Source organism: Oryctolagus cuniculus, chromosome 1 (assembly GCF_964237555.1).
Source record: "Oryctolagus cuniculus chromosome 1, mOryCun1.1, whole genome shotgun sequence".
In the NCBI taxonomy this organism is placed as follows: domain Eukaryota; kingdom Metazoa; phylum Chordata; class Mammalia; order Lagomorpha; family Leporidae; genus Oryctolagus; species Oryctolagus cuniculus.
In genome coordinates, this window is record NC_091432.1 from 64,628,773 (window position 1) to 64,765,591 (window position 136,819).

Sequence of the window (136,819 nt, forward strand, 5' to 3'; positions counted from 1 at the left end):
ACCTTAACCATCTTTTCCCCACCCCTGTCCCAGAAGCTAGCGGGTCAGGGGGCAGGAGAAGGAGAAATCACCATTTAATCTCCCAGTCCATTGCCAGATGCAAAAAGGGAAACTAGGGTCAGAGGATGGTAGGCATGCGAAGCGGGTTTGGGCCCCAGAGTCCCAGCCCGGGAGCTGTCCCCTGGCGCCCGGCCCCCTCCAAGCTCCATCACCTCCCCCTCGGTCTCCAGGGGCTGGCCTCCAGGGGCGGGCCTCTAGCGCAGCCGCCAAGGCGCTGGGTCATAGCCCCTCCCAGCTGCTCTTCTCTTGCAGATCCAACGCCTCCAGAGTCGCAGCCGCTATCTCACAGGCGCCTCGGTTCTCAGGTTCGCCTCCCGGAGCTGGAGCAGCGCCGCGGGACAGGTGAGGGGCGGAGCCAGAGGCGCCTCGGGTGCCCAGCGGCTCAGAGCTGCGGAACAGGGCTGCCTGCTCCAGGCTTGCTGCCCACGGGGAGGAGTTTGGGCATGTGCAAGGTGCGGGCAGGGTATGGGACTTAATACTATTTGGTTAGCGTGCACTAGGGCCAGTGGATCAGGGCGTGCGGACACCTGCTAAGTGTGACTGTGCCAGAGAGGCTGGGTTCCCCCTGTGTGTGTGCTGCATGGCAGGGGCCGGCTGCAGGTACACTCTCTCATCCTGTAGGGCTGTCTCCAGCACCCTGGAGAGCAAGAGTCCCCTGCCTGGCCCCCAAATGGAGATGGGAGGTGTGTGTGTATGTGTGTGTGTGTGTGTGTGTATTTTGGGGGTGCCTTAGTCACGGCCACAGGGCAGCTGAGCCTGGGAGGAGCCCTGACTACTGAGGAGGCTGCAAGACCACGGCGACAGCAGGGAAGGGGGTCCCCAGCAGACAGCCTCTGGGGCTGTTCAGAGGGGGTGTGTCCTCTGGGTATGATTCAGATCCCAGCCCCAGCTTTCCCCTCTCTGCACCCCAGTTTCCTTCTTTGTAAAGTGGAGGTGCTAGGGGTCTTTGCCTCATCGGGTTATGGTGAGGACGGGCTGAGTTTCTGGATATGAAGAGTTTGGCACAGCCTCCAGCACACCAAAGTCTATGACGGTAGCAGTAGCGACCCCCTTACCAGTGGGAACCCCGAGTTCTCACCAAGCCCGTGGTCCCAAGGAGCTGGGCAGGTGGCACTCAAAGCCCCACACACGGCCACAGCTGAGGGCCCCTTCCTGTCCCTAGACGGTATCATTTTTGACTTCTGTGACGTCCGACTCCTGTGTGAGGGGGGCGATGCAGGCCTGGGCTGGAGCGTGGGAGAGGCAGGGGAGAAACACAGGGGCAGCCACGGGGCTGCAGACAGCCCCTCTGTCCTGACAGACGCTGGAGGAGCAGGCGGATGTGGGCCTGTGTGCTGGAGCGTGCGTGTGTGTGTGCACGGTGTGTGTGCCCTGCAGCATGTGTGTGTGCACTGCAGCATGTGTGTGTGTGTGTGTGTGCGTCTGTCTGTCTGTCTGTTGGGGGTGTTTGGAAGCTCTGTCTGGTATGAGGGAAGCCAAGACGGACAGGATCAGTGGTCACGGCTGCAGGGCAGGCCCTGCAGGCTGGAAGGGAGGCTGTGAGGTCAGAGTTGAGCCCTTGGCAGAGTCAGAGCCTGCGTTCTTGGTGACTTCATCGGGGTGGTTTAGAGAAGGTGCCCGGAGGCGCTGGAGGACGAGGGGACATAAAAGGCAGTGTCGTGAGCTGTGGGAACGTATTTGGGGAGGGCACCTAAATATATCCCCTGCGGTGGCGGGTGCCTCGATGGACCAGTGGGAGCCTGGGGCTGGGGCAGGGCCGACCAAGGTCTCCATTCTGCTGCTCCAGAGGCCTTGGGGCTGTCCCCAGGGCCCTAAGGAGAGGGTGCTGCTGGGCAGTGGGGCCCGGCCAGGGTCAGACCTCTCCAGCTCTCTCCAGCTCTCCCCTCAGCGGTGCGGGAGGTGGGGTGGAGGGACACTGGCATCGCTTCTGGCCCCAATTTCCCTTCATCCAGCAGGCTATCATTGTTTATTATTCCACAGTCCTAGCCCTAAGCGTCTCTTCTTAATCAAACATTCCAAAGTTCAGCTCTCTCATTCCAGCTCTAACCTCCCCTCATTCCAGCGCCAGTGCGCCAAGGATGCCGGCCCTGGCTCTGACGCTGGGACGTTTGCAGACCCATCCACCGCCAGCAAAGACACCCAGGTCACTTGGGCAGAACTCCGCACTTGGGAGGAGCCCCAGGGAGGTCCCCTCCCCACGCCAGGGGCCAACGCAGGGGGAAGGAAGGACCCCGTAAAATGTCCCTGTGCTCTCTGGGGTGGGTGGCAGTGAACCCAGAAACCCCTGCTCCTCGGGACAGCAGTGGTGTTATGGGTAAAACGGGCAAACAAAGGCGACCTCAGTTCTTGTCGCACGTGAAAGAAGAATTTCCATGAGGACAAGGCGGTGAGCAAAGCAAGGTGCCAGGAGGCCGCAGTGGCCAGGAGGGAGCTCCGGTGGGAGTGGAGTCTTTTAAGCACAGTTTGGGGAGCAATCAGAGGGTGGGGACAAAGGCAGGATCTGCATCCCATCCATCCTGTCCAGCTTGTTCAGGAGAGAACCAAAAGCCATCAGGAAGATGTGATTGGTAAGTTCTCCTTCCTAGTCTCACGAAGAACCAACCTCAGAAGGGTGGGGCCGCTACTTCCTTGCTATTCTCTGATGAAACTGGAAACTCAGGAGTGAGATTCGGCTCTTTGATGTTGCTAAAGGCAGCTTTTGGGGCAAGGCGAGCATTTTGCACCCTTTTAAAGAGACTTCCCCTTTCAGGTCCCACCAGGGCCCACTACTGCCTCACAGGGTGCTCAGGGCCCTCGGGGGAGGGAGGTTCAGATTCGGGTTGCAGGTGCCCCGTAGGGCAAGGAAATCACAGGGTCATGGTGCCTGGAAGGGCCACTGCGAGGCAGAAGGGAAAGAACAAGGAACAGGGCCAAAGGGACCCCACAGGTGAACTCCTCAGCCAGAGGGAGAAAAGCCCTTCCTTGCCACCACCCCATCTCAACAGCCACCCTCGGGCTGCAGAGATGAACTTTCACCTCTGCAGAATCCCTCGGCCCTTGGGTGCTCAGCTGCCTGTGACCAAGCCAAAGGCCATCAGGATCTTTCTCCCAAAACACAAGTGCTGAGGCCCTCCAAGGCTCCCACCGCCCACAGCACAAAGACGTGCAGAAGCTCGGCCACAACCAGGTTTTAAGACGGTCTTAAGACATTCTTAGGCTCAAGGTCAAAAACTCTGGCCTCCACCTTATCCCAATAGCCTCTGCAGATGGTGTGTTGTTTGCAGGGTTGGGGGGCAGGGGTTGATAAAGGGCGGCTCTGAGAGGTCACAGCCCTTTCCTTGTCCTGTGCCCTGGGATGGACTCCCTGTCTGGAGCGGGGCCCCTGGAATGCCAAGGCCATGGCTTTTTCACAGCTGGGTCTCCAGCGCAGCTTGGGGTCTGAACACAGTTGGTGCTGAATGTGCTACTGAATCGGGGTGGGCACACCCCAGCATGGCTCCCAGGACTCCACGCAGGATTCTCCCCGTGGCTGGGTCTGTTCCCCCAGGCTGAACACTCGGTCTCATCTACCGTGGAGGGAGAGCCTTTCCCAGCTTGGCCTGTGGGAAGCCCAGTCGCCACCTTAGGCTAGGTTTCCACGCCACCTCTGTTAGGACCGAGTGGCATGTGTGACTGTCGTCTGAGCTGCTGCCAGCCCTTTCTGGACGGAGTGGCCAGCTCCCACGCAGCAATGCTCCAACGTGACGGCTCCTAGAGTCTTCTGAGAAGTGCCATGGGCTCCTTGGGTTTTTTGCTTTTCTTTCTTGCCTGTTGTACCGTCTCCTGTGCAGGTACAGACACTGAATGGGGCAGTGCATTGGTGTGGATTTTGCGTTCCAATCCTGGCTCTGCTCCTATGAGCCTGAGAGCCTTGGACAGGTTGCTTAGCTGCTCAGTGCCTCATTTTGCCATCTGTGATATGGGGATTACAATAGCAGCCGGCCCATGTGGTGTGCAAGGCTTACATAAGCAAAGGGGGCGGGGCCTCCGGCTGCAGTTCTAACAAGCTTCAGTGGTGCCAGAGCTCCAGGTGCACAGTCAATACCAGTCTGCGCTGCCGCTGGGGACTCACATTGGGCTGTGCCGGGGAGGTGCTGGGGGAGTGGAGAAGCCTGGGACCGAGGCCCCCTCTCAGTCCTGACGCTCTAAGGAAGCCGGACTTTGAGCCGAGCGGAGGACCAGAATCATAACTCTGCTCACCATGATGTCATCAGCACCCAGAAGAGCACACAGGGGTGGGGGTCTGGCACATTGGCGAGAGTGCTGCTTGGGATACCTGCTTCCCACGTCAGCGTGCCTGGGTGGGAGTCCCAGCTCCACTTCTGGTTCTAGCTTCTCTGGGAGGCAGCAGGAGATGGCTCAAGTGCTTGGCTCCCTGCTACCCACATGGGAGACCTGGGTTGAGTTCTCAGCTCCTGGCCAAAGCTTGGCCCGGTATCTGCTATTGTGGGCATTCAGGGAACGAACCAGCGGATAGAAGATCTCTGTCAGCCTTTCTGTGTGTGTGTGTGTGTGTTTCTTTGGCCTTCAAACAAATAAAATAAAGCTTTTTTGTTGAAAGAAGAGATCAATAAGTATAGAGTGATCAGCCTGAAACCTCACTGTGAACCAGCAACAAACAGGACAGGCAGCTGTCTGGGCAAGGCAGGGGCCGCCCTCCCGAGGGGCTTTTGCCTGCTTTCTCTGAGCATTCTGGCCAGGGCTGGCATGGGCTGGGTGCAGGGAGTAAGCCGGACAAACCATCTGCGTCCATGGGAAGACTCCTTAGTCTCTGGGAGGGAGCAGAGGATGCCCTGGGCTTCCGAGGACTCGGCTCTGCCCCTTCCATCTCCTCCCTGCTCCTGAAAGTTCCTTGTGTGTCCTTAGCTGCTGAGCTAAGTGAGGGCCTTGCAGGCACTGGGCCACACATGCGTGCATGCACATGTGGCTGCGTGCGTGCATGCTGTGGGCTCGGTACACGTGGACATGCACGTGTGAGGGCCTGTGTGCGTGCCAGGGAGCTGCATGGGTCTGGGTGAGCTGGCACACAGCCATGCTGGCTTGTACCATGCACATGTGTGCCTTCCCCTGCACAACAGGAGACCCCAGACTCTGGTCAGCATGAGGGGCTTGGGTTGCAGAGAAGGAAAGCTGAGGCTCAGCAAAAGGCCCAGCCTGCCCTGAGACCACGGAACTCCTCGGAGCCCATGGGGGTTCCCTTCAGGGTGGGATCAGAACCATGCACAGTAAGTGTCATCTCACAGAGTGGGGCCAGGCAGCTCCCGCTGCAGACAGAGCTGAGGGTAGCCAGGCTTCAGTGGGCAGTGGCCTTGGGTGTCCGTGATGTTCTCCCATCCATTCTGCCTGCCAGAGGCTCATCTCAGGGCTCTGAGTTACACAGCAAGAGGGAGAGACAGAGAGGTCCTCCATCTGCTGGTTCACTGCCCAAATGACTGCAACTACCGGAGCTGGGCCAACCCGGAGCCAGGAGCCGCCGCGGCCGGCGCGCTGCGGCCGGCACACCGCGCTGATCCGATGGCAGGAGCCAGGAGCCAGGTGCTTTTCCTGGTCTCCCATGGGGTGCAGGGCCCAAGCACCTGGGCCATCCTCCACTGCACTCCCTGGCCACAGCAGAGAGCTGGCCTGGAAGAGGGGCAACCAGGACAGAATCCTGCGCCCCAACCGGGACTAGAACCCAGTGTGCCGGCGCCGCTAGGCGGAGGATTAGCCTAGTGAGCCGTGGCGCCAGCCGCCAGGAGCTTCTTCTGGGACTCCCACATGGGTGCAGGGGCCCAAGGACTTGGGCCATCTTCTACTGCTTTCGCAGGCCATAGCAGAGAGCTGGATCGGAAGTGGAGCAGCCAGGACTCGAACCGGTGCCCCAGGCATGGCTCTATTCCATAGCTGGAACACCAAGGTCTGTCTTCCTCAGGAAAGAGTGGGACACCCAAAGGAGCGGCCAGCGCTGAGCTGCGAGGCCAGCCCAGGAGGGCTGCAGGGGAGCCTGAGACTGAGCCAGCCGTGGTTGCCAGGCGGGGCCTCGGGAGGCGGGCTCTGAGGTCAGCCTGGCCCCTTTGTGCTGAGCATCGTCCCACAAGGACACACGGGGTATAACCTGTAAAGCGTGGAGGGGGGATCCTGCTGGTGACTGAGGCAGGAGGGTGACCTTGAGGGGCCCCGGAAGTGGGGCTTGACCACGCCACCCCTGTCCCCAGGAACCACACCCAGGGCTGAGCTGGGAGCTGAAGTTAATCCTCTAAGCCTTCCTCCTCCTTCTCCTCTTACATAACTGCTTTTGTTCCAGGGGAAAATCAAGAGCGCGCAGCACCCAGGAACCCTACAAATCTCCCAGGGCACCTGGGCCAGCTGGGGATTGAGGTGAGAATCGCAGCCTGGGGGTCCGCAGGGCTCCCCTGGGGTGGCATATATGCAGCACGGGCAGATGCACGAGAGGACAAACACGCACTCTGGGGCCGCTCACCCAGGCATATGTGTGTGCGTCCATACGTGGGGACTTCCGTTTTTGGGCAAATGTAATTAAAGGTGGGGTTGCTGTTGTTGCACAGGGGGTCAAGCCGCTGCCTGTGACGCCAGCATCCCCTATCAGAGAGCAGGTTAAGTCCTGGCTGCTCTGCTTCCAGTCCAGCTCCCTGCTGATGGCCTGGGAAAGCAGCAGAGGAGGGCCCAAGTGCTTGGGCCCCTGCACCCATGTGGGAGACACAGATGGAGCTCCTGGATCCTGGCTTCAGCCTGGCCCAGCCTGGTGGCCATGTGGGGAGTGAACCAGCGGTTCCTTCTCCTTGCAGTCCCTCCCTCCTGGCCGCTCCCCACAAGAACAGAGGAGGGGGCTGCCTCTTCTGAGGACGGGCTCTGTGGAATTTCCAGTTATTTCCCACCAGGGTCAAGGGCCTGCCCTGGGGGGCTTCTCAGATGCGTGGAGAGCAGCGCGTTCCGGGACGCCCGAGGAGCACACAGCCTCCTGCCAGCATCTTGCCATTCCTCGTGACAGCGCAGGGATGCAGGTGCCTTCGCTTCCCCCCGGGTGCCAGAGCAGAGGGCTGAGGTCCAGAGAGGACTCACGGGAAGCTGAGGCCGAGTCGGGGCTATGGCAAAACCACTTTCAGCCTCCTGGGACTTCAGGTAGGAAAGCTCTCGGCGTCAGAGCTGCGGGATCGGGCAGGCTGGGACTGCCGGCGGGACCCACACAAGCCCACCCCTCACAGGCACGGGCACCCGTCACAGGCACGGGCACCCCTCACAGGCACGGGCACCCCTCACAGGCCGGCGCTCTGTGAGGAAGCTCAGCCCCGAACCTCCCTTTGTGCGTGTGCTGGAGGAGGGGCAGAGGCCGGGGCAAGGACAGCCCTGCCTTGCTGTGTGGCCCAGGCCAGCTCCTGTGCCTCTCTGGGCCCAGTGCCCTCCTCTCCTCTGTGGGGTCCTGGAGTGGGTGGGCTGGGGGATGTGCTCCTGCCCCCAGCCTGCAGAGGAGAGGCAGGCTCTGGAGGCCAGCCAGAGCCCAGGCAGTGCCCAAGGAGCCCTGGCCCACTGCTGAGATCCAGCCAAGGCTGGGTCTGGCACAGGGTAGGGGCGCAGAGCCGGAGCAGGGTCTCCTCCAGAGAGGAGGGAGGTGGTGTTGAGAAAAGGAGAGGTTGCAGACTGAGTGGGCGCCCGCCCAGGAAACGCGAGCGCAGTGGCAGCCGGGCAGCTGCCGTCCCTTACCCTCCTGATCACTCCCAGATGCCAGCATTCATTCCTCACTGAGTAAACCCCGTGGCCTTGCGAGAAAGGCGCCTGAAGGGCCAGCCTTTGTTGTGAGACCCCAAGTGCTTCCAGTGTTATCTCAGCTAAGCAGGTGCACCAAAAGTACCTGTAAAGAGGAGGAGGAGGAGGAGCAGGAGGAAGAGAGGGGGATGAACCCTCAGATAGAGGGAGAGGGGCTGCGCCACCCTGATTCCCTTTTCTCCTCAAGCCCAAGCTCAAAGGTGGATTGGAGCTGGGAAGGGGGGTGGTGCCTGGGACTCAGCCTCTCCCCAGCGCATCCTCAGTCTGAGGAGCCCTCTGCAGTCCAGGGGTGAGGGGTCTGGCCCCTTGGCATTGGAGCCACAGACCACAGAGCTGTTGATCTGGGGTCCCAGCCTCTCGGCATGGCCCCTCCAGGCACTGCTGAGAACACCAGCCTCATTGTTCCTGGCGGCAGCCCTGAGCAGGAGCAGGGCTTAGCAGTGGCTGGGTAGGGGAGGGAGGAGGGCAGGAGCAGCCCTGGGCTCCGTCCCTCCTGTGCTGAGCCCTGTCCCCCCACGTTGTCCCACTCCACCCCGCCCCTGCCGCCAGTGAGGCCCATTCCCCGGGGCACCAGGCTGCTGGCTCCAGCTGGGCAGTGTTGAGCCAGCCCCGGGGTCAGGGGCTGCAGCCGGAAGGCTCCGGATTGGGCCGCAGCTGTGCCATGTGCCAGCTCCACGCCTCACTGTTACTTCCCTTCCTCTCTGTCTTGGTTTCCTCATCAGCTGCCTCCCTGGACTTCTGCTGTGACAGACGCTGACTCGCAGCAGGGCCACCCGAGCAGGGGACCTGGCTCCTGTCTTCGGGGACCAGCAGGCGGACAGCTCGCTGACTCCCCGGTGAGTTTTCCGGGTCAAGGCCTTGGGTGTAGCTGGCTCCTCCAGGAACTCCTTGCAGGCGTGCGGACCCAGTGCTGGGTCCTCTTTGCTCCCCTTACATGGTTATGCCTGCAGGCCAGCAGGAGAAGATGTGGGAGGGTGGAAGGGTGGAGGCAGGGTTTGAGTCCTGAATGGCACAGGACAGTTTACCTCTCTGGGTCTCAGTTTCTTTTTCTGTAAAATGGGAGTAGCAATGATCTCCCCCTGAGTTTTTTTTTTTTTTTTAAAGATTTATTTATTTATTTGAACCTCAGAGTTACAGAGAAGGAGAAGCAGAGGCATAGACAGAGAGAGCTCTTCCATCTACTGGTTCACTCCCCAAATGGCCACAAAGGCCAGGGCTGGGCCAGGCTGAAGCCAGGAGCCAGGAGCTTCATCCAGGTCTCCCAAGTGGGTACAGGGGCCCAAGTACTTGGGGCATTTTTCACTGCTTTTCCAGGCACATTAGCAGGGAGCTGGCTCGGAAGTGGAGCAGCTGGGGCTCCAATGTATAGGCCCTCCCCCCACCCCATGGAGGATTTGAAACTGTAGAGTGAAGCCTGCTGGGGAGGACCCTCAGAGAGGAGGCTGGACCCTGCCCTCAGAACACCCTGGGCTCTCGGGGGAGGCACTGGCAGGAAGTATTCCATGACCATATGGGAGGCCATAGAGGACACCTAGGGGCGCCTCCTGCTGCCCTCCCAGCTGAACTGCTAGACAGATGCCCTTGTGGTCCGTGGGGCAATTGAGTCCCTGGGTGCACATGGGGCTTGTTAAGGGGAGAAAAAGCCGGGGCAGTTGTGTGTGCAGCAGAGCTAGGCTAACCCCTTCCGGAGTGTCCATTGCCATTCAACTCCACGCCGTGGGGCAAACAGGCACTCAGCCATGTGCTCATCCTGAGCTCTGGAAGATCTTTGGGACTCACATCTCCTGCCAGCTCTATGCTGTTCCAGGGACAGTCCCTCTAGGCTTCGGGATCAAATGAGAAGGCACTTTGCCAACCACAAAGGGCTGTGCCTCAGATGGTGCCTGTGTGTACAAGCCCTGGGTATGAGTGTGAGTGTGTGTGTGCACGCCCTGTGTGTGTGTGGAGCATGTGCCTGTGTGTGCAAACCCTGGGATGTGTGATTATGAATGTGAGTGTGTGTGTGCCTGTGTGTGAGGGTGCAAGGTGCATGTGCCTGTGTGTGCAAGCCCCTGGGTGTGTGTGTGTGAGTGTGTACAAACCCCTGGGTATGTGTGTAAGTGTGTGTGTGTGTGTCTGTGGTATGTGTGCCTGTGCACATTTCAGGCCTGCTGGGTGGGGGCAACTCCACACCATCCAGGAGTCCCTGTTGGTCTGGGGCTCCTCACCTTGAAAATTCTTGGCAATCTTTTTCTTTTTTTTTTTTCCATTTCCTCACTTTCTGTTAGTTTCCCAGAAAGGGAGGGGGCCATATGTCCGGAAACTTAGCACTTATCTCTGTGCCTGCCCCTTGCCTCATCCTGTGCCTGTCCCTGGAGTCCCAGCATGGCCCAGGCTGCAGAGCCAGAAGCTTACCCGGCTCTACCGGGCAGCCCACCCACTCACCCATCCTCTCTCCCTCCATAGCCAGACTCTGGTTACTTTCATATCATGTAAGACGTCAGAGTGCCCCTGGCTCTTTGAATCAGTTTCATTTTATAGTAACTCCAAACCCACATTTTTTTTTTAAGATTTAGTTATTTATTTGAAAGTCAGAGTTAGAGTGATAGAGGGGGAGACAGAGAGAGAGAAGAGAGATCTTCTGTCTGCTGGTTCACTCCCCACATGGCCACAATGACCAGGGTTGGGCTGATCCGAAGCCAAGAGCCAGGAGCTTCTTCCTGGTCTCCCACGTGGGTGCAGGGGCCCAAGCACTTGGCCACCTTCTACTGCTTTCCCAGGATATTAACAAGGAGCTGGATCAGAAGTGGAGGATCTGAAACTCGAACCAGCACCCACATGGGATGCCGGCACTGCAGGTGGTGATTTAACTCTGTACCGCAGCACTGGCCTCTCTAAACCACCCTTGACTGTTGTGGCCTGCCTGCTGAGCACGTGCAAGAATGAATAAATCAGCTGAGCTGAAAGTGGAAGGCAAGGCGGGTAACGCCTGTGGTTGACTGTGGCTGACTGAGCCCCTAGGGCCTGCCGAGTGCTTCACGGGAAGGTGAAAGCTGTCAGCTCCCAGAGTGGAAGCATCCCAGCAGGGTAGCAGCCGGGATTGTAATCTGCAGGCTGCAGGCCCAGCACTCTGAGCCTGCACCTTCCTGCTTCCCTAGAGGAGGGGCGAGTTGGTGGCGCACGAACCAGCAGAGGACCAGGGCCCAGTCACAACCCTGGGGAAGCTGGGTCCCCGGGGCCTGCTGTGTGTCCCTTCCCTCCCCGTCCTGCCCCGGGGCCATTTCCCCATTTGTCTCTGAAGGGGGTTTCTATTTCAGCCTGGGGTGAGGCCCTGGCAACTCAGGCCCGGCTCTTCCCCCTCGGGCAGAGCCCATGCGAGATGCAGCTGTGGGTCTGCGGAGGTGGCTGAGGCTGGGTCAGTGGCCTCTGTGCCTGGCCCTGTGCTGGGCAGCAGGGCTCCAGGGACTAGCAGGTCCCACCCCACCCTCCGGGAGTCACAGGCTGGGTCCTGCGGAGCCGGGGGAGTGGGCCTGCAGTAGCTAAGCCAGAGCTAACATTCTGACTCAGCCTGAATCCTGGTGTGGTGATGTTTTCCTGGTCTGGGCTGGGGTGGGGCTGTTTTGGGGCCCCAGGGAGCAAATCTGAGCTCAAAGTGAGGGCTGAGAACCAGCCATTCAGTTCAGCCCGCGGTTCCCAGCACCTGTGCCTTCTCTTGGGGGGCGAGCCTGTGGCCAGGGCAGATTGCACAGGGGCAGGAAGTCAGAGCTGGGTTTGGATCCAGGCTCCCACGATTGCTGGCTGTGTGATCTCAGACAAGCTGTTCAACCTCTTGGAACCTCTGCTCCCCCAACTGTAGAGCGGGAGAGTAGAAGCTCGGGGCTGGCTCTTGGGATGTATAAGCTAAGATGGAGCACATAACGTCGCCCTTGAAGTCCTAGGGCGCCTTAGTTCACCTCCCTCCCAGCCCTGAGAACCCTTCATGGGAGGGAGGAGACTCCTTGGGAGCTGCTAGTCTGGTGGTTGAGGTACTGACTCCTGTCCTTCAGGGTCGCTGGGGCTTGGTACTATGACTCACTTCTTGCGCCCTCACGTGTCCCCCCCGAGGTCCTAAGGACGCACACCTCCAAGTCGTGGAGGAGAAACATGCACTCTGTGAAAAGCCGCAGACAAGAGACTGAAATGACAGTCTCCCTGCTCGGGCTCCCGAGTGGACGGGAGCCCCCCCCCCGCTGACCCTCGGCTCCACTGCCAGGCCCACACTGGGCCTTCAGAACAGGTTTATTATCCGGTAAGGGCAACAACCAGAAAGGCTGCTACTACCCTACCTCATGCTTTGTAAATGGGGAAACAGTGTTGGAGAGCGTGCTCCCCACCAACCGGGTAACAGAGCAGAGGGAAGATCCAAACACAGGATTTCTGTCCCCAAAACCCACCACTCTCCCGCTGTATGGGGTCGGGTGCTTACTCTGCAAAAGAGGGCGGGCCACAGAGCAGAAATATGGAAAACAGTAAAAAGGGACAGTTAGGGAAGTGCAAGTGAAAACCAGGATCCGGCACCACTTCCCACCAAAAAGACGCAGTAAGTGCTGGCTGTGGAGAAGCTGGAGCTCTCATGTAGAATGGCAGTCCTCCTGAGGCACAGCCGGCTGCGCCCCAAACCCTGAAACAGAGTCTGAGCGAGGCCCTGGTGGTTCCACTCCCGGGTATTTGCCCAAGAAACTAATCACGCACTCACCAAGAAGGTGTATGCAAATGTTCCCAGCACTGTTGTTCATAATAGCCCCAAAGGAGAAACAGTCCAGTGCTTGCCCATTGATAAGTGGACAAACAAAATTGGAACGTCCATACAGTGGAGCGTTATTGAATGATGGAAACGAAGTTCCGGGGCAGGCATTGTGGCACAGCCAGTGAAGCTGCTGCTTGCGAGGCCTGCACCCATATCAGAATGCCTGGCACCAAGTTCCACCTTTGCTTCCGATCCAGCTCCCTGCTAATGCCTCTGGAGGCAGGAAAAATGGCTCAAGTCCTCGGGTTCCTGTACCCCATGGGTCAGATCTGTGTGGCTTCCTGGGATCCTGATTTTTGGCCTGACCCAGTTGTTACAGGCATTTGGGGAGTGAATCAGCAGATGGAAGATCTCTCTGTCTCTTTCTCTCTGTATCACTCTGCCTTTCAAATAAGTAAATCTTCAAACATGAAATGAAATTCTGACCCCACTTGATGGGGTTTGGTTATCAGCTTGAGTGTCTCCCAGAGGCCCATGTGTTAGAGGTTTGATCTCAAAGGCTTATGTTGGTGGTACTGAGAGCAGAAACTTAACCCAAGCCTTGTGTTGGCAGCTGGGGCCTCCATGAGGTGATCAGATTGGCTTAGGTGGGTGTGGTGGAGCCCCATCATGGCATCCTGGTGGCTTCATCAGGAGAGACACACTCTGTGTATCTTGGCACTCTGCCACCAAGAATGACGTCACCAGATGCTGAAGCAAAGGGGCTGTTTGATCTTGAACTGTGAACTTGCAAAACCTTAAGCTGAGTTAAGCCTCCTTCCCTCAAAGGAGCCTGTCTTAGGTATTTCTATATTACAGTGAGGAAAAGCTAATACAGTGATAGTGTTACAACACAGGTAAATTTTTTTTTTTTACAAATTATTTTATTTATTTGAAAGACAGAGTTACAGAGAGAGGTCGAGCCAGAGAGAGAGGTCTTCCATTCCGCTGGTTCACTCCCCAAATGACTGCAACAGCCAGAGCTGAGCTGATCCAAAGCCAGAAGCCAGGAGCTTCTTCCGGGTATCCCATGCAGGTGCAGGGGCCCGAGGAGTTGGGTCATCTTCCACTGCTTTCCCAGGCCATAGCAGAGAGCTGGATGGGAAGATGAGCAGCTGAGACACAAACCCTTGCCCATACGGGATGTCGGTGCTGTAGGCTGGGGCTTTAACCCTCTATGCCACTGCGCCAGCCCCAACACAGGTAAATCTTAAAGATGCTATGCTGAGTGAAGTAAGCCAGACACAAAAAGGTAAATGCAGTATTACATGGTCCCATTTACATGAAATACCCAGAATTGGCAGATGCTTTAATACAAAAAGGAGATAATCATTTTCAGGGACATGGGGAGAGGAATGAGGAGTAACTGAATGGGCACAGGGTTTCTTCTTGTGGTTTTACAAAGTTCTGAAATTAGACAGTAATGATGGCTGCACAATCTCATAACTGCTAAATACTACTGATTGTACACTTTGAAATGTTGAACTTTTTTAAAGATTTACTTATTTATTTGAAAGGCAGAGTGGGAGAGAGAGAGAGAGAATATCTTTCACCTGCTGGTTCACTCCCCAAGTGGCTGCAAAGGCCAGGTGGAGCCAGGAGCCAGAACTCCGTCCGTGTCTCCCAGGTGGGTGACAGGGGCACAAGCACTTGGGCCATCTGCTGCTGCTTTCCCAAATGCATTAGCAGAGAGCTGGGTCAGAAGCAAAGCAGCCAAGACTTGAACCATTGCTCTGAAACGGCATGCTGGTATTGCAAAGAGTGGCTTAACTTGCTGTGCCACACTGTGGGCCCCAGTACAATAATTATCCAGCTTTGGAAAGGAAAGAACTTCGGCTACATGCAACAACATAAATGAGTCTTGAAAACACCATGCAAGGGGCTGGTGTTGTGATGCAGCAGGTTCTGCTACTTGTGATGCCAGCATCTGATGTCGGAGTGCTGTTTGGAGTCCCGGCTCCTCTGCTTATGATCCAGTTCCCTGCTGTTGTGCCTGGGAGGGCAACAGATGACAGTTGAAGTGTGTAGTCCCCTGCCACCCACGTGGGAGACCTGGGTAGAGTTCCTGGCTCTTAGCATCACCCCAGCCCAGATCTGGTGTTGTGACCATTTGGAAAATGAGCCAGCTGATAGTTGATTTCTCTCCTTCTCTCTACCTCTCCCCCCACCCTGTTCTGCCTTTCATGTAAATAAGTCTTTAATAAAAAAAAATGGGGGGTGATGCTGTGGCACACTGGGTTAAGCTGCCAGCTGCAGTGCCGGCATCCCATATGGATGCTGGTTTGAGTCCTGGCTGCTCCACTTCCAATCCAGCTCTCTGCTATGGCCTGGGAAAGCAGAAGATGGCCCATGTCCTTGGAAGACCTTTCTCTCTCTGCCTCTCTGAAACTCTTTCAAATAAATAAATAAATCTTTTTAAAAAATAAAGAGAACACTATGCCAAGTGAAATACGGAGATGCAAAAGGACCAATACTGTAAGAGTGCACTGGTAACTCATGGGGGAGGAGGCAGTGTGGTGGGTACCAGAGGCTGGGAGGAGGGGCGTGGGTGGTCATGATTTGATGGGTGCAGAGTTTTGAAGGATGATGAAAGTTATAGAAACAGAGGGTGGTGACATCTAACAACAACGTGTGTGTGCTTAATACCCTGACTTGCACTCCTGAAAAAGGGTTAAAGGGATACATTTTGCTGTGTTTCGCCACGATAAACAACAAACAGATACCAGTGTGGCCCAGCACACCTGTGTCCTGGGGAACAGCTCTCCATGGGCCTTGGGTCTCTGCATGTCTTGTGAGCAGCACAGACTGCCCCTGTTCCAGACTGTGTCTCCAAGGTGTAACCATAGTGTAACAACAGTGCGTCCCTCCGGGGCACAGAGCAGAACAGTTGACTGCGTCTGGTATGACCGAGGCACAGTCTTCCTCTGTGGCAAAGGGCAGGCAGGCTCACTGCCTGCTATAAAACAGTCAGGTGCCCTCCGTCCCAGGTTCCTTCCCCGTGGGGCAACCCACTGCGCGTGCAGTTACCATTTGGCAAATGCAAGATCTCCCATTTGAATGGAGCCACCCAGCAGACAGATCTTCCCCCTCTCTCCTTTTTTTCTCCATTATTCTACTTTTCTAATAAACAGTATATAAATCTTTTAAGAATAATCAATCATATTATCATGGGCATAGCCCACATGTTGTTTATCATAAGTCACCCGTCACTGGACACTTCGGTTGTTTCTACCTTTTGGTGTGAGTAGTGCTACTAAGAACTTGGGTATATAAACACCTGGAGTCCCTGCTGTCACTCCTTGTGGTTCGAATTTTTATTTTTTTAAAAATTTATGTATGTATTTGAAAGGACTACAGAGAGAGAGAGAGAGGGGAGGAGGGAGGGAGGGAGGGAGAAAGAAAGAGAGAGAGAGAGAGAGAGAGAGTGTTTCCATCTGCTGGTTCACTCCCCGAGATGGCTGCAATGGCCAGGGCTGGGCCAGGCCAAAGCCAGGAGCCAGGAGCTCCTTCCAGGTCTCCTATGTGGGTTGCAGGGGTACTTGGGCCATCCTCCGTTGCTTTTCCCAGGCCATTAGCAAGGAACTGGATCGGAGGTGGAGCTGTTGGGAGTAGGCATCATGTGTGTGCACAGGAGGGGAGTAGGTTTCATGTGTGTACACAGGGCCACTACGACTTTTGCTAGAAGGTGGGAAAGCCTGGTGGAGAAGGTGTCATTTGTGTCACCACCGCAGAGGGACACACACAAGGGCACAGGCACAGCCACCTGGCATGGCCACCTCTCCCTCTGCACTTCTGAGCCAGGAGTTGCCCGGGCTCTGATCTCCTCCCAGGCTGCCCCCAGGCACCCACAAAGTCCTGTTCCTCTCCCACTGCATTGGCCCTAGATAGGGCCCAGTCCCACATGGCTGACTCTGGGGGTGAGGATGTGGAGTGGGGTGGAGGGCAGTTCAGGGTACAAGAAGACCCCAGCTACTGGGCTTCCGGGGACCTGAGTTTCTGTCTCTCGGAGATCCCAGGCCCTGGCAGGGCATCAGACAGGAGGAAGTGGCAGTGAAGGGTCTGGTGTCCAGGCTCAGAAAGAGTCATGGTCCCCTGGCCTCATGCCTGGCTGATGGGCTCCAGCGCTGGGTTGCCCTGGGCCTGGACATGAGCAAGGTGTATGCCTGGTGGGAATGCAGACCAAGGTTATGGGTCTTGGGACAGTCTCTGTAGGGCATCCTGGGTGGGGCAGGCCGGGCTGGTGGAGGAAGCAGCAGTCTGGGGCAGAGCTCGTGGCCTGGTGTGACGAAGCTTTCTGAAAGTGGATTGTAGAGGCTGGCGCTGTGGCTCGCTTGGCTAATCCTCCACCTGCGGTGCCAGCACCCCGGGTTCTAGTCCCGGTTGCTCCTCTTCCAGTCCAGCTCTCTGCTGTGACCCGGGAGTGCAGTGGAGGATGGCCCAAGTGCTTGGGTCCCTGGACCCGCATGGGAGACCGAGAGGAAGTACCCGACTCCTGGCTTCGGATTGGCATAGCGCCGGCCGTAGCGGCCATTAGGGGAGTGAACTAACAGAAGGAAGACCTTTCTCTCTGTCTCTCTCTCACTGTCTATAACTCTCTCTCTGTCTCTCTCTGTCTCACTCTGCCTGGCAAAAAAAAAAAAAAAGTGGATTGTAGCTGCCTGCGAGGGGAGTGAGCCCTCTGTCGTGGGAAGTATGCAAGCAGGAGAGGGCAGCAGCCCTGGGTGAGATGATCTTAAGGCTTCTCTGTCACCTGGGCTCTGGGGTCCAGGAGGAGGTCTTGTCTCTGCCGGGAGACTCAAGCCCTGGAAGATGCTAGGGATGGTGGGAGCCGAGCTCTTCCATGGGAAGTGGGGATCCGTGCAGCTCTCTCCACACTCAACCTGACACTTGGATAGCAGTGCTGCCTGCCATTGGGCCTCAGCGCCTGTCTGTGAGAAGGACAGGATCATAACTGGCACCAGACGCCCTGGTCGTGCCGTGATCTGTGCTCCCTGAGCTCCCTGAGGCATTGCCGCTGCGGCTGGCACCTCCATTCCCCAGCCCATCTTTGTGGTCACTCAAGACAAAGATTTTTAGAAGTTTGTATTGAGCCAGGCAACACCAAGGGCAGAGGCCTGTGGCTCCTCTTTATACACTGGATTCACTCAGCCAAGCTGGGGGTACATGCAGGTCTCTAAGGCAAAGCAGAGCTCCTCCCTGGTTCCCAACAGTTAGAGACAGGAGGAAGTCTGGCTGCCCTGACCCTCGACCCTCGACCCTCGGGCTGGTCTTCTCTGCCCCGCCCCAAGCCATCTATTACCGAGAGACCAGGTCTCGCGGTGGGTTTGCTGTTCCCTGCGGCCCACGAGGAAGCATCCCCTCTCCCTGGGTCCAGCCGTTGGTGCTCAGATCTGCATCCCCCTCCCGTGGCAGCACTGCCCCGCGGTGGCCGTGGGCGTCATCAGCCGTCTCTGAGCCCGGTTCCTCACCTGACGATGGGAGTGGTGGGACCCGCCACACAGGAATGCAGCAAGAGCAGCAAAAGCTCCATGCCTTGCACCTGCAGCAGCAGGGAAACAGCCCAGGCACAGGGGGCTCAGGGGGTGAAGGGCCCTCTCAGGTCATACGGCAAATGAGCAATGACCCTGGGGCTCGGACCCAGCTTTCCTGCCTCCTCTCCAGGAGCTACTGAGGTGACACAGAGATTGTTCTGGAAACCTCACTGGCAATGAACGGGGGGCCTCTCTGGCTGCCCTCGGGGGTCTGAGGCTTGACCCAGCAGCCTGTGATGGACGCAGGAGTGGGAGGCATAGGGTGCAGGTTCATAGGCTGGGCCCCGGGTTCCCAGAGACAGAAGCCTGTGTCCTACAGACTGAGGCAAAAGGGCCTTGACCAGCTCACACCACCAGGAAAGCCCAGCAGAAGGTGAAGCTCCAGGCACGGCTGGGGCCAGGCGCTCGACGGGTTTCTCAGGAACCTGTGTGTTCCTATCTCAACCCTGGCAGTCCCACCCGTGCTGGGACCCTGCCTGGCTCTAGCCACTCCTGCCTCGCTTCCTACCAGCTTTGCAAACGCAGTGGAAAACCTGTCTCCTTCTTTCTAATGTTCCAGCAAAAGCCACAGAACCCACTCCGAGGCAGCCAGGGAAGATGACCCACCCACCCCTGAACCGGGCCTCTTCTCTGATTGGCAGGCCCAGGTCCTGGGTCTTGAAGACCTCAGACAAGGAAGCAGGTGATCCCCGAGGGGACCATCAGCGAGTGTTGCTGTCATTCTGAGAGAGGGCAGGAACTGGGAGAGCAGAAGCCACAGAGGAGCAGACCAATGAGCACCCATAGATAACTCAGAGCTGCCCGGGTTATCCGTGAGGATGGCAGATCCTGACGGTGCTACCTAGAACTGTAGCTACACAGGGTCCCCCCTCTCAATTTTTTTAATTCTTTTTTTTTTAATTTATTTTTATTTATTTGAAAGGCAGAGTGTCAGGGAGGGAGGGAGGGAGAGAGAGAGATCCTCCATCTGCTGATTCACTCCTCAAGTGGCCCTACCAGCCAGGTTTAGGCCAACCTAAAGCCAGGAGCCCGAGATCCCATCTGGGTTCCCCACATGGGTGGCAGGAACCCAAGCTTGAGATATCTACTGCCGCTTTCCCAAGCACATTGGTAAGAAGCTGGATTGGAAGTGGAGTAGCTGGGACTTGAACCAGGCACTCTGCTTATGTGGGAAGAGGGTGCCAAGTATCCACCCCAGAGGTTCCTTCTTAAAGGGCCATCCAAGTAGCCTCCTCCACAGGGGACAAGCAAGTGGGACAGCTTGGGGGTCCAAGCAAGGCACACGAGCCTCTCACACTAGCTCCAGGGGCGCCCTGGGAGTCTCCCAGAGCATTGGGTGGGAGGCACTGCACACCCAGGGCATGAACATTTGGAAAGTGGGGCTCCAGGGGCCTTCCTCCAGGGGCTCTTTTGCCCGCCAGGACTGCTGTGGCCCCCGACACCCTTCAGTCGCTTTCTCCAGAGATCCTCCTGCTGACATTTCCTCCTCTACAAAGCGACGACAATGATCATGACAAGGAAAGCACTTTGCAGAAGGTTGGGCTCCTCTCCATGCCCCAAAACCCTTGTGCACAGGCACAGTCGGGAGGCTGCGCGTGTGCGCCAGCAGTGGGGGCGGGGTGAGTGGCAGGGAGACTCGGGAGATGCCAGTTCCCTCTCAACCCGGAGAGGCTGGACAAGAACCAAAGGAAGGAACTTCAACCCCCAATTCCCCCAGACAACCCCTTCCCCTTCCTTTCTCTCAAAATGACGACTTGGGGCCCAGCTTTCATTCTGGCTGAGCAGCAGGCAAGAAGGGGAAGTAGGAAAGATAAATCCGGTCCCTGCCCTCCTCTGTGGGACCAGAAGTCCTCTCCAGGCACGCGAGCGCTGTCCCTGCCCACGGTCCTCTGGGTGACAGGCACAGGCACCAGGGACACTGCCCAGGGCTGGGCCACTGGGTGACCGCAGCACAGAGGCCAGGATGGCCCTGTAAGGCAGTACGGGGCCCTGCTTCCTGGGCTCGGGTCACACAGCAAGGTGCCAGCGGCTCCCAGCCTGTCTGACTCCCCAGGAGAAGGAAGCCAGGCCTTGACCCCGTTGTGCCAGGGACACAGCCAGGGGGGTCCCCGGGGCCGTGTTTCCCAGCAGGCAGGCTGGCTAAGTTTGGGAAGCCTCTGGCCACCCCCAGCCAGGTCTGGGCTGGTTCCTGCCTCTGCAGGCTGTAGGTGGTGACTCAGCCTTCCAGCTCCCCTCACCACTCCGCCTGAGAAGGCTGCTGGGGGGAGGGGAGGCTGAAGGTCATCTGAAGGTCATCCCGAGACCAGAGGAGCTATTCAACCCCTGCAGCTGCAGCTCTCGTTAGCCCCTTCTTCTAGGCTGAGCTGCTTCTGCTAAGGAGCTGACCCTGAGCTGTCGCCCTAACTGAAAAGAAAAAACTGGCAGATTGTCCTTGCTGCGGGGTGGGGGCCATCCGTGGTTTTGCGCCTGGTGCACCTGCCATAGAGATGGGCAGTGGATGTGCGGTACCAGGGCAACACCCCGGGGCTTTGGGCTCAGCACTGGCCATGTCTTCCTGGTCAATGTCCCTGCCACTCCTGTGAGCCACACTGAGCAGGGTGAGGGTCTGAGACAAGGGTCTGAGCTCACCTGAGAGGGGTGGGTCAGGGGGAATAGGGGCTGGGGACCTGGTCCCAAGGTTGCCTGTGCTGGCCTCAGCAGGGGGGGCCCTGTCCCTTGCCCCAACCACGCTGTCTGCCTGCTCAGGCTGGCTGTCCTGGGCTGTGCATGGGCGCCATCTCATGGCCACAGGCCCTCAGAGCAGGAAGACACCTCTGCAGGTGGCTGGGACTGAGATGCATGTCCACCCCCAGGAAGCCCTCGAAGCTGCTCCCATTCCTGGTAAGGACGGTGACCCTCCCTGGCAGAAGTGGCCGTGGGAGGTCATTTTGAGGACCCAGAGAAGGGCTGGCTGCTGAAGGCCAGGCCACCTTGCCCTCCTGGGCCCCAGCACAGGGCTAATTCAGACCAGGAGGTCTGTGCTCCCAGCTGGCACAAGTGACTTCCCAGCACAGACCTGAATAAACAGTAGGTGCTCAATGCGTGCATAACTGATCAAGTGTTTATCAGGCAGCCCCAACCTGAGTTTTCTCCGTTTGGTCCAAAGTTGTGGCTCCTGCTTGCTTCCTCAATCCCCTTGCCTATAAAATGGGTTTGGAAGGAGATGGGTGCCGGGATGGGCACCTCGGCTCTGACACTCTGGGGCTCCTCACAGGGTAAAAGAGTTCTTGCTCCTGTGTGCCAGTCCCATCTCTCAACTCGCTGGTGTTCCGGGTGACATGTTTGCTGGGGAGGCTCAGAGAGGAGAGGAGCTTGTCCCGAGTAGCCCAGGAGCCCAGGCCTCAGTCTCCCAGGGCCGTGTGCTTCCCCTGCACCACCCTGACCCGCTGCAGCAAAGCCCACCTCCCCCAGGTCGCCCTCCTTGATTGCCAGCCTCCACCCTCGAGCTGGCCTCCCTGGGAGAGCGGGGAGCCGCCTCTCCTGCTCTGGAGGCCTGGCCATGGTGGCAAGGCTGGGGGGCACTCAGGATCCCACCCCAGTGAGCTCTCAGGGACTTCACTGTATCCCCACTGCCCACCCCTGTCACTCATGGGCCCCCAGCCTGCTGTGTGGAAGGGGCACTGTGGGGGCGAGGCAGGAGCTGATGTCACACAGGGGGAACTCAACAGGTGCTTGTGGAGCAGGGGGAGCATACTGAGGAGGGCAGGGGAGGGGGCTGCGTGAGCGGGCACTGAGTGGCCAGCGCGTGGAGGGAGGGGAGAGGGACATGGCAGCCACTCACGGAGGGTGGGAGGGAGACTGCCTGGCTGTTACAGCTGAGGTGGGGACAAGAAGTCTTTAATCAAACACCTGCCCATTTGACAGATGAGAAGACAGGGAGGGCTGAGGAGAAAGAGCTGCTGGGTCCATGGCTCTGACCCCCACCGCCCTCCCCGCCGTGCTGGGGCAGGTTCCGGGAAAGCGGGGGCTATTTCAGTCATTGAGGGCCCTGCCAGGAAACAGAGGAAGCCAGCGCCTGTCGGAGCTGGCCTGCACAGCCAGGCTGAGGGTGAGAGCCACAGGTCTGCATCCCTTCGCCGGAGCACATGTGAGACGTGGCTGCGTGTGAGTGTCAGCGTGGGCGCGTGGGCTGAGGGAGCGGGGTGGGCTGGATTCAGGGATGCCAAGGGGTTGGGGGGCCCAGAGGAGGGGGCCCAGCCTAGTTGGGGGAACAGAGAGCAAGATGGGGCCCGATGCACATTTAGGGAACAGTGAGGGGTAGGGGCCTGGCACGGGAGCCGGGCTCTCGGCCGCCCTGGCTGCATGGCTGTCTCTGTGGCGTGGCAACAGTGGGACAAATGGACCTGGGACAGCCCTGTCCTGCAACGTCAGGAAGGGACCTTGGGCTCTGCCTGGGCGACAGAGGATGCAGGGATGCCTACGTCCGAGCAGCCTGTTACACAGCACCCCGCCGGGCGGCCAGGGCAGCTGCAGTCCAGGAGGAGGCTGGGGTCCAAGCTGGCGCAGGACTCAGGCCTGAGAACAGGTAACGGACGTGACAGCCATGTCTGCTGCTGCTCGGAGTCTGGGGCCATGTGAGCCCTCCTCCAGGGCCAGCACCCTACACGAACACAGAGACTAGCTCAGCCCTTCTGCGCCCTGGGGAGGCAGAGTAGTAGGGAGTGTGGTGACTGCCCCCCAAGTGTGTCCAGAGGGCAACACGGCTCCCTGGACCCCTTCCTGCAGCAATAGGGAGGAGGGGGGCTACAGGGACCGGCCGCACCAGCAGTCAGCAGGACAGAGAGCAGCTGGCATCCCAGCACCTGAGGCAGAGGCTGTCTCGGGGCCACAGGGCCCCCAAAGGGAGGTCTAGAGACACAGACCCCCTACCCACTTTCTCCTCCCCACTATAACCTTCCGCCCAGCCCAGCCCACCCCCTCCCCACCTGGAGTGTCCTTACAGACCTCCGCCCCCAGGGAAGCCGCCCCACCCCACCCCGGAGCCACTGCATCCTGCATTGTTCTCTGAAAAGTCCCTGCCACCCTGTGGCTCACATGTGTCTCCCCCCTCAGACTACCACACTGGCTATATCTATGTATCTACATCCGTAGACTGCTATGCTCTCGAGCAGATTTTTAAAGATTTATTTCTTTGAAAAGCAGAAAGACACAGAGAGAGCGCTATCTTCCATCCCCTGGTTCACTCTCCAATTGCCCACAACATCCAGGACTGGGCCAGGCCAAAGTCGGGAGCCTGGAACTCAACCTGGGTCTCCCATGTGGGTGTCAGGGGCCCAAGTACTTGAGCCATCACTTGCTGCCTCCCAAGGGGTGCATTAGCAGGAAGTTGGGATGGGAGAAGTGTCTGGACTTGAATCTAGGTGTTCAATGTAGGATGTGGGCGTCTCCAGCGGCGTCTTATCCACTGGCAGGCAGTGAGCGCTGGCACGTGAAAACAAGAGGGTGAATGCTAAATGCATGAACAAGGGAACGCCTGCAACAGTGAGTGATGAGATGAATGAGTGAAGTTCTTTTTTAAAAAAAGATTGTTTTATTTGAAAATCAGAGTTACACAGAGCAAGAAGGAGAGGCAGAGAGAGAGAGAGAGAGAGAGAGAGAGAGAGGTCTTCCATCTGCTGGTTCACTCCCCAGTTGGCTGCTATGGCCGGAGCTGTGCTGATCTGAACCCAGGAGCCAGGAGCCAGGCACTTCTTCTGGTTCTCCCACGCAGATGCAGGGGCCCAAGCATTTGGGCCGTCTTCTGCTGCTTTCCCAGGCCATAGCAGAGAGCTGGATTGGAAGTGGACTTCAACTGATGCCCATATGGGATGCCAGCACTGCAGGTGGTGGCTTTACCTGCTACGCCACAGCGCCGGCCCCAAGTTCGCTTGCCCATACTGATCTTGGCTTCTGTGCTGTGGGGGCTGCCATGCTTCTTCCTGGCCTGAGCTGGGTACCCTGCGCTCCTAGTTCATGGGCTGAGGCCCTACCAAGAATATGGGATGTGGGGTGCAGAGGAGGTCATCCAGACATAACTTTGCGCAGAATTGCGATACAATCAAAATAAAATTTTCAGTTGAGAGAAACCTGTTTTGTACTAATAAAATTTCTAAAATCCTATTACCCTATTGAGCAGGTCTATTTATATGAGAAACAGCTAGCACATGGCCTCATGCCAGGCACTGCTCCTTGCAACAACAACCTTGTGACAGGTACTATATGATCCTATTATACACATGGGGAAACTGAGGCACACAGCCACTTAGCTCATATATACTGCATTTACCATACTTTGCATTCGTAAGGCTCCATATATTTTCTGGGCCTGTTTTTCTCATCTGTAAAATGGGGGAGAGGGGAAAATTAGATTCACCATCCCAAAGACTTTGCCTTCCAGGTCTCTGGGATTTGTGTCGTGGAAACGGCAGTTTAGAGGCCAGCACCCAGGAGTCAGACCGGCCCCATCAGGGAACCTCCAACCCCCTGTTGCTGGCTCCTGCCAAACCCAGCCTGAAGGGATGGGAGGAGAGGCAAACTGTAGTATGGAATGGCATGACATCTATCCATGTCACATTGTACAGCCCAGAAAAGGCAAGTGACATGGCCTGGGTTGTTGGAAGTGGGAAAGGCAGCACTCGAACCCAGGCCTGCCTCACTCTGAAACTTGGCCGGTAGCCTCCAGCAGCTGCCTCCTCCCAAGCAGGCAGCTGGGTTCCCCTGCTGGCTCTATTTCTAATTCCCTGAGTAAGATCCCTGGTCCCGCCCCACCCCTTCCCACGCCGGGTCTATATTTCTAGCTCTGGGAACTGGTCCCTGGGCCCTTACCTTTTTGCCTTCAGAGAAGCTGTTTTCTCTTGGGGCACCAGGGGGCGCTGTGGTGTCAATGATTCTGCTAGACTCAGGTCTACAACCCCAAGCCAGGTGAGAAGAGGCCTGTGGGAACCCCTGAGTCTCCTCTGCTGCCTGGGTTTATATTTATTTATTTGAGAGGCAGAGTTGCAGAGTGAGAGAAAGGTCTTCAATCTGCTAGTTCACTCCCCAAATGGCCCCAACAACCAGTGCTGTGCCAATCCAAAGCCAGGAGTCAGGAGCTTCTAGGTCTCCCATGTGGGTTCAGGTGCCCAAGCACTTAGGCCAATCTTCCACTGCTTTCCCAAATGCATTAGAAGGGAGCTGATTTGGAAGTGGAGCAGCCGGGACTCGAACCAGCACCCATGTGGGATGCCGTGCCACAGGCCACAGCTTTAACCAGCCACACCACAGTGCCAGCCCCACCCCTGCCTGTTTTACAGATGACAAGACTGCAGCCAAAAGAAGGACCGTGGCCTGGGAAGGTGGAAGAGTTGGACCCCATCCTCAGAGAGTGCACGGTGTGTGGACCTCCCATGTAGGTCACCCGCATTACCAGGGCCCTCTGCCCGCGGCCCCTCTGAGACACTGTGGGACCCCAGCCCTGGCCTCTCTCTCCCCGGAGGTTCCTAGTGCTGAGGGACAGGCAGAGCTACCATGGCCACAGCCCCCTCCCCCCCCCCCGGAGCCCCGGGGAAGCCCTGCCTCACCAGACACCACGTGGCTTCCCTGGGAGGTAGCACATCATCTCTCCCTTTCTCATATGAGGACGCTGACTCAGAGAGAGCAGGCCACACTGCTAGGAAGTAGCCGAGCTGGGGCTCAAACCCAAGTCCATCAGCCTCCCAGTGGAGGAGACATCAGGCCAGGGTTTTGAAGGATGCATAGAAGTTTATATGGAAGACTGAATGAAAAGGAATACGACAGAAAGAAAATGAACTGGATGTCCCCCAAGCTTGAGCTTTGTTAAATTCCAAGTCTCCTTGGGGCAGGGGCTCTGTGCAGCTTCCTGGGGTGGTGAGCATAGGAGACGACAGAGCTGGTGCCTCCCTCGTTCCGATGGGATGGTCACAGCCCTGAGTGAGGGCGGTGCCCCCTGGGCAGGGCAGTCAGGGGCTGCATCACTAATGGACGTCTCCTGCTGGCTCCGCTTCTGCAGATGTAGATGCCCAGGCAGGCAGCCATGGCGGGGGACAACGGCACCGTGCAGGTCCTGGGCTCACCGCCCACCACCTGTGTCTACCGCGAGGACTTCAAGCGCCTGCTGCTGCCACCGGTGTACTCGATGGTGCTGGCGGCCGGCCTGCCGCTGAACGCCTGCGTCATCGCCCAGCTCTGCGCGTCCCGCCGGGCGCTGACCCGCACCGCCGTGTACACCCTCAATCTGGCCCTGGCCGACCTGCTGTACGCCTGCTCTCTGCCCCTGCTGATCTACAACTACGCCCGCGGGGACCACTGGCCCTTCGGCGACCTCGCCTGCCGCCTCGTGCGCTTCCTCTTCTACGCCAACCTGCACGGCAGCATCCTCTTCCTCACCTGCATCAGCTTCCAGCGTTACCTGGGCATCTGCCACCCGCTGGCCCCCTGGCACAAGCGTGGGGGCCGGCGGGCCGCCTGGCTGGTGTGTGGCGCCATCTGGCTGGCTGTGACAGCCCAGTGCCTGCCCACCGCCATCTTCGCCGCCACAGGCATCCAGCGGAACCGCACCGTCTGCTACGACCTGAGTCCACCCGCCCTGGCCGCCCACTACCTGCCCTACGGCATGGCCCTCACGGTCATTGGCTTCCTGCTGCCCTTTGCCGCCCTGCTGGCCTGCTACTGTCGCCTGGCCCAGCGCCTGTGCCGCCAGGACGGCCCAGCAGGGCCCGTGGCCCAGGAGCGGCGTGACAAGGCGGCCCGCATGGCCGTGGTGGTGGCGGCTGCCTTTGCCATCAGCTTCCTGCCTTTCCACATCACCAAGACAGCCTACCTGGCAGTGCGCTCTGTGCCGGGTGTGCCGTGCCCGGTGCTGGAGGCCTTTGCTGCCGCCTACAAGGGCACGCGCCCCTTCGCCAGCGCCAACAGCGTGCTGGACCCCATCCTCTTCTACTTCACCCAGAAGAAGTTCCGCCGGCGGCCACAGGAGCTACTCCTGAAACTCAGGGCCAAGTGGCAGAGGCAGGGCCGTGGAGTCCACTAGGACGGGACACTGGGGGCCTGGGCACCCGTCCTGTGTGGTGCTGTGGCTAGGGTGCCAGGAGCCCCAGCAAGCCAAAGCCTGCTGAGAGTTAGAGCTCAGCCCAGCTGGGCACGGAGGAGGGTCCCTCACAGGCCCCAGATCGTACCAGCAAGTATTTATTGAAGCTTTTCCCTGGAGGCGGACAGGGCTTGGTCTGGGCCTGGGCCTGGCCCCCGAGAAGCTCGGAGCAGCCACAGAGAGCTGGAGAACTGTGAAACTGTGGTGAGGCCAGTCCTGTGACCAGGCCTGTGCTACAGGCCCCCGGGGCACCGGTGCACGGTGAAAGGGGAGCTTCTGGAAAGCGCATGCGAGCCAGGTTTGGAGGGGTGAATATATGCTCTCCATCCATTCAGCAAAACCCAACTGACAGCTTGTGCTCGGGTCTGGCTTGGTTCCAGGGTCCTGGAAGAACCAGTCCCAGCCCTGTCCCACACGGGCTCTGCACTGCTGAAGGCACAGACCCTAACACAGTGATGCCAGGGCTGTGCAGACAGACGCCCGATGGCAGACGCCCACAGGATGCCCCCGGCCTCGTCCAGGGCATCAGGAAAGACCTTGCTGGGGCAGGGAATGGGGGAGTGCACCTGTGCCAGGTGTCAGAGGCCCGGTAAGAGCTCAGCAGAGAGAAGGGGGACACCAGTGTGGAGCCGGGCCCTGCCCTGGGGCATCCAGACAAGGGCCAGGTGGCGGCGAGGGCAGGTGATGCCCAGGCTGCAGGAGCTTGTAAAGGAGGAGCCAGGGACACTTCTGAGCCAGGCAGAGGGCAGGAAGCCACTCCTGGTGGAAGGCACCGTGCACAAACCCCGGAGGCTGACACCAGCAACGCGTGTGCCAGTGAAGCCTGAGGGGTTGGGGGTGTGGAGGTTTCTACCCAGAAAAGGGGGCTGGTGGGACGAGAGTCTTGAATGCCAGGGGGGCCCAGATCCTTTGCCCGCCCCCTTCAACATTGCTGAAAGGTGAAGCCAGGGGCGGGCGTTTGGTGCAGAGGCTAAGCCACAGCTTGTGACACCTGCCTCCCGTACCAGAGGGCCTGGGTTCGAGGCGCAGCTCTGTTCCCTGTGCCAGCTCCCTGCTAATGTGCACCCTGGGAGGCAGCAGTGATAGCTCAGGTGCTTGGGTCCCTGCCACCCACGTGGGAGAGCCACTTGGAGTTCCTGGCTCCTGGTCTCAACCACCTCGGCCCAGCCACGGCTGTTGTGGGCATTTGGGAGTAAATCAGCAGATTTATTGCAATTTGTCTGTCTGCCTTTTAAATAAGGAAAATAAATAAAATCTTTAAAATAAAAAAAATTTAAAAGCAGAAGCTAGCAGCTTGAGACCCGTGGCCTCCAGGAGGTGGAGGTGCTGGGGCCAGAAGCCTGCCTGTGGGTCTCAATACAGACTATACCCAGGGGGCCTGAGGGCTGCCTTGAGGCCAGCTCATGCAGAGGCGGCATCTCCAACATGGGTCTGGGCCCTAAAGCTGAAGGTCCCCAGGACCCAGCACAGGGGCACCACAGGAAGCAGCCCAACTCTCCTCCCCCACCCAGCCCCAGCCGCACTCCTTCCCTGGCCCCCGGCCCCTGTCCCCTCGTCCCAGACCCGCTTTCCCTGGCACAGCAGCCTAGCTGGTGCTGCACGCAGCCCCTGTGAGCCGAACTGCACATGGCCGAGAGTCTTCCTTTCTAGAAGGCAGAGTCAGGAGGGGGCAGGGACTCTGTGTGTGTGTGTGTGTGTGTGTGTGTGTCCCCGCCGAATCCCCCAGGCTGCTGGGCAGCAGGGCATTCAGAGAAGGACTTCGGAGGAGTCAGGCTGCACAGGAATGTCAAGGTGTGTTCGCAGCAGGCCCAGCCCCCACAGTGTAGTCAATGTCCTGGGTCCTTGCCGGAGAGGCTGGCAGCTTGGACAAGCGACGTTGATCCTTTTGGCCACCGTGAGGTAGACCAGGCAGAAGCTGGTCCCCGTGCCCTGTGCAGGGCACCACCAAGCAGAGCAGTGCAGGCATTGGCCACTTTGCATGTGTTCTCTTCGACTGCCTGTGAAGGGGGCTGGAGGAACACAGGCGCCTGAGACAGAGGACCTCTGCCCACGGCTCGATGGCGGCCCAGCCACCAGCACGAGCTGTGACAGATGCTCTCCTTAGGTTCCCAGAAGGTAAGTCACATTCCCGGCTGCTGTGGAAGGAGAGGAGCGCAGCAGGCACTGGCGCCAGAGCCAAACCACCTGGGTGCGCTTCCCGGCTCTGCCACTGGCTAGCTCTGTGACTCTGGGCAAGTTGTTCAACCTCTGCGCCTCAGCTTGGCCAACTGTCAAATGGGAATAGTATTACTTGTCTTATAAAATTGTCTTGAGGATGAAATTGCCTAATCAGTGCAAAGCACTTAGAACAGTGCCTGAAACACAGTAAGGATGCAGAGATTGTTACTGTTGCAATGACTTTACCCTTTTGGAGTGTAAGTTCATCCCGGGTCTGTCTGCAGGAACAGGCACTGGAGGTTTCTAAACAGGGGCTTTAAGCCGGGGTTGCAACTGTTTTGTTTTCTCTCTCACGTGGGAGGCGGTGGTCTTTTAAGAAAAGAAAAAACAGCTCATCACACTTTTTTGAGACTAAGAACCAAATCCACCCGCCCCACCTCTTCCTGCAGGAAGGAAGGACCAGAGCAAGTGTTTAGCCCGGTAGTTACATGTGTCCCACATGGGAGGGCCCAGGTTCTACTCCCAGCTCTGGCTCCTGGCTCCAGTTTCCTATCAGTGCTGACTCAGGAGGCAGTGGCAATGGCTTCCTGGATTGAGTTCCCAGCTCCTGGCTTCAGCCCTGGCCCAAGCTCTTGTGTCCATCTGAGGAGTGAACTAGCAGATTCTCACTCATTCTCCACAATCCTCCCCCGACCTCCGTACTTGGGCCAACATCTGCAGGCTCCTGGGTGGGTTAGCAGGAAGCTGGATTGGAAGCACGGAGTAGCCAGAACTTGAACCCAGGCACTCCAATATGAGATGTTGCTGTTCCCAGCAGCAGCTCAACCGGCTGTGCCACAAGGCTGGCCCCACTTGGCTCTATTCTGAGATGGTGAACCTCAGGTGGAAGCCAGCCAGTGACCTGGAGTTGGTGGGGACCAGAGGCTATGCTGGGGACAAAGCCTCAACCTGCATGAAAGCTGGAAGCCAGTGAGACCTGGGGCCTACCCCACCCCGCCCCCGGGAAGGCACCTGAAGAAAGGTCAAAGCCTGGGAAAGAGTCAGCTCCAAAGTAGCTTGAGGGCAAGGGCTGGACGGGCTCCCTGAGGGAGAGAATGAGAAGAGACAGGGCAGAGGGCCAGGCAGAGCCAGAGGAACTGCAGCGATAGAGGGCAGGGGAGGAAGAGGGGCGTGAGGGTGGAACAGGCTGAGGGAAGGAAGTGGAGGTGGTAGGGACAGAAGAGAGAACCGTTCCCAGGACAGGGACCTCCAAGTGCTGGCCGCTGGTGGCCAGGGGCTGGGGTCAAGGACTGGGAGCCCGAGTCGGAGCTGGAGCCGGGGCCTGTCTTGGGGAGGCCCAATTCTAGCAGGGAAAGCCCGAGGCACGGATCTGTGCTAGCCCTGGAGCCAGTGGGCTGCTTCCCCCCTCTTTCATTTTGTTCAACAAACATTCTCCAGGTACCTCTGAGAGGAGTTCAGATCCAGACCCTCCCCTGGGAAAGAATCCAGGGGGCTGGGGCGCAGAGGAGGAAACAGTTCGTCTGACAGACAACGTTTATTGAGCACCTGCTGCATGCCAGGCGTCATGCTGGGCTCCGGGGTCCTGTGGTCCAGGAGCTCCTAGCTTGGTGAAGGAGACAGGCAGTAATGAAATAAACGCATACACCTGGATGTTGCAGTGGGCGGGGGATCTCAGGAGCACATAAAGAGGGCTGGGGCAGGGGAGACTGAGGAGGAGGCGCTGGGGGCCCCGGGGCCCTGGTCTCCGGCCAGAGACAATTTCTTAGCTGAAGCCCCAGATAGAAGGGCTGCCCCAGATTCTGTGACTGTGAACCAGCACTTAGGCTTCTTCTCCGATCCTCTGTTTGCTTACCTGTAAAAGAGTGATAAGACTCCCAGCCCTCCCTAAGCAGCCAAGGATGGAACAGTTAGAGCACACATTTCGCAAGGCCTAAAAACACTATAACCCAGAGAGGAGTGGACAGGAGGCACAAAGAGGCGCCCCATGAAAAGCGAAACCCAGACGATGGAGAAACAGCAGAGCCATTCGATCCCAGCCTGACAACTCTTCCTGAGGCTGGACAGGTGCACGGACAGCACTGCTCTTGCAGGGGCACTCCCATCCATGCACACCTGGAGTCACGCGCGGATGCTCAGCAAACACCTGGAAGCACCCAGTGCCTCCCTCCAAGACGGTGGGTCGATGCCCTGTGCCGTATTCACACACCGGCCCATCTCAGCAGCCAGGATGAACCCTACTAACATCCAACAACACGGGTAAATCGAGCAGCACAATCATCAGGAGAAACAGGTCCCCCAAATTCCACACAGCAAGATGCCCTTTTTGACAAACTGAAAATGACTAAAATGAAAATGTATAGTTTGAAGGAATATGTAAATGCCGTAAAACCATAAAAAAAGAGAAGCAAGAGAATGCTGAACCCAGGGTTGGAGCTGGCAGCTATCTTGGTGGGGTGGGGTGGGGAGGACCAGGCAGCAGAGAAGCTGTATGGTGAGAGGAAGGTCATTGCAAAGGTCTTAGTCATTTGGTGACATTCAATGAAACAACCGATGAGAATGCGTCATGAACAAAAGATTGTAAGTGATCCAACCGTGTGCACTTGAGGCCTAATGATGTAGGAAAAGGGACAATCTCAGACAGTCTGCTAAGCTTTGGAAATGGAGGCAGAAGCCAGATTTCCCTGAATCTTCCTGCCCTCCCCACTAGACATCTTTCTCTGTGATAGGTACCTGAAGCCCATCACTGGCCGTGACTGTGACCACCAAGCCTTCCTGTCCTGGTGGCTCCAAGCCCCGACCTGGCTGGGTCACCAGGACTCCCGGGGTATCGCTATTGTCTTCTTTGCCCTTCGCAGAGCAAGCACCTGGGGCCCAAGGAAAGGGGGTGATCTGCAGATTCCCTGGCACATGGGGCGGGGGTCTGGCTTCAAAGTCTCCGCACAGTGTTGCTAGCGCCCTCCTCCCCCACCCCAGAAAAGTCTCCTCCGAGGACTTTGCAGAAGGGGCTGGGGTGGGAGGAGTCTGCAGGCATGGGAAACAGCCCGGCCAATCGGATGGGGGGAGCTTCCCTTTGGGCAGAGGCCCAGCCTGGGTCCTTGAACACCTCCCCTCCCCATCAACAGGACTCCTGAGCCAAAGGCCCCAGCTGCTCACCTCAAGGTCAAGTACAGGCTTCGGGGAGCCTGTGACCTGAGACTTCACTCCACCTGTGATTTGGGATGAAGACGCCTGTCCCAGTAGTGGGGGAGGGCAGACGCGCACAGGGTGTGCGGGAGCTAGGAATAGTGCAGACTTCAGATGGTGGCAGCCACTATGGTGGGGGAAGACAGTGACTCCTGGGAGAGCGGCGCTACACAAACCACATCAGAGCCAGAGAGTGACTTGCTGCTCACTTTTCACAGGAGCCCGGGGCAGCCAGGGAAGAGTAGAGACATAGCCAGGGTCACACAGCAGGGCAGGGATGAGAGGCAGCAGCCTGCCAGAGAGCTCCTTCCCTCGCCCATCACCTCTGTGGCGTGCAAAGGTCCCTGAAGGCCAGGTTCCACCCAGCGCCCTCCCAGAAGGGCCTTGTCCATCACCCAAGGGGCTGCCAGAGGGTCCTGGGTAAGCAGCGAGCAGGGCCAGGACAGCTAACAGAACATGCCTGCTCGCGTGGGCAGCCAGGCAATCCCTGCCCCACCCCCATGCCCACTCTCCTCCCCGGAGGGGCCCTCCCCGCCTGGGCTGGGCTGGGGAAAGCACAGACTGAGCAGGGGCTGGAGGGGCCGGAGCAGTGCTGGGGGCAGCGCAGGTCAGACTAGGCTCTCCCCCAGGGGGAGGGGGCGGGGGAGGAGGCTGCTGGGGCCTCAGAGAGATCCTCCTCCTTCCTCAGGCTTGGAGGGCAGTGCTTGGAATTTGGGTCACACTGGAGCTGCCATTTCCTGTCTGTGATGCTGGTCAGTCACTTCTCCCTCATGACCTACAGTGGAAGCCCTACCTCCACGGGTGGTTCGAGGATTAACTGAATGATGTTATCCAGACGTGGTAGGCATTCCGTAAGCCATTACTCACTCACTCATTCTTAGGGAAAGCCCTGCTTTTTCAGCTGGGTCCAGGGGCGTGAATGGGATCTGGCAGAGACAAGAGGGAGTGGGCAAGGGGTGACACCCCAGGACCCAGAATAACGTGAGACCAGCCAGAGGACGACAGCAGAGACCTGCACCTTCCAGCAGCAGGAAGGGGCAGCCGCAGGTAGGAGTGCGGGTGTGGCAGTGGGAAATCGAGGACGTTCCCAACGAAGCTCCTTTTGTGTGAGGCCGAGCGCTTCGCGAAGTTTTGGAAAGATGAAGGGACGAGGAAACCACTGAAAAGAAGCGAGGTCTTCCTAACGCTCCGGACTCTTGTAGGCCCCGTGCAGCCGCTTTATGGATCTAGGGCTCAGCCGGTTGGGAGACAGCCGGCAGAGGGCACAAGAGTCACGTACCCTGCAATGCCGCGGACCGAGGAGGCGGGGAGCGGGGCGGACCTTAGAAGAGAGGCACCGCCCAGACCTCAGGGCAAGTAGGGGGCGTGGCTACGGGTGAGTGGGCGTGTCCACGGGTGGAGCTGTTGGAATCGCGGGTTAAGCCACGCTCCGCGCTGGAAAGTCGCAGGGAGGGGGGACAGCTGGGCGCTGGGGAGCGCGAGTGGCGGGAGAGTGGGCGGGACCAGAGCCGGAGCCGCCACGGGGCGGGGCGAGGGGCGGGGCTGCGAGCGGCCGAGTGGGCGGGACCAGAGCTGGAGCCGCCACGGGGCGGGGCGAGGGGCAGGGCTGCGAGCGGCCAGCGCCGCGGTCGGCCCCCGGCACCCACGGCTCGCCAGGCGTGGAGTCCCACCCCTCTGGCAGTCCGGGGAGGGTGTCTGTGTACCTGAGTGTCGGTGTGTACGGGACTTTGTGGCCAGGTCGGAGCCCTCAGGCAGCGGCTGACGGCGCTCAGAGCTTGCGCAAGCCTGGCCAGTCCCCAGGGGCAGCTCGGCTGGGGAGGGCGCCCAGGCAGGCGTGCGGGGGGAGCCCGCATCTCTTTCCTCCTTCGGCTCCTCCCCGTTCCCTGCCCCCTCCCGCTCCCCGCGGCGCGCGCGCCCGGAGCCCACCCCCTCTTTTGGGCGCGAGGCCCCGCCCCCCGCCCCCTTCCCTCCGCCACAAAGTTTATTTGCAACAAAAGGGAGCGGAGAGCGAGCAGGCGAGGGGGAGGGAGCGGGAACTGGCGCGGGTGCGGGAGCGCGGGGGAGACGGGCCGGCCGCCGGGCGGACGCGGAGCCGAGGAACGGAGCGCCGGGACCCCGCCCGGCCCAGCCGCGATGTCCCGGACCGCTGCGCCCTGGGCGGGGGCTCGGCCCTGAGGCGGGAGGGGCCGCTCGGGATGGAGTCCGAGCCGCCCGCGGCCGCAGAAACTTGAGCCGAACCTCTGCGCGGGTGTGCACGACCCGCCCCAAGCCCCGCGCGCCGCGGGCCAGGACCCGGCCTTTGCAGCGCGGCCGCTGCGCCCCTCCGGAGCCGGGGCGTGCGGCGGCGCGGGGGGGGGGGCTTGGCCGCGACTCGCGAGGCCAGCCCCCCCGGAGTGCGCCCGCCGCCATGGCGGACGGGGCGCCCCGGCCCCCGCTGTACCGCAGCGTCTCCTTCAAGCTGCTGGAGCGCTGGAGCGGCGGGCCCGGGCCGAGGGAGGGGGGCGCGGACACCCCCGGGCTGCGGCGCCGTGCCTCGTGCCGGCCGGCGGCGACCGTCCCGGGCCAGCCCTCCCGGCGCGTGTCCAAGCTGGCGTCGGGGCCCCCGGCCGCCCCCGCGCAGCCGCGCCCGCTCCGCAGCCTCTCACCCTCGGTGCGCCAGCTCTCCCGGCGCTTCGACGCGCCGCGTCTGGACGACGACGCGGCCGGCGCGCGGGACGGGTGCGTCTCCCCCGGGGCCGCTGAGGAAGCGGCCGAGGGCGCCGCGCGAGGGGCCTGGCCCAGCGTCACCGAGATGCGCAAGCTGTTCGGCGGCCCCGGCTCCAGGCGGCCCAGTGCGGACTCCGAGGCCAGGGGGACGCCGAGCCCCGACGTCGCCGCGTGGGAGCCCCCGGTCCGGGAGCCCAGGCAGCCCCCGACGCCGCCGCCTCGGACGTGCTTCCCTTTGGCTGGCCTGCGTTCTGCGCGGCCGCTGCCGGGGCCGGGGACGGAGGAGAGGCGGCGGCAGCAACAGCAGCAGCAGGAGCGGGTGCAGCGTCCGGCGGATGGTTTACATTCTTGGCATAGCTTCTCCCAACCGCAGGCCGGGGCCCGGGCCTCCTGCTGCTCCTCCTCCTCCTCCATCGCCTCCTCCTATCCTGTCAGCCGAAGCCGGGTTGCCAGCTCCAGCGAGGAGGAAGAAGAGGGCCGGCTGCCGCCGCCTGGGGCGCAGAGTCCGGCCTACCACGGCGGCGACTCCTCGGGCAGTGACGAGGACCAAGATGGTGAGGGAGGCCAACTCCGGAGAGAGAGGTCGAGGCTCAGGCCTGGAAGCTCCCTGCTGGATCGGGACTGCAGGCCGGACGGCGAAGGGTTAAATCTGGGCAGCATGGACTCAGAAGGGGGAGCCAGGAGCCCTGAGCCCCCAATATCCCCTCCAGCCCCGAGCGAGGAGGGCCCCTGTGAGTGGGGTACTGGCTCACCGCCAGGCGTCCCGGGTGCCCAGGAGGGATCGAGGCCTGTGCCCGACACCGTGGGAGGAGCTTTCCGTGTGGCCAAGGTGAGCTTTCCCGCGTACCTGGCCAGCCCCGTGGGCTCTCGCGGGAGTAGCCGGTACTCCAGCACGGAAACCCTCAAAGATGACGATCTGTGGTCCAGCCGGGGTTCCGTGTACCGCTCCCCGAGCTTTGGAGCTGGGGAGGGGCTCCTGCTGCGGCCCCAGGCTCGAGCCCGCCCCAAGGCATCCATGGGCACCTCCAGGGCTTTGAGGGACGGAGGCCTGGAGCTGGATAAGAGCCGCCAGCGCAAATCCCTGTCCAATCCAGACATCGCCTCGGAGACACTGACCCTGCTCAGTTTCCTGCGGGCAGATCTTTCAGAGCTGAGAGTCCGAAAGCCGGGCAGGAGCCGCGGGAGCAGCCCCCTGGATGGCCGAGACTCACCTTCTGCTGCCGCCACAGTGGGCGGCCCTGGGGAGCCACTGAGGCCCACGCCCACCCCAGTGCCAGCATCGCCCTGCCCCCGCCCCACACTCAAAGACCTGACGGCCACCCTGCGCAGGGCAAAGTCGTTTACCTGCTCCGAGAAGCCCACGACCCGCCGCCTGTCCCGCACCAGCACCCTGAAGCCCAGCTCCTCGGAGCTCTTGCTGGCAGGCCCAGGCACTGAGGAGGATCCACTGCCCATGGTGGTCCAGGATCAGTATGTGCAGGAGGCCCGGCAGGTTTTTGAGAAGATCCAGCGCATGGGTGCACAGCAGGATGATGGAACTGATGTCCCTTCCTGGGCAGGGGACATGACCCGAGGCCGGCGGTCCCAGGAGGAGCTCTCGGGCCCTGAGTCCAGCCTGACGGATGAGGGCATCGGGGCGGACCCAGAGCCTCCTGTTGCAGACTTCTGTGGCCTGGGTACCTCAGGGGTGTGGCGACCACTCTCCTCCTCCTCGTCCTCCTCCTCTGCCCAGATGAACCACCATGGCCCCGGGACAGAGGACAGTCTGGGCGGGTGGACCCTGATGTCCTCTGAGACCCCTCCCACGCCAGGTGCGCTCCGCCGGCGACGCAAAGCCCCACCATCAGGCCCTGGTGGCCCTGAACTGAGCAACGGAGAGGCCGAGGCCTACAGGTCCCTGAGTGACCCGATTCCACAGCGCCACCGGTCTGCCACCTCTGAGGAGCCCTCTGGGTTTTCCGTGGACAGCAACCTCCTGGGCTCACTGAGTCCCAAGATGGGGCTTCTGGCCACCCCAGCTGTGGATGAGGGCTTGACCAGTGGCCACAGTGACTGGTCTGTGGGCAGCGAAGAGAGCAAGGGGTATCAGGAGGTTATTGAGAGCCTTGTTCAGGGCCCCAGTGCCTTGGGGAGTGTGGCAGACAACAGGGTCTCTGGCAAAGCCCCCAAGAAGAAATCTCTGAGTGACCCCAGCCGCCGTGGGGAGCTGGCCGGGCCTGGCTTCCAGGGCCCAGGAGGGGAGCCCATCCGAGAGGTTGAGCCTGCGCTACCTCCGTCCAGCAGCGAGCCCATCCTCGCGGAGCGGCGGCCAGAGCCAGGAGAGCCCAGTGCCGCCAGGAGCCGGGCGCAGTCGGAGAGGGTCCTACCTGAGGGGCCGCCCGCCTCCTCCACCGCCCACCCTGACTTCCACCTGGACCCCAAGCTGGCCGATGTTCTGTCCCCGCGGCTCATCCGAAGGGGCTCCAAGAAGCGGCCAGCCCGGAGTAGTCACCAGGAGATGCGGAGTGAGGAGAGCTCTGGGGACCAGGCTGGCGGCCGTGGACAGGTTCAGCCTTCCTCCAAACACGTTCGCCATGCCAGTGTGCCTGCCACCTTTATGCCTATCGTGGTGCCCGAGCCACCGACATCAGCTGGGCCCCCCGTGGCTGTGCCAGAGCCCGTGGGCTTCCCTAGCCGAGCCCACTCCACACTGCAGGCACCATCACTCGAGGATGTTACCAAGCAGTACATGCTGACCCTCCCGTCGGGGGCAGGCCCTGCGGCCACTGCGCCCTGCCTGACTCCGACCCCACCGGCCCCTGCTGAGACCAAGCCCCCTGAAGTGACTCCTGCTAGCAAGTGCTGCAGCAAGCCACAAGTGGTGAGTCCTTGGGGCGGGGTGGAGGCAGGCTGTGGGCGTGGCTGGCTGCAGAAGCCTTTGCGTGTCCTCCCTGGGCAGGTGCCAGGCTGGAGAGTGCTTATCTGGAGGTACCCAGTGGCTTTTGAGAGTGCTAATGACACAGGGCTGCTGTCTGCTCAGGCCCTGCGGAGGCTTCTGGCTTCTGCTGGCGCTGATGTCACAGGTTCCCGTCTGTTCCAAGGTGTTCTGTGTGCTCATTTATGGAGGACTTTATCTAGTCTCTGGGCTGGTTCTCAAAATTCTTATGTGGGTTTTTCTTTTTTTTTTTTTAAGGTTTATTTTATTCATTTGGTAGAGTCACAGAGAGAGGGAAAGAGGTCTTCCATCCACTGGTTCACTCCCTAAATGGCCACAACAGCCATGGCTGAGCCAGGCCAAAGCCAGGAGCCAGGAGCTTCTTCCAGGTCTCCCATGTGGGTGCAGGGGCCCAAACACTTGGGCTGTGGTCTGCTGCTTTCCCAGGCACACCAGCAGGGAGCTGGATCAGAAGTGGAGCAGCCAGGGCTTGAACCAGTCCACATACAGGGATGCCAGGGTGCAGGCAGCATCTTAACCCACTACGCCACAGCGCCCACTACGCCACAGCGCCGGTTCCTGTGCAGTTCTTTGTTGTGATCACGTGGGAGGAGTGAGGGGCAATGGCACCAGCACAGGCTCAGACTTTCTCTGAGCCTTCACGTCCTGTTGGCCGGAGCCCTTGTAGGCAGTCTGGGCTAGGGGCCCATGGTTGACAAGAGTTTACCCTTTCTTGGGGGGCTTCCTCTGGCGAGTCAGAATGCAGGTCTGCTTCTGGGCCTGGGAGAGTTGGGGAGGTGCAAGAGGTTACTTTACAGAGCAGCAGAGGCTGGAGCCTCTCGTGGCCTTTGCTGGGCGACATTGGCCTTTCTCTGTGCCTTGACCTCCCTACGTATGAAATTAGGGGACGGCTGTGTGGACAAGCTGGTCCCTGTGTTTCAATCCTGGTAGCACCGTGCAAATTTGGGGGCGCTCTTGGAGCCCTGTTCTGCCAGAGCCTCTTCCCTTTAGAAGAGCTTCCAGGTGATGAGGCTGTCTGGGGAGGATGAGTCAGGGAGGGACCTGCTGAGCCTGAGCAGCCCGGGAGCCTTTAGAGAGGTGGGCGAAGTTCTGGCCCCCGCAGGCAGTGCTGCCTCTGTGGGTGGAGGGGCCCCCGCTGGCGTACCCTGCTGTGCCTCTGAGATGCTGACCTGCGGGGGCCAGACCCTGACCCCGGGGGCTCGCTGTCCCTGAGGCTCCCACAGGTTTCAGCTCGTCCCTGGAGTTTGTGGCTGTGGGCTCAGACAGGTTCTAGAAGGTGTGTGGCCTGCATCTGGGTTAGAGGCTAGGTTCTGGGTCCTGGACTGAGCTCAGGGATGGCCTGGGGTCACTTCGTGGCGGCTCCCACTCCTGCTGTGCTCCTTGACTGTGAGAAGCCTGGAAACCCTTAAACTCTGGACGAATTTGGTCACTGCCCACTCCCAGCATTCACGACCCCTCTGAACTCTTTCCTCTCTGTGTCCGTCCTGTCCCTGTGTCCCTCCTGTCCTGGCACCGGTGGTTCTCCTGGAGGCTGCAGGAGCAGCAGGCAGCCAGTAGGCATGGGCGGGGTTTGGAACTGTCCTCTGAGGGCCTGTTAGGGCAGCTCAGGTGCCCCCAAATGTACCGCCAAGCTAAGGAAGCCCAGCCAGGGGCTCTCTCCTTTCCCATGAAAAGACCTCTGGGAGCCTAGAATGCAAGGCAGGGGTGAGCCAAGGGCACAGGGGAGTCCTCAGAGGAGGCACTGAGACCCAGAGAGGAGCTGGGGACTTTTGCAGGGCTGGCCAGCCTCCCCGGGGACACAGTGGGCAGGCCTCGTCCCTGGGCTCCTCCCAGCCCTAGGAGGACGCCGTCTCTGGCCTCTAAGCCTTCTCCCACTTGTCCAGGCCCAGCTTGCTCTCCCCTATTCCTGGCCCCCAGTGGGGAGAGTGTTGAGTCTGTAATTACAAGGGCAGGGTGGGAGCCGCAGCCCCAGATCCTAGGATCCGCCATGTCCCTACCCTGTGCCTCACCTCCATCTGTAAATGGGGGTAATCGTCTGTGGCTGGTGCGCTCTTACAGAAGTGGGTGGTGTGGTCCTTGCCTCTGTGCGAACAGGAGAGAGGGAGAGAGGACTGCCTGCCCCCTACACACACTGCTCCTCAGTCCCCAGGCTTGGCCCCCTCCCTTCCTCCCCTGCTGATTTCTTTCCCTCCCTCCCTCCCTCCCTCCCTCCCTCCCTCCCTTCCTTCCTTTTTCTTCTTTTTGACTTGAAAGTCAGAGTTACAGAGACAGAGAGAGCTCCTCCTTCTGTTGGTTCACTCCCCAAATGGCCGCAATGGAGCTTCTTTTGGGTCTTCCACGTATGTGAGGGACCCAAGCACTTGGGTCATCCTCTGCTTCTTTCCCAGGCACACTAGCAGGAAGCCAGATAGGAAGTGGAGCAGCCAGCACTCTAACTGGCGCCCATATGGGATGCCGGCGTGGCCATTGTTGTCATGGCAGTGGATTAACCCGTTGTACCACAATGCAGCTGCCCCTCTCCCTAGGACTGCCTGGTCTTTGAGGATCAATGGGAAGTGCTCAGCCTGCAGAAGAGGGAAGGAGTCACCGGTGGCGCTGGGCGGGGAGAAAGGCGGCTTCTTGTAGGGGCCGTGAGAGCCTGGGACCATGGGGAGTGTGCCGGACAGCTCACGGGGCCCCTGTTCTGGGCACAGCTGCTTGCCAGCCAGCTTGGAGGTGACGAGGCAGAGCTGTCTCAGCCTTCTGGCCCTCGTCTCCCGTGTTCTCACTGCTTCCACTCAGGCCCGCGCTAGCCTGGCTGATCAGCGGCTCTTCCCACCAGGGCTGCCCCTTCCCAGTCTTGTGGGCCAGCCTTCCTGTCTCAGGTGCCTGGCACCCGTGTGACACATGCGACAGCTGTGGCTCGGAAACAGGAGGTGACCTGTCTCTCCGAGGGATGCTCTCGCAGGCCGTGAGCACTTTGGAACAGCCTGATGGTGGCTGACGTTAAGTACATACTATGTGGGAGACACCAGTTGTTTTGTCCCTGGGATGTGAAAGCTGTGGGCGTCTTAGACTCGCAGACCCTGAATCCCAGCGTACTGGGGTCTCCCGGGGCAGGGCCCGAGGGGTCCCTGTTTCTTAGTGGGGTTTGCCAGCCACCTGATTTGGGGGTATCTCCTGCACATCCTCTCTAGCTTGAACACTTTCACAGCAGTTATTGGGTTTGCCAGGGCTGGGAGGAACTTTGAGACTCAGAGCCGGAGAGTGCTAGATCTGAAAGGCTGCACAGAGCCAGGCCCCAGCACCAGAACCCTGGCCTTGGTCCTCTCCCCGGCCTCAGCACCTGCTTGCCCAGCTGGCTCCCTTCCTGGCTGAGAAAGGCCTGGGCTACACACTGACCTTCACTTCTCTTGGCTGGGACACCCCCCCCCCCAGGAGGGGGTGTTCCTCTCCTTTCCCTCCTTGACTTTTTGCTGTGATTTTTTTCCCATGGATACTGTCTCAGTGCAGGGCGGGACGATGGGGGGTGGGTTGAGACGATTAGGACATTTGGGATTCTGAGTGGTACCGAATGTCTATAATTAAATGTCTTGTCACCCAGCAGGAGGAGGGTGGCGTGGGGGAGGACAGGCAGAAGGGCTGTCCCTTTCCTCTGTAGCACCCCCCACAACACACACACACACACACACACACACACACACACACGCAAGCCGCCTACTCCTCCCCGAGGCCCTGGGCTGTTGGGGGCGGGGTGCTGTCCAGGAATGAGTCCGCCCCAGCCTGGAAGGGCTGCGGATGGATCAGGTGGAATCTGACATTTTCCAGCGCTACGTTTCCGGGACCAGCTGGGCTTGGGAGGCTGCTGCTAATCCTGTCACCAGCCCCCTCTCCCAGGGTAGGGCCCTGCCCCTCCCGCTTCCACGATCCCATCTGTGATCTCTCAGGCTACACGTGCAGCCCTGCAGTGGGGCGGAGGCAGCCCCAGGCCGCCTGGCAGCCGAGGCACGCGGCGAGCTTGGAATCTAGGAGCTAACTGGGAGGGCTTAGGATGGAGAGGAAACCGCCCGTGGCCTGGCACACGAGGCCTCCTGGAGAAGGCTTAGCCTGGGTTTGGCCTTGAAAACTGGAAGACAGACAGGGGCTTGAGAGGAGGGCACAGGGCAGGCAGGAGACAGGAAAGAATGGAGCAGCCGGTGTGTGTGGGATTTGCTCCGCAGCCTCGGGCAGCCCTGGGTAGGGTCATGCGTTCGTCCTGTTGTGTGCTCAGGGAGCAGCTGACGGTTCGGGCACTCAGACTCTGGGATACCGCAGCAAACTGAGCAAGGTCCGCCCTTGGGGAGCGCCCAGGCCAGCCAGGAGACCTGTCTCGCTGGAGACGATCATGTTGCCAGCCCAGATCAGGAGGCCTGGAGGAAGTGAAGGAGAGGGTGGGGTGGCCGTGTCGGGGAAGAGCATCTGGGACACAGAGGAGCAGCTGTGGGGAGGCCGGAGAACTGCGTGGCCATGAGGGAGGGCAGAGGCGGGCAGTGTAGACCAACAGGAAGGGGCGGGTCCTGTCGCAAGGGTCTGCTCGGGCTGCTCTGTGGAGGGGGCTGCAGGGGGCCAGGAGTAGAGATGAAGCCATTCAGGAGGGCAAGAGGTGCTGGCAGCGTGGGCCTGGGGGTGGGGGTTTCTGCTGTAACCTAGAGGGCTTGGCAAGGGCACGGGCCCCAGTCTTGAAGATGAACTCTGGGCTTCTCCAGTGGCTAGCAGCTGGTGAGGGGCCATTCAGGGTAGCTGGGAGGGACTGACAAAGTCCCTAGAGTGGCCCGGCTGTGGGCTGCCTTGGTCCCCGCTCCAGACCTGCGTGAGCTTGGCTGAAAGGTGAGGAGTGGAGCAGGTATCAGTGCCGTGTGGCCCTGGCGTCTCCTCTGCAGCACCTGTGACACCCAGCCAGCTCCGGCTTGCACGTTTCCTAGGCCAGGGAACCAATGACCCCCGCGGCAGCCCTGCCCCTCCCATCTGATCCTCCAGCGGGGTGGGCGTTCTGTGGCTCCAGTGTTGAGAGAAAGAAGCAGGCCCAGAGCCCGCAGAAGTTTGCCTGCGTGGCTCCAGTGTGGGATTTGGCCCCAGGTGTCCTGACTCCCAGGCTGCACACTGGCCCCATGGAGTCCCACTGAGCAGAGTTGGCAGGGACACTAGGGGCGGGGCGGGGGAAGGGGAACCCATGTCTCCCAGAAAGGCTCGCAGCCCTGGCGCACTTAGTGGGAAATGTGCCCGGGCAGCCTGGCGCCTTGCTGGCAGGTCCTGAAGCGGGGGCCCTGGGTCCCCTGGGCAGGAGGAGCCTTTTGGAGCTGATGCCCGCCCCCCTTGGGAGTTGACCCCCTTCCCTCCTCCACTGTTCAGCTTCCAGGGCCTCTGGTGGATTCCTGAGGTGGACGGAGGCAGAGAAAACCGCCAGGCTGCCGGGCTCTGAGCGATGAGTGAGCCCCAGCCCGTGCCATGCTGGAGCCTCCGTCCCAACCGGGGCGTCGGAGCCCCCGGAGGGGCTCCCGGAACTCCCCTGCAGTAGCAGAGAGCTTGGAGGTCTGCACCAGGAGTTGGGAGACCTGGGTTCCAGCGGAGCCTCAGCAGTTCCTTGCTGTGAGTCCTTAATGAGTACTCCCGCCCCCTGCCCTCCCCCAGAGACGCAGATCCCTCCATGTTCCCGCTCCCGCTCCCGGATAAAACCGCCTCCTGCAGCTGGTGGGAAAGGCAGACCAGGCTAGGATGCCACTTGCAGCCTGAAGTGGGCACGGCCTGCCGTGGTCCTTTCCCTGTCCGCAGCTGCTGCCCTGGCTGCTCCCCAGGGCTCCGCCAGGCCCCCTCCCCCGCCCCCAGGGTCTTTCCCACACTTGCGGCAGGCTTTGATGCTCGCTCCCAGGCCTGTTCCCGAGTGGTGCTGCTGCTCCCACTGCTCCTGCGATGTTAAAACTTCCTCTGGTTTATTTCCGGAGGGGCTTGGGGAAGTCACTTGGCTGCAGGACCCTCCCTGGGCAGGGAGCAGGCACAAAGGGAGGCACAGGGCACCCAGGAGGGAGGACGAACTGCTTCTGGAGGTCTCGGCCAGCAGGTGGGCTGTGTGCTGGTTTCCCAGGACTGCTACTGAAAATTACACGACATTCAGTGGCTTCAAACAGCTCATATATTGTTTGACAGTTCTGGAGGCTAGAAGTCGGCCTGGGTTTCACTGGGCTAACATCCAGGTGCTAGCAGGGCTGCATTCCTTCTGGAAGGTGATGGGGAAATCCGTAGCCTTGTGTTTCCCATTGCCTGGTGGCCGCTGGCACTCCTTGGCTGGTGGTCCCTTCCTCCCGCTTCAGAGCCAGCACACAGAATCTTCAATTCTCTCTCACTCTGAACTTCCTGCCTCCTCCTCCTCCTCCTTCTTCTTCTTTAATTTGGGGGAGGGGGAGGGGAGGGAGAGAGGGAGAGGGAGAGAGACAGAGAGACCTTCTATCCATTGGTTCACCCCTCAAATGGCTGCAGTAGGAGCCAGGAACTTCTTCTGGGTCTCCCATGTGGGTACGGAGCCCAGGGTCTTGGGCCATCTTCTGCTGCTTTACCAGGCACATTAGCAGGGAGCTGGATCGTAAGTGGAGCAGCTGGGACTCAGACTGGCACCCATCTTGTATGCCAGCACTGCAGGCTGTGGCTTAACCTGCTGTGCTACAGCACAGGCCCTTTGGGAGGGAGACTATTATTCTGCTGACCACCCTGGTGGACAAGGGACCAGGCTCTTGGCTCCTGAGATCCAGAGCCCCTGATAGGTGCTGGCCTGGTATTGGGGCAAAGCCTGGAACTCAGGCCGATTTTGTCTATCCCACTTTCATTTCTTTTTAAGATTTTATTTATTTATTTGAAGGCAAGAGAGAGATTGCTCTTCCATCTGCTGGTTCACTCCCCAGATGGAGGCAATTGCTGTGGCTGGACCAGGCCAAAGTTAGGAGCCTGGAATTCCATCTGGGTCTTCCACATGAGTAGCAGGGGCCCAGGCATTAGGGCCATCTTCCACTGCTTTCCCAGGGACATTAGCAGAGTTGGATGGGAAGTGAAGCACTCAGGACTTGAACCAGTGCTGTGATATAGGCTGCTGGCATTGCAGGCAGTGACTTAACCTGCTACGCCACAACACTGGCCCCCTTCTTTTATTTTTTTCTGTGTGCACTTGCCATTCACTCATTCAGCAGTCGCTGAGCCCCTTGATGGGTAGTGAGGATGCAGAGGGAAAGCTCAGATACCATCCCGGCTTGTCAGGGGCCTCAGCCAGGGTGGGTGAGGGACAGGGACAGGGACAGAGGTGCCAGGAGGTCCTTTGGGGATGGGCCTGGCTCTGGGGAGTTGGGAGATGTCCCTGTTTCCTGACCAGAGCAGATGGCCGGGGAGTTCTGAGCCAGGACAACCAGGGAAGGCGGGATCCTGGGGAGGGGGGGTGGATGAAGTTGCCTCTCTCCCAGGGGTTGCCCATCAAGGGCAGTGCTTATACCTCCGGTGGGGAGGGCAGATGGAAGGGGGTTCCCATGTACCCCGCGAGCACCATGTTGGGAAGTGGTGACCCTGGTGCTGTCTAAGGGGCTTCCAAGGCGGTGGCCTGTGGGGGCCCTGGGGCAAGCACTCAAAGACTGCCCTGCAGTCTGATACCAGGCAGGATTCTGTCACTCGGTGGCAGGTCATTGTTGGGGTGGAGTGCAACTATGGCAAGAGAGCTTGTGCATGGTAAGAGCTAAAGCAATGTCAGTGAGATGCTGTGACTCATTCTCAGCTTCTCCACGCTTCTTTGCAGCTGTGAGGCAGAGGGCAGAGCCAGAGCCAGCAGGGCAGGTTGGGGTCCTGGCCACACTCAAATAGGGGCAGTGCTTCAGCATCTTGGCCCTCCAGGGAGGGAGAGGGGAGAGGGGGAAGGGACCGAGCAGTGGGTGGTGAGCCACACGCCCACCCTCCTTGCTCCTCTCTCTGGCTTCCCTCCTGCATTTATTTTTTTAAGATTTTATTTATTCATTTATTTGAGAGGTAGAGTTATAGACAGTGAGAGGGAGAGACAGAGAGAAAGGTCTTCCATCTACTGGTTCACACCCCCCCCCCCCCCCCCCGCCCAGATGGCTGCAATGGCTGGAGCTGAGCCAATCCGAAGCCCAGAGCCAGGAGTTTCTTCCAGGTCTCTCACATGGGTGCAGGGGCCCAAGGACTTGAGCCATCTTCCACTGTTTTCCCAGGCCATAGCAGAGAGCTGGATCAGAAGAGGAGCGGCCAGGACTAGAACCAGCCCCCAAATGGGATGCCAGCGCCGCAGGCGGAGGCTTAGCCCGCTGTGCCACAGTGCTGGTTCCCCGTCCTGCATTCTGAGTTCCTTTCTAAGAGCCTGGACCTTTGATCTCGATTTTGTGTGTGGTTTTGAGGTTGTTAATTCTTGGTGCTGACGTCCTTTAGTCCTGAGATTCTGGGCTCTGGGAGAAGCAAGGCAGGTCCTTTGCTGGGGGGGGGGGGGGAGTAGGGGGCTGGCCCAGGGAGCAAGTGCAGGGTTAGCGTCTGTTTCCTGTTTATCGGTTCCCAGGGGGTGAGCAAGCCCTGCTCCCGCCGGCCAGCCCCACAGCCGGGCCTCGTGGGACCGCCGAGACCCTCTCTTCTCTCCCCCCGGGACAGGCAGTCAGCCCGTTCCCAGGACAGGGCACTGGAGGTTAAGGAGCAGATGTGGAAGGGAGCGGCTGGGAGGATGGAGAAGGACCCTCCCCCACAGCCGCCTCCATCTCTCAGCCTTGCCGCCGAGGCTTTGCTCCTGGTCTCCCGTCGGCCCTCCCGACTCCCTGGGGTGGGGCCTGATAGCGAGATGTCATCCTTCTGTGCAGGCCAGGAAGACAGGAGGATGAAGAGGAGGGCCAGGATGCAGGTCCCCCTGGAAAGCCTGCCAGTACCCCTCAGCCTTGCGTTATGCAGATAGGGAAACGAGGGCACAGCCAGGGGAGGGGCCTAGCCCAAGGCCACACCCAGGAATCTCCCCTGTGCACCTGACCGCTGCTGCAGCCCCGCCTTGGACTGCTGGGTAGAAGCAGCCACTGGGACAGGGGAGGGAGGTGGAGTAGTGCACCCGCATTCCGGGGGACAGGTCTGAAACCGAGGAGGCGGTGAGGTCTGGGTTTGACCCGCTGGGAGAGGCAGTATATGTGTGTGTGTGCGTGCGCATGAGCCCAGCTTGGAGCCTCGAGTGCCAAGCACAGCTGGGGGCCTGCAGGACTAGGAGCTGAGAAGCAGTGCTGACTTCCACGGCAGGCAGCGTCCTGTGGCTGTGGAGTGATGGGGGCACTAGGAGGGGCAGGAACAGGGGAAGCCTGCACAGGGGATGTGGCGACAGCAGGAAGAGGACAGACCTGGAGATCGGGTCGGGGTGAGGTCTAGGGGTTTGAATTTAGGTCCTGATAGGTGGGGGTCCTGTCAGAAACTGGGGTGGCGGTGGGACAGGGTGTGGGGGCTGTCACCCCTGCCTCAGGGCGGAGCTTTCCTCTGCACTCTGCAAGGGGAAGGGGCGCGGCCTCTGTGCCCAGCTGCCCAAGGCCTAACTTCAGTCACCCCCCTGCCCCAGTGCAGGCCCCCTGCCTTGTAAGCAGGGCGCCACCAGGAGCAGCAGGGCTGCCGCGCGCAGCGCCAGTCGGCCTTTCTGGCAGAGACCTGAATGGACCGCACGTGGGGAGGGACGGGTCACTCTGCCTTGGTTTCCCTATCTGTGAAGTGGGGGTCCAGATGTGGCAGAAGCCAGTAGAGTTGGGCAATGTGCAGGCCCCCAGGAGCTGGGGGTGGAGGGACTGGCAGGTGCACGGGCTGGTGGCCGTGCCAGCCGCACTTGTGTGATGCGTGTACCATAGCCCCCGAGAACAGAGCGGGCCTGCAGCACAGTGGCCCCTGAGGCCTCCCCCAAGAGTGGATCAGGGGCTCTGGGAGTGGAGTAACTTGGATCCCAGGCCTGGTCTGCACCTCTGCTTCTTCATCAGGTGCCTGAGGCCCGAGGTAGCTCCGTGCTGCTCCCGGCCCCCCCATGCCGTGCTGCCTGGACCAGCCACTTCCAGGCTTCTCCCCAAGGCCAGCGGGGGCGTTGCCTGGGGCGGGTGAGGAATTTCCGAGGGAACAGCTAAATTCAGCCCCAGCTAAAAATAGTCCTGGGCCTGGCCCCAAGGCTGGAGGAGGAGGAGAGGAGGAGGAGGAGGAGGAGGAGGAGGAGGAGGAGGGTGGGGTGAGGCATTACTCTTTGCCCCTCACTTTGTCACCTGGGCCAGGGCCTAGGCAGGGGAGGCCTCCTCTCCCCCAGGGCATCTGCTGCTTCTCACTCCCACCAGGCGTTTGACTCCTGAGGGCTCCTTGCCTGCATGCATGGATGTGTCCCTCCTCCCTCCCTCTGGCCTCAGCCTGGGCTTTGCTCACTCTGCCTGCCTCCTGCTGCCTCTGACCCTCTGTGTCTGCCCGCCTTCCTGGACAGAGCCAGGCAGAGTCCTGGCTGGGGATGTGTCCGCCTTGGCTTCCCAGCCCAGGAGTTAGGGACCACTCCGCCCCGGGACGCACAGCTGCTGCAGCTCCCTCCCTGTCTTTGGGGAGCAGTGGTGTGGAGCTGTGCGTGGGAGCCCCCAGGTCACTCCTCTGTGACCCAGTGCTAGTTCTGACCAGGTGTCCCCCTGCCAAGCCCTCCTGTTTGTGGCACTTGGTGGAGCCTCAGACCACATTTATTAAATAAATAATGGGGGGAGAGGGGAGGCAGGAGAAGGAGAGCTGAGTCCTGCCCCAGTGGGATCCTCCCACCCATGAGTGCTGGCTCTGTCCTGGGGATCAGACAGGCGGAAGCTGGCCAGCAGATAAAAGGCATGGTCCTGAGTCAGTACCTGCTGGAGGTGAGGGTGGGAACCAGCCCCAGGCCCAGCGGGGCTGCGCTGAGGTCCAGAGCCCGGAAGGCGTGTGTGGTGTTGGGACCCCGGCAGCCTTGCTCCGAGGCTGGGGCAGTGACTCCCATTCGTGTCAGGATGGTGCAGTCACAGGGCCTGCCTGGGTGTGGCTCGGGGGGAGGATGGAGTTGAGTGAGGGTAGCGAAGCTTGCAGAGCTCTTCCTGGTCTGAGCCTCACACCCGTCGTCATCATCGTGGGAGAAGGGACTCACCATTCTGCTGGTGAGCAGCCTGAGGCACAGTGCTGCCAAGTGGCTCCCACGGCTAAGCAGGCCAAATAAGAGGCAGAGTGGAGCTGAGACTCAGAGCCTGTGGCTCCTGGCGTCTTTATTTATTTATTTTATGATTTATTTATGTATTTGAAGGGGAGAGTGAGAGAGAGTAAGCCCACGTGCGCGTGAGGGAGAGAGGTAGAGAGAGGTTTCATTGACTGGTCCACTCCCCAAATAACGCCAAATAACTCCAGGGCTGGTCTGGGCCGAAGCCAGGAACGCAGAGCTCCATCTGGGTCTCCCACCTGGTCGCAGGGGCCCAAGAACTTGGGCCATCTTCTTCTGCGGCTTTCCCAGGCGCGTAAGCACATGGATCGGCAGCAGAGCCGCCGGGACCAGAGCCGACATCCTGATGTGGGATGCCTGCATTGCAGGCGGCCGCTTAGCGTGCTGCGCCACAGTGCCGGCCCCTTGGCTCCTGGCTTTCAGAACTGCCTGGGCAGGTGGGGGTGCCATCACCAAGGTGGGCCCAGGAGAAGGGGACACAGGGATGCCGTGGGATTCATCCGTGGTCCTAGCCCCAGGAACTAGCACGTAGTAGTTGCTCAGTTATTAGTTGAACTTGATTTGTCTCTCATTTGAGGGGCCCTTGGGGAGTGAGTGGTTGACAGACAAGAGGAGGAATGAGAATCTCCTCCCTTCAGTGAGGGCCCAGGGCCCTCCCCCTTGGTGCTGGGGAACAGCCAGGCAGGTGCTGGGCTTCCTGGCCTGCGAGGTTGGAAAGGTTCTGAGATGGCCAGGGCCGGGGAGGGGCAGGGGTAGGCCAGGCAGTGCTGGCGCAGTCCCGCCGGCAGTATCTGGAAAGCAGATCTCTTGGGCCATGGCCGGCGTGACTCAAATGGAGACAAAAAAACCTTCCATATTTGGACAAAGAGCCCAGAGAGGCCCAGACCCGCAGCCATCCCAGGCTGACTCCCCCACCCCTGGCCTCCTGCCCTGTCTCCCTCTGGGCCTTGAGCTCTGTCCCCTGGGTTTAACTCTTGGGCCCCAGGCAGCACCGTGGCCCCCTCTGTGTGGCCAGGCCAGGGCTATGGGTGCTGGGGAAGAAAGACCCAGGATTGGGCCCTGTGCTCAGGCTGGTGCTGCATCTTGAGCCAGCAGGTCCCACACTGGAGGTGGGTGGGGTGGGTTGACAGTGGACCCCACCCCCCCATCCCAGCAGATCCAGGGGTGTATACTGTGTAGGCAGGCACACGTGCACACACTTCGACCCCAGTGGATTTCTGTCCCCACAAAGGCATCTGCACAGGGATCGGTGTGAGGAAGCGCTGAGAACTCCTCAGACTTCACCTGCAGGCTTCCATGACAGCAGAGATGGGGGGCAAGCAGCTGCCAGTTATACACACCCAGAGTAGGTTTCGTCCATCTCGGCACAGGGAGCAGGGTGGTTTGTCCCTGCATGGCATCTGTGAGTGTCCAGCAGGAGACTGGACCTGGCAGGGCAGTGGAGCCCGCAGCCCTAGCCCACAGCAGGCCCTCTCTCCCGTGAGGAAAGCCCAGCAGTGTGGTTGAGAGCTGGGGCTCAGAATCCTCCCTGCAGTAACTGGGTGCTGACTGCACAGCCCGCTCTTAACTTTTCTGATTAGCCCTGGGTACTTAACTCTGGAATAAGCTCTGGGAACCCAGGATAACTCTTTTATTATTTTAAATTTTTTCTTTATTCATATATTTGAGAGGCAGGGAGAACAAGAGAGCTCCCATCTCCTGAGTCACACCCCAGATGTCTGCGATGGCCAGGGCTGGACCAGGCCGAAGCTTCAAGCCAGGAACGCAATCCAGGTCTCCAAGATCGGGTAGCAGGAACCCAGCTACTTGCTCTATCACTTGCTGCCTTCCAAGGTTCATGTTAACAAGAAGCTGAAATTGAGAGCAGAGCCAGGACTCGAACCCACATACTCAGGTGTAGGACACAGGTGTCTACCGCTAGGCTAACCTTGCTTGCTCAATTCTACTGCAATCCACTGGGGCCTAGTTGTGCATTTTTAGCGTGGGGGCTACAGGGTGAGTGAAAAGAGATTCCAACCCCCAGGGACCCCATCTGAGCCGGAACAGGCTCACATGGACAGTGGCTGGAAGCCTGAAGGACCAAGGAGGCCTTAACAGGCAGAAATGTCTGGGGGCCCCTCAGACAGACAGAACCGTGCGGCAGAGGCCTGTGGTGGAAAGACCTGGGTGTCTGGAGCCCCAAGAAGCTCTGTGGTTCTGTTGAGGTTGAGAGGGCCCTGGGGAGTCTCGAGGGCCAAGCTTGGATGTCTGGATTTGACCCAGGGTGATAATTGCCAAGCTTTTGAAAATAGTGACATGACCATGTACACAGGCCAGCCTCATTGACTTCAGCGAAGGCGGGCAGTGTCTGCCCCTGGCTGCCCCGCCTCTCCCCGAGACACCGGGCTCCCTGGGACTCCCAGGGAAGCCCTGATGTGGCTTCATCGCCCTCAGAATTCACTAGCCAGGCTCCCTGTGCAGGGAAAACTCGGTGTGTGTGTGTGTGTGTGTGTGTGTGTGTGACAAGTGTGGCGATGAAACCAGGCAGGGGAGTACCATCAGCACTGCTGCGGTGAGCACGCGGACCCAGCCGGGGCCTCTGGAGCTGGGCTGGGCCCCCCTTCACTGGGAGGACCACTCTCAGAGACCTGGGAAGACCAGACCCATTCTGGCCACTGCTGCCATTGGATAAAACCTTTTTGGGCAGCCAACCATGCTCCCAAAATGTGCGCCCCATCAAGGCCCAGCTTATCTGGGCCCCAGGAATGCTGCTAGCTCCTCTGGTGAGGTGGTTTGGGTTGGAATCAGCAAGACTTCCATAGGGTTTGTAGCTAGTGAAAGGAAGAAAGTGAGCGGTGTTTGCAGGAGAAAGCCCAAGCCCCAAGGCGGCCAGGTCCTTGGCCCTGCAGGCCCGGGAATTTACCTACTTCAGGCAGTAGCCTGCTCGGCCTGCCCTGAGGCCCAGACTCCCACTTTTGTAGGCCACCAAAATGTGGAAGGAACAAGAAATTGCTAAGTATAAAAATGGGGGAGGGTGCACCTGACAGAGACCAACACATACAAAGGCCCAGGGGGTAAATGAGAGCGTGATAGGTTGGATGAATTATGTGGCCAGAACATGACGCAGCCAGGCCATGGTCTGGCTGGGGAAGTCTGACTCCGATGGGCCAGCAAGGGCCAGGGCACTGGGGATGGCAGGAGTCAGCCCAAGTTCTTAGACTTGATCCTGCGCGTATCCAGACAGGTGGGTGTAATGGTTAGAACAGCCTGGAGCCTCTGGCTGAGGTTCAAGTTCTGCTATTCCTTTCGGCTGTGTGACATGAGCAAACCCTTGAACTCCCGTGGCTCAGCTTATGTACCTGTATAGGGGGAGGATGATGACAGCACCTATTAAATGGTGGTTCTTTCATTTTTTTTTAAGATTTATTTATTTATTTGAAAGAGTTACACAGAGAGAGAAGCAGAGGCAGAGAGAGAAAGAGGCCTTCCATCCACTGGTTCACTCCCGAGATGGCCGCAATGGCCGGAGCTGCGCCAATCCAAAGCCAGGAGCCAGGAGCTTCCTCCAGGTCTCCCTCTCCCACAGGAGTACAGGGGCTCGAGGACTTGGGCCATCTCCCACTGCTTTCCCAGGCCATAGCAGAGAGCTGGATTGTAAGAGGAGCAGCTGGGATATGAACGGCACTCATATGGGATGCTAGTGCTGCAGGCGTCATCTTTACCTGCTACGCCACAGCACTGGCCCCAATTTTTTTTTTTTTTATTAAAAAAAGACTTATTTCTTTATTTGAAAGGCAGACTTACAGAGAGAGGGAGATCGTCCATCTGCTGGTTCTCTCCCCAAGTGGCTACAAGGGCCAGGGCTGGGCCAGGCTGAAGTCAGGAGCTAGGAGCTTCTCCAGGTCTCCCACGTGGATGCAGGGGACCAGGTACTTGGTCCATCCTCTTCTGCTTTCCCAGGTGCATTAGCAGGGAGTTGGATCAAAAGTGGAGCAGCCAGGACTCGAATTGGTGCCCATATGGGATGCCGGCACTGCAGGCAGCAGCTAAACCTGCTACCCCACAGCACCAGCCCCTAAAAGGTGGTTCTGATGATTAAGTGCAGTAACGTCTGTGATGCCTAGACCATCGGCAGCAGTGGGAGCCATAAAGTCAGTTGGGTGGGGAGGGAGGGTAGTAGCCTGGCCTGGCTGAGGAGCCCTCTCCTGGGCTGGAGAGAAGTGGAAGGTGTCACTGGAATAGGCCAGAGAGTCATCTCAGTTAGGGGGAAATGAGCTGAATTCCCGAGGGAGGCTCAGAGCTCCTCCCAAGGCAGCTGCAGCTAAGGCACTGTGCAGAGCAGGGGTGGCGCCTGGGGCCTGGGGCTCTCCTGGATTTTCACTGGTAGAAATCCCACCCCCAGGGCTGGGCACTTGGTACAGCTATTGACACCATTTGAGACACACGCATCCCAAACTGGAGTGCCTGGGTTTGAGTCCTGGCACTGCTCCTGACTCCAGCTTCCTGTTAATGTGCACCCTGGGAAGCAGCGGGGGATGGCTCAAGTGCTTGAGTCCCTGCCACCCACTTGGGAGATGGGGATGGAATTCCTGGCTCCTGGCTTTGGCTTGGCCCACCCATGGCTTGTGGCAAGCATTTGGGAAGTGAGCCAGTAGATGGAAGATCTCTCTCTTTCTGTATATCTCTCTGCCTTTCAAATAAAATGAAAATGAAAATAATAATAATAAGAAGAAAACCCACTGTTTAAATTGCTCCTTACCGACCCTGGATCAGCAGATCCGTGCTCTGCAATGGAACCTAGACAGGGACAGGAGTGCCAGGGTCAGCCAGCAAGTGCTGTCCCCAGGCCTCCTTCCAGGATGGGGACTCATTTCACAGGCTTTCCCAGAGATTGCTTAACCTAGTGTGGGGAGGGGGCCTGGGCCTGGAGGAGAGCTTGGACAGTCCCCTGCCGAAGGGGCTGCAGCCCCCAAGCTCCTGTGTGAACACACAGTGGGCCCGGAGGGCTTCCTGTCGGAACGCCATGGTGAGACCGGGGCTGTCCGGGAGGACGTGAGAGGACACCACAGGGAGAAAGCAGAGACAGGGGCTCCACACTCAGGGTCCCGGAGCAGTACTCCCCCACCGTGTGTTCTGGGTTCATTGGGAGCACAGGACGGTGCCCAGAGACAACAGAGGGTCCTGACCCAGGAGGGAGGAGGGCCATGAGAGATGCAAAGGCAGTGCAAGGGAGACTTGAGGCTGCAGTGGGCAGCAGGGCCCGGGCGCACAGGTAGACGCATGAAAAAGTCCATCTGTATGTTTAGCATTTTTACTGGATCACATCACACATCACATACATTCACATACAAAAAGAATAGAAAGCCTCTTCGCCACACAGCTGCCGGTTGTCTGCCCCAGCCCGCAGGGGACACCTGGCTGCGAGTGTTTCACAACTCCTCTCTAAAGCCAGTGAGTGCCCCAGCCATGCCCACTTGCTCAGGCGCTCACAGCCTCGCCCGAGGGTGCTCTGGGTGTGCTCATGCTCCTTTTTGCATTTCATGGTGTTCCATTGTGTGATGGCCAAGCTGTCCAGAAACACGCATCACAGAATTTTCTAAAAAGGTTTATTCTATTTGAAAGAGTTACAGAGAGAGAGGGAGAGACAGAGAGAAAGAGATTTTCCATCCACTGGTTCACTCCCCAAATGGCCACAACAGCCAGGGCTGGGTCAGGCCAGAGCCAGGAACCAGGAGCTTCCCCTGGGTCTCCCATGTGGGTGCAGGGGCCCAAGCATTTGGGCCATCTTCTGCTGCTTTCCCAGGCCATTAGCAGGGAAATGGATCTCAACTGGTGCCCATATGCGATGCTGATGCTGCAGGCGGTGACTTAACCTGCTACACTACAATACCAGCCCCTATTAAAGGATATTTAAGTTATGTTTGGCCTTTTGGTTTTGCAAATGGTGCTGCAGTTCATCCATAGGTCATTTAGGACTGGAATTGCTAGGACAAAATGTGTGCAAGGGTATTTCAAAAGTTCACGGACAAACGGGGTTTGCGTGGTGGTGCAGCAGCTAATTCACCGTGTGAATCCCGCATCTGAGTGCCTGCTCTGTTTCTGATCCAACTTCCTGCTGATGCATACTCTGGGAGGTAGCCCGTACTGGCTCAAGAACTGGAGGCCTTGCCACCTACCTGGGAGACCCCAATGGAGTTCTGGGCTCCTGGGTTCAGCCTGACCCAGCCCTGGCAGTTGTGGGCATTTAGGGAAATGTACCAGCAGGTGGAAGGCCTCAAGTAAAACTTGAGGGAAAAAAAAAAAAAGCTCATGTAAAAGGGAATTAAAAGAAGTTTATTTTGGTGCAAAAAATTTCAAAGTCCATGCATAGTTTTTGTCCTAACGTGCATTTGCGTGAACTTTTGAAGGCCTTTTCTATGTATGCTGTTCTCACGTGGTGCTGTCTGTAGGGGTCAGCTTCCTTGCTCTGTGCAAGGCTTGTGTCCCCGCAGGGTCACCGGCTCTGACCTTCACATATTTTCCCCATCTGATAGGTGAAGCAAGCCATCCAGGTGTATTTTAAACTTGCACATTTCTTCCAGGAGGACAGTTGTGCATCTCCTGGCTCTGAGAGAAACTTGGATTCCCTTTGCTGTGACTGGTCCGTGTTTCCCTGGGTTTGAGGGCCTTTCAATGTATCCGTTTCCAGGCACTCTGTAAATATCAGGGAGGGTGGCTCTGTGTGTTATGAGTCACAAATATTTTTTCCCTGATTGGTCACTTGACTCTTGACTTTGTTTATGGTGTATTTTTGCCTTGCAGAAGGTTTTATTTTTATGTGGTCTAATTTATCAAGCTTTTATTTTATGGCTTCTGGATTTAGAATCATAGTTTCAAAGGCCTTTCCCACTCCAAGGTTATAAAGCAGCTCTCTCATGTTTTCCATTGGTATCTTCTGTTTTCTTGTTTGGGTTTACATTTAAATCTTTGATGTATCTGGAATTTTTCCGGGTGTGTAGCGTGAGTTATGGCTCCAGCTCTGTTTTCTCCCCCCATGATGGCTGGTGTTTTAAAGCTGAAGAGTGACTTGGTCCCGCTTGGGTTGGCTTTCCTGGGTGCGTGAAGACAAGCCGAGGGAGCAAGGCTGGGGCTGTGGAGGGCAGGGGCAGAGGGATGAGGAGGAGGAGGGCTGGGCTGGCACCTGAACTGGGCAGGCATTTGAAGGTGGGGCCCAGGCTGGTGGCACAGCATTCCCATTGAACAAGGCCTGTCCCCTCTCTGGGCCTAGGCTATCATAGCCGGAGGGGGCCCTGGCCATCACCCTGACTCCGGGACCCTCTGTGAGGGAGAGGGGACTGGTGAGAAGAGGCTACCCTGGAGGGGACTGTGGGACTCGCACCCACTCATGCTTGGCCAAAGTGGATGGAGGTGGGCAGTGGCGTTTGCTGGATTCCTGACTGGGCAGCAGGGAAGCAGAGGGGTGGGCACCTGTTTAAAAACATTCTCTGCAGCCTGGTGTGGCGCGGGCTTGGGGCAGGCCCTCTGCCAGTCCTCTGGATCAGGGAGCGGCAGGGGTTGCAGGGCAGGCACACTGTCTGCTGTCTCGGGACTGCAGGCCCAGCCCTGCCACAGCCATCCTGCACCAGGGAGCTGGCACCCTCGTCTGCTCCAGTGCAGAGACAGGGGAGCCAGCGTAGACAGACCGCACCCCCAGCATCCTGTGCTCGCCCTGCCCTGGCTAGCTGTGTGGCTTCAGGTGAGTCCCTGTCCCTTGGGGGGCCTGTCATCCATGGGGGCCCCTGGCCCTGCCCTGGCTGCCTCCCCTATTGCCAGCCCTTACCCAGGTCCCAATTTGGATTAGAGATGGAACCTTCCTGAAGCCCATGCCTGTTTCCCCTTTACAGATGGGGAAACTGAAGCCATGAAGGGGGCCTTGGACCCCTGCCCCCGCCCTGCTGTTTTTGGCTGTCTTGGGCCTCCGGACCCTCCTCCCTGCCCCCAGTATGGTCTGTACCAGCTCCCTACCCCCACTCCTGGGCCCCAGTGGTCAAATTCCAGGGCTGCCGTTGCCATGCCAACAGCCCGCTCACAGGGCCCCTCCTCTGGGGTTCTCCACCAGGCCTCTGTCCAGGGAGGAGGGGAGAGGGCCTCCCGCACCCCCCTCCAGGGACTGGCAGGGTGGGGGTGGGGAGGAGGAGGAGGTCAGCCCCAGCCGCTTTCTCATTTGTTTTCCAAGGGAGAAAATGGAAAAGGCACAAAGTAGTCCTAACAAATGCTCTGTTATCTGTCCCAGAGAGTGGGAGTGGCGGAGGTGGTCACCTGGGCTGGGGACAAGAGAGCCACGGAAAGGCCTCTCTGGCTGCTTGCCCACAGAATTACCCCACAGAACGCTCTGAGACCAAAGGATTTTAGAATGGGAGGTAGAGGAAGATCCTTGCCAAGGTCACCGCTGTCTGGTTGCCAGGGTTACCCAGAGACAGGGGTCCAGCTCAGCCTGGGCTTCCTCTCCCAGGCAGAGCTGCCTGCTGTGGAGAGGGTTAGCCTGACACCACTGGAGGCAGTGGGCACGGGCACGCGGGAGCCCTGGGGTGGGGCCTGGCCCAGTGGACTTCTCAGGTGGCCAGCTCTCTGAGGTTCTCGTAGAATCTTATTTGTAACAGTGGGTGGGCATTTGGTGCAGAGGTTGAGATGAGTGCCTGGTGGGAGTCCTGGCTCCACTTCTGATCCAGCTTCCTCCTAGTGCACACCCTTGGACGGCAGCAGGTGATGGCTCAAGTAGTTAGGTTCCTGCCACCCATGTGAGAGACCCAGACAGAGATCCTGGCTCCTGGCTTAGGCCTGGCCCTGTCTCAGCTTTGTGGGCATTTGGAGAGTGAACCAGCAAGTGGAAGGTCTTTCTCTGCTCCTGTCTCTGTTTCTACCTTTCAAATAAAATGAGGAAGAAGAATCTTCTTCCTAACATACTAACATCATTTATAACAGCCAATACTTACTGAGCACTCTCTTTGTTCCAAGCTCTGCGCTAACGAAGCCCTTTATATTCTCTAATTTTTTTAAATTTTAAATTGTTTTTGTTTGAAAGACAAAGATACAACAGAGATCTTCCATATGCTGATTCACTCCCCAAATGCCTGCAAGAGCTGGGGCTGGGCCAGGCCAAAGTCGGGAGCCAGGAGCTCCATCCGGGTCTGCTGTGTTGGTGGCAGGGACCCAGCTACTTGGGCCATCATCTGCTGCTTCCCAGGGTCTGCATGAGCAGGGAGCTGGCTCAACAATGGAATAGTGGGGGCTCGAAGCAGGCACTCTGATACGGGCTGCAGGCTGCAGGCTGCAGGCCTCCCAAGTGGCATCCTAATCGCCCTGCTAAATGCTGCCTTGCATTGTCTGTTTACAAATGAGGACGCTGGGGCACGTACACTGGGCATCTGTCCATGAGGAGTGGTCTCTGGCTTTACCTTCCTTTCCAGGGCTCCTGCCCGCTGTTCTTGTTCTGCCGAATTTCCTTCCAGGCCTTTTCTCCATGTGTGTGTGTGTGTGTGTGTGTGTGTGTGTATGTGTGTGGTTTTGTGTGTATATGTGGTATGTATGTGTGCATATGTGGTATGTGTATATGTGCATGTGTGTGCACATCTCTGTGTGGTATTTGTGGGCATATCTGTATGTATGTGTGCATGTCTGTATATGTATGTATGTAGGTAGGAATATATTTGTGTGTGTATATGTATGTGTGTAAATGTGTACATGTCTTTGTGTGCTTATCTGTGTGTATGTATATGTATGTATGTGTGTAGGTGTGTGATGTGTCTGTGTATGTGGCATGTGTGTACATGTTTGTGTGTGTTGCATATGTATGTGTCTGTGTATATGTATTGTGTAGGTGTCTGTGTGTAGGTGTGTGATCATATATGTATTGTGTAAAGGTGTATGTGTAGGTGTGTGTGTATATATATGCATGTATATGGATGGGTATGTGCATGCATGTCTGTGTATGTAGGTATGTTGGTATATGTGTGTGTGTGTATGTATGTGTGTAGGTGTGTGTGTATGTATTGTGTAGGTTGTGATGTTTGTGTGTGTGTGTATGTGTATAAAGGTGTAGGTGTGTGTGTCCGTGTATGTGTGTGTATGTATTGTGTAGATTGTGATGTCTGTGTGTGTATGTATATGTGTATAAAGGTGTAGGTGTGTGTGTCTGTGTATGTATATGTATGTATCATGTAGGTTGTGATGTGTATAAAGGTGTATGTATAGGTGTATGTGTGTGTGTGTGTGTACGTGCTCCCTTCACCTGATATTCCACCTGAGATATGACACCTGGACATTTCTGTCACATCTCAAAGGTCCCTGCAAGGGTGGTGCCTGGACCCTCCCCCCCAGACACTGAGCGTGCCTCTAGCTGGGAGTGGGGCCGCGTGGGCACCCACCCTGCTAGGGTCTGGGCTGCTGGACTTCCGCCCCCGAGACTGAAGGCATCCCGGGGCCCCTCTCTGTGGCCCTGACTTCCTCCCTGGGGGTCTCCTGGAGCGGAGTGCTGTCTGCGTGAAGACCTTGCTTGCGCAAGGGCCTCCTGTTCTCTTCTGTAACGGAGTACTGACAGGGCCTCGGCCGGCCGGAGGCGCGGTGTGAGGTTGGAGCAGAGACCTCTGACGCAGAGAGGGCAGCCGCAACTGTGTCCGGGCTTCGCTCTGGTCCTCAGGCTGAGCCAGGACTTGCCCGGAGTCCCACACTGACCAGTGTGTGTGTGTGGGGGGGGATTGGAGCCCCAGCTGCCCCGCCTCTTGGTCTTGGGAGCTGAGCAGGTCCTGGCCCCACACACTCCTGGCTGTGTAAGCGTCCTGTGAGATGAGGCCCTGCAAAGCTTTTACAAACTACACAGTCCTAGGCAGGGAGGCTCGAGGCGGCGACTCCAGAAGCTCATAGGAGGGGAAGTGGGCAAGTCTCAGCAGTCAGGAGGTAGTGGCCTTGGTCCTGGGGCCTCTGGAGAGTGGAGCCTCGGCTTGGCTCAGGCTCATCTTCAGCTGGGAATCTTTTTGTTCATTGTACATGCATGCACGCGCGTGCACACACACACACAGGACGGTGACTGCCCAGGCTGCTACTGGTCAGCCAGAAGCAGAGCCCACTTCTGTCCCTGCGGTCCAGGCCCGTGACAAGCCTTGAAGGCTGGAGTGGAAGGCTCCCTGAGCAGGGCATGGTCGCTGCCCCTCGCGTGGCGGCCACCGCAGGCCGGCCTGCTCTGGTGGAAGGGAGGCCTCCTGCTAGGCTGGACTGCACGTGGGCCTTCTAGGCAGGCTGTGCATTCACCACCCTGGCACCGGCTGCCATGCCAGCCCGGGTCCTCAGTGCTGCTGGAACGAGGCGGGGCTGTCCCCTCCCTCTGGGGCTCGCAGACTTCATCACGTGTCCCTCCGTATCCTGGGCGGCCCGCCTGAGGGCAGGACGGGCACATAGTGCGTCAGGGTCATCGCAAGGTTCCACGTTCTGGTCCAAAGTGGCCACGACCACTGAGGAAGAGGCCGAGGAGGGGGAAGCTTTAAATATGAGGCTTGGACGAGGCAGAGCATAAGAGATAGACGGGACCTGAATGGGGCTGAGAGCGAGGACAGCAGCATGGCCTCGGGGAGGCAGGGATGAGCCTGGCACCGGGCTGGGGGGAAGACCAACTGGGCTGATCACACCTCTGGCTTCCCCGGGCCTGGGTGGCCGAGGGCAGGCTTTCCGGCAGCAGGGAGGAGGAGAAGGAGGAGGAGGAGACGGCTGCTCTTGGCTGCCCGGCTCTGAGAGCCCCCAGGACTTATCTCCAGCTCAGGCAGGCTCTGCCTGCTCCCTGCCTCTCAGCTCCCTGGGGCTCTGGCCTCAGGCTGGCCTGGCCTTTCCCAGAGTGCCTGGCCCACAGCCCAGTGAGTCATCTTCCGCCCCAGAGCAGGACACCCCATCCCACCCAACCCCACCGACTTCTTGTGCCTGGGTCCAAGAGAGGGAGGGACAGGAGGGGCTGGAGGCAGACCCCAGACGGCTTCTGTTCCCACGATCCCTCACCCCAGCCTCTGTGTGTGCTGCAGAGCGGGGAGCAGGCCAGGGAAGGGAGCCCTCCTTCCCACATTGCCTACTGCGCCGGAGGCCTCTGCTCCCATTTCCCAGGCGGGGAAAGTGAGGCCAAAAGGCAAGGATGTCTGCAGCAGGTGGAGGGGTCGGGCCCACACAGCTCCCTGTGAGTTCTGTTCCTGAGCTAGGCTTAGACATTCTGAAGGAAACCGCTTTCTCGGGCTGGGAGGAGGTGACTCTTGGAGGCCGCCTCATCCGCTTGTTCTGGGCCTTGGCTGGGACCACAGACCAGCCCAGATGGGCAGAATGTGCAGACCGTGGGTAGATCTAGTTCCTGGTAGTCCCTAAAGGAAGGTTGCACTTAGCAAATCCTAGCTAAGGCTCCATTGGGTCCCCGATCTGTGTGTTGGTTTCTCTGCCTGCAAAGTGGGGGTGACAAGAAGATGATTAAGCTCAGCTTCTGGCTCCTGGGCTCCTGGGGTGTTCTTCCATCTGTTGGGGTCTCTCTAGCCTCCCGCCCCCCAGCCCTGCTTCCGGCCATTATCCGTGATGTTAGGAAACTTTTCCTTCCCAGGATGGAAGGTCCAGCTGTATCTTGAATCTAAGGGGTGTGTGGGGGGGGGGGAGGGAGCTGTGTGGCAGCAGAGAAGAAAGAAAGGAAAAAACCCACATGAAGGAGCCACTGGAGTTAAATTCAAGCCACATGCACCACCGCCTCTGCGGTGCGGGCCTCTGCTGCCACCTGTGGGCGACTGGTGCAAATGCAGTTCCTGGAGCCCGGTTTCCTCTTAAAGCCAGGCCAGCCCACAGTCAGGAGGGAAGGTCACTCTGCATGCCCCTGTCTCTGGCCTTTGAGCTTGCCACGTGGCAGCAAGGAGCCTGGTGGGGAGTCCACCAGCACTTCCCTTCTCCTCTGTTTGTTTATGGAGGGGAAAACGGAGTCCAGAATGGGGAGCAACTTGGTTAAAATTACGGAGCAAGCCAGACAGGAGATCCGTATCGTACACCTGCTGTGTGTCCAGAAGACTGGGCTCTGTACTTAGTAGGTCTTAGTGGGGGGCAGACCTCGAGGCCTTCCTGTGTGCACCTCTCTCCCAGCCTCCTGCCCTCCCAACTCAAGCTACTCCAGGTATGGCTTGATTCCTCACTCACCTGCTCTGTGACCCTGGCAGTTACTCAACCTCTCTGAATCCTTGGGATCCAGTCCCGGCTCCACAACATGCTGGCTTCCCGGCTTCAGGGGGAGCTGCCTCACTTCCTAGTGCATTTATTTGCACACCTACAAAAGGGTCACAGAATGCACAGGTCAAAAGTGGGAACTAAATGAGATGCTACATGAGAGACAGACACCCCTACCCCCACCCTGAAGTGTTGGCTGGCTGTTCAAGTCCCCACCCAGGGCCGCAGGTGAGGCGAGCAGCAGTCTCTTCCGAGCTGAGAGGTGGGCCAGCAAGGTCCCGGGGCCGAAGCTGGGCCTGCGTCCCTGCGCTGGGAGTGAGAGCTGCCACCCTGCTTTGCTGCCAGCTGGTGGTGATGGTTTCTGGAAGGGGTGCTGAGGTCTTCTAATACTCCTGAGTCTGGGTTCTCAGGGCCAGTGGATAAAATCAGAGTCTGTGCAGAGACCACGCCCCAGGCTCGTGACCCAGCTCTGCCACTCACTGCCCCTGTGGCTGTGGCTTCTGGCCCTGAGCCCTCTCACCCGGAGACTTACATGCACTGGTGGTCAGGTCATGGCTGGGCTGGGATGTCCTTGAAGGGGTCCTCAGATGCCAGCATCTGGCTGGGCACAACCCCCACCCCGGGGCCATCAGGTGAACTACAGGATCCTTGCAGTGTGGAGGCTGCGTCTCGAGTGAGCGAGCTGGGCGAGCGCAGTAAAGAAAGTGGTGTTTTGTGTGTCACACAATGGCAGTGCTGCTGGGCTCCACGGCTAAGGCAGGCAGAGGGCTGCCCGGTCTCAAGGCGGGGGGGGGGGCTGGACCTCACCCCTCTACCCCTCTAGGAAGAACGTCAAGAGTGCATTGTGAGATGGCCGTGGGGAGCTTCGGGAGGAGGTGCCTCTGAGTGAGAGCCAAGATACACGCCTGGTCCCTCCCTCTCCCTCAACCCTGCATCCGGGCACTCTGCCTTCCCCAGGCCTGTCTGTAACCTGGGCTTTGCCACCCCTTCTTGGGCTTCCTGGTCTCAGCCTCACTCTGCCACGCCGACTCATTTCCGCTGTGAGCAGGCAGGGCCAGCCTTCCTTTCTTTCCTTTTTAAAGCTTTATTTATTTATTTTAAAGGCAGAGTTAGAAGGAGAGACAGAGAGAGAGAGAGAGATCTTACGTCTGCTGGTTCACTCCCCAAATGGCTGCAATGGCCAGGTCTGGGCCTCACTGAAGACAGGAGCTTCATCCGGGTCTCCCACATGGGTGCAGGGGCCCAAGCGCTTGGGCCGCCTTCTGCTGCTTTCCCTGGCCATTAGCAGGGAGCTGGGTCAGAAGTGAAGCAGCTGGGACGTGAACCACTTGCCCACATGGGATGCCAACACTGCAGGCAGTGGCCTTACCTGCTGCGCCACAGCGCCAGCCCCAAGGGTCAGCCCTCTGATCCGTGTGGGGTAGAGAACACTGCGGAGCTGAATTCGTGGAATCTCATCTGCCACCTCCTGGGATGATGCGGAGAACACGAGGCTGGTGCGCAGCCCTTAGCCCGGGCCCGGCACATCGAGAGCTCACTGAAGCCGCGCAGCCGGTGTTCACTGGCGTCAACTCCCGCCTCTGCCGTAGAAGCACTTGGACCATCACCCTCAGGCCAGCTGTGCAGTGTGGGTTCACGGAGGATCAGTGGCAGGGCAGCAGGCACACACACGCATGGGACACATTGTATCCCTCAGGGTCCCGCTGCAGGGCCACACCTAGACCCTGCTAGGCAGGGCAGCATCCCGGGGTCGGGAAGGCCCGGAGGCCCTTGAACTGGTCTTCCAATTCCCCAGGATGGTGGGGCCGATCCAGAGCCTGGTCCCGAGAGGACCCTGTGGCTCGGACACTTCCCTTCCAGCTGCCTGTGTGGCCTGGGAACTTGGCAGGGCCTTGGGAGGCTCCCCCTTCCAGGAGGGCGGGTCGGTAGGGAGCAGGATGTGGACGGGCAGGGCAGGGTGAAGGGTGCCAGGCTGAGGCCCCAGGGGTGAGGTGTCTTGCCTGAGCTTACACCCTAGGAAGTGGCGAAGCCAGGGCTTGAGCCCGAGCTGTGTGGCTCCAGAGCCTGCCCTCTTTGTAAACCATTTATTTACTTATTTTCACTTTGATTTGGAAGGCAGAGAAAGATAGAAAGATATCTTCCCTCCACTACTTCACTCCTTCTCCTTAAATGCCCACAACAGCCAGGGCTGGGCCAGGCTGAAGCCAGGATCCTGGAACCCCATCCAGGTCTCCTGCATGGGTGGCAGGGACCCAAGTACTTGAGCCATCACCCACTGCTCCCAGGGTGTGCATCAGCAGGCAGTAGAGCAGCCAGGATTGAATCCCAGGCACTTGGATGTGGGATGCAGGCTTCCGAGTGATGACTTGACCAACCCCAGAGCTGCCCTCGTCATCTCCAGAGGTCCTTCTTCTGTACCATCTGTCTTGATGAACCTGAGGACCGGAGCGGGCAGCAGCTGCCAGTGACACGGACAGCACATTAGATGGGGAATAACCAGTACCCAACGCCCATGGACGCTGGGGGGTCGGAGTGTCCACCTGGGCTGTCCTTGCTCCTAGCATGGCCTGTGGATGGCATTTGGTTCAGCACCAAAAACCTGTATGGGGCAGGAGAAGCTGGTGTTGTCATTGTCGTGGGGCAAGTGAGGTGGGAAGAAGGTGACTAAGGCGGCAGGCCCCCAGGGAGGCGGGGCAGGGCGGGAGTGGGCTCTCCCTCCAGGGGAGGGTCGGGTCTAAGAGCCCCTACCCCTTGCCAGCCTGGTGCCCCTTCTAAGCCTGTTGGCTGGGTTGCAGAGTGGAAGGGGCTGCTGTGGGCTTTAAAGGACCCAATAGCAGGGGACCTGGCCCTTGCAAGTTGTTGAGCGTGCATCAGCAATGGCGAGGAGTCTGAGATGGTGGGGTTCCCGTGTTCAGGTGTGGGCCGCCCCGGGCCGCCCCACTGTCTTGACAAATACTTGCGGGCGGCTGGGCAAGGCTGGAGCCTCCGCCCCACAGGCGCCTGACGAGACCTGTCGCGCTGGAGCTGCGTGTCTCCTGAGCCCGCCTGGCACTTGTCATGTCTTTTTCAATTCCTGTCTTCCTGTATAGACCGTGGTACCTTTTTATGTTTTTAAAAGACTGACTTATTTGAAAGGCAGAGTTACAGAGAGGGAAAAAAGAGATCTTTCATCCGTTGGTTCACTCCCCAGATGGCTGCAAGCCAGGAGCCTGGCACTCCATCTGGATCTCCCGTGTAGATGCCGGGACACACAGGCTTGGGCCATCCTCTGCTGCTTTCCCAGGCACATGAGTAGAGAGCTGGATCAGAATTGGAGCCGCTGGGACTTGAACAATGCGGCTATATGTGATGTCGGCATTGCGGGCAGCGGCTGAACCCACTGTGCCACAGCGTGGGCCCCCAGACTCTTTCTTTTTCTTTTTCTTTTTTTTTTAAGATTTATTTATTCATTGGAAAGTCAGAGTTATGCAGAGAGAGAAGGAGATGCAGAGAGAAAGAGGTCTTCCACTCACTGGTTCACTCCCCAGTTGGCCGCAATGGTTGGAGCTGTGCCAATCTGAAGCCAGGAGCCTGGAGCTTCTTCCTGGTCTCCTACGTGGGTGCAGGGGCCCAAGGGCTTGGGCCACCTTCTACTTCTTTCCCAGGCCACAGCAGAGAGCTGGATGGGAAGTGAAGCAGCCGGGACTAGAACCGGCACCCATATGGGATGCCAGCACTGTAGGCGGTGGCTTTACCTGCTATGCCACAGCTCCGGCCCCCCAGATCTCTTTTCTTACCTGCAAATCTCCATCATGGCACTTGTTACCTAGTAGGTGCTCAATAAGTATTCACTGAACTACTTAACAAATGAGTAAAGTAAGAATTCCGGGCCGGTGTTGTGGTACAGCAGCTCAGGCTGCTGGGGGGGATGCCTGCATCCCATACCTGAGTACCAGTCCTAGCCCTGGCACCTCTCCCCTTCCTAACATCCTGCAGTGCCTCCTGTCAGGCAGCACACCATGGCTCAAGTGCTTGGGCCTCTGCCACCCACATCCAGGAACTCGGATGGAGTTCCTGGCTCCTGGCATCAGCCAGGCCCAGCCCTGCTATGGTAAATGTTTGGGGAGTGAACCAGTAGATGGAGGATCTCTCTCTCTCTCCCACCTCACTCTGCTTTTCAAGTAGATAAAAACAAACCTTCATAAAAAATTCAGTTAACCACGCATCCATTGAACCTCGTGTTCATGCATCCACTCGTGTTTGTCACTCGTGATCTAGTCTGCTCATCTGCCCGTCTGTCACTTATTCAGTTGTCCTCTTAGCCTTCCGTGTGTTGAGCCGCTCCTCATTATCCGTCGTATGTCCACCCTTGCCAGACTTCCCATCACCGGTCCAGCACCAGCCGCGGGCAGGCGCAGTGTCTGGGAAACAGGTGCTGGGAGCCCCTCAGGGATGGGGGGCGGGCAGCAGCCCCCCGTGGGGGCAGGACGAGTTTGGTGTTTCGGGGGGGCTGGCCGGAGGCTGGTCCCACGGAGCTGGGGCTCCCCACCTGCCTTTCCTGGAGTGGGCGGTGGTCTTGTGAGGCAGAGCCATGTCTAGCTTTCCCCTAAGGAGGGTGTCGTTGGTGGTGGGGGTGGGACGTGGCGTCACCTTGTACACTTGGGAAACCTGTTCCCCGCAGACCACCTGTGAGCACCGCAGCCACCCGAGAGGAGTCTGTCCCCGAGCAGAGCTGTGCCTGGCCCCCACCGACCTGCTCCCGAGGGGCCCTGGCACCCGGGTGCCCGTGCTGTGCAGGGTGATCGCTGGAAACCCTGACTCAGAGCCTGCGCACTCCTCTGGCTTCTCTTAGCTTCCTTTCAGTTCCCTGTGTCCCCCAGCCCCCCAGTTGCCATGGCAACGAGCTTGGATCTAATTAGCCACCCTAATGAAGCAGCAGCAGCAAGCAGTGCGTCTAGCACCAAGTCCCGCCCCTTTCCGGAGCAGGGGCCTCTAAGGAACTCCACTCTCTGGCACCCACATGCTGCTGCATCTCGTGGCCTCAGGACCTCCTTCAAACCCTGCCTCCTCCAGGAAGCCTTCCTTGAATATTTCTGCCAGGCAGAGGTGACTTTCGCTGCTGAGCCCTGTGACAGAAGTCCTGTGTTGTCTGGGGGAGCTCCTCCCGGCCAGCGAGGGTGGGGCTGTCACTCCTGCTGCAGCTCTCCATTCCTGAGCTGCGCCTGGGCTCCCAGCCACTCAGAAGAGATGGAGGCGGAGGTCTTACGGCTGGAGGAAGAGGGTTCCTGACTGCAAGCCCCATATGGGTGTCCAGTCTCTGCGGTGACTCAGCAGTGCACGGGCCGTGGGGCCCTCACACCGCTAGTGTGGGACGCAGCGTGACACCTGCGTCTCCCTCCCAAGTCACCCTCAGCCAATGGCTGGCTCCTGCAGGCCCTCTGCCGCAGCCCAGCCCCAGAGGCAGGAACAGGCCCTCCGGGAGGTCAGAGGCCACTGGCCTCACGGGCTCTCTAGGGCCAAACCAGAGGCAGAGGAGGGCTTGAGGACCTCCTGGCGGACTTCCTTCTGCCTCTCAGGGGCTGAGGGGCTCTGCAGGGACCTGCTGCACGGCCAGTGTATCGGAATCACCTGGAAGGCTGGTGGCAGTCCAGACTGCCGGGCCCCGCCCAGCTTCAGACTCAGGAGCCGGGGCAGAGGGGCCCAGGCGCCGCTGTTGGAGACCCACTATCGTGGAGGGCCCACGAGGGGACTGGTGCAGAGCAGACGGGTGCTTTCACTCAGGAAGCTGAGCCATTCTTCTGGGCGCCGGGACACAGCTGGGTTCACCGATTGCTCATTCATGCTGCACAAATCCGTGGACGGCCCCCATCAGGTGTCAGGCTTGGAGCCCCCGGGGTGCAGCCCCTCCTGTCTGGGTGGCATCCACTGGACTGGGCTCGGCTGCTGTGCCGACAGGGCGCTGATTTTCATCTGCTACTCTTGGAATTCTCTGTGCGCCTTTGCATTGCTGGCTCTTTGGAGACTGGGTGGTTACATTTTGACAGCTGGGTGTCTTGGGCTCTCGGAGGAGGCCAGTGCCGCCCAGAAGCACGGCCCTGCCCTTCCAGGAGGGGTGAGGAGTAATTTCCTTGGGTGGACTCGCCTGGCTGGGGTAGGGGGCAGGGCCCAGCGGGAGGGGCTGGCCTTGGCTCTGTGCCTCTCACCTGGGGACAGCTGGCAAGTGGGGGAGGGGGGTCGCTGGGGGCTTGCTTGTTGACCAGCCTGCTGCTACTATGAGCACACGGCCCTTGCCCCTGTGGAGCCTACAGTCTGGGGGAGGGGACAGCATCCGCTGAGTCATGGCTCAAACATGCGATTTCAAACCAAGGCACCTGGTTAAGGTAGGGCAAACAGCTGAGGATCAGAGAGGGCTTCCCTGAGGAGGTGACGTTTGGTCTTAAAGGGAAAGGAGGAACACTCTGGCAGAGGGGAAGGTCTGGCCCAGGCCTTGGGCTGTTCGTAGAAGTTAAAGCAGAGCGGCTGGAGCAAGGGTGCCTGAGAGGGAGAGGGGTAGACAGCCAGGCCTGGCTTGGGCGATGGGCACAGGAAGCCAGGAGAAAGCAGGTACTGGAGGAGTGAGCTGAGGGCTTGTGAGTGTGGGAAACACCGTTTCGCCCACCGCCCCTCACCCCAGCCTGATGAACAGAGGCCCGGATTGCTTCTGCCATCTCCCTGGGGTTGAGGCAGCATGTGCTGGGGAATCCTGCTTGGGATTACAGCCTGGGCGCGCTGGCGGGGTCTCAGTGCGTGGAGGACTTCTCAGGTGCTCCACTGAGGCCTAGGTGGGGCCTTGTGGCAGCGCTGGAACTGCGGGTGGGAGGCGGAATGGGTCTGGCCACAGCCATGTGACCACGGAAGCACCTGTCCCTGCAGCCGTGGGGCAGGTCTGCACGGACCACTACTGGCTGCTGCGGCTGCCCCTGGCCCTGAACCGGGCGATGCGGGCTGGTTTCCACGCACAGGGGCCTGTTCTGGATGCAGGAACTTGCGTGCCCCTGTGTGGGCCCCCAAGGGTGCAGGGTGTAAACCTGAGCGTGGGGTGTGCCCACGCTGGGTGTGCCCACGCTGCGTTCGCCGCCTTTGCCCACGGCTGTGCGCTGACCTGTGTCCTGGGGCTGGGGTACGGCCAGTGAGCGGACGCCGCGACGCCGGGGCGCGCTGGGGGAGATGGGGCGGCGGCGCGCCGAGGGCGGAGACCCCCTCCCCCAGCGACGCGGCGCGCGCGGGGCCGGCGGCCGGGCGCACTCCCTGCGCGCAGGAGGCAACAGCGCCACCGCCCGCCGGGCCGCAGCGCTCAGATCGGCGCTGGGGCTGACACCGCGACCGCCGCCGCGGCCGGGCAGAGCCCGTGGCCGACCGAGGGGAGGAGGGGGCCCCCCGACCCCGTGCCGACCCCCGCCCCCTCCGCCGCCGCGGCGTCCCGCTTCGGCGGCGGGCCGGCCGCATGCTGCAGATGGTGAAGACCCTGGCCCAGTTCACCATCGCGCTGGAAGACATGCGTGATCTGGGCCCGGCCGCTGCCTCCGGGGAGCCCGCCGGGGGCGGCGGCGGCGCTGACGCCGAGGAGCCCGGGGAGGCCCAGGTATGGGGAGGGGGAGGGGAAGAGACAGCCAGGGGCCTGGCCTACACCTCGGCCTGGGGCTCAGCCAGCGTGAGAAACTGAGGGAGGCATGGGCAGAGGGCTGGGAGTCAGTCGGTCATCCCAGCTGGGGGCCACGGAACTGGGGGCTCTGACCTGTGATGGACCCAGGGAGATTGAGGGCAGGGGGGGTGTCAAGGGTCCGGGCCCAGGGGTCCTTAGCTCAGGAAGCGGATCAATGTGGAGGCCGAGGCTGTTGCTAAGGGGGTCCTGGGCCCACCCCTCCGGAAGATTTCTAGCCTCCCCAGCAGTGGGGAGGTAGGTGGATGTGCAGGGCAGGGGAGCCAGGGTCCTCTCCCTGCAACTGGACCTGCTGGGCTTGGAGACACCATGCTGTGGGGGACCGGTGGTGGCCCCATTCCTAGCCCTGCAGGGGAAGGGGCTCCAGGGCCCTCTAGTCTTTGTGTCTTTGCAGGCCAGCCCAGGGAGGGGGCCGAGCCATGCCCTCCTCCTGGTGTTGTGCACTGTTGTGTGTGTCTCCGCACTGCCTCCAGGCCCTCAGAGGGGTGACTCGGCTGCAGTTGTTGTCTCTGTGCGGGTGTCTTGCCTTTGTGGCTTCTCTGTGCATGTGTCTGGCTCCCTGTCGTGTGCATCAGGGCCTGCGCCTTGGAGTTGCCATGCCCCAGGGGCCGTCCCTCGGTCTTCCTGCCGCCCGCCTGCGGCTCTCCAGTCCCCATCTCAGCGCCTCACTAAGTGGAAGAAGCTCTGGAGATGGGGCTGCCGGGGGCCAGGAGCCCTGGGAGAGGCCGGTCCTGCGCGGTTGTCCTGCCTAGAACAGGTGGGCCTGCTGATCTGGCTGACAGCTGCGGCAGCCGTCTCCTGCCTCCCGGCCCTCCACCCCCTCCCTGTAGACACTACACCCGTGTCTGGGCACGTGCAAGAAGGGCGCTTGCCGCAGTGGCAGGGAGCTGGTCTTGTCTGGCGTGCCTTCACCTGACAGCTGAGTGACAGCCCCCCGTGCTGTGTGGAGCGAGGCAGCTGGGAAGGCAGGCATTGCAGCGTCAGCCTCCCTGTCACCCCAGCCCTCCTGGCTGCCAGGCGCAGCGCCAGCCCAGGGGGTGTGGGCAGGGCAGGGTGCTCAGGGGCCCTGCTGACACGGGGCTCCCGGTGCGTCTCGGGAGGCAGAATGAGGATGGATGGACATTGGGGCCCTGCCGTGAGGACAGAGCCCATGTGCTCACGGCCACCTGCTGAGGGCCACTTCAGAGAGGAGCAGGTGGGAATGGGGCACCCCGGTCACACCCCCAGGGGGCCCCGTGACCCGAACCTGCCCAGGGGGCTGGAGCCTGAGCGGGCAGCCCCGTCGCTGGGCTCCCTGTCCATTCCCCGGAGCAGACGCTGGAGGAGCGCCACACCATGGCACCCACCCCGGCACTGCCGTGTGGCTGGAGTCTGCTGGCACACAGGTGGGCGGAGCGTCACCCACCCAGAGATCTGGGCCCTGCCCAGGTACTCCAGGGACTTGGAGGGGGATTAGTGAGGAGTCCTGGGAGGGCAGCTGCTGGAGCTGCAGACGTTTGAGAAGGCTTCCTGGAAGAGAAATAAGTGCAGGGCCTGGGGAGAGGGCGGCAGATAAGCTGAGCACAGGCAGCCCAGGCTGGCTTCCAGCAAAGCCTCCCACAGGGCTGCAGGCCCTGCCCCTGGGGACTGTGGGTGCAGAGCCTGGGCACCCCTCCGGGCCTCTAACACAGATGGTGAGCTCCTCAGGCTGGAAGCATCAGGGCCTGGGTCGTCCTTTCCCCATCCTTAAAGTGGGGAGACCAACACCACCTACCTCACAGGTGGTCAGAGGGTTAAATAACACATAATGCCTGGTGCGTAGCGGCTCAGTGAACATTGTTAAATGAGGGAGCTGAGATCCGGCCTTGCCAGACACCGCCCAGCCGCGTGACCTTTGGCACTGACTCTGCCTCCCTGGGTGCAGTGTCTTTCTGTGAATTGGGTGGGGCACTTCCCACGACACCCTGCCCAAAGGCGGGCTCTTCAGAATGGGCAGCTGGAGTGGGCAGTGGCCTTGAAAAGTCTTCCTGTGCAAATGTGAGAGTTTACTACAGATTTTTAACAAATTTAGTCCTTTTTGAGACCTACGCCATGTCGTAGCAGGTAAAGCCACCCCACCACCTACAGTGCCGGCATCTCATATGGGCGCTGGTTCAAGTCCCAGCTGCTCCACTTCTGACCCAGTTCCCTGCTAATAGCCTGGGAAAGCAGCAGCAAATGGCCCAAGTACTTGAGCCCCTGCTACCCATGTGGGAGACCAGAAGAAACTCCTAGCTCCTGGCTTTGGCCTGGCCCAGCCCTGGATGTTGTGGCCATTTGGGGAGATGGCGAGTAAACTAATGGATGGAAGATTGCTTTCTCTCTCTCCCCCTCTTTGTAGCTCTAACTTTCAAATATGTAAATAAACTTAAAAAAAAATCTTTTTAGCCTGCATTGTGACACAGTAAGTTTTAGCTGCACATGGGAAGCAGTCCATACAGCAGACTCATAGAATGACAGTCGTTTTAATTAGCAGTCTTACACCAGAATCAGCCCTTAAGGCATTGAAATGCCTTAAGTCTGGCTGGAAAGCCCAGGGGGAGCATTTCAGACATGGAAAGACAAGATACTCTGGGGAAAAAATGTCCTATGAAAAGGATCCCTGTGGTTGAGACCCCAGTGGAAAGAAGTGGCCACCAAAGAAGGAGATACTTTTCTCTAAAGGGAAGAGAGAATTCCCACTTTGCTTATGGCTCTATCAAGCTACTGGATCCAGAAGGCTTCCATAGCCGAGGCAGCTCATGTCAAGAGCCTTGGGTGACCACTGATGTCACCCAAGAGTGTTATTTATTAAATAAACAACAAGAATCACTGTGCTCTAACTGCCCATGCAGGACCTCTGTCCCCAAAGAGTGGTATCATGAGACTTAATAGTAAAACTTGTTCTCAAGAATTACTTCCTTTTAGTATTTTAAAAGGAAGATATTCTTGTCTCATAAGTTGTAGTTATGTCTGAGAGCTCACAAAAGATGCATTATTCTTGGTTTCTTCTTTAAAGACAATTAAATTTCAAAAAGGAAAGGGAGAGGAAAGAAGGAAAAAGAAGAAGGGGGAAAGTGAAAACACCTTCAAGAGGCAGTAACAAAGCACAGCCCTTGTTTAGATTGCTGCGGAGCAGTTCTCTTGGTTTTTTTATTCCATTCTTTCTTTTTTTTTTCCTTTATTTTTGTTTTCTTTTCTTTCTTGGACCAAATAGAAGAGGGGGGAGGAAGGGGGACAGTGGGTAGGATGAGGGCGATGGGAAGAATTACCCATGTTCCTAATGTATTTACAAGATACATACAAATTTTAAAAAAAGAAAAAAGCTTAAGCTGCCTCCTGCAACTCCATCATCCCATATGGGCACCTGTGTGAGTCCTGGCTGCTCCACTTCCAGTCCATCTCCCTGTTAGTACACCTGGGAAAGCAACAAATGATGGGCCAAGGGAGACCCAGAGGGAGTTCCTGGCTCCTGGCTTCCACCTGTTGTGGCACTGGGGGAGTGAATCAGGAGATGGAGGATCTTTTTCTCTGTGTTTCTCCCGTCTGTCTGTTATTCTGGCCTTCAGATAAATAAGGTAGATCTTAGAGGAGAAAAAAAGGATCCTTTTTGAGAGCCAAGAAGTAAAGCTGAGATTTCAGATCTTCCCACAACTGGGTGGTCTGGGCGTGAGGGAAGAGGTGTGTCTTGGATGCAGGGGTCAGGCATTCCAGCAGGGGGAGCACCTGAGCAAAGGGTGAGTGGAGGCGCAGGTGCTTTCGGGAGACAGCCAGCCAGGAGCCCTGCATGGTGGGAGGGCTGTCTTGAAGTCCAAGGAGAAGGTGTGCATGGGCCCTCTGGGCTCCACGTGGCTGTAGGCGATGGGCTCTGAGAGGAACGAGGCACTGCTCACCCTGTCCCTGTCTCCCTAGGACATGCGGAAGCACGTGACCATGACCCTGCTGGACACGGAGCAGTCTTATGTGGAATCGCTGCGCACCCTGATGCAGGTGAGGCCCGGGCCCCTGGAAAGAGCTGTTCTGAGTCCAGTAGGCTGTCTCAGAGGTGACAGCAAGGTGGGAGCAAGCCCCTTCCATGGGCAAGGGGCCAAGGCCAGAGAGTTGAAACCCAGGACCTCCACCCCTCGTGGAGAATCCCTGTGCAGCACCACAGGAGGAGGACGCCCCCTGCAGGGCAGGAGGCACCCACCCACCCACACTGCCCTTGCACCCCCTCCCAGCAGCCCCCTGGACCTGAATGTAGTCCTGGACCTGAATGTAGCTGAATGTATGGGGCACCATAGGGGCACTGAGGAGGTGCTGGCCCCTGCTGAGACCTGCCTTCTGAGCAGCAGAGTCTGAAGTCTGTGTGACCAGCCTGCGATGGGCGGCTTGATCCCCCAGTCACACTGCTCGGGTCAGCAGGGGCCAGCTGGAGGGACCCTGGACATGGGAGGGCTGGACTCTGCCGCACCTGGAGTCAGCCACAGTTCTGAGCAGGGATTCTTGCTTTCCAGAGTCCGGCTGCTGGGAGGGTGGGTGGCAGAAGGAGGTGGGGAGCTGCTGAGAGCTGGGGGCAGGCACTTGGGAGGTAAATGGGCCAGGCGGGGAAACTCAGGGTGCTGCCGGGGTGCCTGGCTTGGCGAAGGTGGGACCGCCTGAGGTGCCGGTGTCTTGTGGGGAAGTCCTGAGCCTGGATGCACTTGCGGGGCTGGGGCCCAGTGTGGAGAACGTGGAGTTGAGCTACAGTGTGAGTGAGAGCAGAGGGCCCCGAAGGCAGGGCCCTGGACACCCAAAGCAGGCGCACATTCATCCATTCACTGCACACGTCTGCAGCGAGCCCCTTCCGCTGGCCGCATCCTGGCCGGGCTGGTGGGCGGGGAGGACGGTCCGGTGGTGTCTGGCGGGCAGGGAGGATTGTCCGGTGCTGTCCAGAGCCTGTTCCCGGCACACACGAGGGCCATGGTGGAGACAGCGAGTGGGTGGCGTCGTGCAGGTGCACAGCGAGTGCACGTGCCCAGCACATGCCGTTCCGCCTCGGAGACCAGGGCGTTTGGACACGGGCTGCAGTGCGCTCTGCTCCATGAAATTAGCCAGTCACGTGGGGGTCGGCACTACAAGGGTCTGCTGACAGAGGGTCCCTGGAGCAATCGGATCCGTAGTGACAGAAAGTAGGACGGTGGCTGCGGGCGGCCAGGGAGGAGGGAATGGATGGGTACAGACTTTCAGTTTTATAAGAGGAAGAAGGTTCTGGGGATGGACTGTGGTGAGTGACAGTCACACAACAGCCCAAAGGCACTTAATGTGAGTGCACTGTGCTGCACTTCAAGTGGCTACATTTATCTTAGTTTAGATTTTCTTATGTATAATGCATAGCCTTGTTATGTGCAAGGAAATACATCGTGTTCTTCTGAGAAAAAGTACAGAAGAGGCGAACACAGAAGGGGGACCTGCCCCGAGGTGAGGGGGGTCAGGAAAGGCTCTGGTGGTTGGGGTGCTCAGTGGGGACTTGAGGGGCGGGCAGGAATTCAAGACAGCTAGCCCAGGGGGAGGGGAGGGCTGCAGATGGAGGCACCCCAGGCACGAAGGTCCCCGAGGCCGCAGGAAGCCAGAAGTGAGAGGTGCTCTCTGTATAGGAGCCGCAGGCAGCCACGCAGGGCCTGAGGGCTGTCGGGCATGGCGGGGACCCTGCTGGGAGCTCGGGAGCTGGAGCAGGGACCAGCATGCCCAGCAGTAGCAGTAACAGGCAAGGTCCTGAGGGGCCTCCAGGGCCATTGCCTGTGCGGGGGAGAAGGGGCGCCCTAGAGTCAGGTGGTCCGGGTCTTGGGTCATTGCCTCCTTGCTGAGTGAACCCAGTCACCTCACTTCTGTGAGCCTCCATCGCACCTGCCAAATCATACTCATCTCCCAGCGTGGAGATAGAAAGGTGATGCCACCCTGGCCCGCCACCCCCCGCACCTCCCGTGCCTGTTCTCAGACAAGAGCAGCGGAGCGCTGGGAGAGGCAGGGCTGGGGTGTCTTCTTGCCTCTGCAGCTCCCAGGCTGTGCACAGGCTGCATGTGGGGAAGGTGTGCAGGACCTGGAGGTGGCGGGAGCCGGTCTGAGAGCTTTGGGTAGGGAGGGGTGGAGCTGGTCAGAAGGGTGTCACCTGCACCCCAGGACTGCTGCTCCAGGTAGCCGTGGGGTGTGCGACAGAGGACTGAGGTCTGGCCCAGGGGCCTAAGTGGAGCATGGCTCAGGAGCCAGGCCAACAGCTGGGGTTCACACTTGGCTCCCACTTGCGATCAGAGGTGTGACCTGGAGCATACCAGCGTCTGCCACGATTTCCTCCCCCGTGTGTGCCTCAAGTGCAGGTCACGAGAGGTGCGTGTGTCGCTTAGCAAACTGCTCACAACTCCATGCGTGCATTTGTAAAGTTGTGTTGAATCTGTCTTAACCTTGTGGCATAGGAAGTGAAGGCTTGGGCTAGGAGACCTGCCCGCGGTCATCTGTCTAGCGAGGGTTATGGCTGATGCTCGGTGAGTGGCTGGCATGTGCAGGCACTGCTCTGAGTGCTTACCATGAGTGGTCTGCAACATCGCCATAGCTCCTGGCTCACAGAGGATGAACTAGACATGGCGAAGCAAGGCCAGAGCCCAGTGCAGGGCTTGGCAGGAAGCCCCTGGGTCCACACTGCCTGAACCCTAACAGCGCCCCCCACCGCCACCCTCCAGGGGTCTCTACCACACAGACTGGGGAACCTGTTCTGGAGGCCAGCAGTTTTAGGCGAAGAAGTTAAATACCAAGGTGGCAGCTCATCGTCTTCAGCCTCACCCTCATGCCCCTGGGCCTGTCTCGAACCCCCAACTTCCCTTTCACTGATTACCCTGACAAGTGCTCTGGGTAACTACATACACATCCACTCCCTTACTTGTTAAGCCTTCTTTCTGCTCCCCCCACCCAAATGTCAGCTTCACAGATAGCGGGAGTTCATCTGCTTGCCAGTGTAGCCCAGGGCCCAGCAGGCTGGCCCACAATAGTTGCTTAGTGGGCGTTTGTTGAGTGAATGCAGTCCAGGCTTGTAGCAGGCGGTATGTTGGGTTTTTGGTGGCTGTTGATTCTTTCCTCCCGCCATGCGCCTGCTTCTCCGAGGATCCTGGGCACTGGAGGGGAGCAGTGTAGCTCCTGCTCCTTGCGGGGTCCAGAGACCCAGGCATAGACCAGGCATAGACCAGGCATAGACCAGGCACTGGCTCTCACTGCCCACCCCTGCGCTGTCAGCCGGGCCTCTTCAGAATTCCCAAGCAGGCGAGGAATCTGTTGAGCCTGACTTTCTCCAACTTGTTTTACAAAACAAGCCATATTTTTAAAATGTTTAATATAAATGTTATTGCAGCATCACATATGTTTTTTCAAATACACCCTCATGTTTCTTTGGCATGCAGTTACAGAATTGGCCAGTAGAGGGAGACCTCTCCATGTGCATTCCCTCTGCTGAGCTGGGCTGTTTATAATACAGAACACCACTGAAGGCAGATTTGAAGTGAAAACAGGAATTTTAGTCGTGGACTGACCAGCAGTTCTGAAACTAGTGATACAGCATCAGGCAGTGTCACTGAGAGTTCCAGTGACTTCCAAGGGAACTCCCCTGCCCCTCCCCTCTCTTCTCCAGGGCAGGGACCCCTTGTCAATCACCATGGATTCCATATGGAGCAGGCCTGAGACCACCCACAGTCTTCACAGTTGAGCGTCTCTGAAATCAGGGTTCATCCTGCGATATTGGTGGTGTGTCATAACAATTGGCAGCAAGTCCTTTTCTTAAAAACCAAAATAATGTTACATCTTAAAATTTGATGAAATGTAATTTATTCAAAAGGCAGAGTTAGAGAGAGAGAGGGGTCTTCCATCCGCTGGTGCATTCCCCAAATGGTCGCAACAGCTGGGGCCGGGCCAGGCTGAAACCAGGTGCTTCTTCCAGGTCTCCCATGTGGGTGCAGGGGCCCAAGTACTTGGGGGCATTTTCCGCTGCTTTCCCAGGCACATTAGTAGGGAGCTGGATCAGAAGTGGAGCAGCTGAGACTCACAGGTACCCATATGGGATGCCAGCACTGCAGGCAGTGGCTTAACCCACTGTGCCACAGCGCCAGCCCCCTCCTTATTTCTTGTATTTATATGTTTCATTCAACTAGATCATAAGCTGTATCAGGGTAGAGAGTTGGTTCTGTCCCATTCACTGCTGTCTCCCAGGCCCTAGAACAGTGCCGGGCACATAGTGAGTGCTCAGTACATATTTGGTGAGTGACTCTGGGGGTCCCGCCTGGAGCCTTGTCTTCTGTTCTCACTCTAATCTCTCTGTCTATTGATGCATCTGGCAAAACTTTTTCTGAGCCCAGTCGCCTATGTCTGGGCTGGGCATTGAGGGCATGGGGGTACTGAGGGCATGGGGGTGGGTCTTTGTCTCTGGCTCTCGGAGCCCCTTGTCAGCTGAGGCAGGTACAGGAGGCTGGGCACTGGAGTGCAGGCCTAGGCGACTCTACCTGCCTTCACACGGGGACCTGTGCGGCTTGGGTTGGGGTGCCTGTCTCTGGCGGGTGTGCAGTGACCTCATGGGTCCCCCAGGGCTACATGCAGCCACTGAAGCAGCCAGAGAACTCCTTGCTGTGTGACCCGTCGCTTGTGGATGAGATCTTCGACCAGATCCCAGAGCTCCTGGAGCACCACGAGCAGTTCCTGGAGCAGGTGCGGCACTGCGTGCAGACTTGGCATGCCCAGCAGAAGGTGGGAGCCCTTCTCGTCCAGTCGGTGAGTGGCCCCTTGCGCCCTGCTGCTCAGGCCCCTCCCACGAGGGGCTCCATACTACCAAGGACACCCCCCACCCCACCCTACCTTGCCTGGACGCTGACTCTGATCCCAAACCCATCCCCAAACTTGAAGAGACACTGGCGCTGACCCCAGCCGCTGGGTGGACCTGAACCTGGTCAGAGTCCAGTCTATAGACTGGACTCTGGGACTGGCACCAGACCCAACACTGACCCCTGATCCTGGCTGGCACTGAGCTGACCCTAGTCCTGACTCTGACCTGGTCCCGATGCTCAGCTTGTTGCTTGTATTGACCTTAGCCACTGCCTGAACCTGAACCTGAACAGCTGCCCTGATCCTGACCCTGGAAGTGGGCTTGTTGGTTGATGCTGGCCTAGTGTTGGGCTGTTTCCATAGAAACAGCTGTGGTGTCTGAAACTCATTCGGTGCTGGGCCATATTCTGAATGTATCATGTGTATCAGCACCCTAGGAGGAAGCTATCTGATGTGATAGTTAATGACTGAGGCGTAGACAGAGAGGAAACCTGGCCAGAGTCACAGCTGGTGGTGGAGGACTTGACCCCAGGAAACCTGGTTCCAGGCCCTGGCTCTCCGGTACCCCACCTGCCCTCTCACCGCAGGCCACAGCTCCCCTGCGAGCTTGCCCAGGTCCTATAACAATGATGGAGGCTTTAGGAAAGGTTGTGGCTCCAAAATTCAAAGGCACCTACAGAAGAAAACTGATGGCCATTCTACTGAACATCTGAACACCCAGTGTGCCTTTTTCTTCCCTTGTTAATTTCTGTGTTTTTCTATAGGAATTTAGTTACCTTTGAAAAACTTTGAGTTACATTTTGTTACTTTGTCAAAATTCTCAAGAATGCAGGATGGTGACTGATACAAGGTAGCCAAATGCAAATTAAATTGTAGGAGGAATCACATAAATTAAAAAAAATCCTTCCCCCAAATGTTACAAGCAGAAAAAATAGTATCTTTTTTGTGGGGTGTGGCTGTGTGTTAACATGGTCATTTTGATGTGGGGTGAGGCCTTGATCAAAAGCGCATCTCAGAATGTCCCTGCTGACCTGGGAACTGATGTGGCCATCAGCTCAGACTGAGTGGTGACAGCTCAAACCCATGGCCACCCTCACGGTCACTAGGCTCCGCCTCCTAGTGGAGCTCCATGCTGACCACAGCCAGGCCGAAGCTGCCAGCTGGCTACACCTGCCCTGAGCGAGGTCTTCCTGTGGATGGGGTAGGAGTGGTGCTCTGCAGAGGTGGGATCTGCCCTGGGTGATCAGGAGAACCCGGAGGCCAGGAGTAATAAATACCACACAGAGCCCTGCTCAGGAATGCTTCCGAGGGGAGGCAGAACCGGAGTTGGGCCCCGAGTGGGGATGAGGTTTGCATGGGGAAGACCATTCCTGGGGTAGGCAGCTGCGTAAGCTGGAATGAGTCTCTGTCTCTTAGAGGGTGGCTTGGAGGGACACCTGCCTGGCCAGACCTGGCATTGGACACTAGACCTAGGGACAGAAACACCCAGTTTCAAGTGAGAGACGGGTGGGTGTTTGTCCTGGGGTCAGGATGCTGCTTGGGCACCTAACTCCTGGGGTCTCTCAAGTCAGGTTCACCCTCCTGTGTCAGAGAGCCCGGGGAGTGTGTGGGAGCTCTCCCTGCTTGTCTGTCTGTCTCTGTGTGGCTCTCTGCTTCTCAAACAAATGAAAAATGTTTTCAAACGTGAGAGAAGCAGATCCGGGCTCACAGGACACATCCAGGCACATGAGTGTGTGTACGCACACTGGCATGCACAGATAAGATTTTATAACGTGTCTGCCTGCGCTCACAAGCACACGCTGGCCACACAGTCACGCGTACCACGTGTGCTTGGAGGGTCACAGAAGCACGTGCCTGACCCCACGGGGACCGTATCAGTTCTAGTTGCAGGGACAAGTGGTGACTCACGAGTCAATGGGGAAGAAGACCGGGATGAGGGTGAGGTGAGGTATGCCTTGGGGGTCCCCAACCTGCCTGCTTACCCACAGTTCTCCAAGGATGTCCTGGTCAACATCTATTCTGCCTACATCGACAACTTCCTCAACGCAAAGGACGCCGTGCGAGTGGCCAAGGAGGCCAGACCTGCCTTTCTCAAGTTCCTGGAGGTAGCATGGCCTGGGGCAGGGGTGGTGGGGGCTTCGCCTTAGCCAGCGCTGAGGCCCCGGGAGTTCCCAGCCTGGGCACCGCAGCCCTAGCCCGAGGGGTCGGCCTCTTCTCTCGGGCTGGGCTTGCTGGCAGCCTGTTTCTGGGAGTGCCTTCCCGTTCCTGGCATCCGTTCCTCGCACACACGCCCATCCGCCTGCTTCTGGTTTCAGCAAAGCATGCGCGAGAACAAGGAGAAGCAGGCGCTGTCCGACCTCATGATCAAGCCCGTGCAGCGGATCCCACGCTACGAGCTGCTGGTGAAGGTGAGCAGGGCCTGGAGCTTCGAGGCCCCCGCCTGGTTGAACCTGACGGGAGGGCCCCCAGGGGCCGGGGGGAGGAGGTCCTTCTGCCCCAGCAGTGGGTCCAGGGCAGCTCAGCAGGCAGGCCTGGCCCCCGTTCCCACCCCAGGACCTCCTGAAGCACACACCTGAGGACCACCCCGACCACCCGCTCCTGCTGGACGCGCAGCGGAACATCAAGCAGGTGGCCGAGCGCATCAACAAGGGTGTGCGGAGCGCCGAGGAGGCTGAGCGGCACGCCCGGGTGCTGCAGGAGATCGAGGCTCACATCGAGGGCATGGAGGATGTGCGTGCTGGCCAGCCCCGCCTGCCCCTGTGTCTGCTCAGGCTCTGTGTCTGCGGTCACGTGGAGTCGTGGCCGTGGCCGTGGCTATGTCCACATCGTGGTCTGTGGTCTGTGTCCATGTCTCCCAGCCTCTGGGTGGGGGTCAGACGCCCCCCCACTGTTCTGTGTCCTCTTCCCCATTTCCCAGTCTGTCTCTGCACCTGCTTCGGTTGCGGGGGTGGGGAGTGGCAGAGACCCTAGGTGCTGGGGCTGTAGGGAGTGATAAGCAGCCTTCAGAACGCCCTGGCCCTCCTGTCCCACAGCTCCAGGCCCCCCTGCGGCGGTTCCTGAGGCAGGAGATGGTCATTGAAGTGGTAAGAAGGGTCCCATCATCTGCCCTCTTGTGCCCGCCTCCCCACCCACCTTTCTGCTCATACCTGCTGCCTGGCTCTCCCTGCTCTTCCGTCCCAGCTGGGAAATAGCCCCACCCCTCCCAGGGCCTCACTGTCCCCTTGGGCACCGTGGGCAGACTTCTGGACCATGTCCACCCAGCCTGAGTCCCGCCTCGGCCCCACAGAAGGCGATTGGTGGCAAGAAGGACCGGTCCCTCTTCCTGTTCACTGACCTCATTGTGTGCACCACGCTGAAGCGGAAGTCGGGCTCCCTGCGGCGCAGCTCCATGAGCCTGTGAGTGGCCGGGTGGGGTGGGCTGGCGAGGGCGGCTGTCCTGCCCTGGGTCCCTGGGTCCCTGGGCCCCGTTCCCCAGCCCTGGCCAGAGCAGCCCGTCGGCTCCCCGCAGGTACACAGCCGCCAGTGTCATCGACACAGCCAGCAAGTACAAGATGCTGTGGAAGCTGCCGCTGGAAGACACAGACATCATCAAAGGTGGGTGGGCTGGCCTGGCCTGGCCTCGCTTGGCCCACATGGGGGTCGCAGTGGACACCCTGCCGAGGGCGTGTGGGCCATGGCCAGTCTGCCTGCCGCTCCCTCTGCTTTGCTGCCTTTGGGCCGCTTTCCCACCCAGAGCAAGGGGGCTGGCACAGGGGACCCGATGGCACCCATGGAGGAGCCGAGTGCATTGACCCACTTCTGACGGGTTGCGGGGCACAGGGGGAGCCAACATGAGTGTGAGGAGCTGCGGACCCATCTGTCCAGCCTCACTGGAGGGTCTCACCATAACTCTGGGGGTGGGGCCCAGGCTCACCTGAGGGGTGCTCACCTGGCCCCCCACGGGAGGCAAGCCCAGGGCTGTCCCCATGTGGCCCCAGCTCATCCCTTCTTCCGGGGACAGGCCTGTTTAACCACTGCCTTCAGGTCAGGGGCCTGCCCGTGGGGCAGGATCAGACGGAACAAAGGGTGGCTGTCCTGGCAGTTCCCTTTCCGAGGAGGACGGAGTAGGACGCTGTCTGGGCTGCTGCAGCGAAGAGGCCAGAGACTGCAACACAGCAGCTGATGTCGGCTGCTCACGCTTCCCGAGCCAGCAGCTCCTGTGTCTGGGGCCTGTTCCTCGTGTCTCCGTACCTTCCTTCCAAAGGCGCAGGCCTCTGTTTTATGTGTTGCTTTTTCTGTTACTTTTTTTTTTTTTAAGATTTATTTACTTGAAAGGCGGTTTCAGAGAGATTGAGAGACAGACAGAGATCTTCCATCTGCTGATCCCCAGATGGCTGCAACAGCCTAGATTGGGTCAAGGAACCTGGAATTCCATCTGGGTCTCCCACATGGGGGCAGAGGCCCAAGCACTTGGGCTGTCATCTGCTGCTTTCCCGGGTGCATTAGCAGGGAACTGCTTTGGTAGTGGAGCAGTTGGGACTCAAACCAGAGTTTGTGCGGGATGCCGGCGTCAAGGAACGCCACTGCCCCCCCCCCCCACTAAGTGTCTTAATGAGGGTGCTGCTCCAGTTCGTGGGGGCTCCACTCCATCTCGTCGCTAAGGCTGCACCACCTTGTGCCAGCATGTCAGGGCTTAGGCTTCATCGTGTGAATCTGGGGTGGGGGGAGGACACAGACCCCAGACCAGACCACACTATGTGTGAGCCTCAGCTGATCTAGAACATTCCATTTGGCCCACGCCTTTCTTTCCCTGGACACAGTGCCCTAGCCTCCTTGTGCAGCCCGAGTGCATCTCAGGGTTACAGCCATGCGCCCCTTGCCCCAGCGGGGACCAGACCACAGGGCCGGCATGGGCACTGGTTGCCAGGGTCAGAACCCTCTCTCCTCCATGCAGTCATGGCCCCGTCCTGCAGCCTGTGGCCCGAAGGCAATGGCCTATATTCACAGATTCCGGGAAATGGAAGAGGCTGCTGGCATTTAGGAAAAAGCAAAAGAAAGCTGCTTCCTTCCCTTGGTTTCAAGACGTGTGTGCACCTGGCCCCCCGGGTAGAGGGGCAGCCCCGGCTGTGGGTCCCTCGTCCACACGCATCCTGAGCCGGGTGACGCAGGATACAGGGGTGCTGAGCTGTCCTGCAGGGCTGGCCCCTTGGCCGCCGACACGTGCAGGGCGGGAGCAGAGGAATCCAGGGCATCCACTCACCACCCTCTCCCTTGTGGGGATCAAGGCCCTTGGTCAGCAGATTTCGCTGCCGGAGGCTCTGCCTGCCTGGCAGCTCTCCCGTGGGACGCTGCGCCCCCACAGCCTGCAGAGCCATCCGTCACTTTGTACCTTGTCCTCTCTGGGGAGTTCTCTGAGGGCTGCGTCCTGGCCCCGTGGCTCTGGGTCAGGCCCCGTCCTTGCTCTCAGGCGCGTACCTTCTGAGGTGCTGCCTGCTGCTTTGTTCCCGAGAGCTCGGGGTCTGTAAAGCCTTGGTTTGCTTGGTCACTCTGCGCACCTGGCCATGAGTTGTGCGGCGAGAGGAGCTGTGTCCGTCCGTCTAAGCCTGACCTGACCCGTCTCTCTGTCCCCACCAGGGGCATCCCAGGCCACCAACCGGGAGAACATCCAGAAAGCCATCAGCCGCCTCGATGAGGACCTCAACACCCTGGGCCAGATGAGCAAGCTCTCCGAGAGCCTCGGCTTCCCCCACCAGGTTGGCAGCCCCTGCCTGAGGCTGGCAGGATGCGGTAGGGTGCCTTTGACCCTATCTGAGGGAGGAGGCCCCTTGAGGTGTCATCTGCCTGGGGTGGGGGTGGTGGGGACAGGCTCACCCCCATGTGGGAGGTAATACTTTCCAGGTCTGAGGGTGGAGACTAATTCTGCCTCCGCTAGGGAGGGAGGGGCCTGTCCTTCCCTGTGGGCCGAATCCAGGCTGCCTCTTGGTCTGCAGGAGCAGATTGGAGTCCTGTTTTCTGTCTCCCACCAAGGGCAGGTCCCCACCTTCTTCCCAGGGGCAGACGGGGGGTGCACTGAGTCGCTTGGGCCTGCGGCCGGGGCCCTCTTTCCCGCAGGGCCTGGACGATGCGCTGCGCGACCTCTCAGCAGCCATGCACCGGGACTTGTCGGAGAAGCAGGCACTGTGCTACACGCTGTCCTTCCCGCCCACCAAGCTGGAGCTGTGTGCCACACGGCCCGAGGGCACCGACTCCTTCATCTTCGAGTTCCCCCACCCTGACGCCCGCCTGGGCTTTGAGCAGGCCTTCGACGAGGCCAAGAGGAAGCTGGGTGAGCCTGGACCTCCTGGAAGTGGGCACACCTCGTAGCTGTCTTGGACCTCAGCAGCCGGTAGTCCCAGAAGTGCAGTCTGGTGCTCCATCAGCTGGCGGGGAAGGTGGACTGGGACCTCCATGGTAGAACAGTGCACTGAAGGGGGCGGGGAGGGGTTCCGGGGATAGGGCCAGCTTGGGGCAAGGGCCCCATCACCGCCGCGGGTGGCCAAGAGCCTCCTGGGGCTCCACCCCAGACACTGTGCAGGCCTGCGTCAGGGAAAGTGCTCTTAGAGACCTCTGGGTCTGACGCCCTCACTGTGAAGGTGGGCAGGTTGAGGCCAGGGACAAGCAGGGTGTGACCTGCCTTGTCCCAGTGTGGCTGCCATTAGGGTGCCCTCTAGAGAGACCCCAAGGGGCAGGAGAGGAAGAAAAATGGGGAAAGGGCAGGGCCAGGGAGGGGTAGAGGCTAAGCAGGTGCTGTCTCTGCACTGTAGCATCCAGCAAAAGCTGTCTAGACCCGGAGTTCCTGAAGGCCATCCCCATCATGAAAACCCGCAGCGGCATGCAGGTGTGTGTGTGTGTGTGTGTGTGTGCGCACATGTGAATGTGGGTCACCTGGGTGTGCACGTTCCAATCCAGCATGTGTTTGTGAATTGCTCTTCTGGGTACAATCTGTGTCTTAAACATTGCAGTTGTTCCCTGTGTCTTAGCATGCAGCTCACTCTGTGCATGCATGTGGTTGTCATGTACCTATCACACGTGTAGGGATGTGTTTCACATGTAACTGTGCATGGGTATATATGTGTACATGTGGGTGATGCCTGTATCACACAGGCGTGAATGTGTTTGGTGTGTAGTGTCACATGTGCTGTCATGTATACATGTCTGTGGCACCCATGCACACACATGCAGGCCTGCCTCCCTCCCACCTGCTGGGGTGGCTCAGAAGGCCTGCAGGGAACAGGCAGCAGTTCCCCCAGTCACCTCCCCTGTCCCTTGCTGTCCCCCACAGTTCTCCTGTGCAGCTCCCACCCTCAGCAGCTGTCCGGAGCCCACGCCTGAGGTGTGGGTGTGCAACAGCGACGGCTATGTGGGCCAGGTGTGCCTGCTGAGCTTGCGCGCGGAGCCCGACGTGGAGGCCTGCATTGCGGTCTGCTCGGCCCGCATCCTCTGCATCGGGGCGGTGCCCGGCCTGCAGCACTGCAGCCACCGGTGAGGCCCAGGAGGCGGGGTGGGTGATCTGGCCCTGCCCGGGTACACGCGGCTATAGGTGGGCCCGGGGGTGCATCTGTGTGCCAGCTGCCCCTGTCCCTTTGCCTTTGGCTCACAGGGAGCGGCCAGCGTCCCTGAGGAGCGTCCCCGACGCAGCCCCGGAGCCCACCGGGCCCGACCTGGACGCGGAGGCTGCAGAGGAGGAAGCCGTGACGCCGGCAGAGCCCGGGCCCCAGCCCTGCCTGCACATCTCCATCGCAGGCTCCGGCCTGGAGATGACACCAGACCGCGCGGAGGCCGACCCCCGCCCGGAGTTGGTGCCCTTCGACAGCGACTCCGATGACGAGTCCTCGCCCAGCCCTTCAGGGACCCTGCAGAGCCAGGCCAGCCGGTCCACCATCTCCTCCAGCTTTGGCAGTGAGTAGCCTGCAGAGGGCCAGGGTGAGGAGGGACACAATGGAGCACACAGAGCAGTGGGGTTGGGGGGCTGCGCACCCCTGGGTGAAACGCACAGGCCCCATAGCGTTCAGTGCCGGCAGATGGGGTGCACTTCGGGAAGGGGCCATGCCAGGACTGGGAGCTGGCAGCACCAAGCGGTTGGAGTGCAGGGTAACGAGGCCAGTGCTGACACAGAGGCTCCCAGAGAGGGAGAGGCCCTGAGCAGGGCACAGCCGGGAGGGACGCCGCAGGCCCAGACAGACCCAGACCTGGCCGAGGGGCGCGGAGCCAGCCGCTTTTGTCTCCCTCAGATGAGGAGACCCCGAGCTCCAAGGAGGCCACAGCAGAGACAACCAGCTCTGAGGAGGAGCAGGAGCCCGGCTTCCTGCCACTGTCCAGCTCCTTCGGGCCCGGCGGGCCTTGCGGCGCCAGCCCAATGGATGGGCGAGCCCTCCGCCGCTCCAGCCGAGGCTCCTTCACCCGCGGCAGCCTTGAGGACCTGCTGAGCGTTGACCCCGAGGCCTACCAGAGCTCCGTGTGGCTGGGCACCGAGGATGGCTGGTAGGGACACAAAGGCTTGTACTCCCTGCTCTGGGCATCGTAGAGTGGCCTGAGGAGGAGGGCTTATGGTCTGACTCCCGGGTCCTCCAGTCAGGGGTGCCAGTGGGCCTGGAAGCCTCAGGGAGGCCGCGAGATCTCAGTGCTTTGAGCAGGCGCCTGGCCTGGAGGAGATATTGGGAGATGCAGGGAGTGGAGGGGTGACTCCGGGGCTGTGTGCCCAGAGCATTTGTCACAGGTGTGCACCCCGGTCCACAGCGTCCATGTGTACCAGTCCTCCGACAGCATCCGTGACCGCAGGAACAGCATGAAGCTGCAGCACGCGGCCTCCGTCACCTGCATCCTGTAAGGCTCCCACAGCTGCACGCACAGGCCTGCTCCGTTCACCTGGGTCCCTGCTCCGCAGCGCCTCCTCTCTGTCGGGCGGTGCCTCTTACCTGCTGTGTGAGCTTGGGCCGCAGGCTCCCCACACCACCTGGAGAACGGGTTGGGAGGAGGTGGTCTCCCAGGATCCATAGCCCTTCTAACAGTGATTGCCCTGACCCCGGTGACCCCTTTGTCCTCCCGAAATGCCCGACTCCTCCCTCTTTCCGTTGTCCAGGTATCTGAATAACCAGGTGTTTGTGTCCCTAGCCAACGGGGAACTCGTAGTCTATCAAAGGGAAGCAGGTGAGTGCCCGCCGCGCCGCCGCCTCCCCGCGCCAGCCCAGTCCTTTCGCTGGCCTTGCCATTCTCTGCTGGGCCAAGTGGGGGACTCGGGCTTTGAGTCTCGAGAGGTGGCCTTGGGCGATGTTCTGCCAGTCCTTGGGCCTCAGTGTCCTCCATTACAGATGGGGAGGTTAACCTCTGATTTCTGTTTCCTTCTTTGTTTGCTTAAAAAAAAGATTTTACTTATTTATTTGAAAAAGTTAGAGAGGGAACGAGATTTTCTATCCGCTGGTTCACTCCTTAAATGGCTGCAACAGCCAGGGCTGGGTTAGGCTGAAGCCAGGAGCCAGGAGCTTCATCGGGTTTCCTGCACGGGTGCAGGGACCCAAGTACTCAGGCCATCTTCCACTGTTTTCCCAGGCACATTAGCAGGGAGCTGGATTGTAAGTGGAGCAATAAGAACATGACCCAACCGCTACACCATAGTGCTGGCCCCAGCCTCTCATCTCAAGAGAGGGTGGGGCTTAACAACAGTCCTGGACCAAGTCTCCTGTTTGCTTTATCCCATTTAGGCCGTTTCTGGGACCCTCAGAACTTCAAATCTGTGACCCTGGGCCCTCAGGGGAGCCCTATCACCAAGATGGTGTCTGTGGGCGGGCGGCTGTGGTGTGGCTGCCAGAACCGAGTCCTGGTCCTGAGCCCCGACACACTGCAGATGGAGGTAGCCTGGGATCGGGGCCATGGAACTGGGGACCTGGGACTGGCTGGGCCCACATAAGAGGGAAAGGAGACTGTGGTGGGTGGGTGGGTGACTCCGGGGGGGCCCTGAGCTCTGACCCTTGTTTCTGCTTGAGCATGGGGATTCTGGCCCCCTAATGGTCTCCTGCCCTACTCAGCTCAGCTCAGGTGTGGGTCTTTGGGGGCTGATGTCCACATCCCTTAGCTTTGGACTCTGGCCTTAGTCCTGGCCTCATTTCCTTGCACGTCAAGGGTTGCCAGCCTGGCTGGGGTCCAGGGCCGGCAGAGTCCCCTGCTTTCCCTTTCATGTATTCCATCACTGGCCGGGCTGGAGGCCAGAGGCCTGGGTTCAGTCCCAGCTCTGCGACCTTGGGCAGATTGCTTTTCCCTTCCGGGCGTCGGCTTCCCCATCTGCCGGGGAGAGACCGACAACTGGTCTTAAAACCCTTCAAGCTCTGAAGTTCTCTGGTCCTGCAGTCCCTGAGCTTCGTGGGGAAGGGTTTCCCTAGTCTGTTGGAAGGATTATGTGGGAGGTGCCAGAGAAACCAAAGGACCACGGCTGAGTTTGCCGTCAGGCGGGAGGGCGTCTGGAGAGGTTTGCTGTGACTTGGACGGGGTCGGGGGGGGGGGGGGCAGTGTGCCTGGGAGGCACGGCGGGGGGCAGGCCTGCCTGTGGACCACCTGCTCTCTCCCCTCTCTCCTTCCCAGCACACGTTTCATATAGGGCAGGATCCAAGCCGCAGCGTGGCCTGCATGGTGGACTCCAGCCTGGGGGTCTGGGTGACGTTGAAAGGTAGTGCCCACGTGTGTCTCTACCACTCAGACACCTTTGAGCAGCTGGCAGAGGTGGACGTCACCCCTCCGGTGCACAAGATGCTGGCAGGTACTGACCTCACACTGCCACCGCCCCTGCCCCGGAGCCTCTGGGGCCCTGGGCATTGAGGAAGCTGGGCCGGGCTGAGGACTCGGCCCCAGCTGCGCTCTGTTCCCCACCCCCAGGCTCTGATGCCATCATCCGGCAGCACAAGGCCGCCTGCCTGCGGATCACGGCACTGCTGGTGTGTGAAGAGCTGCTGTGGGTGGGCACGAGTGCCGGCGTCGTGCTCACCATGCCCACCTCGCCCAGTCCCGTCAGCTGCCCGCGGGTGCCTCTCAGCCCTGCCGGCCTGGGCCAGGGACACACTGGCCATGTGCGCTTCTTGGCCGCAGTCCAGCTGCCGGATGGGTTCAACCTGCTCTGCCCGACGCCGCCGCCTCCCCCAGACACAGGTGGGCTGGCACATCCCACCACGCCCCAGGGTCCTGGACTTCTGCTTGAGGTCTCCCCACTGCCCTGTAGGGAGAGGTTTTTAAGGGGGAGGGGAAATGTAGTACAGAGCCGGGAGCAGCATGTAATACAGAAAATAGTCTAGGGAAACCCCAAGTGACATCTCTGGGACAGCGTATGTGCAGAGAAGTGTCGTGGGAGACAGAGAACTGTAAGCTAACGAGTAAAGTTGGCACCGCATGAAACGGAGCAGGGCCTGTGTCGGACAGGAAGTGAGGTCACAGAACAGGAAGTAGAGATCACACCAGAAAGCACAAGCACACACAGAATGTATGCGCACAGGGACAGGAAGTGGACCTGGGAATTAGAGTGAACGGCAGGAAGCGGTCTTCGTGGAGGAGGCGGTGAAGCCTCGGTCCGAAGCTGTCTGGTCCCGGCAGGCCATCAGCTGCCTGCCTGGGAGGGGATGCTGGCGGTGGGATTACATGGAGCCCTGGGCCACTTAGCAGCAAGACCGTGCTCGGGGAGATGCCTCGTGTGGCAGGTCCGCCGCTGTGTGAACGTGAGAGGTGGGTACGTGGCATGGGCTTCTGTGCTCCAAGGCTCTATGGAATAGATGCACATGGCCTAGCCCACCGCGCCCAGGGCCACGCTGAACAAAACGGGGTGCGATCAAATCAGGCACAGGAGAAAACTGTGCGGCCGAGAGATGCAAAATGGGATCGTGCGAGGCTGCTGCGTGCAGGACGCAGCACCCTGTTCCACAGTCAGCTTTCGCTTTCATAAGCAGAAAGAGGACACGCAACTCTTGATATAGAGCGTAGTAAGTGCGTGAACCGATGGCATGGCGTGTACTGCCGTTATCAGTATTAAGTGCTCTGCTTCCACGAATGACTGGCAGCGAGCGGGCTGGTTCCCCTAGACACATTAGACACATGTGCGTAATGCATTGCTGTCGTGTCCCCAGGTGGTAGAGATTTTTCATCACGCCCCCTATCCTGGGGACCACCGTCACGCATGCTGCCGTCATTCACACAGTCTGTGATTGTGGCGATAGCGATGAGGACGCTGTGTGTGCAGTAGTGGAGAGAGACAGAACATGTGTGGCCCTGGGAAGCGGTCACTCCTGCCCAGACGGCACCCACAGGAGACGAGCGGTCTGACTGCTAGGAGTTGGGTATTTCTTTCCATGTACGGAGTTGTTAGCGTACAGGAAGTAGAATTCCTCGCAGCAAGTGTGCACATCTGTCTTCCTGTCTCCCAGGCTGTGGGTGCTCAGGTTGTGAGGGGACGGTGAAGTCCCCTTTCCCAGGCCTAATGGAGCCCCTCTGCTCTGTTCCCAGGCCCAGAGAAGCTGCCAACACTGGAGCACCGGGACTCCCCTCGGCACCGAGGCCCTGCTTCCGCCAGGCCTAAAATGCTGGTTATCAGTGGCGGCGATGGCTACGAGGACTTCCGGCTCAGTGGTGGCGGCAGCAGCAGCAGTGAGACCGTGGGCCGAGACGACAGCACAAACCACCTCCTCCTATGGAGGGTGTGACCCTGGCCGCCGTGGCTCAGGACTCGACTGTCCACCTGCCCTCAGCCTGCTTGCCTCTTCCTAGCCCACGTGTAGACCTCGTCCTGGCCTGGAACGTCTCACCAGGGCCATTTGTGGGCACCGTCTCGTCTGAGTGGAAGCATTCCTGATGGAATACCTATGGGCCAGCCGGCTGCTCCGCTGCTGCCCGTCACGGCGAGGGTGGGGGCTGTGCGGGCTACCCGGGGCCTCTGTCCCCGGAGCTTCTACCAAAGACACGGCCGGGCCTGGACCCTCGGGGCTGGGGAAGGCCATGTGCAATATTTGGAGGGTCTGCTGGGGCAGTGGGAAGGCTGAGGGATGGACTCCTTTCCCGTGTACAGTATTTATGTTTCTTTTCAGATGTGTACCTTCCCGAGCACTTATTTATGCGATGACCTGGGGCGGGGGGGATTTGGGAAAATGACAGGAGGGGGAGAAAAACCTATTCCTGCCCTGGGGCCACCCTGGGAACCCCAACCAAGCCTTCCTGGAGGGACCAGTGTCTCCCACCCCGTCACGCACACGCACACGCACACGCACACCCACGCTGCACATCCAGGGCACAGAAACGCCACCCCCGTGACAGCAGCCTCCCAAGGCCCTGTCCTGCTTGGGCGTGCCCGGTCACCCAGAGCAAGCTGATGACCCAGGGCACGCTGACTGCCAGCGGGGGCTCTCCCAGGCTTTGGCGTTTCCTCGGTCGCAGGCGGGGCCTCCAGTGGTTTACTGATTTGGCCTTGGACAGGACTCTGTCCTGGTCTCACCATAACCAGCCCCTGCCTTCCCGTGTCTCATGCACTGGCACACTCGGTCACCTTGGAGGGTGGCCCGCCTGAGAAGCCCCCTCCCTCTGACCTCCGACTCCCTCGCCACACGCCCTCCTGCCAGGGGCAGCCCCTCCAGGAAGGACCCCCACCCCACCCCCCACAAAGCTGAGGGCCTGGCCTGGCTGTGGCCTTGTCCACTGGGAAGCCTCCCGGTGAAGGGTGGTCGGCCCTGCAGGGAGCCGGTCCGACCCGCAGCCCTCCCCCACCCCGCGCCGCTTCTGCAGCTCAACTGCAAAGGTCTGGTTTCAGATGGGACTTGTTGCATTTGGTTTGTTTCTGTTCGGGGTGGGTGCGTCCTTGCGGTCTTAGATTATATTTCTCTTGCTACCAAACAGTCTTGTATGAACTCTCCTTGGATGATGAAGTTTAAAGAGTCAATAAATAGAAACACCAAATGACTGTAGCCCAATGGCGGTCGTGGTGGCCTCCTGCCAGCTGCATCAGGGCCCTGCCTCCCGACACTGACTCACTTGGGCATAAAAGAGGCCCTGCAGAGGCAGGAGGGGGCGGGGACGGCGCGGCCGCCACGGGCCTGCGGTGTTACCCCGGGCAGGTCTGTGCTGTGGTTTCCCCCTCTGGAAAACAAAGGGGCTGTTTTAGTCCAGTGCTTCACAGCCTTGCCGGAGTCCCTTGTGGACAACATACGCAAATGCAGACCTTGCACACGTTGCATGAGTGTAATGGATGCGTTGGTCAGTCGGGAGCTGCTGAGGCGGGCAGTTGGGGAGGGTGGCAGGCAAGGAAGGCGCCTGTCCAAGGCCCTTCCAGGAAACTTCTCCAGCGAGGCTCACGGCCGGGAAGCCTGACAAAGGCTAAAGGTGGGGCCAGGCTTTGGAGCACAGGTAGACACAGCTGGTCCAAGGAGGGGTGTCGTTAGGTGAGCTGTGAGAATGCAGATGTGCCGCAATGTGGGGCCATCACCCCTGCCAAACTGCCAGGAGAGTGGTCACGCCCAGCACAGGCACTTCTGACCTGAGAAATGGGTTCCTGAGGGAGCATGGGCTCATGCTGTGCGCATGTCTCCAGAGTCAGCTGGGTGCTTTCTTCTAAAAAGATTTATTTATTTGAAGGCAGACTTAGAGATCTTCCCTCTGCTGGTTCACTCCCCAAATCGCTACAATGACAGGAGCTGGGCCAGGCCAAAGCCAGGAGTTTCATCCGGGTCTCCTACCTAGGTCCAGGGACCCAAGCACTTGGGCCATCTTCCACTGCTTTCCCAGGTGCAATAGCAGGGAGTGGGATTGGAAGCAAAGCAGCTGGGACTCGAAGCGGCGCCCACATGGGAAGCCAGCACTGCAGGCTGTGGCTTTAACCAGTGCCACAGTGGCGATCCGTTGGCTGGGTCCTAGATACCACAGGACATGAATGGAACATGTCCTCACGGCAGCATTTTACTGGACAGGAGGGGGCTATACCAAATACAGGTACAGCCCAGGGTAGGCTGTGTGGAACTGATAAGGAAACAGCATCAGGCATCGAAGGTGGACACACCTTTGGTTTGAAAGCTTGACTGCCACTAACCAGTTAACGTGGCTTTGGGCTGGTGGAATTCTCTCGGAGCCTCTACTTGCTCCTCTGTGGAATGGGAACGATGACTCCTCCCCACACAGGACTGGCCGTTGCTTGGTGTGCACAGGTCACAGGAATGCAAGAAAAGTCCACTCCACTTTAAAACAAAAGGGGTGCTTTTTTGCGGGGAAGCAAAGTGGCAGCAAGTAGCTGCCAGAGAACGCAGTGGGCAGACAAGCTCCGTCTCGGAACCTTCAGCCTCCCCTCTGGTCGCTGGTTCCTCCCTTGCTGCCACCACTGCTTCCCCTGCGCTCAGCTCTGCTGCCTCAGGGCCTCCACCCCTCAGCACAGAGGTCTTGGGGCAGACTTCAGCTCTAGCACTGCACACCCCAAGGCCAGTCTCACCAGGTTCCCAGCTGAGCACCGCGGTTGGCATGAGATTGGCCCAGCCCGCAGTGCCAGAGAAGGCCACCTCCCAGGGCACTGGGCAGGCCCTAAACAGCTGTCTTTGGCCGGCTGTGGGCAGGGAGGTCTGGGAAGAACCAGTCAGGCCCAAGCCCGGGGAGACCCCTGCATGGATTAGCTCTGCTAAGACAGTGGATCTCAGCCTTGGCTGTGTATGACTCGCCTGTGGGACCCAGACCCATCCCATTCCTGTTAGGGTGCAATCCAGGTATCAGTGTTTTGCAAGGACTCTTTGTAAGTGTAAGATACAAAGAAGTACCCACATTGTGGGGGGGCACTTGGTGACCATTCCTCACTGCAGGAGCTCCCTTTTCCCCAGGCACCCTCCAGTCACCACCTCCCTGGCTCCTAGCTGAGAGCCAAGGTGGGGAAACATTGCTTCAAGGGGCGTGGCTATGGCTGGCCACCTGGGTAGGAGAAAAGGGGGCTTGGGTCTGATGTTAGAGGGAGTGGCCTGAACCAAGGGTGGGTGCAGGAGCCTGATGTGAGGGGCCCCTGGGATAGGCCTGAGTAGAACTGGGCAAAGAAGAAAAGGCAGGGGAGCTGGAATGGGAGCTCTGTGAGGGTGCCGCTTGGTTTTGTCCTGTGTGCCATCCGCCCTGTGGCAGTGCCTGACCCACCCATGTAGGTGCGGTGCATAATTGTTGAATTAATTATGCATAATTGAATTAATTATGCATAATTGTTGAATTAACTCTGGAGCTTTCTAGTGAGAACTGACTCTAGGTCTTGAACGTTGCCCACCAGCAACCCCAGCTTCCACTCGCCGAGTGCTCGCTGTGAGCCGGGAGCGTGGGTCATCTCTATCCCTCATGGGGCTGGCACGTTGGAGGCCACGCCTCTACTGAGCAGCAGGGCCTGGATCCGCAGCTAACCCGTGCCTGAGGAAAGGCAGCCACGCGCGTGCTGGAGGATGGGGGTGCAGCCAGAGCCACAGAGCCACTCACGAAGTCTGTGGCTCACGTTCCTTAGTGCAGCCTTGGCCCTGGAGGAGGGAAGAGATCAGAGCTAAAAGCCATTTTCTCTTTGTCACGAGCTCCATGTAGTCGCATGGGGCAGGGACACAGCACAGGGTTCCGTTCAACCAAGCACCTAACGGAGAGGATGAGGCACAGAGAGGGCCCGGGACTTAGCTGAGGTCACACAGTAAAGCAGCACTGGGGCTAGGTAGTAAAGGGGAGGAGAACCCGGGCAGGAAGGCTGCCTGTAGTCAGGAAGTGAACCTTAGGAGCCAGGGGAAGTAGAAGGGAGGATCAGTGGCCTCCAGGGGCCCTGCTGCACACCCCCAGGCAGCCTTGGTGCTTGTTCGCGGGTTCAGAGGCCGAGGCAGAAGGAGCACTAAGTCTGGCTCAGGTCCCGGCCTAGACCTGGCTAGGGGCTGGGAGGGAAGCGAGGGCGATGCAGGGACCCAAACTCCAGCTGCAGCCCTGGCCCCTTCTCACTGTGCGACCCTGGGCAAGTGCCTGCCCCTCTCCGGCCCCAGGTGACCTCTGAGAGCCCTTCACATCTCTGGCACGCCTGCCAAATGTCTGTCCTGGCAGACAAGCCACGGCCAGGTTGCAGGAAGCGGCAAGGGGAAGTGCTATTTTGGGCCCAATAATGGCCAGTGAGGGCCGTGGCTGGCAGAGGCAGGTGAACAGGCAGTGCAGGCAACTGCAGGGCTGGCCTGAGGAGGGAGGCAACACGTGAGGGGCAGAGTCCCTGATGCTGGGCTTGGGAAGGGGCCCAGGGCAAATGCTGCATGGAGGGAAGGTGGGGGAGAGGGAATAGACGGGGCTGCCACACTCAGGGGCCTGGAGAAATTGGGTGTGCCCGTCATCATCCGGGGTGGGTGAGCTTGCACTCAAAACAGAGATGACTTACCCAGAGCCACACAGCATGGCAATGGCAAAACAGACCTGACCCTTGTCTGTGTCCCAAAGCATGAATTCCTCTATTTTGCCCCAGATTTCTCTTTTCAAGGCTCCTTAACCTCAAATGGCCACGCCCCTCTGGCCTTTGACCTGCTCATGTTCTGGGCCCAGAGGGTAGCTGGACAGCAAGTCTGACCTGCTCGGTCGCCAGATGCCCCAGCAGCCTCTCTGCCTGCAGTCGTGGCTCCTTTCCCACACTCACCATGGATTTGAGAGACCTCCAAGCCCACCTTGCTGAGCACCAAGCAGGTGGGCCGGCAGGGCCCAAGCTTCAGATTGCTACATCAGAGGCTGCTGGACTTCCCAGGAGGGAGCCAGGGTCAGGACTTGCAACCCCACCCCCAGGGGGACTCCAGGTTCTGGGCTGCATGTGGGCTGAGCCTGGTCCTCAGGCCACTGCCCTCTCTGTGCCCTGTGACAGCCACCACTCAGCCCCCACGCCACCTCACCCCGTGACCCCGTGACCTCACTCTGGCCTCCAAGAGCTGATACCAGATGGCAGCCCACCTTCTGTAGGGGTGGGACTTGACCCCCAGCGGGTAGCCAGTGGGCCGGTACGGGGGTGGGGGGCGGCTGGTGGCACAAACCGCAGGGTGCTGTTCACATTGTATTCCCAGCGCTGTGAACCACGTCCCCTGGAGCTGTGTGCCAGGGCAAGCAGCAGCAGCTGGATGGCAGCCTTTCCCCACTCAGTCTCTCAGGTGGCTCCCCCAGGAAGGCAGGGCTGAGAGGAGGCTCGGCATGGAGGACCTAGAGCTGGAGGCGGAGGCCCACCTGGGGTCAGGCTAATCACAGGCCATGACTGAGGCGGAGGAAGGTAAATGAATCTGCAGGGCCTGTGCGCTGAAATTCAAGTTCCTCCACCCTGTCGCGTGCTACACTTACATGGTGGAATTCCACCTGCCAGCAGGGGGCACCACAACACATGGCCAACAAGCTCTGGGGCAGTCATCTGCCCAGAACCCCAGCAGACAACTGTGGGTCTGATCGGGGACCCAGGCTCCCCACCCCAAGCCGGAGCCCATGCCCTTGCCCCCGGTCACCCCTCGCTGCTGGTTGGCGCCTTGTGCTGTGCTGCCTATGATGCTGGGCTCATTCCCCAGCTGCACCATGCAAGGGTCCATGGGATGGTCCCTGAGCTCAGGGATTCTACTGCTGAGATTCCATGGGATGGCAGGATTTCAGAATGCCTGTGAGCCAGAGAGCCTGTGTTTCTCCAGGCTGCATAGAAAGCTAGTCTCAACCTCTCCTGTGGGCTCCATAACTCCTGCCCTGACCCTTCCCTGGGCAGCGGCCAGATGCTCCCTGCTTCTCAGGGAGGGTTCCCTCTCACAGTGGTCTGGGAGTCAGAGTCACAGGAGGAGGAGCTGGGCCCTCCGCCCAGCAGTAAATGGCACTGGGCTCCCTCGCAACCTGCATGGCAGGGGTTGGGGCAGGTGAGGCTGTGGCTCTGGGAGACCCGCCCCACGGGGCTGCAGACAGATGGGCCGGTGGCCTTGTCCTATGGAGAACGTGGGCCACCTTCAGGTAACAAGCTCTGCACCCAGTTTTCAGGAGGGGAAACAGTTGCGAGAGCTGGGTGGGGTGTGGTAGAGCCGGGCCTGGGCCCTCTATAGGTTGTCTGTCTGATTGATAACCAGTGCTACTTGACCAAAAAGCTTACCCCCATCTGGTTGTCTGAGTGGCGCCAGGAAGGGCAGCCCCGGAACTCCAGACCTTGCAGCTGTAATATGCACACTTCTCGCTGCAGAGAAGGCGATGCGGGGTGCAGGGCATCCTGGGCTGCTCCGGCCTCCCCACTGGTCCACAGCACGGGCTGGGGTGTGGGATGTGGGACCCTGGGATAATCCCTGCCTCCAGCCCTGGGGAGGGGGGGCTCCAGCTGTGGTCCTGACATCTGTGCCGCCCCCTCCCATGCTGGACCTGGCTCAGAGAAATGGACTCTTCCCCACCCCCTCCCCACACAGGTGTCCAGTTCTCTTCCTGGAATCTCCCGGGCGGGCCCTGACCTTTCCCTGCGCCTGCACCCCCAGCTCAGCTGCTATGACTTATGCTATGTTTAGAGCCCTGCCCCCAACCACCCATTTACCTGCCTCCGCCTCAGTCACCCCCTGTGATTATCCGGAGCCTCCAGCTCTAGGCCCTCCCTGCCGTCTGTCTCTCCCCAGCGCTGCCCTCCCAGCGCTGAACCTCCAAACGGGACTGAGTGGGGCCACTGAGTGGGGCCCGGCCGCTCATCCGGACACAGCTCCAGGGCACACGATTCATAGCGTTGGGAATACAGCGTGAATAGCGCCCTGTGAGTTGTACCGCCAGCACTGCCCCCCCCCCCCCTTTCTGGCACTCTGGGGGCTGGCATTGGGAATTGGCATAGAGGCATATAGCAGGCGGTAGGGACAGAGGGCATGTCACCTGTCCTGCTGGGGGAAGGGACTAACCACCCGGCAGAGGGGGGTGGGGTGGGGAGGGGGCCTTGGCCGGGCCCTGAGGGATGTGGAGGAGCCGCGAGGTGGGCTTCCTTTATCCCCTCACCTCCTCCACTGGGCCTTCTGCACCAACTGGAGGTTTCTATGGGCGGACCTGGGCCTAGCGGTGCTCCCCGGCCACCAATCTCCAAGAGGAAGACCAAGACCCAGAAGGGTCACTGGTGGTCCTGGTTTCACTGGCAATGGTGACAAGGTTCGGGGGGAGCGTCCGAGTGCCAGCCTCTTCATTTCAAATCGCACAACCCCCTTTTTTTTTTGGTTTGCCGCCCAGAAGGGGGCTGAACCTAAGAGGCCCCTGGGCTCCGCCGCCCAGTCCCGCGCAGCCGCCTGCAGTTCCCGCGGGCCGCGCGAGGTGGCGACGTGGAGTGGCGCGGCCCTGCGCCGAGAGGTGAGACCCTCCGCAGCTCCCGGGGTGGGCGGCTCGGGCCCGCCAGCCCGGACTCTGACGTAGGGGGCGGGGCCGCCGGCCGTGACGCGGGGGGGCGGGGCCGCGCACCTTCCCGGCCCGGCCGGCGATTCATTCAAAAGGCGCGCAGGGTGCGCGGCCGCCCGTGCGCTCGCCGAGCCGGGCCCGGGCACCGCGTCCTGACGAGGAGCCGAGCTGAAGCTGCCTCGGCGCGGCCAGGTAAGGAGGGCGCGCGGGGCTCCGCGGCGGGGCTCGCGGCCGGGCCGGCGGGATGCGGACCTGGGTGGCGCCCCCTGCCTCCCCGCGTCTCTGAGGAAGTTCGCTGGCGCGGCGGATGCGGCAGCCCCGGCCTCGCGCCCCCGCCGCGCGTCCTGTCCCGGCGCCTTCCGCGCGTCGGCCCCCGGCGCCCCCGGCCCCAGCACCTGGGCGTCTTCCGGCTGCGCCGTGGACTGTCGGAAGGTGCGCCAAGGGGAAGCGGCGGAACTTGCCGTGTGAGGGGCCGGCGGGGCCCGGGAAACTTGGCCGGAGACCAGCCCGGGGTGCGGGCCAGGCCGGCGGCGCCTTGCTGCGGCGGCCGGCGGGGGGTCTGGACGGTGTCAGCCGGTGACTGTGGGTGACACGGCGCGTGAGGCGGGCCTGGCGCGGGCGAACGTGTGGCCGGGACACGGGGCGGTGACGCCGAGGCGAGCGGGCGACACAGAGGGGCTGTGTGTGTCTGACACAAGCGAAGCGGGTGCGGGTGGCTGGGCGACCCCGGGTCAGCAGGGTCACCGAGAGCGTGCGGCCCGGGGTGTGCAGTGAGGTCTGTGCCGCGGGGCCGGGGGTGAGGGCCAGGCGCCGGTCAGCAGTGGAGTTGGGGGCCCTGGGACAAGGGTCCCGCCGAGACTGATGCCAAGAGGGACGCCTTCTGGAGTGAAATTTAGAGAGGGGGCTGGGGGGAGGGGTCTGGTGCGGTGGACCTGGGGCACCCCTGCGGCCTGCGGGGACTCAGGCGCCGTCCCCCCAACACACACACATTTACCCACATTCACCTGCGCATATGGGCTCACACACAGTTACACACACTGACACAGTACACATACCCCACAATACTCTGACACACTATGACATATCACACATACACGTTGACACATGTCCTCACAGGCATGCACACATACACACCATATGTACACGACACACTTAGATACTTTCTCACACGTGCATATACATGCACTCACAACACCGACACCACGTACTCACTCATTCTCACACACACTGCCACACAGCCACACATTGAAGGCCCTGGTGACGGGCGCTTTCAGCGGCCCGAGGCACAGTCTTGCTGTCCCGAGCTGCCTGTGCCTGGCCTCAGTCTCCCCATCTGAGCGGTAGGGCTGGAATGGACTGTGGATCATCGCCCTGGGCTCCTCCATTGTTTTTGGGTCAACTGCCTCTCCTCCCTTCCCTCCCTTCAGGTGGAAAGACTGCAGTGGGGGGTTGGGGTAGGCTTCCACTGGGGACACAGTGGTTCAGGGGCTGCACCCAGCTGCTGGTAGCAGAGTTTGGAAGCAGCTGGCCAAGGAGATGTCAGCCTCTCTCCCAAAGCTGCGTGGCTCTCAGTTCTGAAATGGATCCCCAAATCCCGATCCGTAGACATTGACTTCTCTGCTCAGAACTCCTTTCTTCAGTTCCCTGGTGCGAGGCACAGGCTTGTTCCCCAGGAGTGATCTCGGGTCTGGGTGGTTAAGTTATCACTGGAGAGCTAGAGCAGGGCACCTCCACCATCTGGGCAAGACCGTGTGCCAATCCATGGGCTTCATGCAGGGTAGGATGGAAACTGGGGGTTGTAGTGGTGGGGGGTGGGGGGGTCAGCACCTGCTATAGGATCTGAAAGTTCTGGCTTCTGTCATCCTCTAGGGTGGGGGACAGTGGGGATGCAGTGCCAGCCACCGTTCTAAACACTTTCTAGTGTGCTGTCTTGAATTGGCTCTGAGATGTGGTGACTTTTACAGAGAGAGAAACTGAGGCTCAGAGAAGCAAAATGACTTGGCCAGGGTCATATGGAATCAACCCAGTGCCAGGACTAGAATTCGGGTCTTCTGACTCTGAAGCCCTGGGAGATGCTTGGAGAGGATTGCCATCTTCCTGATAAGTACGCGTGGCTTACGTGGGCTGATAGGCATGGCTTTGACAGGGTGTCCCTTTGTGAGTTCTGTGTGTGTGTGTGTGTGTGTACATGTACACCTGGACCATTTGGGATGGGTGGGTTATGTGGTCTTCCCGTTCCTCCTCGTCCTCCTCCCTCACCCTTGCCAGGGGTCACCAGAAAGGCTTGTCTCCTGCCTTCTAAAGCCTGCATCTGGCTTTGGGAGTGTCCACGTGGCTCTGAAGAGTGGCGTTAGCAGTACAGCCCCGGGGCGGCAGGGAGAGTTGAGTTCTGAGTGCCCTTCACCATACTGCCCTGCCTTCCTCTTTGCAGTTGCTCTAGGGGCATTCCCCAAATCTACCCACACACTGGCAGTGACCATGAACAGGGGGTGTCTCACCCTCTCTGGGCCTTTGTCTCTCCATTTTTCCTGGATGCTCCTTCTGGTGCTGCCCACTGCTGCAGCTGGGGATCAGGGTGTCCCTTGCTTCTCCCCGGAATGACTGGAGCTGTGCTTCTTGGGGCTGATGAAAATAGCTGTCTTGGTCTCCAGGGGCTGTGCCCAAGTTATTTCCATCCCCAGCAAAGAAGTGGAAATAGCTCAGGGCCTGGGAGGGGGAGAGAAAGGGGAAGAGTTAATCAAGGGTTCCAGCCTTGGCGAAGGCCCCCCAAGTCCCTCCCTGCCCTGCCCAAGCCAGGCCTTGCTGAGAACTTGGGCCTCTCGGATGACAGTGGGGCCAGGGTGGGTTTCCACTTGAGGCCTCAGTTGGGACTGGTGGGATGGTGGCTGGGGAAAAGTGCCTGTGTCTGGCCAAGGAGGGGAGACGTAAAGGAGCAGTTAGCATCCTGTTCACGGGCTCAGGAGCCAGTGCCAACAGGCCCAGCCTCATTTTACAGAGGAAGAGAGTGAGGTTCTGAGAATGGGAGGGGTTTACCAGAGGCCTACTCCAGAACCGTGTTGTTCTGACCCCTGCAGAAAGGGTGCCTGCCTGTGTCTTGCCACACATTCATTCCCTGGCAGGCTGGAAGTGGGCTAGCGCTGGGAACAGACAGCCCGCCTCTTAGGGTCCAGTTCTGGCCTTGCTACCCTTACCCAGAATTATGTCCCAACTTCTCTGTCTCCATTGCCAGTTCTACACATGGGCTTCCATAAAGTAACTCTACAAACTAAAGTTCAGACTCCTCATCTTGGCCTTGAGGCCTTCCTTCTAGTGCCTGCCTGCCTGCCTGCCTCTCTCTCTCTCTCTTTCTTTCAAGATTTATTTATTATTTGAAAGGCAGAGTTAAACAGAAGCAGAGAGAGAGAGTGTGTGTCTTCCATCTACTGGTTCACTCCCAAAAAGCTGCAATGGCTGGAGCTGGGCCGATTCGAAGCCAGGAGCCTGGAGCTTCTTCCAGGTGTCCCACGTGAGTACAGGGGCCCAAGGACTTGGGCCATCTTCTGCTACTTTCCCAGGCCACAGCAGAGAGCTGGATTGGAGGAGGAGCAGCCGGGACTTAAACTGGTGCCATATAGGATGCTGGCACTGCAGGCCATAGGTTTACCTGCTATGCCACAGCGCTGGCCCCAACAATGCCTTTTTTTTTTTTTTTTTTTTTAAAGAAGCTTTATTTATTTCTTTGAAAGTCAGAGTTACACAGAGAAGGAGAGGCAGAGAGAGGTCTTCCATCTGCTGGTTCACTTCCTAGATGGCTACAACAGCTGGTCAGAGCTGCACTGATCTGGAGCCAGCAGCTTCTTCTGGGTCTCCCACGCGGGTGCAGGGGCCCAAGGACTTGGGTCATCTTCCACTGCTTTCCCAGGCCATAGCAGAGAGCTGGATTGGAAAGGAGCAGCCAGGTCTTGAACCAGTGCCCATTTGGGATGCTGGCACTGCGTATGGTGGCTTTACCTGCTATGCCACGGCGCTGGCCCCCCAACAGTGCCTTTCTAACTTTGTATCTTCACTCACATCTTGCCTTCCAAGATACTCTGCTTCTGCCCTGCCTTTGCTTCTTACTGTGCCCTGATTCTAGAACTTTCCTGGCAGTTCAGCGCCCTGCCTCACTTGAGAAGTTATAGCCCAGCAGTAGTTCCTCCTTACTGGGGAATAGGCCTAAGTATAGGGCCCCTGTGGGTGCTGCACACCCAGCTGGCACAGGCCGAGAAATGAGAGCCTAGAGGGGGGAAGGCACTTGCAAGGCCCTGGAGTCATTAAGATCCAAACCCAGGTCTGTCAGCCTTGAAGGCCAGAGTGCTTTCCTGGGCCACCCTGGGAAAGATGAGAGCACTATAAATAACTGCCCATGTGGCTGTGAGCGTGTGCCCTGGCACAGAGGGGCCTCTCCAGGCAGTTAGAGGCAGGGTCTGAGTGTGCCACTGGAGAGGGAAGGAAGAGGGCTTCCAGGAGAGGCCTGAGCCTGGGCCGCCCCTCCTCGCTGTGAGAGGAGCAGCGAGAGCAGAGTGGATCAGTGTTTGCCTAGCTCCTTGCACACTTGCCTCCCCACCTCTCCCCACTCTTAAGGACTCCCCCAACTTCTGGCACGGGTTAGGGGAGACTGAAAACTGATGGCCAAGGGGGTCCCCCTTTTGGGGATGCTGGGGAGCCCTGTTTCTAAGAGCTGCTGTTCAGCCGCATCGCACCAGGAGTTCAGCACATTTGCCCCGACTCAGAGGGGAACCGGAGGCTTGGGGGTAGGTGGGGCTACGTCCTGACTGCTGAACTGGCCCTGCTCAGTGTCCCCCACCTCCCTGCCTGTGGCCCTAGCTGGTATGGAAACAGGTGGATGTAGGCCCGTACAGGGCTGGGAATGATCACCGGCCAACACCCCTCCTTCCCTCCTGCTGGGAGCTCTGCTGGGTTTTGAAGAGCCCTGGCTGAACCCAGCTTCTGGATGCTGCTTGGTTCTCGACTTGAATCCCCTTTTTGGCCCACGGGGGCTGTGGTGAGCACCACTACTCGGAAGATGCCTCTTTGGCCAGGGCCTGGCAGCATTACTTAGCGTGGCTCCCCGTGACCCCTCAGGATCCCATGAGGCAGGGACCAGGTCCCTTCTGTCTGCAGAGGAGGACCCCACAGCTCAGGGAGGGTAAGTGACCTGCCCAAGATCCCAGGTCCCCTGAGGGACAGAGCCAGAACCTGAACCCAGCTGGACTTGTCCAATGCCCATCCCGAGCCCTCAGCCTTGCGGTTGCACCTGTGCTGGTTTCAGTCCTCGGCGATGTTCTGCAGGTAGAGGCTCAACTGGGGTCGTGTTGCAGGGCCCTCTTTCTTCAGCTCCCCGAGGCTGAGCGAAGTTGGAAAATGGAGCAGGCTGGGGGTGTGGTCTCCCCTGGTTATCTCCTGATGCCTCTGCCCAGGTCACCCTAGTCAGGGAGTGGAGGCAGGGCCTTGTACTGAGCAGACTCTGGTCCACTCTGGCCTGGTAGGGGTTCAGTACTGGGTACATGGCTGGGGCTAGCAGCCAGGGCAGCTTTTCAGAGGAGAAGAGAGAAGTAGCATGAGCAGGGTTGCAGTGGAGCCCCCTTGCTGTCCTGTCTTGGGGCCGGGAGAGGCATCCCAGAGCTAGACTGTGCTGCTGGGATGTTGGTGGTGGGCTAGGAGCTGGCCCTGCTGGAGCAGTGAGGTGCCAGGCCCCAGGGACACTGGCAAAGGCTGCCTGCCCCCACTCCAGGTGCACAGAGACCTTTGAGACCAGTTTGTCACAGGTTACTATTTAGCCTCCGAGCCTCGGTTTCCTCAGGTGAAGCCTTGTAAGGGTTCAGTGAGACCCAGCCTGTGGAGGGAGTGGGGCATGCAGTAGGTGAGGTAAGTGTTGGAGCCTCCAGCTGTATCCCAGAGACCACTGCCTCGTCCCAGACTCGCTTGGGAAGGGAGGGGACTACATCTGTACCACACCCAGACTGGGAGGAGCCGGGCAGGCCAGGTCTGGCGCCTCAGCCCTTTTCTTAACCTCAAGGGGCCAATTAGCCCCCATCTGCCCTCTTCACCCACCTGACCCTCCGAAGCACAGGCCTGGTGGCAGCTGGAATGTCTGAGGGGCAGACCCATGCCCAGGTCCTGGGAACATGGCTCGGGGTGGGTTGGGGAGCAGCTGCCACCTGACTGTGCATGTGCACGGTGAGGGGCCTACTGTTGGAAGAGTCCCCACCCAGGATAGTGAGCAGGGCGTCACGGCTGCCCAAGGCTGGGAGGAGGGATGGGAGTGGGGTGCCTTTCTCATGGCATGACTGAGCCAGTCCCTCCCATCCCTGGTGCAGGACTAACCAGAGGCCACAGAGACTGTCGAGTGGCCGGTCTCCTGTAATAGGCCCTACCTGGCACCCTGAGAGAGCATCTACTACATGCCAGACCCTGGCCTAAGCCTCGGGGTGTGGGGAAGGCAGACAGGAGGCAGCCCTGGGCCCCATCCATGCTGCATTACCTGTGTGACCTGCAGATGACCTCCCCTGGCCTTGGTTTACCCAGGTGTGAAATGGTGAGGGGTGGAGGCAACCCCTGATGAAGGCCTGGCCTGTGCCTAGTTGAGGTCAGTTGCCTTCCCCTGTTAGGGGGAGGGAGGAAGCAGGCAGCACCTACTGCCCTCACCGCCGCCCAGTGTGGGCACTGCCCTACTTCAGCCCCAGTTGCCAGGGAACCACCAGGTTCCTTGCTAACCTGGATTTCTCTATTGATGGGCGGCTTTTGTCTTCTTTCCTTGGTGCGGCCACCACTGAGGGCAGCCCATGTCCAGCTGTGTTTCCAGGCAACCCTCACCTCTGGAGGCTCGGGGGAGGTCTATAGGCTAAAGAGCCGCTTGCTGGGAAGCAGGACCTGCCTGCCGCCCGCTGCCCTCCAGGTGGGCACCTGCCCCCACCTCTGTCTCCCCAGTCCGGCCTCACTTGGCAGGCAGCCCATTGTTCCATACCACTCCCTCCCCGCCCAGGCTCCTGCAGCCCCAGGGGAGAAGTGCAAACCTCTTGCCTTGCAGCTGAGGCCTGGTGTGGCTGGGGCACTGCCACATTCACCGTGGCAGGTCAGGCCCCTCCTGTGAGCCAGGCTGTGTGCCAGGCGCTGAACAGAAACATAGAAGAGGATCTCATGAGTACCTCACACCTGCTCATCAAGTATGTGCCCCTTCCCACCCTACAGTTTGCACATGGGGAAACTGAGGCACAGTCAAGAGTCGTGAATGCTTATTGAGGGCTCACCCTTGGTCCACAGCCACAAGGCCGGCAGACAGCAGACAAGTGGGGCAGGTTTGTGCTCCCTGGTCATGTGCTGAGGCTCTGGGCTAACCACCTGAGAGGGATTGTGGTATGCTCAGACCCACCCCACCCCCACTCCTGAGTGCTTCTGGGCCCCTCACCGCAGGCCTGCCCTCTGGCCCTCCTTACCCTAGCGAGGCCAGGCCAGGCCCTGGCTGCCTCCTCTCTCAGTTCTGCACTCACCTCCCAGCTCAGTGCTGCACCTGGAGGGCCCATTGGGGGAGGGGCTGGGTAAACAGGATCTTCTCTTGCTGAGGTGGGAGGTGGTGGTGGGGAGGGGCCTTCCAAGAGGAAGTGATTTTAATGTCTGAAGGAAGGCTAGGATGTTGGCCAAGTGATGGGAGGGGTCTCTGGGCAGAGGAAGCAGCAGGTACCTTGTGTCCTGTCTAAGGGATAGAGAGAAGCCCGGAGGGGCCTGTGTGTGTGTGTGTGTGTGTGTGTACGTGTGGTGTGTGTAGGTAGGTGGGGTGATTGGGCATGCTGGCTGCCATTCTGAGGGTGTTGAAGTTGCAGGGGACTGCTGCTGGAGGCTGGGGTAGGGGAGAAGACAGGAGGAATGGACACCTGCCCTGTTCTTGGGGAGCTGGTCGGGGGGATGGGGTGTGGCAGGGGCCTAGGTGACCCTGAGGCTTCAGTTCTGGCAAAGGGGAAGCTGCCTGTGCCCTGCGTCAGGGCGCTTCCTCTTTCTCTGAGGCCTGCCGGGCTGCACCTCCCTGGGGCTCTGCTGGCTTCTACCTCAGCTTGGGGCCCTGGTCCCGGCTTTGCTAGTTGGTTTTTATGGTGGGAATTTCTGGTTCTGACTGTTGGGACAGTTTTTTAGAGGACCCGGTCTGAGGAAGCTCTCGCAGGCCTGCGGAGCCTCCTGCTGCAGATATGGCTGGGCGTGGGGCTCTGTGGGGAATCAGACAGATGGCTCTGCCCTCACTGCTTGTCTGGTGGGCGAGAGCACAGAACAAGTAAGCAAATACTTAATTACAGACCTCGGCCCAGGCGCAGAGCAGAGCAGGTACTGGGGAGGAAATCCTGTGACCTGCTCTAGGCCATGACCTCGTTTAAACCTCAGGACAGCCTTGCCCCGGGAGATAAACATCCCCATCATGCAGATGAAGAAACTGAGCCCTGGCAAGGTGAGGAGGGGCACAGGTCCCACAGGGAGCTGGTGGCAGCAGGCGCAGGGCTGTAAGCCTGGAGACTTGGGGAAGGAGTGGCCTCTAAGCTAACTTCCTTTTCTGCAAAAACCCCCTGGGGCCCCTCCTCCCCGACTCAGACTGGCTGGGGGTGGCTGTTCTCTGTCAGCCTCCTTGGAGCTGGAGGGGAGCTCTGAGCGCGCCGTCCCTCCCCCTCCAGGGCTCGGTCTCCCTGTTTCTAACGGCTGTCCTCCAGCCTTGGGAGCTCACCGACCGCCCGGCCCTGGCAGCAGGACAGGTGGAGGACCTGCTTTCCAGCCAGGGTCCCTGGGCTCTGGCTGGGACGCTGGAGGCCTGGTGAGGAAGGGGGCTGTGCAGCGGGGGTGTGCACACGTGGGCCACGGGGCTCTGTGCTTGATGGGGCAGGTCCAGCAGGGGCTCCAACCGGGCTGAGTGTGGGGGCTGGTGCGCCAGACCAGAGTAAGTGCTGGTTTGGGGTAATTAGAAGGCACATAATTAGAGAGCGCGGGGCACTGGGCGGCGGGTGTCTGTGAAGGTGCCCATGGGCCCTCGCTGGCTCTCAGTCTGGGCCTGCAAAGCCGCGCTCTCCTCCCAGGAGGCTCCAGATCACTGAGTGCCACGTGTGTCTGCAGATGCGTGGCTGCACAGCTCCCCTCGTGTGGGCTCGGGTCACCCAGCAGGGCTGGCTCTGGGCCTCTCCCCTCTGCTGGCTTTGTCCCTGTTGACTCCCTGCCCCAGCACTCTGGGACGTGGAGGGGGCAGGGCTCAGGGGGCCAGCCTGAGGATGAGGGGCTCATGGTTAGGTCTGGGGTTGGATTCCTTGAAGGATGAGGGGGGGGGGGACCACAGGGAGATGGGCATGAGCTGGGCCTGGGCAGGGGCAACACACTTTGGGGAAGAAACTGGAAGGAAGAGTTGTGACCAAATTCGAGGAGGGGCAGGCTGGGGCGTGAGTTGGGGGCCACCTTCTGTTGTAGCCTTCACCCCGCTCCGGCCCAGCCTTCCCCGCCCTGGTTTTCCCCTGAGCTGGCCTGGGGCCGAGAGCCAGTGACCTGGAGAGTCCCGAGGATGCTGCGACTGCTGCCCCTCCCCGTCCCCGGGTGTAACTCAAACCCCTGGCTGGAGATCTGTGCTGGCCAGGCTGAGAGGTCAGGAGGCCAGGCCAGTAGGCAGATCCCTTTCCTCAGCTGCTTCTCCAGCGGGAAGCCCGGGCTGCCTGTGGGGGAGGGGCTCTTGTGTGACCTGGAACCTGCTCACTGTGTGCAGGACCTCCCCCCGTGCTTGGCCTCAGAAAGTGTGGCGCTGCATAGGCAGCCGGGGGCCTGGACCCCCGAGGGAGGTCAGAGAAGTTGGGTGTTGGAGGCCCAGCCTGGCCATGCTGAGCTGAGGCCTCCAAGCGCCGCTGCCATGGCCTCCTGGACCTGAAGCCAGACCTCTGGGAGATACATCATGGAACTCCCGGAGTCTACTACAGTTCCTTGTGTGGTCAATCCCAGTGTTCCAACCTCCAGTGCTGCTCCAGCCCTGTCCCCTGGCTAGAGGGATCTCCAGAGGCCACAGGCTGGGCTGTGGACAGTGTGGCCGCCGCTGGCCCTCTGAAACATCACACGCTGTGCCCTGACCCTGCTTTATGTTGTCTCCTGCCACTTCCTGCCAACCCGCAGGGGGCCCGTTTGCTTGCTGTCGTCTCCTAGGTTGGCACTCTCTGAGGACAGGGGTCCCGTCTGTTGCGTTCATCACTGTTTTCCAGTGCTGAGGGCAGTGCCACACACGTAGTGGGTGCTGGAAAGATGTGGAAGGCTGATTGCCCGCTGCCCTGGCCACCCCGCGTAGATGGGCAGAGGTGTCCCTGCCCTCCCTGGAGAGCCTGCTGGTTGTGGACGGTGGACTTGTGGAAGGACTGGGACTGATGGGGTGGGGTGGGGGACACACGGGCAGGCTCAGCTTGGGTGACGCCTCTGGACAAGTTCTGGAGAGAGAGGCCCTTGTGTTGGGCTCTGAAGGGCAAGGGCGAAGGCCTTCCCTGGAGCAGAGCTGGCGAGAGCAGAGGCAGAGGAGCGGGCGAGGCCTGGCGTTCGCTGGGGCGCAGCCTGCACCACCGCAGAGGAGGGTGGAGAGGCCGAGGCCTCCCTGCGCGTCCTTCCTCCCGGGCTCCGCTGCCCTGCTGCGGGGCACCTAGCTGTTTACGGAAGGGGAGGGAAGCCCTTCCTCCTCTGGGAAGCCTCCCCAGCCTGCAGAGCGCTGTCTGCCCGTCCAGCCTCCGAGGCTGACCCCAGACAGGGAAGACCCGCTGTGCTCGTTGCACACTGCCAACTCCTCATCAAGTCGTCCCTGGGGAACAGCAGGGCCTGCCGGCCTGCCCTGCCGCCCCACCAAGCCTTCTCTCCATTCGCCCTAGGCTAGCGACCACTCCGGGGCCTGATGATGAAGCTGAGCCTGCTATGCCGGCCCCTGTCCTGCCTCATCCTGGTGAGTTGTGCATGGGCTGGGGGAAGCCAGGGGAGCTGAGTCTTGAGCCCTGCACCCCAGGCCCCCGGGGAGGGGTGTGCAGGTGCAGCTTGGTAGTCCCGTGCCCGTGCTGGCAGAGGAGCTGGTTACTTGGCTCTTCCTGCGAAGACTCTGAGGCAGTCAGACCCTAGCAGGCCCTCCTAGCCCACCCAGGTGTGAAGTGGGGAGGCAGCTTTCCCAAGCCGTGCCCTCCTGGCCTGGGGTGCGGGGAGAAGGAGGGACTGGCGGCTGTTTACAGGCAAGGTAGGCGTGGCTGAGGGCAAGATGCCTGTTGTTGTGGTCAGGGGTGAGAGCTGCGCCAGGCAAGGAGGATGGTCCGGGACCTGCAGGAAAGCAGACAAAAGAGGCGTGGGAACCTTAGCACCATGTACTGGTCTAGAGACCCCAGATTCTAGGGCCCAGAATCAGAATCAGGCCAAGTGCCTAGAGCCTCAGGTGACTCCGGGTTGTAGACCCACGGCCTCAGGCAGCATCCTGGGATCTGATCTGAGCCCCCTCTCTGCTGTGAGCTGGAAACTCAGGGATGATGAGACGTAGCTGAGGGCAGGAGGCCTCTGGCTTTGGCAGGTGCCAGACAGAGCTAGGCCTAGGGCCTGGGGAGGCCCCTGTGGCATCCAGCCCAACACCCGCTCGCTGTCTGCTCTGTGTCTACTCCCTCCCCAACCGGCTTGGGCCGAATTAGAGAGCAGGCTCTGCCCACAGCAGGAGGCTCGGGGGTGGACAGCTCCTAGCTGAGAACAGGAAGCAGAGAACGCGCTGGGGTACACAGGTGGGAATGTTTGGGCAGAGTGTGAATGGGGTGGCTTTGCCTCGGAGGGAGGTCACCTAGGAGGATGTGGTCCTGGAGACTCAGCTGAGGGCCCAGAATAGGAGGCACCAGCTGCAGACTTGGCCGCAGGGCTCATAAACAGAGGCCGCTTAATGACATGCCCAGCTGCCTGAGTGGGGGCGGGGCAGCAGGAAGGGGTCGAATCCCAGAGAGGAGAGAGGAATTGGGAAGCATTTCCTCCTCACCCTTCGGGTTGGCTGGAAGGGGTGTGACTCAGAGATCTGAGGTCTGCCTGGGGCTTTCCAGCACTTTCTAGAACAGATGAGGTTCTCTGCCTCTCCAGGTAGTGGCCTGGCAACAGACCTGGGCCGCGGCAGGTTTTCCCAGCATTTAGAGCAGTGTCCCTGAAGCCTGGTGGGGTGCCCCTGTGTGGTCAATCATCCCCACCGCCGGGCCTCAGGAAGTTGGTGGGGGGTGGTGACCCCAGAGACCCCATGCCCAGCACACCCTGCCTCTCAGTGCACTCCTGCCTGCTGTTCTTCCAGCTGCTTCCCTGGCCTCTGGCCACACCAGCATCCACTACCCCGTGGCAATGCCCACCGGGGGAAGAGCCCGGCCTGGTGAGTGCTTCCCTGCTCCCTGCCCTGTTCTGGGAGGGCTCCGGAGGGCGGCGCCCTGGCCGGGCTTGCCCTGGGGCCCCAGGCCAGCTCCTGCCCTTGTTCCCGCCTCTCCCCTCCCGCAGGACCCAGAGCAGGGTACATTGTGCAGATCCTGCCCGCCGGGCACCTTCTCAGCCTCATGGGGCTCCAGTCCATGCCAGCCCCATAACCGCTGCAGCTTTCGAAGGCGGCTGGAGGCCCAGGCAGGCACGGCGACTCAGGATGCGCTCTGTGGAGGCTGCCAGCCTGGGTGAGCACGGGGCTGGGGCGTGGAGGCTCGTGCTTGCAGGACCAGCACTGTGGAGCCCAGGGCCCCAGCCTCAGCCTTCCCATCTGTGAGATGGGATTAGTGAGGACCACAGAAGGCACTGTTCCTTCCCGGTAGGAAGGAACCCAGCCTCTCTGAGCACGGGATGTTTGGGCAACTTTCTGGTCTAAGTGACATCTTCTCCCTGCAGGTGGTTTGGGCCTTGGGAGGTCCCCCGTGTTCCATGTCAGCCGTGCTCCTGGGCCCCTCCGGGTACTCGAGGCTGCGATGGTGAGTTGCAGATTGGGGTGTGGGGAGGGGCCCAGTGACTGAGCCCTGAACACCCCCCACATCAGCCCAGAGGAGGGCCTGTGTCCAGGGAGTGTCCATTCACTTCTCTCTTCTCAGTGGCACAGGCTGTCCAGCAGAGGGCAGCCACAGCTTGGAGACCGGGGTCTCAATCTCCCCAGCCCCTGTTCCCTTCACCCCAGTGATACTCCTGCAGGTGGACGTGAACGCGGGTGCTCACACATGCCTCACACACAGGCTGGCCCACGCTGCCTCCCCTGCCCAGCCAGTCACCATCTGAGGCAACCAATTCACTGGCCAGGCCATGGGGTGCAGGGTCCTGTGTCCCTGTGCCCAGACATGTGCCCCGGGGGCTGTCCCCAGCATGAAGGGAGGATGGGGCTGATGGGCCAGCTGTCCCAAAGCCCGAGGAGGCCTTGCTCAGGAGGAGAGGTCAGAAAGCAAAAAAGAAGGGGCGTGAGTTGCCCAGTAGGGTGGGGTGCGGGCTGCCCGGGTCTCCCCAGCACACACGCATGCGCGTGGGTGGTGCGTGTTCCTGTCTTGCCTCTGTCCTCCGTGGTGCTCAGAATGGAGGCGGCGGACCCGGCGTGGCGTGGAGGTGGCTGCAGGGGCCAGCGGTGCCGGCGAGACGCGGCAGACCGGGAACGGCACGCGGGCGGGCGGCCCCGAGGAGACGGCCACCCAGTACGCGGTGATCGCCATTGTGCCTGTCTTCTGCCTCATGGGGCTGCTGGGCATCCTGGTGTGCAACCTGCTCAAGCGGAAGGGCTACCACTGCACGGCTCACAAGGAGGTCGGGCCCGGCCCTGGAGGTGGAGGCAGCGGTGAGGCCCGCCCTGGGCTCCGGGGTGTGTGGGAGCGTGCAGTATCCAGGCCCAGCGCAGTGTGGCCTGGAGAGGGCCACCCAGGAGGGCTTCCTGGAGGTGCTGCTGCCGGGAGCCATAGAGGATATAGCTGCAGACTGACAGGGGAGGGGAGGGGTGGGGGCCGAGGTGGGATCATGGTGGTGGAGCGGAGGTGGGACAGCAAGTCAAGCAGCCTCAGCGGGATTCCCACTGGGTGAGGCCCTGCTGCACTGTGGGCTTGTGGACTCCTTGGGGGATACAGTTGCATGTGTGTCATTTGAGGGTCCAGTGGCTTTGAGGTACTGAGAGTGACCTCTGATCTCTGGCCTGTGTCGGGAGTGCTGGCAGGGCACCTGTCCTGCAGTACGACAGACAAGTTTTGGAGCCATGGGGAGAGGTACTTCTCTCCCACCCACGAGGCCCTAGGCCCCTGTTCTTCCCCACCCCAGCACTGTCCCCGGAGGCTCAGGGGCCCACGTGCACCTACGCTGCCCTGGGCCCAAAGGAGCCAGTCAAATGGCACGTGGCATGGCATGTCGCATGCTGGTACCCCAGGCTGCTTGGGGCTGCCCAGAGCCCTTTGCAACTCCAGAGGCCCGGAGGGGACGGGAAGGGGACAGGGAACTTAGGCAGGCGGGAAGGTATTGACGCAGGGCCATTTTTCCTGGGACTATACTTGTGTTCTGGCCTAGTGACTTCTCTGACTGTTGACAAGGCCTGGAAGCTCCGTTTGCTGGTGGCCCAGTGGCCATTCCCCTGAGCTGTGGGCTCCAAGCTGACCGGGCCCCTCTGTTAAGTAGTTACGTGGTGGGGTGCTGTGCAGGGAGCTGGTGATTCTGGAAGGGCAGAGATTGCTGTAGACGTTGGGGTTCTAGATAGCCCCCTAGAGCTAAGGAGGGGACAGCACAGGCCCAGAAGAGGCTGGACTCATCCCCCTCCCCAGCAAACACACACATACAACTCTGCAGGGACTGTGGACTTGGGGGGCCCTGAAACCTCCAAGCACCTGGAGCCTTGCAGTTGCGGGGACTTTACACGTGTGTGCGGCTCTGCGGCAACTCTTAGGAAGGCCTGGGGCGCCCTCTGCCGGCAGATCCTGGGGTAGCTGAGGAGGCCGGAGCCCACCCTCGTCCCTGGGATCATGGTCCTTCTCTTCCCTTCCCCAGGCATCAATCCCGCCTACCGGACCGAGGATGCCAACGAGGACACCATTGGGGTCCTGGTGCGCCTCATCACAGAAAAGAAAGGTGAAGGGAGGAGGAGCCCCCATCCTCGAGCTGGGGACCAGGTCTCCTCCAGGAGCCCTGCCCTGCCCTGCCCCTCCCCACTGGACGCCTGGGACAGGCCTGGTGCTCGCTGACTCCTGTTCTTGCCTGTTGAGGGGTGGAGGAAAAGGCACGCACAGCCCAGGCCAGGGAGGGTCTGTGCTGGGCGGGTGTGGGGGGGTGCCCGTCTCGTCCAGAGCCAGGTTCTGACGGCAGCTGCCCACAGAGAATGCGGCGGCCCTGGAGGAGCTGCTGAAGGAGCACCATAGCAAACAGCTGGTGCAGACGAGCCACAGGCTCGGGCCCAGGTGAGCAGGCAGTGCCGGGGCGGGGCGGGAACCCACAGCGAGGCGGCCTCTTGTCACTGTGGTGGTCCACCCACTGGGGTCTACAGGCCCTGGCCGGGCCTCTGACCGTTCTCACCTTGTGCCTCCTGTAGGCCGCCGCCAGCTGCCCCCGGCACGCCGCACATCTGCCCACACCGCCACCACCTCCACACCGTGCAGGGCCTGGCCTCGCTCTCTGGCCCGTGCTGCTCCCGTTGTAGCCAGAAGAAGTGGCCGGAGGTGCTGCTGTCTCCTGAGGCTGCAGCCGCTGCCACGCCTGCCCCCAGCCTCCTGCCCAACCCTGTTAGGACACCCAAGACTGGGGCCAAGGCGGGCCGCCAGGGCGAGATCACCATCTTGTCTGTGGGCAGGTGAGGTGGGCACGGCCCTGGGGGGCACAGGGCCTTGCACTGAGCCCTGAGAGCCCTACTCATTAGTGCCCCTGTCCTTCCTGGTCCTCTCTGGGTAGTGTGTGCAGAGACAAGGCAGGACTTCCCAGCCGTGCTGTCTCTCATGGAGGTCTTGGGTCTCAGGGCCTGTCCATGTGCAGCCCACGGCCGGGGCGGGGGACTGGCTGTGAGCAGCCGAGTGCAGCCTTGTCTGTGGGCGGGAGGGGCCTGGGAAGCAGCCACAGGCTCGGCTCTGGCCCACAAACTTGCTCTGTGACGCTGGGCACGTGCCGCGCTCTCCACCCGGAAGCTCCCCCCCTGATGGGGGGGTTGATCACACCCCCTCCTCTCCTCCCAGGTTCCGGGTGGCTCGAATTCCGGAGCAGCGGACGAGTTCAGGGGCATCTGAGGTGAAGACCATCACGGAGGCCGGGCCCTCAGGGAATGAGCCCCCCGACTCCCCACAGCCTGGCCTCCAGGCTGAGCAGCGGGCACTGCTGGGCAGTGGCGGAAGCCATGCTAAGTGGTTAAAGGCCCCAGTGGAGACCAAGGCCGAGGTGAGGGCCGGGCGAGGGTGTCTGTTGGCACCTGGGTTGGGACGTGGGTCGGGGTACAGAGGTCCTGGGCGGGTGCCATTTCCTGCAGCCCATAAGCCCTCGGAGCTCAGCTGTGCCCCCTGCCCATCCCCAGGAGAACCGCTATGTGGTCCGGATGAGCGAGAGCAACCTGGTGATCTGAGGCTGCCTGGTGTGTGGACACCACAGCCCCGCCCTGGGAGGCGCCGAAGGTTTCCTGGAGGAGGGAAAGCTGCAGCCGGGGGTACCAAGAAGCCACGGCCCAGCAGCCCAAGCGGCAGAGGCCGAGGCCTGGAGGTGGGCCCGTCCGCCCCAGTGAGGCACTGTGTGCAGGAGTGGACTGAGAGCCCCGCCCCGCCCCCCACGGCCCCGCCCCCGTGCCCGCCCTGCAGATCCTAGGAGCCCTGGGGGTTCTCTGTAGCACCAGGGGCTTGGCAGAGGAGGGCTCTGTGCCTGGTGCCCTCTGCCCCTGCACGGGGCTCTGGGGCAGACGTGCCTCCCCCTCCTCTGCCAGCAGGCCCGTGCGGGGGAAGGGCGACGGGCAGGCCTAGGCTGGGAGGTGCTGTCTGCGATCTGGTCTTGGGCATGGCCACCGGGGCTGGGGTCGCACTGTGAAGCTGGGAGGCAGCGTCGCGGCGCCCAGGGCCGCCCAGCTCCTGGCGGGCTCTGCGCTGGGTCGAGTGGGGAGAGCTCGGCCCTGCACCCCTCCCGTTAGTAGTTTTACCTGGCCCTATTTCTGCTGCTTCCGGGGCCCTCGCAGGGCTGTACTTCCCACGGCTCTGCTTCGTGCATGTGCCTGCCCCTGCCTCTGCCGTTCGCAGTGAAATTCAAACATGGACTTGACCTGGGCAGGGCCGCCCCTGAGATGTCAGGCGTCTCAGGGCAGGGGGCGTTGGCCGGGCTGGGGGTGCTCAGGCGTCTGTGGCTTCCCAGTCCCCGTCCCCCAGCTCTGCGCAGCGCGGGTGGCTGCCGGCCACGCCCCATCTCCACGCTGGCCCAGCCGCCTCGCCTCGTTATTTATGTGGGGCCGTGCAGGCGCGGGCCCACTGCCCCTCCCCACCTCCTATTTATTGAAACTCGCTGTTGTCCTGTCCTTGCGTCTCCATCTCCATTCACTTGTGGAACAATAAAAGGTGGGAAAGCTGTGTCATGAGGGGCTTCTTTCCAGTGTTCCCTCCCAGGCCGCCCCCTCCTCCACGGTCCCCTGGCAGCCCCCGCCCCTTAGCCACAGGGCTGTCCCACAGATACAGTGAGAGCCACGCGCCTGACCTCAAAACGTGTCATAAAACTATTCTATTTAGAAGTTTTGTTTTAAATCAGCATATAATACTTGCACGTTCTCTTGGGATGTGGTGCAATATTTCCACACACACAGTGTGATCCCGTCAGACGGTACCTGGCCTTCCCCTTTCCATCTCCTGGGTTTGCAGCCCCCCAGCACCTCCTGCCAGTGTGCGCCTGTGCCCGGCAGTGCCCGCGGAGCTCCAGAGCGCCTGCCTTCGTCTGCCTGGGCTTGGTACCTGCTATCCAACCTCCCTCCATCCCCGACTTACAACTGCAGAAAGTGGAGACAGGAACGGAATTTTACTAATATATGTTTTTAGCCTAATATATAAGAAATTTTTGCATTTCAATACAAAATCAATATAAGTTATGAATGGGCTAATTTTTTTTTTTGCTTTGAACTCTGATGTATATTATACACATCTCAACATGAGCTGGCGGATTGCAAGGGCTCCACAGCCACACGGGGCCAGTGGTGGCCACACTGGACAGCAAGGGGCTGTGGAGGACGTGAGGGTCCAGGGGCGCCTGGGAGATGAATGGGGTGAGGAAGACACGGAGGGGTGGGGGCAGTGCTCCCCAGGGAGGAAGAGCTGTGGAGGGCAGCTGTGGGGCGGGTCCTCCCCCCTCTGGGGTGGGGCAGCAGCAGCCGGAACCCCGGCCTGGCAGGCTGCAGCTGGCGGGGCGAGGGAGCACCTGGCTACGTCCGGGGCGTCTGGAGGTGCAGACCTGGCCGAGCAGAGCAGCTGCGGGCACCGAGGCGGGCACCGTGCCCGGGAGCGCCCCGCAGACCCCGGGCTGCTCCTGGCGCAGCAGCAGGAGCAGCTGTCCCCACAGCCAGGGGCCCTGGTGAGTGGACACGGGGGCATGGTGGGAGTCGTCTCAAGGGGCTGGCGAGGGCAGGACCGAGTGGACTGGGGGGACAGCTCCCTCGTCGTCTGCTGGGCCTCGGGTTCGGGGGAGAAGGCTTCAGATGTTGGGGTGTGACTGGTGCGTGGTGCATTGTTCAAAGGTGGGAAGGGGACATGCAGGCAGTGGAGAGGCTGCAGGCAAGTGACACTTGATGGAACCTGGGCCAGGCCACGCGGGGTGCAGGAAGTGAGATGGGGGCCTGGCCCGGCAGCCACAGAGGACTCCCACCCTGGGCAGAGGCTCTGGGCAGCTTGCTTTGAGGTCCCACCTCCCCTGCTTCTCCCCAGGTACCTGGTAACTGGGCAGGAAAGGGTGAGGGCGGCACTCAGGCCCCGGGGGACGAGGACTCCCTGCACCAGGACAGGGAGGCTGTGTGCCAGGAGGAATTTTCTGGAGCAGCCCAGGAGCGGCGCCTCTTGTAGGCAACTAGCAGGTACCCCCAGTGCACCTGGGCTGCCCCTTGCCCCTGCCTGGTGGCCCCGGTGCCCTGCTTATGCTGGCTGCTGGCTGCATCTCAGGGTTTGGCTTTTCGGACTTGCTGGTCTGCTCAGCCCGGGAGTGGCCTGGGGTGGGGTGGGGTGGGGTGGGGTGGAGGCTGCACAGCCCCCCTGCACTTGGCCGCCTCTGGGGAGGCTGCGCTGCCCTGGCTGGGGAGAGACACGCTAAGGCCAGCAGGGGTGAGGCTGAGGCGGGGTCTGGGCCTCAGATGAGGGAAGACACCCCCGTCGCAGCCGGCATGGGCTCCCGCAAGCTTCTGCTCCCCACCTTTCTGCGGCGTCCAGTGCCCCCCCCCCCCGCAGCTGGAGCTCAGGAGCGGCCTCGGGGTGGGGGCGGGGAGGGGGGCTCTGGGCCGACCTCTGGGGCAGGAATGTTCTGAGCCTGACCTCTGCTCTAGTTTGGAGGCCCCCAAAGGCCCACGTGCCCCTCCAAGGCTGCAGCCAATTGTGTTGAGGGGTGGGCCCAGCGGAGGTCCTCAGGCCCAGTGGAGGCGGGCCCTCGGGTGGAAGTTCTCGCAGAGGGTCGCTATATAAGCCAGAGTGGCCTTGGCCCTCTGCTTCCTGGCTGCCCCGTGGTCCTCGCCTGCACCTGTTCCTTTGTCTAACGCCCGCATCAGACACCGCAGCACTGGGGCTGCGTGATCGCGGCTGTGAGCTGCCGAAACCGTGAGCCGAGATAAGCCTTTCTCCTTCCTACGTAGCTTCTCAGGTGTGTGTGAGGCCAGTGATGGAAGGATGACCATCAGACCATTCGTGCAGAGAGGGGCTGCGGGTGTGACTTCGGAAGTGATTACGGGAAAGCGGTTGGGAGGGTTCAGAGGCGCAGGCTACAGCAGGCCTGGCGCGGTGCGCAGAGCGTCCCGGGCATGCTGACAGCTCAGCGGGCCAGACGCTGGCAGAAACGTGGACAGTAGAGGCCGTGCGGATGGGGCTGCCCCCGGGCGCGTGAGTCCCTGTCACGTGGTGGCTGAGCCTGGCTCTTCGGCGTCCGTGTCCCGAGACCGTGCTCCATCTCGTGGGCCGCTGTGTTTTGGAGGTTTCTGGGCAGCCAGGGGTCCAGGCTGCCGTCGCTGAGATTTGCAGTGAGAATCGAGCAGGACGGTTTGGAAAGTGCAGCGTGGCTGGAGGAGGGAGGGGGGAAAGTGAGGTGGAGAAAGGAGCTGATAAAGACACTGGCACAGGTGAGGGGGAGGCGGGTGCTCTGGGGCCAGAGGACGGACGAAGAACCCGAGGGCATCTCAGAGCTCGGGGCAGGGACACCCTGGGCGTGGGCAGGGAAGGGAGCCTTCCTGACGCAGCCCTGAGAGCTGGGATCCCTGCCCCTGGGGGCAGCCTGCCGAGCTTTCCAGGGCCGAGGCTGCAGCTTGAGGGGGCGCAGGTGCAGCTCTTGCTGGCGCGGGACCTCTGCGGCCTCCAAGTGGTGCTGGTTTCGCAGGAGTGCTCAATGGAAGAAGCATGGGGTCATGGGATTGCAAATCCTGGGAGACTAGTGCTGTGCCACAAGGCGATGCACAGTGGAGACTGCAGGAAGGCAGAGAGCCCAGCCAGGTGAGACGCCTGCCCAGGACAGCTGCAGGCAGTGTGCCAGGCCAAGCCTTGAACCCCGCGCCACGGACATCGGCACGCAGCCTCAGAGTGGCCGAGTTCCACAGACCGCAGAGCCACCGAGGCCTCCATGTAGATAGATTTCAAAGGCTGTCTTGGACAGCCCTGGGGTGGCCCAGGCCCAGGGACCTGTAGCAGAGGTGGGGCCGCTGCAGGGCCGTGCCAGGCAGAAATGCGGGGTTGGAGCCGCTGCGCGCACGGGAACAGCGCCTACTGGAGCTGCAGAGACCAGGCCCGCCTGAGAACGGAAGCAGGGGCTGCGTCGCAGCAGGGTGGAGGCGTGTCCACCATGGAGCCCCCCATGAAGGTCTGCATGTTAAAGGTCTGGCTCCAGGGTGGCGCTGTTGGGAGAGGGTGGGGACTTGAGCCGACTGGGTGCCTAGGAGCTGGGCCTAGCGGGTGCTGAGGCCACTGGAGGTCTGACCCTGGAGAGTTGGCTGCATAGGCTGGACTCCACCAGGTCACTGTCCCTGCTTCCTGCGTGCGCCTGCGCCCTTCCCTCTGCACCGCCACCCCTGCCATCGGGGCAGCCAATTCTGAACTGCGAACTTCCGAGATTATGAGCCAGAATAACCCTCTGTCCTTTGCAAGCAGCTTCTCCCCGATCTTTGCCATAATGAAAAGCTAATGCTGGGCACTCTGCTCGTTCCCTCCCCCACAGGCCAGACTGCTGGGGGCTGCGGTCCAGGTCCCTGCTGGCCGCTCAGAAACTGGCCCCAGCGACACGAGTGGCTGGAGGTGCCTTCCCCTCCCTGTGAGTTGTGCGCTGGGTCCCGCACAGGAAGCAGAGGCGTGGGGTGAGGTTTGAGGGAGAAGGGCTGGGGAACAAGGGGTACCGAGCTGGAGCTGTCATTCTAGCAGCAGTCGGGCCAAGCTGCTTGGTCTTTCTCAGGAATTGAGATAAATTGCTAGGGGAGTTTCAGAGGCCTGGGCCTGGGAGGGGAACCCGGCCTGGCCTGGGGCAGTATCGCCCAGGGGGCTCAGGAGGGCAAACTCAGCTGGACAGCTGTGTGGATGGAGGCCTTGTGGCCTCCCGCAGCCGCCTCCCTCTGTTTCCCATCTGCCAAGTCCACCTGTGAAGCGAGCGCAGGCCTGGTCCACTTCCGGGAAGGGCAGAACCTGGGGCTCTGTGCTTCGGCTCTGGAGCCAGACCCGTGGGAGCTGCAGCTCTGTCCCTCCCCATCCCTGCGTCTTGGCAAAGGCGGTGCCGCCCCCCTACAGTGGGGCCAGGAGCAGGCTCAGGCTCCACAGGGCCTTGACTGCAAGAACAAGTTCAGGATCAAAGTGGAGAGAAGGTGGACCGGGAGGTGGCAGTATGGTCGCCCCCACCTCTGTCTCCCTCCCCCAAAAACCACTCAGTCTGGTCACCTAGGACTTCTGTGTGTGCGGTTTTTTTTTTTTTTTTTGGAAACTTTTTAATAGTTATTCATGTTCTACAACTTACAGTAAATATCATAGTTACAAATTCTGGGCTTCAATCTTTCAGTGATCACTATCTGATCTTGGAAACAAAACGAAACAAAAACCCAAGAGTCTGAAACGATAAAACCAAACCCGATTTACACTTCATACACACAGGAGGCCCTGGGGCTTCGCAAGCTCTGCGCTGTAGGTAGTGTTTGCAAAACGCCTATAAAATTCTGATTGAACTACTTGGAAGACACCCGTCAAAGGTTTATTATTATTATTATTATTTTAAATGTTTTATTTCTTTTTAAAATGTGAGTTCCAATAAAATTTAAAAATTAGATTCCAACCTGTAGATTAAAATGAATTAAAAAATACAAAATCATATACAGCGCTCTCTTCACAGGGGTGGTACAGGCCAGGAGAATGGGTTTCTCTGCCACGTGACAGGAAACAGATGCGGATGCTTCAGGTCGGGAGGGGCCGGGCCCCCGGGCCTCGCAGACCACCACACACACCACTCCATGCTGCGGAGGCCTGGCCGTGCCTCCCGTCGGGCAGGGGGAGGAGCAGCGCCCTGCTTACCCCGGAGAGGCTCCGGTTTGCCCAGGCCTGCAGGAGGCTGGGGCTTATCTACAAAGTGGTTACAGCTGTTCTCTTGAGGAAGGGGATGGGGGGAGGGCCTTGCTGACAGGACGCGTGCGGACCACAGGTGCAGCCCCGCCCCGACCTCTGCTGCCTCGGTGGCAGCCAGTCCCAATCCTGTGCTCCTTTGCTGGCCTCAACAGCGTATGCGAGTAGAAAACACCTGGGGGAAACAGGGCGTGGGACCCACGTGTGGCTCAGGCAGGGCTGGCCATGGAATGTCGAAGCTGGCCTGCCAGAGAGCGTCGCCTGGGCTGGGCACTGCAACCACGGCGTGCTAATTTCAGAAGTGGGTTTCTAGGCGAAGGAGATGGGATGGGTAAAGGACAAGCCAGGCAGCCTCGGGTGTGGACTCGCTCGGTGGGCCTGGCCGGGTTCCCTCTGTGGACTCCCCAGGGCCGTGCGGTGGCAGTCGGCTTGCCCGCCTCTGGCCTCCCGTGCCTGCCAAGCAACTGGGAGCTGTGTGCCCTGCAGTGCAACGGTGGCATTTGAGACGGAGAAGCAGGGTCTCAGCGTACTTTGCTCAGCTGTGACTGAGGTGTCCCGGCCACAGGGCCGCAGTGTGTGGGGCCTATCCTCTCGGGCTCCAGGCCTGGCTCAGGCAGTGGCTCGCTGGAGCCAGCACGGGGTGGGGGCACCTGTCCTACTCAGCAAAGCCCGCCCACCAAAGTACTGCAAGGTCTCTGGGAGGGGAGGCCTCAGATGTGGAATGTTTGCGTGCGCGGACTCCTGGCTTGGCGTTTCTCTAGGTCCCTGGTCCCGCCTGCGGGACAGCAGTCTGGAGATACCTCTGGCTCCTCAGGGCTACAGCCTGCAAAGACCAGCTCCCAGGCGGCAGGCAACGTGCAGGCTTCCCAGGGACATGGGTCTCTCCACAGAGAAATGCGTGTGCTGCCGAGTGTAGCTTCAGCCTGGGCATTTGTGACCCTAAAGTTTCTTCACTTCGGCTGTTCACTGTCAATTCTCAACTGCCCTGCGCTGTCCTCAGAGCACTGAACCAGCCCTGCCTGGCCGAGCTTCCCCGGTCCCCGCCGCCTTCTCTGGTGGGGGCAAATAGCCCCTCCCTCTTCATGCCTGCGCCCAGAGGCCCGGCAAGCAGCAGCCAAAAGAGCTGCAGGTCTTCAGAGTTGAAACCTGGCTCGTTCACTTGTGAGCGCGTGACCTCTGACAGGCTTCGTAAGCCTTCCGAGTCAGGTTTTTCATCTATAAAATGGGGATTTTGGCAATCGGCATCAAAGTACTTTGCACCAAAAAAGCTCTGGACAGGCAGGTGTATGTGTCCTGAAAATTCAGGTGGGGGATAAGCACGTTAGGGTCATCGGAGAGGGGAGGAACAGCAACTGTCCCATCTCAAGGGCAAGAAACTCAAGAAGTATTTAAATAAAATTGGCAAAAGATTCTAGTTCAGGCTTTCACTATTTGAGGCGATCCAGCTGCCAAACCTGAACTTCCTGGCCCCCGGCTGGTGAGGAGAGGGGGGTCAAGGTAGCAGTGGGAGAGGCCCAGAGGGCTGGTGGTGGCTGACCCTGACCACCAAGGTGCTGTAGCCCGTGGGAGGGCAGTGGTGTGGTGTGGGATGTGCTGCGGGTTTGCACGTGGCCAGTGCTGCAGCTCACTGTCACGTGAGCACAGCCCCTGTCCCGTGTTGCCTGCCCACGTTCCTACGGTGAGAAGGCCCTTCCAGCTCTGACGTCCTGCCTGGCATGACCCCTGGATGCCACCCACAGTGCTCCCACCAGATGAGACTTTGTGAAGAGCCTGCCCTGCCCCGGATCTGCTGGGCTTGGTTCCTCTGCGCTGACTCCCCCAGCTTGGCAAGACTTGCAGATCTCTACCAACAGCAAGGGGCAAACCCGCCCAGACGGCTGGGGTGCTGGGCGCGGGTTCCTCAGGACCACGGACTCGCACAGCGCCCTGCTTACTTACATCCTGGGGCGCCAGCTGAGCTCGAGAGGCATTCTAGGGTTAAGATGGGTACAGAGCACAGACGCCTTGGTAGTGAGCGTGGATCAGGCTGTAGGGCGTGTGCAGACAGCCTGGGAGTGCAGGGGCTCTGTCGCTCATTAGCAAGTGGGAGGAGTTATCTCTACTTCACGTGGTTAAACTCGATGACGGGGTTCAACTGCTCTGAACTGTGAGGCAGTTTCTCCTCTCGGGTTCCACCCCAGACCCCCGGAGGCAGGAGGTGGCGGGAAGCCTGTAGAATACCAGCATTCTGCCCATTTGGGTTTGCGTTCCTGTCCTGCTAGAACCTGCTTCCTCATTTACCAAATGGCTGTAGGAACTCTGACCCGGTCTTGCAGGGCCGGTACATGAAAGGCTGTGAAGTGCTTTGAAATCTGTGAAGAACCTGACCAATGCAAAGGCTTCCTATTATTATTATTTTGGCATTTAAAAATGTATGACATAATCTAGGACAACCTTCACCTTCCTTCACAAAACCAGAGGGCGGGAGGAGGCATCCGCAGAGCACAGGTTAACACTGGGAAACTTCCTGTGTTCACATCCCACACCGGCACCTGGGCCGCTGGCGGCGGCTCCACAGCCCGCCCTTTCTCCTACTGCTCTGGCCACGGGTGCTGAGGGGCTGGGCCTTGCTGGGGGTGGCCAAATGGTGCCTGAGGTCCTCCTGGCCCAGGGCTTTCCTTGTTTTCTCTCCTCTAGGGAGCTGTGGGAGATAGGGGTTGGGTTATATCCAAATTTGCATGAATTTAAAGTGAAAATAATTATTTAAAAGTCCCAAATGTTGTCAGTGATCCCATTTTTACAGTAAAATGTTCCTGTCCCGTCCCAGAGGGGCTGCAGGCCCCGCCCGGCCCTGGAGGAGGGTGGTGCTGGCAGCCCAGGCTCCTGGCTGAGGCGGGGAGGGCCGTCGCGTCCCAGAAGTCCCTCTTCACCCAGATGAGCCGCGGCTCCTGGGCCCCTTGCCCGTCTTCTCCTGACAGTCCCCACTCCCTCCCCGCTCTGGGACGAGGGCCTGTCCTTTCCAGCAAGCCCATCGGCTCCTGCTCCTAGAAGGGCAGTCAGGCACGGGACGGAAGCTCCAGATGTCTTCACAGAATCTCCAAGTGGACTTTCTTCATTTGCAATTTCTGCTCCTGCCACCCGCCCCTGTGTGGCCTCTGCCCCGTCTTCAGTCCCCACCTTTGAAGTCCGTGGGAGAAGAGAGCAGAAACGGGAGCCCAGAGCCCACTCCTGAGCTCGCCGGGTGTGGGTGCTGCTGACTTAATTTTCACAAAACCAAGCCAATCCATCCCCAGGTAAACTTCTGTAGGCAGCAGGCCACTGGGGGGAGGGCTGCATCTAACGCTAACCTGCTGCAAGGTCCAGGGCGGGCCCGAGTCTCCGTCTGTCAAACGGGAATGGAGGAGATGATTGCTGAGGCCCCTTCAGCTCCATGAGTCTTAGGAAATGTTTATTGCTATTGCTTTTCCTTCACTATCCTGACCTTCAGAGCCGCCAGCACCCACCTGGAATGTGGTTCCTTCACTTTGGCTGTGAATGGCACAAGGTAACCAAGAGCTTGGCTGGCCTGCCTGCCCCACAGACAGCCAAGTGAGCCCTGGCACTGAGAAGGGCAGAGGGAGAGGGAGAGCAGTGCCAGAATGGGGGAGGGCTCAGAGGCTGAGGTCGGGACTACACAGGGCGCCTGGCCTCCCAAGACCTGGGACCCCAAGCGTGGGGTCCCCCACGCTGCAGCTGCTTGGCAGGCCTGAGGTCAGGTCCCCTCGTGAGGAAGCGCCAGGTCAGTTACCGTCACTGTGCAAACCAGAAGGTCCTGGCCCAGACGCTCAGGCAGCACCTCTCCCATCTCTGCCCGCCCCACCCCCCCAATTCTCCCAAAGACAAGACCAGGTGTTCAGCCTGGGGTATGAAGCTGCTAATAACTCCTGCCCAGTCAGGTGGTTTTGTTCCTAGTCTGTTGCGATGGTTCTCGGAAGACATTCCAGGTCCTATGTCGGGACACAGTGAAGTCCCGAATTAATTCTGCTTAGGAAAAAACATAAAAGGAATGCTCCCCCAGAGACGTGGCCTGCTCAGCAGCTCAGAGTTCCTGCCTGGGCCGAGGGCCACATCTGCCACGCTGCTCACGTGGCACCGAGCCTTCGGCTGAACCATCGCAATAAACTCCACTCTGCTTGGCACCAGACTGGGACCCCGGGGACAGGACACTTGGGAGGGAAAAAGGAGCAGGAGGACGCGGGCTGGTCAGGCAGGGGGAGGGGGGAGCTGGCAGGGCGGCAGCTACGAGTCGGGGCCGGGGGAGGCAGGAGATTAGAAAAAGCAGCTTTTACAAAAACCAAAAATAAAAACCAAAACCATTAAAGATGCATAAAGTGACCCTTGCACTTCCGTTGTTTCTTCTTGCGGATAGAGGCGGTGCTGCTAGGGAGCTGCTCCAGCACCGGTGTAAGACTTGAGTAGTTGCATACGATGTGTGACTCCAGGCCTGCGGGAGGAAGGGGCAGCCGTCAGTCCCGGTGACTGAGCCGCGGGTCGCCCCCACCTCGCCAGGGCCTCGCAGTGGAGGCGCCTCCTTTCCTGCCCTGCTCCCTGCTTGCAGGGGAGAGGCGGGGGATGCTGCGGGCAGTAAGGAAGCTGGGGCCTGGCTCCAGTCGGAGCGAACGTCCCGTTGGGCAGGATTTCATTGGAAGGATGGGGCTGTGGTTAACAAGTCTGAGGCCCATGGTGAAGAGTGCAGAATCTAGTAGCAGGGACTGGAGCCGTCCCAGCTCCGTGGCCACTGCTGACTGATGCACATCTGGTATTCACTGGGACAACAGGACTGCTGCTCCTCACCTCAGAGCCACTCCAAGGACAGGACACACACACTGTGGCCCTGGGAGCAGGAAGCTGTGCCTGCCCCTGCAGCACCTGAGCACTCCCACTGGGGCTTGGAGGTGGTTCTGTATGCAAGCCCCTCCCCCTCCTTCCCCTCCTCCCACTCCACCCCACCCCATGCCACTCACTTGGGTGGGCTGCAGGCTTTACCAGTGCGGGGGCACGTAGCTATACGCAGGGGTTCCTTGGGCCCTGTATGTCGGCATGGAGACAGGGTGTGCCCCGATGGCGGTGTGCTGGGGTGTAGTCAGCAGGGTACCTGGTATCCAGGGAGAGAAGCAGAACCTGACGAGGCCGTCCTGGGTGCACGGGGTGGAGGCTGAAGCCAGGCGGCTACCCTGGCCCTGGCCCCGCCTTGCCGGGTTCCCCTTTCCTGTCCAAGCTCAGTCAGCCGCTACTCTTCGGAGGTTTCCTTTCACCTCTCTGCGAACGCTTCCCTTCCTGCACACGCCACACTGACAGAACACGCCGACCCGGGTGTTGCTTGCAGGTAGGGCTCTGGTGCGACCTCGTGCCATCTGGTCTCCAGGGCCTGAACGAGGCCTGGCTGGCCCCAACCACCCTTTACAGGAGGTGCGGGTTCAAATCCCAACCGGCTCTGCCCTCCACCCTCTGCCTCTAGGTGGCCAGCGAGCCGCGGCTCAGGCTCACCCTGGATTCCGCGTTTCTCCCAGGCGCCAGCTCCCTGGAGGGCTTCCTCACACCCGCTCTAGCCTAAATCTGCTTCCCCCACGCCAGGCGCAAGTTCCTGAACGGCAGGGCTCTGGCCTGGTCTCTGACGTAGCCAGCAACAGGGAGGGGCTGCGGGACTGCTGCTTCCCTTGTCCTTCCAGGTCCTCATGCTGAGGAGCACTGCCCTGTGGCCGCTTCTCTGGCCCCTGCTGCGACCACCACGGTAGCGGTGCTGTCTCCCTTGGGACCCGGCCTCTGCCCAGCAGCCAGGCGGAACGTCTCCCCCAGCTCAGGCTCTCCCTGCTCAGGCCTCCACCTGCTCTGTCACCTCCGCATCGTCTCCTTGCCAATGGCCTCCCTTCCAAGCCCACAGCCTTTCCCTGAGCGCCACCCGCGTCTTTCCCCTGCCCCTCTCTAGTCCCCCTTCGAGGCCTCGCTCGGTGCTTCCTCACCCAGCAGACAGCTATAGGGCGCTTCCTCTAGGTCCCTTGAGCCCCCAGCACGGGCTCTGTGAGCCATGCCCCGGCACGAGTCCCTGGAGGACGGGGATGCACGCACAGGCGGATGCTGCCCTCACCTGCAGACATTGCCATGGTGGTGCCTGCCACCATACCCATGGCCACGCCGTTGGTCCGGGGGGCCGCCACGGGCGCCGGGTAGATGGCGGAGGGAATGCTGTTGGGCTGGACGACGGTGGTGTGGTGGATGACGTGGGGCTGGGCAGCGTATACCGGCTGTGTGTAGTAGGCTCCCTGGGGAAAGAGGCTGAGGTCACGCAGGCTCTCGGAGCGCTGGGACTGGATGCGTGTGTTATGTGGGGAGCCTGTGTTCTTTCCAGACCCTAAGGGATGGGGCAGAGAAGCCCTGGGTTTGTCTGTCTTACTACACCATGGAGGTCAGGTCAGTGCTGGGCTCAGCTTCTGGTCTGAGAAACAAGGCCCCACATCGGTCACGCATTGCTCCGAGAGCTGCTGCGATGTCTGACGTTACCCGTTACAGCTCTTCCTCCTTAACCCTCATCATAGCACCTTAAAGCATTTGTGCCTTATCGCAGTGCACCTTTATAAGCTGCCTAAAGTTTAAGGTAGGAACCACAGTCGGTGACTAACCACGTGACCGGGGCTGCGGCACGCTGTGCCTATCGCAAGGGTGACGCGATGCCATCACGCTGGTGCCCACGCTGGCATCTACACATCAGAAGATAATAAGTTAATAGCATTTCCCAGGATTCTCTGGCTGCTTCCCTGCAGGCAAAAAGGTAAGGATGGAGACGAGGTCTGAGGTGACTTCCCGCCGCTTGGGTCCCAGGGCTGCTTCCTGTGCACCCTAAGATTCTGAATGAGGACAAACCTCGGCATGTGGGCTGGAACCCCGGGGTCTGTGAGCACGGGCCAGAGCCGCCACCACGAGGAGCAAACGGACCGCTTGTTTTAGTTTTGAGAAGGTGACGTCCTCGTCTACAAGGCGCTGTTTTCTGAACTGGAAAAGTGCTCTCCTTGGGCCTCACACCTCCTGTAGAGCTGATGCGGCCCACCTCACGCCCGGTCCGCAGAGCGTGGTGCACGCCCGCTCCCCAGCTGAGGGAGCCCGGGGCACACGAAGGCATGGAGGGCATTTCTCCTCCCTGCTCAGCTCACAGATGTTCTCAAGAAAGGGCAGGGGCAGGGGTTAGGGAGAACAGCCCAGGACGCGTGGGCACCCTTGAACAAGCAAGCCCTCAGAGGGGTCTCAGCTTCCCCGCCTGCTCAGATGGCGTCTCTGTGCGCCTGCCCCTCTGACATCGGGGCTGTGCATCGAGAGGACTCCGGGGGCTGCCGAGGGCTGCTGCTTTACCACACAACAGTGGTCTGTCTTCCTCTCTTCTTCCCCTCCCTACCTCCCTCCCTGGTTGGAGGCTCCCTTCCCTGCAGAGGTGGGCCCAGGCTTCCATGTGTACCTACCTGGGCATACAGATTCTGCTGGGGGTAGGCACTTCTGATGGGATACATGGCCGTCTGGTAGGGGTTGGGGGACGGGGAGTAGGGGGGTGGAGCAGTGTTACTCTGGGTCGGCGGGACCTTGTAAGGGGTCCCCGCAGTATATCCTGTACCAAGGCAATGAGAGAGACTTCCATTAGTGGCAGAAGAACATTGCTAGAAGGCAGCAGGTCCCAGTCACGGCTCTGCAGACATGGAGGGGCTGAATCCAGGATGGAAACACAGATGAGAACAGACAGAACGGGGCTTCACCCAGAGAGCCCTGGCCCCAGAGGCAGCTCCCTCAGTCCTGCTGCACAGGGCCGCACGCTTGACGCTGGGCACCTTTGACAGCTCCGGGCCTCAGGGCTCTATAAAGTAAGTGGCCAGAAGCACAGGGTCTCTAATGGGACTTGTCAGCTCTGACGGCCAGGGATCCTGTGCTGTCTGAGCTGGGCAGGTGCACACAGACAGAAGCCCTGCAGCCCACAGGCTCTGTCCTGCGCCCTATCTACCTGCTGTCTCTGTTTCTTTTTCTCCTTAATCTCTCTCCCGATTTGAACTCCCTTCCACCTTGCTCTGCTTCCTCCCAGCAGATTGGAAGGTGAATTTCAAAACAGCATTTAGAGGTCTTCCTCCCGGGGATGCTAAAAGCCCTTGCTTTACAGAGCTGGGTTTTCTTTTCCTCCTGGGGTCTGAGGAGGGCCACCTCTGCCTGGAAGGCCTCAAATCAAAGAGCCCACAGATCTCCCAGGATGGAACCAGCTGGGGCTGAGGAGCCAGAGGTGGCCATGCACACAGGCGGAACTGCCTGTGGAGACTCTGCTCAGAGGAAGCCCGACACGGGACTCGTTGGGGAGCGAGTCTGTGTCCTCACAGGATCACCCGTGCAGCCATTCTAGAGGCCAGCTGGCCCTTACGAGTTCCCAGCCCTCTCATGGTACGCAAGGAGGCTCCGGGGCTCAGAAAGGGCTCGTCCCTTTAGGAATTTCTTCCCAAGGCTCCGTGTCTTCTTTCTGAGGGGGTCTTGGTTCTGAAGCCCCAGTGAGGAGGTAGATCACGGTTCCATCCCGGGCAGGTCTGGCCGTCACTACCGTGCACTCTGGGCTTCAGCTCTCACCTATGAGACACTTGCCAAGGACCCTTTCAGCTGCAAGGGGAGCCAAGGGCAGGGTGCGGAGGGCACCTGACTGGGCGAGAAGAGATCCAGGCTTCATTCCTGGCTTTCACCTCCATCTGTGGGGATCACTGCCAAGTGTCCAGGCCTTGCTTTCTTTTGTGAAATACAGAGGCGAAGAATGAAGATTGCTTCCTAAAGATCCTGAGTCTCGTTGGCCCCCAGCCCAAGCAAAGGCTACCACACAGTCCCCACCGTCTCAGACCATAGCACAAAGCCTTTTGCCGGGCGCTCCCCGTTCCTGCTGACTCGGGAGGATGTGGGAGCTGCTATAAAAGGCGCCCTGTCTTCCTCCCTGAAACTCGCCCTCTGCTTCCCCACCTACAGGTCCATAGCGTGTGTTCCACAAAAAAACTGGTTTTGTGGCCAAATCTGCTTGGGAAATAAGTAGCAAGGAGGATGAGGTGGGGAGGAGGCGTCGGAGAGAAGGCAGCGCAGGTACCAGAAGCAGAAACCACGCGGAAGGGGGATGCAAGCAGGCCAAGGCACAGGGGAGCGGATGCCTAGCGGACGCTGTGGGGAGGGCAGGGGTGTAGGCCTGCGGACATCTGGAAGGAGCCACTGATGGGGCCTGCTGCGTCCTTCAGTGAGGGGGTGAACTGAAGCTTCGAGATGAGGCTCTCAAACTGCATCCCCCCAGTCTGTGTTACCACAGACTTCAGTCATGGTGTTTGCAGTTGCAACTTGGGGTTAAGCTGTACCGTAACCCAGCCCTGCCAGGCATTTGTGTGTGGGCTGTGCCTCCTTCCCTGCTTCGGTGGCAGCAAAGGGAGACCACACAGTCCGAAAAGCCTGAACTACCCACTGCCCGGCCCTTCACAGCCAAGTTTGCCAGCCCTGATTTAAAGGAACAACATGAAGTGTGCAGGGCCTTGGCGGGGCGGAGAGCAGGTTGTGCAGCCCTGCGCGGGAAGCCGCGCATCTCTCAGCTCCACATGGAGTGGTGGCTGGTGGCGGTGTGGAGACTCACCTGGGTCTACACCTCAGCTCTGCCACGCAACAGCCGCAGAAGACACCCACCGCCTCATCTGTGAGGTGCACATGGCGACGGCACCCACGTCACAGTTCTGTGACGAGCACATTCGTTAGTCAGTGCCTGCAAGTCGTGAGGTTAGCTACTAGGCTCTCTGACTAGAGTGAGGCCGGGAGCTTCCTGTCCTGACAGTATGTAAGCAGGGACTGGTCTGAAGGCTCCAGGAGACAGGAAGTTAAAACTTAGGACTCCTAGGGTCTGCAACTGGGAACACAGGCATCAGGGATCTCAGATTCTAAAACGTTATAGCTTAAAGTGCCATGGTTTTACGATTCTTTAAAGTTAGCAAGCCGACAAGGCTGGTGATGCTCCTGGGGAATGCTCTAGAATTCTTCGCTTCCCTGGGGAAGCTACCCCTCTGTGGCAGAAGGACATCATGTTACCAAGTGCTGAGGCCATCCTCGCAAAGATGGTGGGGTTGGTTTCCAGGTCTAAGGATAACCTTGTCTGAGAATGTTTCCCTTTCTTCACAGTATGGAAGACACCCACCCACACACACACACACACACACACACAAAACACAGATCGTAACCAAAACACCATTGGCAGCTGGAGAGAGGGGCTGCAGGTGGCGGCCTTGCTAGTTCGTCCATAGCCAGAAGAGAGCTCAGTGGTCACTAACACCGACGTTCACAGCTGAGTGGACAGAAGCTCAAAAGCGGCCATGGCTCGCAGGGGACCCGGGACTCTAACCACAGTGGTCCTCAGGGTGGCTCATGCTAGGCTCTGCCCAGCTGTGTGGCTGCTCTCCCAGCAGGTTTCCTCCTCTGGACCAGAGCTAGTGGTGGGCCTTGCCAGTGCTGACACCCTCTGAGTTGCTCCGTGAGGAAATCATCGCAGAGGACTCTGCACAGCTCGCTGCTGGGTCTGCCCATGCCCTCGAGGAGTACGGAAAATGCCTCTGGAGCTGCAGCTGGCCTACTCTGGCTATCACAAAAATCAAGTTTGTCATTCTGTGCTTGCAAGTAAGAGAAACGGTCGGGCTTGCCGCAGAAGAACCTCATGGAGTTTACCTGAACGAATTTAGACTCAATTCAGGGAGGTCTGCCTATCCTAAAAGGAATCCTGAGTCAGAGGTCACAGGAGGACGACGGAATGCTAGGGCCTTTCAACCCGTCCCTTTGGAAGGAAGAACCTGGATACCCAGGAGAGCAACAACTCCCCCGAGACTACACAGTGCGGCCGCGCAGAGCTGGGTTTTCTGAGTCAAAGGTCTCAGCAGCCCAGCCTCTGGCATTTGGTATGTTGGCCATTGTGTCTACATTTCACCAAAGGCATTATTAGCAGGGAAAAAGGAATTCAACCACTAAAAGTCCCAGCTCTGCCTTGTAAAAGAGGCTTTGTTTATGTTGTTCTGTTCTGTGTCACGGGCTCCCAACCATAATTTGGGTCTCCATCAAATAGGGTAATAGAGTGTGTACATTAGCAAGATAAAACCTTTTCAGCTCTCCAATTCTTCTTCGCTGTCATAAATCTTTCCCAGTTGTACAGTCTCTGCCACCTTCAAAGGCATTGATCCTCACATCACAGACGCCTTTTAGACTAATTGGTTTATTGATCATCAGATTTATATGTCTGGACAAAACAAAGCTCTATGTCTGAATCTTGCCTTGACCTCTAAGTCTCCTTGATGCTAATGCTGAATACATAAGAGGGAGTCCCTAATTACAAACCAGCTTAGAAAGAGTCTGGTTGAAATTAAACCAAATTTCTCAAAGTGCCCTGGATTTCAATGGGACTTGAGGAAGGTTTCAACGTGGTAGAAGGCAAGGCCTGAAAGCTGACGGCCACCTAACTGTGGGAAGGGCTGCCTCTGGAGGGAAAGCATCCCCCTCCACTAGCTGACTGCTGGCGAGGGCAGCTGGAGAGCAGGTCCCAACGGGGCTGGTAGATTCTGAATACACAGCCCCAAGTGAGAACCCGAGGACTCTAACAGGAGCTTTGAAATGGTCTCAGCCAATCCTTGAATTTTACATTTTGAAAAACCAAGGTCCCAAGTATGAACGAGAATTATTTAAAGTCACACAGCAGAATCGAGCCTGGAATCCAGCTCTTGGGGCTCCTATTCCTGGCCTTTTCTGCTGTGCCCCAACAGGGACGTCCAGGTGCACCCATACCCACATGTGTGGATGTGAGAGAGACTGTTACATCCACCTGCAGATAGTCTTTTTATTCAACTGTACCTGAGCCATCTGGAAAAGCTCCCTGTGGCTGTCATCCCTTTCTTAAAGAGTAAAGCCAATTTCATGAAAAAGCAGTAACAGAATCCTAACCTGGAGATACCTTTTTCCAGGTGTGCTGTGTACTAGTTGGCTAACTTTGAGCGTTTTACTTTTCTGAGCCTCAGCTTTCAAACTGGGCTGAAAATGTACCCTCCTGACTTCGGAGAGCTGCAGTGCAGACTGAGTAAGACCACGAAAGCATATTCCCCAAAAGGTCAGTTATGTCACAGAGCTGCTGCTGACAGCCAGGGGAAACGACACTGAATGTTTTAAAGAAAAAACTCACAAATTCTTCTGATCTGCTTCGTCTGTGATCCAGTGAATTATTAGTCCACTAGCAGCCCTTGTTTGTACATCTCTCTGAGGGCTTGTCCAGCCCCTGCCGGCACAAACTAAGAAATAAGCATAAGCACGCACCAGTGATTCCTCTAGGGACAGCTCCAACAGGGTACAAAGTTCTTGATACTGAGTAAAATGCCACTCTGGGTGGGGACTGTGCTGCAGCAGGTTAAGCTACGGCTCAGGACACCCACCCACATCCTGCGTTGGAGCACCTGGTTTGAGTCCTGGCTGCTACTCATTTCCCATCCAGTATTCCTGCTAATGTGCCTAGGAGACAGCAGATGATGGCCCAAGTATTTGGGCTGCGTTTCACCCAACTGGCTTTGGCCCTGCCCAGCCCTAGCTGTTGTGGGCATTTTGAGAGTGAAACAGCAGATGGAAGATTGATCTCTCTCTGCCTGTCAGATAAATAATCTTTAAAGAACATTGTTCTTCATTTCCCCGGCAGAGTCATGTTGTGTGAAAGTCCAGATGTGTACGTGACCGCCTCAGCTCCCCCAGTGAGCCTCAAGACGCACAGTCTGGCCAGATGCTGTGCTTCTGAGACTCCATGTGCACACTCTGTTCCCCCAGTGCAGCTTCCACAGGGCAGAGTGTCTCTTCTGCCCCCTTCAGGACATTTAGGATGTTTAGAGACAGTTTGTGGATGTCACGATGGGGCTTTGCTTCTGGCATCTCATGGGCAGAGGCCAGAGGTGCAGCTCAATACACCTCAGTGTGCAGAATGGTCTCCCCAACAGAATCATCTGACCCAGACACCAACAGTGCCATGGTAAAGAAGGCCTGTGCTAGGGGAGGAGCCCTCTCTCCTTTCTCTGGAACACAGTTAATAGCCATTCCCGAATCTCACTAATTGGTCATGATACTGCCTCTTCCCCTTCACTGCTCTGTGTCTCCCAGAAGCTGGGAGTGTGATCACAGAGGGCCATCTTTCCTGGATGAGGGGGGCTGAGTTTTTATAGGAGTTAGGAGAACTTCTTAAAACAGTGTTTCTATTACAAAATGTCATTTTTTTTAAAAGTTTTTTTGCCTTTCTTCCTAAGAAACAAATCGGTCCCAACCAAGGGGAACAGGAAGGAGCTGTATTTACTGAAAGCCGCGGAGGATGCCTGGTAAGTTCGGTTCTCGGTCCCGGTGTCCACTGGGAGGTGGAAGGTGCCTTCGGTGCCACAGGAAGACGAATTCTGTGGCCAGGCCTGTTTCATCAGCAGAGTTGCTTAAGGGAAGACACAAGAATGACATTAGGCAGAAGTAAGCAGTGGGCACCACCAATCACAGACACAAAGCAAGGATCTTGTGCTGGACAGAAACATATAACCCGGGGGCCTGATCAGACACACAGGGTGGCTCAGCATCTGAGACAGATGAGTGGGCTGGGAGGAGCGCTGGAGTGAGCTGCCAAATGACCTGACACCAGGGGACATCTGAACTTAGACTGAGAGAGTTAGGATTTTCTGGCCACTACTAAAACCATGACGACAGCCCTGCTCTAAGGCTTTTAGATATTCGTCAGTCACTTGCTCATCAACGTGCAGCAACCTGAGAGCCTCTGGCTAGTGACTGGGAGAGATCAACTGGGCACTCCATTTTGTCAGATATGTCACTGCAGGTGTATCTGGTAAAGGGCTTCCAGAGAGAGAGGCCCAGAGACCACTAGTAGGGTACAGGCCCTTGCTGGACCACCATCTCTACTCAAGGGACTGAGCCGTGGCATTGAGGCTGCACCAAGCCTAGGTACCTAGAGGGGCACTGTCACTCACTCCTTCTCCTGGACACCCAGCAGGGGCCAGGGAGACACTCCTCTGCTTGGCCCTGACTATCCTGCTGAGGTGTTACATAGGGTGCTCCCTGAAACGGCACCTCGGAAGTTAGAGATGTGGAAAGGAAACTGGAGGCCCAGTGAGAGACCTGCAGAAGCTTCCATGCCGACTCAGAGCTCGCCTGCAGAACTGGAACGACGCTCTTTCTTAGGTTCTAGGGGTGGGGACTGCCTCAGGAAACTTACCTTCAGGATATGCTGAAGGGAAGGGGAGAGGAAATGCAGGTCTGGGGTTGGGAAGGAAAGGCCTGAACTTAGTTAAGCATGCTCATGGCTGTATTTTCAAACTCAAGAGGAAAAACATTCTTGATCCAAATGTTATGGTAAAAAAGCATGATTTCCACAGTGTCTTTTTCAATTAAATAACGTCTTGGGAGGCCTAGGCATGGGCTGTTCTAGAGCGTCCCAGCGCGGGGTGGGGCTGCCCTGGCGAGGTGGTGTGGATGAGGCACGAGTGCATATATTCTTCACTGCCACCAGCACAAGGGTGTCATGGCCTCGGCCCAACTGGGTAACAAGGGTGCCCTCTGGTTCCTTCAGTACTAGGCCAAAGAAGGTCAGGGACTCTGCTGTTTTTGTTGACCCAAGGCTAGGAGTGTAGCTGTTGTGGGCTCACTCTGCGCTTGCATTAATGGC

General features: G+C 59.6%; 4 protein-coding genes across 21 annotated transcripts in view; 3 read left to right on the forward strand and 1 right to left on the reverse strand.

Annotated features, from left to right (window-relative positions):
- The first annotated feature begins 320 nt into the window (after positions 1-320).
- On the forward strand, positions 321-28,496 carry P2RY6 (pyrimidinergic receptor P2Y6). 10 transcript variants are annotated; one of them, XM_070075061.1, is made up of 7 exons: positions 322-402; positions 6,362-6,435; positions 6,957-7,197; positions 8,562-8,675; positions 22,018-22,257; positions 25,425-25,502; positions 26,141-28,496. In XM_070075061.1, the coding sequence occupies exon 7, from the start codon at positions 26,147-26,149 to the stop codon at positions 27,158-27,160; it is 1,014 nt and encodes a 337-aa protein (XP_069931162.1). In that variant the 5' UTR covers positions 322-402; positions 6,362-6,435; positions 6,957-7,197; positions 8,562-8,675; positions 22,018-22,257; positions 25,425-25,502; positions 26,141-26,146; the 3' UTR covers positions 27,161-28,496. The 10 variants fall into 10 exon arrangements, with proteins under 10 accessions (XP_069931188.1, XP_069931162.1, XP_069931181.1 ...); XM_070075080.1 differs by having other exon boundaries at positions 25,425-25,500; positions 26,130-28,496; XM_070075087.1 differs by lacking the exon at positions 22,018-22,257 and having other exon boundaries at positions 321-402.
- A 6,038-nt stretch (positions 28,497-34,534) lies between these two features.
- ARHGEF17 (Rho guanine nucleotide exchange factor 17) lies at positions 34,535-93,003 on the forward strand. The gene is made up of 21 exons (XM_008267755.3): positions 34,535-38,123; positions 74,165-74,242; positions 78,830-79,012; positions 81,052-81,168; positions 81,379-81,471; positions 81,617-81,793; positions 82,096-82,146; positions 82,350-82,459; positions 82,572-82,657; positions 84,677-84,795; positions 85,154-85,367; positions 85,846-85,919; positions 86,364-86,563; positions 86,682-86,980; positions 87,313-87,562; positions 87,818-87,904; positions 88,161-88,228; positions 88,780-88,928; positions 89,654-89,828; positions 89,945-90,214; positions 91,556-93,003. Exons 1-21 carry the CDS (start codon positions 34,965-34,967, stop codon positions 91,750-91,752), a joined length of 6,156 nt encoding a protein of 2,051 aa, XP_008265977.3. The 5' UTR covers positions 34,535-34,964; the 3' UTR covers positions 91,753-93,003.
- A 6,446-nt stretch (positions 93,004-99,449) lies between these two features.
- Positions 99,450-116,916, forward strand: RELT (RELT TNF receptor). Of its 4 annotated transcripts, none has more exons than XM_008264297.4 (11): positions 99,450-99,598; positions 110,278-110,348; positions 111,702-111,776; positions 111,899-112,065; positions 112,274-112,353; positions 112,938-113,195; positions 114,383-114,463; positions 114,708-114,789; positions 114,921-115,178; positions 115,555-115,753; positions 115,887-116,916. In XM_008264297.4, the coding sequence occupies exons 2-11, from the start codon at positions 110,301-110,303 to the stop codon at positions 115,932-115,934; spliced, it is 1,296 nt and encodes a 431-aa protein (XP_008262519.1). In that variant the 5' UTR covers positions 99,450-99,598; positions 110,278-110,300; the 3' UTR covers positions 115,935-116,916. The 4 variants fall into 4 exon arrangements, with proteins under 4 accessions (XP_008262519.1, XP_051678316.1, XP_051678318.1 ...); XM_051822356.2 differs by lacking the exon at positions 99,450-99,598 and adding an exon at positions 99,815-99,838; XM_051822358.2 differs by lacking the exon at positions 99,450-99,598 and adding an exon at positions 107,799-107,858.
- A 4,806-nt stretch (positions 116,917-121,722) lies between these two features.
- FAM168A (family with sequence similarity 168 member A) overlaps positions 121,723-136,819 on the reverse strand; it is a 197,444-nt gene continuing 182,347 nt past the window's right edge. For 5 of the 6 annotated variants that reach the window (XM_002708711.5, XM_008264251.4, XM_008264278.4 and 2 more), the window contains 5 exons: positions 135,455-135,580; positions 129,576-129,718; positions 128,213-128,387; positions 127,092-127,222; positions 121,723-126,571 (listed from right to left, as the gene is read on the reverse strand). In XM_002708711.5, coding sequence (XP_002708757.1) covers positions 127,110-127,222; positions 128,213-128,387; positions 129,576-129,718; positions 135,455-135,580 — 557 coding nt within the window. In that variant the 3' untranslated portion in view covers positions 121,723-126,571; positions 127,092-127,109. The remainder of the gene's footprint in view (positions 126,572-127,091; positions 127,223-128,212; positions 128,388-129,575; positions 129,719-135,454; positions 135,581-136,819) is intronic. The other variant, XM_008264288.4, reaches the window with a different exon arrangement.

What these genes read in the sequence shown, in the direction of transcription:
- ARHGEF17 (XM_008267755.3), top strand. Translation starts at nt 34,965, where the DNA reads ATGGCGGACGGGGCGCCCCGGCCCCCGCTGTACCGCAGCGTCTCCTTC. An exon ending in GCTGCAGCAAGCCACAAGTG is followed by an intron (nt 38,124 to 74,164) that starts GTGAGTCCTTGG and finishes CTGTCTCCCTAG; the next exon opens with GACATGCGGAAGCACGTGAC. An exon ending in ACATCGAGGGCATGGAGGAT is followed by an intron (nt 81,794 to 82,095) that starts GTGCGTGCTGGC and finishes CCTGTCCCACAG; the next exon opens with CTCCAGGCCCCCCTGCGGCG.
- RELT (XM_008264297.4), top strand. Translation starts at nt 110,301, where the DNA reads ATGATGAAGCTGAGCCTGCTATGCCGGCCCCTGTCCTGCCTCATCCTG. An exon ending in TGTGGAGGCTGCCAGCCTGG is followed by an intron (nt 112,066 to 112,273) that starts GTGAGCACGGGG and finishes TTCTCCCTGCAG; the next exon opens with GTGGTTTGGGCCTTGGGAGG. An exon ending in ACCATCTTGTCTGTGGGCAG is followed by an intron (nt 115,179 to 115,554) that starts GTGAGGTGGGCA and finishes CTCTCCTCCCAG; the next exon opens with GTTCCGGGTGGCTCGAATTC.
- P2RY6 (XM_070075087.1), top strand. Translation starts at nt 26,147, where the DNA reads ATGCCCAGGCAGGCAGCCATGGCGGGGGACAACGGCACCGTGCAGGTC.